The 144,179-nt window shown below is 40.8% G+C and overlaps 1 protein-coding gene across 1 annotated transcript; it reads left to right on the top strand.

The window, feature by feature from the left end:
• The first annotated feature begins 61,099 nt into the window (after positions 1-61,099).
• On the top strand, positions 61,100-123,612 carry LOC136886809 (hemolymph lipopolysaccharide-binding protein-like). The gene is made up of 6 exons (XM_068230862.1): positions 61,100-61,115; positions 75,239-75,364; positions 92,692-92,827; positions 101,652-101,762; positions 105,470-105,697; positions 123,467-123,612. The coding sequence occupies exons 1-6, from the start codon at positions 61,101-61,103 to the stop codon at positions 123,610-123,612; spliced, it is 762 nt and encodes a 253-aa protein (XP_068086963.1). The 5' UTR covers position 61,100.
• The last annotated feature ends 20,567 nt before the right edge of the window (positions 123,613-144,179 follow it).

The raw sequence follows: 144,179 nt of genomic DNA, 5'->3' as shown, positions 1-144,179 counted from the left end.
TCTCTTATATGTTTCCAAAGAAATTAGAAATTAATCGAACATCTCCCTTGGTAAGTTATACCACTCCCTAAATCCAATTCCTATAAACGAATATTTGCCCCAATCTGTCCTCTTGATTTCCAACTTTATCTTCATATTGTGATCTTTCCTACTCTTAAAGACACCATCCAAACTTATTCGTCTGCCGATGTCATTCCACGCCATCTCTACACTGACAGCTCGGAACATACCACTTAGTCGAGCAACTCGTCTCGTTTCTACCAAGTTTTCCTAGCCCAAACTTTGCAACATTTTTGTTATGCTACTCTTTTGTCGGAAATCACCCAGAACAAATCGAGCTGCTTTTCTTTGGATTTTTTCCAGTTCTTGAATCAAGTAATATTGGTGAGGATTCCATATACTAGAACCATATTCCAGTTGTGGTATTACCAGAGATGTATATGCCCTCTCCTTTAGACCCTTACTACAACCCCTAAACACCGTCATGACCATGTGCAGAGATCTGTATCCTTTATTTACAATCCCATTTATGTGATTACCCCAATGAAGATCTTTACTTATATTAACACCCAGATACTTACAATGATCCTCAAAAGGAACTTTCAGCCCATCAACGCAGTAATTAAAACTGAAAAGACTTTTCCTATTTGTGAAACTCACAACCTGACTTTTAACCCCGTTCATCATCATACCATTGCCTACTGTCCATCTCACAACATTATCGTAGTCATTTTGCAATTGCTCACAATCTTGTAACTTATTTATTACTCTGTACAGAATAACATCATCTGCAAAAAGCCTTATCTCAGATTCCACTTCTTTACACATATCATTGATGTATACACAAACATAAAGGTCATATAATACTGCCTTGAGGAATTATCCTCTTAATTATAACAGGGACAGAAAAAGCTTCACCTACTCTAATTCTCTGAGTTCTATTTTCTAGAAACATAGCCACCTATTTAGTCACTCTTTTGTCAAGTTCAACTGCACTCATTTCTGCCAGTAGTCTCCCGCGATACAGTCCATTTGACCTCCTGAATCCAGAATATCTGCTATATCTTACTGCAGACCTACAAGTTGAGCTTCAGTGGAATAACCTTTCCTAAACCCAAACTGCCTTCTATCAAACCAGTTATTAATTTCACAAACATGTCTAATAAAAACAGAAACAATGCTTTACCAAAGTTTACATGCAATGCATATCAAACTGACTGGCCTGTAATTTTCAGCTTTATGTCTATCACCCTTTCCTTTATACACAGGGGCTACTATAGCAACTCTCCATTCATCTGGTAGAGCTCCTTCATGCAAACAACAATCAAATAAGTACTTCAGGTATGGTACTATATCCCAACCCATTGTCTTTAGTATATCCCCCGAAACCTTATCAATTCCTGCGGCTTTTCTAGTTTTTAACTTTTGTATCTTACTGTAAATGACATTGTTGTCATAGGTAAATTTTAATACTTCTTTAGTATTAGTCACCTACTCTATCTGGACATCCTTGTAACCAACAATCTTTACATACTGTTGACTGAATACTTCTGCCTTTTGAAGATCCTCGCATACACACTCCCCTTGCTCATCAATGATTCCAGGAATGTCCTCTTTGGAACCTGCGTCTGCCTTAAAGTACCTATACATAGTTTTCCATTTTTCACTAAAATTTGTACGACCGCCAATTATGCTTGCCATATTGTTATCCTTAGCTGCCTTCTTTGCTAGATTCAATTTCCTAGTAAGTTCCTTCAATTTCTTCTTACTTCCACAGCCATTTCTAACTCTATTTCTTTTCAACCTGCACTGCCTTCTTAGTCTCTTTACTTCTCTGTTATAATATAGTGGATCTTTACCATTCCTTAAAACCTTTAAGGTACAAACCTATTCTCACATTCCTCAACAATTACATTAAAGCCATCCCAGAGTCTGTTTACGTTTTTATTTACCGTTTTCCACCTATCATAGTTACTTTTTAAAAACACACTCATGCCTGTTTTATCAGCCATATGGTACTGCCTAATAGTCCTAATTTGAATACCTTCCTTTCTTTCGCATTCATGTTTAACTACCACAAAAACAGCTTCGTGATCACTAATTGCATCTATTACTTCGGTTTCTCTATAGAGCTCATCTTTTCCTATCCACTACTCCACATTGATCAATGAAGTATAAATTGCCACCTAAATGTTATTCATGTATATTAAGGACTAAACTTATGATATAAAAATAAGTTATGTTGAAAGTAATGAAAGTGGATGTAAATGATTGAGTGTTAATAATAGGCCTTAATGACATTGGATGCTCTATTTATGAAGGCAGATAGTGCTCAATGCAAATTGTCTAGCCTTGTCAAGTGACAGAATGGTACCATAGCACATATTTATGACCACTGAGGAAATAGCTCTTTTTTTTTTGCTAGTTACTTTATGTCGCACCGACACAGATAGGTCTTACGGCGACGACGGGACAGGAAAGGGCTAGGAGTGGGAAGGAAGTGGAAGTGGCCTTAATTAAGGTATAGCCCCAGAATTTGCCTGGTGTGAAAATGGGAAACCAGGGAAAACCATTTTCAGGGCTGCTGACAGTGGGGTTCGAATCTACTATCTCCCGAATACTGGATACTGGCCGCCCTTAAGCGACTGCAGCTATCGAGCTCTGTGAGGAAGTAGCAACAAATACTGCATTATGGAGAGTATATGCAGAGCACATGAATTGACAAACACAGTTAAAAATAATAATCACTCTCTGTGCTCACTCATAACCCCGAGCTTGTCTAATAAAAACATATCTAATTAATGCAAAGTTTAAACCATTATTATTCTGTCCTATATAATGTGTGAAGATAGATTAACAAATCTTCTTAATGTCCTAAAGTGATCGTTCTTCTAGTTAATCGATCATGATTCTTATAGTGAGAGTGACATAAGTTATTATTATTTATAAATTTCATTTTCCGTATTGACAGACTCAAAGTATAGATAAGAAATGTGTTTTTCCACCATTCAATACACAATTTATTTTAATAGATTAAGCTAGTACCGGTTTCGGCTCTTTAACGGCCATCATCAGCTAGTACATGTTTTGTTTTAGCCATTAGACAATGCACAAGTTGTTATTGTATTAGGCATCCGGATGTCTAATGGGGGATGGAAATGTATATAATAGCATATAATTAAAATATCAGTGATCAGCGTAAAAAGTTACAAATAGAGCATGAGTATGTAAAACATATTAAAAAATACACAGGCCACAATATACAACATTTAAAAAGTTTCAACAAATTAAAATGGTACGTATAGGTAGACACTTGTTAAAATTTTCAATTCATGCTATATAGATTCCATTCTTCTGTCCTCTGTGCAGTTCCTTCTAAGTTATGTTGATTATGTTGCGTAGGGTAATCTTCGAGGACATTTTGAAACTAGTGTACGTCTTATTGATGTGGGCCTTTGTCGTGATGAAATTTTGTTATGTTATATATCCCAACTTGTGATATACTATGGCAGGTTTCAATATAGCAAACAGCAGGTCTCGAGCTTGTATTTAGAAGTAGTCGGTGGTAACAAGTGTCTACCTATACGTACCATTTTAATGTGTTGAAACTTTTTAAATGTTGTATATTGTGGCCTGTGTGTTTTTTGATAATGTTTTACATACTCATGCTCTATTTGTAACTTTTTACCCTGACCACTGATATTTTAATTATATGCTATTATATACATTTCCATCCCCCATTAGACATCCGGATGCCTAATACAATAACAACTTGTGCATTGTCTAATGGCTAAAACAAAACATGTACTAGCTGATGATGGCCATTAAAGAGCTGAAACCGATACTAGCTTAATCTATTAAAATAAATTGTGTATTGAATGGTGGAAAAACACATTTCTTATCTATACAGTGACATAAGTTCTCGAATGTTCATTAAGTTAAAGTTTTCAATAAATGATGAAGATACATAATGTAATAATTGTGCCTAAATAAAATGATTGACCTCACATGAGCATAAATTGGGGGGGGGGGGATTTGAAAGTAGGACTTGGCCAAGAGTGCAAGCTTAACCTAACGAGCACGGGTTTGACTCGGGGCCTAACATTGCAGGCACTGGATTCAACCCTAGGCTTAACCTTACAAGGTCATTAGCTTTACAGACAAGTTTGATGTCCAAGAGTACTGGCTGAATCTATCAGGCATGGATTTGTTGCCCGGTTTAACCTTACAAGGGCGTTATAGACTCGAGTTTGAGATCGATCCCAGGCTTAACCTAGCTAGACAAGATGAGATATGGTCCATGGGCTTCAAGAGCTGAGCTTGGAACTCGATGGCGGCCATACACTTTATTTTAATAGGACAAGGGTGATGGTGTAAAGTTGAATACATGTGCTTTATTCAGAGGGGCATAACGCTGAAAGGTGACATCAGATCATGGAACTGAGCAACTGCAAAAGGCCAAAAGCGCAAAAATGATACAGATCAACATGGCAAAAGGACAAATGTGCAAAAGTGTTAAATAGCTAAAGAACAAAATGGCAATAGGGCTAAAACTAAAGGGCAAAAGGGAATGAGATACGGTCTAGGACTAAAGAGCTGAACGTGGAACAGGATGGTGGTATGGGACTACGGAGATGGTGAAAGGTTTAATGCATGTGCATTATTCACAGGGACATACCTTTATATAGCTACCTCAAGGTCCTTAAGCTGAGCGACTGCAGAGTCAAAGATACTAGCATGTAGGCTGATGCGTAATGTGCTGTTGGTATTTAGTGCTTGGAACCCCAATTTTCTTATTGTAACAATTCGAGCTCAGAGATTTGAATTCTGGAGGCTTATAGTAGCTTATAATACTGTTGATATCACTCAAGGGATTAAAATTTAAGTGCTCAGAACTGGAAAAATATGTTTGCACTACATATGACCGGGAACTGAACACAGAGCTCATCCCTTTGGACTGCTGAGTATCCTGCTTAAGTAAATGACTGCACACTGAAAGTGTCCATGTAATTTAAAACACCTAATGTTTGAGCTGAGAGAAATTAAAAATCCCCACACCGACTGGGAATATAACTCGGCAATCTTTCCCTTGGATTGCTGACTACCATAGTAACTAAATGATTGTGTGTTAAATCGAAAACACAGAACCTTTGAGCTACAAGGAATGAAAAATTCGCTGATCCGACTAGGATTCGAACACGAGAATCATTTACTTGGGAAACAAACAAGCGTGCTAACTAAATGACTGTACATTAACAGCTTATGTGTTTCACTAAAACACCTAGCTTTAGCCTTACAAGATTCAAAGGAAAAAATCACCAACAGAACTAGGATTTCAACATGGAGCTCACTTGGACCCAAAGCTGAAGTGCTATTCAAATATCTAACACCAAAAATTAAAACTTTTAATTCTGAGCAAAGAAAACAATCGCTGAATTGGGTTCTCAAACCTGGAGCTATCTTCGAATCAGAAGTAAAGAACTTGAGTTCACAAGAAGAAAAAGATATTAAAAGTCCTCAACCCGACTCAGAATCGATAACGGGCTTTTCTTTCACTGAAGACTATGTGTGAACGATCAGCACAAACTATGTCAATTGAATGTGGAAAGAGAATGCAACAAATTCTGTACTAAGTGAGGTCGTGACATATGTGCGTCTTAGCAAGAAAAAGATTGATTCCAAGAACATTCTGATTAGACTTGGAAATATTTGCTGTGACATGAAATACAAAGTTCATTGTTTTTGCAATTAACCTAGTATGCACATCTCAGCAAAAGAACATTGGCAGTACGAGCAAGTTGACTAGACTCCGAAGTAACTTATTTGGTAAGACAGGGAATACAAAGTTTATTGTTCGCGCATTGAGCTCTAGGCTACAGATTTGAACCCTGGAGACGTGTCATTGCCTGCTGGTTTACATCACTTGGTAACTAACATTAGAGAAGCGAGCAAATAAAAAAATCACCAAGCCGCCTGGGAATCAAACTAACATAACAGCTAAAGGAATCAAAACCCACAACCTTCAGGACTAACACAAGTAATTAAATATTGTCAATAATATGTGTACGCAGACGACATACAGATATATACACATGCACATCATCGTGACTTACCGACTGCAATAAATAATATGAACGACGACCTAGGAAGAATATGTAGGTGGACCGATGACCATGCACTAAAAATCAATGCCCAAAAATTGCAGTGTATTCTTTTAGCTACCCAAAAAATCCACGCACGACTTACAGACATCCATACCCACTCAGTAACATTAAGAGGCACTCAGTTACAATTCAATGACACAGTTAAAAACTTAGGGATGATAATGGATAAAAACCTTAGTTGGAACGATCATATAACAGGTATATGTCAGCGAGTGTTTTATTCCTTACATTCCCTTAAAAACCTCAGAGATTTACTCCCCCAAAATGTAAGAAAACTGCTTATCCAATGTATGGTAATGCCAATATTCGACTACTGTGACGTAGTATACAGTAACCTGAACGCCTCACTTTCCATCAAGTTCCAAAAGGCACATAACGCATGCGTTCGATTTATTTCAGATATACCAAGGTGTAGCCATATTTCACCCGCATTTGATAGGCTTTCATGGTTACGCTTAAGAGAGTGACGAAATTTACACACTCTTTCACTGTTACATCATATACTGAACCTTAACACACCTGAATACCTTGGCACACAATTCCATTACCTAGCATCACCTTCTAGTATTCCTACAAGATCATCATCTACAGCAGTACTAAGCACTCCCATTCACCGCTCAACTGGCTACAGCAGATCATTTATAGTCGCCGCCAGCCGAATTTGGAATTCCCTACCTGCTGAAATTAGGAGCGTGTCAAACCACCTCCACTTTCAGAAACTCTGTCAAACCTGGTAATGAATAATAATAATTTCTTATAACATAGTAGGATTAGATAATAGATAAGTATTAGATTAATTAAAACATGTAATTGATACCTGAAGATATTAAACTGTAGATAATTTAGTGTGTATTTAACTCTTCATGTAGGTGTATGTATGGTCGGACAGAATAGCAGGCTTCATAGCCTGAGTCCCGCCATTTAAAACAAGACAATAAATAAAAATAATAAATAAATAAACCTTCGAGCTAAAAGAAATTAAAAAATCACCGACCAGGCTAGGAATCGCATCAGTGGCTTCACATGTGCATGAAACGAGCATGCTAACTAAATGACTGTACATTAAAAGCTTGTGTGTTTAATTGAAACACATCAAGTTCGACCTCCTTTCACGGGGTGGTGGGGGTGGTCGACAAAAACAATAATCGCCCTACGTCATAATAACTACACTTGAACGTTTGAAAAGTTTGAAATAATAAGTTTCAAGAACCAAGCTGCTGTCGTACTGAATACTCAACATACATGCACAATAAGAAATATAAGGCCAGCACTTTAACCGCCTCAGCTACTCAGCTAGGCAATTAAACTATTAAGTGCCTAAACACATACACACTGATAATGATAATTGTACCGGGAGGTACACCTCAACCCCGTGCATTTAAATGAAGTGCCCTGAACGCTACCTATCACATAAAAATTGAAACAAGTAAAAAAGGATAGGGGAAACACACTGACTTAGTGACAAGACAACTACAAATGAATATAATCATCAACAATACAGTTTGTTGCCATGGTCCCAGATGGTTGAATCAAGATCCCTGAATTGTCCCAAAATGTAAACGTAATGTTCAAATCAATCTCCCAATTCAAAAAATGCCACTACTGCTTCTTACAGTCATGCATGGTGATCTGTTCATAATAAAAGTTGCAAGATTAAACAAGGTATAGAGAGTAGCTGTATATTGTTTGCGAATTATCTCACATTAATTCAACAATGGTACAAAAGTTTATTGGAGATCCACCTATTCAGTACACATAGCATTCTTATAATTAAGATTTACATCTTGTCTTACCCATTTAACGGGACATGTTTCGCCCATTGCATGGGCATCATCACCCATGATCTCATGCCTAAAGAATAAAAATCAGGATCCTGATTACTCTACTCAAAGTGTTACATAGAGAAACATGTGCGTTATAAAAATGAGGAAACTTGTTGTAAGTTCACAAACGACAATTTACACAATTAATGCATGTCTAAGAAATGTGTGAGAATAATGGTTAATGTTGGTGGAGTTTTACATTGATATCTTTAAAGCAATTTAAAAAATAGCCAATGTCTATATTTACATGAACAATAAGAATGTCTATGGCTAAAATTATGGCCTCAGGTTACAAGTATAAAATATGAATGGAACCTGGTTTAAGGCAACTCAATTTGAAGTCATAGAATGGTTACTATGAACCTTAAGTTGTTTTATCATTGAAAGATGACATTGAATATTCTTGTAGTGTTATCAGAGAGTGTACAGCTGTGTGACTGATTGAGTTGCTACTGTTATTAAACAGTGTGTCCACCAAATCCAGATTTTGAAATTCCCTGACATTTCCCTGTTTTTCAGACATAAAAACCAGTTTTTTCCCTGACACACAATGACAAAAAATAAAATTATAAAGGGAGTTTCCAGCTATGACAGCAATATTAAAATACATTTTGAAAGCTTAACATCCTAAAAATAAATGAGCAATTAATGTGCAAATTAAATTTAGAAACTTGGAAGTTGAATTTATTCTAATTAAATTCAATTTAAGATTTTAAAAGAATTGATTACTATTACTGCTGCAGCGAAGAAATTCCTTTGTCTATAGACACCAAAGACTGTTGAGCTTCTGTTCTTCTAATTCTTTCAGCAACAAAGTGGCCGTAATACCCTGGCTGCAAACACAATTTGTCCTCTGCCTACCACAGCTACCACAATGAACTCTATCACTTATGACTCCAATTCTTCTTCTTCTACTTCCATTACAGAAGGTTCACCATAGGCGAGATGTCTACAGAACTACCCTTCAAGAGAGCAAGTAACCAAAGCTGACATTATATGGTGCATGCAAACTGTCATATAACACCATTATTTATGAGCCAGTGAAGCTAGTGTATGTACATTCCCTGTAATGTTTCCAGACTCTGAAATCGCTTTGAATGTTCAACTGCACAACACGAAAGTTGCATATACAATCACTCATGGTTTGGCTGCCTATTTTCATAAACAAGTTCTTGAGATGTGTAGTAAGTGCATACGTTTCAACATTGGTTTTGACGAGTCACTGAATAAAGTTTCTCAGATGGGCCAAATGGATCTTGTAGTTTGCGGTTTCAATCCTGATACTAATGAGGTATGCACTTCTTATTTTGATTCCGTGTTTCTTGGTCACTCTACCTCCTAGAATTTGTTAAATTTCTCTTTTTTTGCAAGCACTGCAAGGACTCAATCTAAAGAACTCTAACAAATTTCAATGGATGGTCCAAATGTTAATAAAAAGTGCCTTCAGGATATCGGTAATTTATTAAATGATGATCCAGATGCTTCTATTTTAGTGAACATTGGACCTTGTGGCTTGTATACTGTGCACAATTCATATAAAATGCCAGTAAAAGAAACCCAGTAGAATATTGCAGAGTTTCTTCGTGCACTTCACTTCTTGTTTTGATACGTTCCTGCAAGACATTATTCAGGTTCAAACGTACTTCCTTTGAAATACTGTGCTATAAGATGGCTTGAAAATTCGAAAGTCACTGGACGTGCTCTCGATAACCTACCTAATGTTGATAAATTTGTGGAATGGAAAAACAGAGGCAAAAAAATCCCTAACTGTAACAGCTTCAAAATAGTATCTACTTCACTATCACTAACATAGTGTATGCACTTCCTAACAATATCTGACACTAAAATAAGAATACGTACATTATTATTACAAATAAAAGAAATAAAGTATCTGCAGCTAATGACTGGCATAGGAAGGATGTTTTGGCTGATTGAGACCATGGTGCCAATTTTTGCGGAGTCACATTCTTCTCACTTGTCTTTGATGAACTATACTGAGGTATGGTACACAGACGAACAATATACTAACCAACACACGGACGTAAATAAAATTACATCTACACTAAAGACTATTAAACCTATACTGCAAACGCCGAACCAGGTAGCTTAACCACGTGGCAATGTATTGTAGACAATATAGTTAGCAGCCAGGTTTCAAAGATTGCAACTTAAACTATATAAATTGATATGAATGGCAGCTTGGGATAGGTTGGATCAAGACTGAATACTCAGAATCATGCTTCAAAAACTCCAAACCAAAAAACAACTTTCATCAACAATGTGATGTCACTTTAAATCTTGCTCCCTATTCACAAAATGACATGTGATATTACATGCCACTAGTCATGCCTTAAGCTTCCGAACACCTTGCATGAATGATAGTTAGATAGATAGATAGATAGATAGATAGATAGATATGGTTTATTTTTACTGGCAAAGTTAGGTACACATGTTCCTGTCTTACACTTAACCAGTGAAATACATAAATAATATAAAATAAAAATTTCTGAATACTGAATTAAAAAGAGACAAACAAATTACTATACTACTGGGCTATCCTACTGTACATAAAATATCTATTATATAACACAATATAAACTAACATTTCCTACGTATAATAATATAATAACTGCTAAAAAATAAACTTACAACAAATTGCAATAATAATACTAATAATGATAATAATAATAATAATAATAATAATAACAATAATAATAATAATAATAATAATAAATCAGACAAACCTAATATTTGCAATTAATTTGTCCAATTCCAGAAATATATTACACTGATAGATGTTACAATTTTCGGGTTTTTATTGTCGGCAAAAAGCATTACAAAATGGGGATCGGGATAAGGTTAACTATGCAGGGAACCACAGCTGAGTACTCTCTAATACTAATGATGAATGATATTATAATAAGAAGAAGAAGATAGGCCAGGATGAGAAGGAAAAGAAGAGATGAAGAAAAAAGAAATCTGTCACACTACGAGCTCGTTTCATAGAGATATTTTGAGCACATACTTTTAAATCTTCCCAGGTTTGATATCCCTCTGACCTCCTGCGGAAGGAAGTTTCATTCACAGCTGGCCACAACAGTAAAGGAATTGTAGGTTGAGGATCTATGCTTAGGAATAGCGAGCAATGTCAAGCTCAGCGCTCTGATGTTTTTAACATGGTGTTCAGGGAGGCTATGAAATCATTCATACAGGTAGGATGGGGATTGTAAGGTAAAGATTTGGTGCAATGAAGTCAGGGTATGCAGCTTGCATCTATTTTCAAGGCGTAGCCATCCGAGGTCGACGTAAGACTGGGTAAGATGATCTGAATATTTCAGATTACATATAAATCTTACACAGGCATTCTGTGCACATTGTAGTTTATCCCGAAGCTCAGTTTTCACGTCTGTGTAAACTACGTCACAATAATTGAATATTGGAAATACGAGGGCTTCAAATAGTTTCATCTTTAAACTGAACGGGAAAGTAAATTTGAAATTGTTTAATATGTGCAACATTGCAAAAAGTCATCTATTCACAGATATTGCCTGATCCGTCCAAGAGAAGTGCTGGTTAATGATCACTCTGAGATTGTTTACCTCTTGCAAGAGAAGTGCTGGTTAATGATCACTCTGAGATTGTTTACCTCTTGCAAGAGGGTAAAACTTCATACTGAAGTCATACATCAGGGATGGACATGTCGTAATTACTGGAAATAAGTCTTGGATGGGCAAATGCAATGATTTAGGATTTTTGGGGGTTTATAATAAGTCCATGCTGGAAAGACCATTTGCTTATGGCCTCTAGATCCATGTTAATTTGCTCAATTGCTTTCAAAACATCTGTTGGTTTTGCATGGATGTACAATTGTACGTTGTCAGCATAAATGTGACATTTACAATGTGTCAGCTCTTTAGCTAAGTCATTTACATAGACAGAACGACACATTGACGTTCATGTAAATAGGCTCCCATCCATTTCAGAGTAATGTAGGAGAACTCTACGTGATAAAGTTAGGATAGGGGCAACTCATGGTCTACAGAGTCGAATGCTTTGCTGAAGTCCAATAAGACTAGAATTGTCAGTTTTTGCTCATCAGTAGCCTGTCTTTCAGTCATGCCTAGTAAGGTAGTACATGAACTGTGATTTCGGCGGAAGCCTCACTAGTGTGGGTCCAGTATGTCATGGTCGTTGAGATAGTTTGTGATTTGATTGTGCACCATGTGTTCGAGTCTCTTGGCTGTTATAGACAGTATATTAATAGGCCTGAAGTTACAGTTTAGTGTAGGAGATATTATTTTCAGTAAAGGCTGTACCAAGGCCATTTTCCAGACATTTGGAAATACACTGTCTTGAAGGGGGAAGTTGAATATGAATGTCAATGCTGTAATAATGGCATCGACATAGTTTGTCCACCCCTGTGGATTTAGTTTTAATTCCCAAGATAGCCGCTTTCACTTGCAGGGGTGAGACATAAGTACAATAAAATTTGTCTCTGCCTATGGGTGGTGTGTTGTTATTTGCCCTCAAAATATTTTCTTCGATTAATTGAACATGGGAGGATACAAACTGATCATTCAATTCATCAAGAGAAATCTCAAAATTGTCTACCTTGTCTAGTTTATTTAAGCCAAATAGTCGCGTTGACTTCCGTAAGGTAGTGGGTCTTACATCAGGTTTTATAAGGTCATGGGCGTAATGTAGTCGAGCGTTTCTTACTGTGTGAGTTGTTTTATTATGTAGTCATTTGTAATAGATAGGTTTTCCTCCATCGGGTAATGTTTATATTTCCTATGAGAAGGATCACGCTTAGGCATCATTGCTCTAATATCATCATTTAGCCATGGAGGGAGTCTTTTACAGGTGCATGCTGTTCATAGAGGGGCGTGTTTGTCAAAAGTATGTAGTATCATGTTATTGACAGTGTGACCATGTTGTCAATGTTAGTTTTATGAGTTATATCCCGCCAAACGGCATCATAAAGGAGGCTTCCAATAAGTTTTCATTGTCAATACGGCTATAGTCTCTGTATCTGATCAAAAATTAATGTATGGCTTTTCAGGCGATTGCTCTATTAACCAGCATTTTGTCTCAGGTCTGACACTAGACTCGTCAGAGTGGAATGTGTCAGACCCTACCCACTCTGTAAGTCACGTACTTAGGTTTATGTCTGGGGCACTGCAGTGCGTAAGACATAAAGATAATGTCATGGGCTGACAGTCAGGGAGCAGACGTCTGGCCATGATATAATACTCTGTCAGGGTGGTTCGTTACTATCAGCTCCAGTAATGTGTGTGGTTTTAGTGTGCTGAGTGGGGGAAATTGGCAGGATCGCCATACTGCATGCTTGAAATGTATTCAATAGATGGGTGGTTTCAGATGAATCTGGATCTAGAAGGTTTGTATTGAAGTCGCCCATCATTATAAGATGTTCCCATATAGGTAACAGTCTGTTAAGATCAGTCTCTAAGTCATTCAGATGGCGAGATTTATGCGGCTTGTATACAGCATCTACTAAGCATTTCACAGTAGAGACCTGCATCAATATGAACATGTACTCATGTTTTCGCTCATACTGTTGAGGCGACTGACAGATAATTTGAGGTTTAAAGCACAAAGAAACAAAAGCATAGACCCCACCTCCCCCTTTGCCAAGTCTGTCATTCCTCAGAAGGCAGTATCCCGGTAATTCCAGATTCTTAGCCTGATATTTGACTTTCAACCAACTTTCACTGCATAAGATTATATCAAAGGACAGTGGTATGAAAATCACTTTTAGTTCATCTATACGAGTTTGAGAAACTAAACTCTCGGCATTAAGGTGACATATGTCAAGTGCGCTCTTATGTCTATCTACGGCTCACTGGAGAATGTGTGTTGCAGCTTCAAGGGATGGAGTTCGGGCCAATGGACTAGCAGGTAGACAGGTTGAAGGGATGGGTGCACAAGGGGAAGTGTGACAAGGTAAGTATTGCTATGGTCACAGGGATTTCGGCTGTTTGTGGTATGCATTACAGAACAGGGACAAAGTATTCACGAAACGAATAAAGAAGAATCTGAAAATCCTGAAGGACAGTGTCCCAGATATATCGGAGTACTCTAGACCTTTTACTGAGAATGAGATAACTATTGCAATTGCTGATATCAAGCCAGGCAAAGCACCAGCACCCAGAATTTATCACTCATTGTGGGGATAGAGCTAGAGTATGGTTGTCCACCTTCTTCATGAACATCCTACAGAGTGGGCAATTACCAAAGCCATTCAAACAAACAAAGATCACAGCCATCTTGAAGAAAGGCAAATCCAGTGATAAACCAGAGAGCTATCGACCTATTGCCCTGCTTAGTGTGACATATAAATTACTAGAAAGGCTCCTTCTCAATAGAATTGGCCCAAAGATCCTCGAGAAAATCCCAGTGGAGATGGCAGGATTCAGACCGAACAGAAGCACTACAGACCAAATAATGTCTCTTACAACTTACATAGAAGCAGGCTATCAGAGAAAACTTAAGACATCAGTGGCTTTTATTGATCTGACAGCAGCCTATGATACAGTCTGGAAGGATGGCCTACTCTTCAAGTTTCTGAAAGTGGTGCCATGTAAGACGACTGCCCGGCTCTTGAATAATATGCTAAGCCAAAGACTTTTCCAAGTACATATGGGGAATACTGTAAGCACCAATAGATCACTAAATAATGGACTTCCACAGGGCTCTGTTCTTGCTCCAATCTTATTTAGCCTATATACCTCAGACATGCCTCCCACATCTTCAAGAAAATTTGGATATGCCGATGATTGTGCTATTGCTACGAGAGATACAACATTCGAGAAATCCGAGATGACCTTAATGGACAACGTAAAAGTGTTGGTACAGTACTTTAAATTGTGGAGACTTACACTTAATGCGAATAAAACAGAAGTATGCTGTTTCCATCTAAACAGCAAGATGGCTAACAAACAATTGCAGGTGTACATTGGAAATCAGTTATCAAGACATAATAGATTCCCTAAATACCTAGGAGTTACCTTAGATAGAATACTCTCCTTTAGACAACACCTTCGTAACGTCCAATCCAAAGTAAGAACTTGCAACAACGTTATTCAAAAATTATGTGGTAAAACTTGGTGTTCAACGCAACTTTACTTCGATGCACCGCCTTGGGACTTGTGTTCTCGCCTGCTGAGTACTGCTCTCCTGTTTGGCTGAATAGCCCTCAAACCAACCTCATAGATACGCAGCTCAACACCACTATGCGACTTGTCACTGGCACAATAAGGTCTACACCCACATACTGTCTACCTATTCTCAGCCATATCTCCCCACCAGATCTTCAACGTAAAAACACTCTCCTCAGGGAATTTAAGAAATTAGTAAATAATCCCCAATTACCAATACATGACGACATCGCCGATGTTTATCTGAATCGTCTAAGGTCCCGAAATCCACCATTAAGAACTGCAGTAGAACTGAAGAATACCGACTTCAATATTACTAAGGAATGGCAGGGAAGACAAGATACTAGGCCTGAGTCAACTTTGCCACATAGGACCGTCACTGCCACCTAGATTTGAGCTTCCTAGGAAAACCTGGTCTACTCTTAACAGGATACGATCGGGTCATGGTAACTGCGCAGATTTCCACTACAAGTGGAAAAGAATTCGTACGCCTAACTGCGACTGTGGTGCCTCCAAACAGACCATCCTGCAAATTATCAGCGAATGTCCAAAAAGAAAGTACAGTGGTGATATCAGTGACTTTGCCCATGCGCTTCCAGAGACCGTTAGCTATATAAATAACCTGGATATAAATATATAGTTTGTCTTTCAAAATCATTGTGTGTTGTATCTGTAAAGCCATACGCTAAATAAATAAACCAACTGCTAACATGAAACTAACTAGAACACAGCATGCGACTACATCCCAAGAATGGTCAGCAATTAATATATTTTAGATAATTAAATTATCAGTAATAATAACAATAATAATAATAATAATATTAATAATAGTGATAACGTGCAACAGCAGATTAGGCATACAGAATACTCAAGTAGGAGCTTATTCTATGTAGTGTTGATGTTAGATCTATGTAGACATAATACAGAGGCCTGACTTAAATTAGATCCAGTTAGGAAAATTTTATTAAAGAGTAAGTAGATCGACAGGTGGTAGGATAAGAAGACAGATAAGCAAATAGATATTTAGATAGATAGATAAATTTGGTAAATGGATAGATACGTAGATAGATGATAGATACCTAAATAGATAGATAGATAAGGTTACTTGAAAAAAAATTTTAAAAGCTAGCTTCTCAGCTGCGACTGCCGGTAAAGGATGGGAGTTGACTCACACTGTCAAGTGATAAGGCAGCACTGCAACAGAAGCTTATGCCATAGGAAGTTCCTTTAACTGGCACACTCTTAATTCCATCCTGTCCGCTTTCTTGATTACGATGTCTCCTGAGTCAGTCCAAGTGTTTGTAAGAACAAAACACTGGATTGCTCTCTTCAAGATGGACATTCTGATAGCCGTACAATCTTCATGGATTGTTGTGGATAAGCTTCATTTTCCTAGTGAAGATATCTTGCTGTGACCGATAAGACACCAATATCACTAGGATACGCCTTGTTTTCTCTGGTAATCAAGGTCCTACTCTGTGACACCTATCAATGTCATTAAGGGCCTGTACTACGACTGTCAGATAAACAGCCAGATACATAGGCTGCAGTTTTGCAAACTAGAAGTTAAATATCTTCTTGCGTACTACCAACGGATTTTAACGACGGTATTGTAATGCGGAAGATGTAGTAACATTTTTATTGGGTTGGTAATAAGGTTACTGAAAATATAGTGAAATTTAGCGCGGTGGTATACGTGTTCCCTGGTGTTTTAATTTGTTTAGCTCTATTCCTCTTGAAATTGTATTACTAGAATCCAATATCAGACTCTTATTAAGCTATAATGTCGAAGTCCAGGTCAAAAACAGAATTAGGACTGAAATATACACATAGGTATGAAGAAATGTTAAAATTAATTAACTGCATAACAAAACTGAAACTGTTATAGAAAATAAAAAGACTGAAAATGTAACCTGGACGCAAAAGATAAGATTCAGGTTATGTATCTTTTTTGTCTAGTACTATTTACGAGGTTGCACGTTACGACGAAAGTAAGGTTTATATTCGTAATTAATGCCACTGATGCAGCGTGGGATCATTAATTTTATTATTAATTCAAAAATGGTTTGCTCATTAAATAAGTAGTTAGTTTCTTTCTTTTCAATACAATGTGAGAATAGTAACTGGCAAGCATTTATCTCACTTTAGCGTAAATACTTTTGTAGCAAGTTGTTATGAAGTAAAAGAAATATAACCTCCTTAACATCCTCATTCGACGGACGAATCGCCATGAACAACGTCGTATACCTTTACTCCATACGTGCATCGCGGATAGATTTGGAATAGAACCCACGCTTTTGACACGCATTTTAATGATTAGAAAATGTGTGCTATCACCTCTAGTACCCTACCAACTACCACTTACAATAACAGACCATTTATATTGGTACCACTTACAAGGTAAAAAAATGTTAGACTATTGGGACTCGAACCCACGAAAAACTGATTATCAGCAAACTTTGCTGCCCTAACGACCACGGCTACCCACGAAGCTTGCGGTTGTCTGCTTGTGCACTACTCATATACTCAGTAGCAACAACTTGCTAGCTTGGGAAATCTTTAAGAATTCTGTGATAGCTGGACAGGAAGCATGATATACTTTATAAATATATATATATAAATTACATTGTAGCAACTTAATTTCGCACAGCATCATGCAGATGTACATTCATCTTCATGAGTAGCCATCATGATTCTTTACAGTAGCGTCCCCAATAAGAGCTAAGTCCCAGATAAGAGCGTTAACAGCCTCTCCAACTTCGGCATAGCTAGACTCGAGAATACTTTCCCAGATTGCACATAAACGAAAGTCGTAGTACGCGGTTTCAACCGAACTTCCAGTTAAATGTCCAAACTGCCAAATAAATTTATACCACTCTTTTATCTGGCTGTCGTAGTACAGGCCCTAAGTCTAACATCTGCACCTACTACTTTGCACATGTTGAGCACTAGTTTATCACAGTTTTCGTTCGAACATTCAGGGATGCCGAAATTTCTTACATTATTTCTCCTTCTGTACTGCTCCAATGAACTGCACTTGGCATCCATATCCTCCTTCAGTTTGTGGATTTCTGCCTCCTTCTTACCATGTTTTTCAGTTAACTCTCAAAATGCTTCGATATTAAAATTTAAACTCTTTTCAAGTTCTTTTATAACCACTTCTGTCATGCGGGTCGAAATGGCCTGCACAAATTTTTTCAAAGAAGCTGTCCGAGTTAATGACGTCCTCCAGCACGCACTTCACGAGGCAGTCTACGCTGGCAGCACTGGTAGTGGCTGGGCTTCCAACTCCATTGTTTCCCCATTTTCTTTACATTGCAAATTTGGAAGAAAAAGATCAACACCGACAAAACATATGGGTATATCGATTTGTAAATACAAACGTAACACTTCCGCAAGTTTCTATCACTTCCACTGATGTATAACACCTTCAAATCACTTGATTACTGTGGAGCCTCACTCACTGATGTCCATCACCAACCATTTCATCAGATAGGTTAGAAACTCAACATGGCGCGACTCGAACAATGTCACGGTGCATTACACATTTACACAAGGTTTACCAACATCAGCACATTTAATAATTGTAATAATAATAATAATAAAAATAATAATAATAATAATAATAATAATAATAATAATAATAATAATGAGCACTCGAAGGAGTATTCTAGAAATCATTTAGAAATTCTGTATCATCTCACAAATATAATTATGATGGCGGAACACCTTCGACTATTTCATCCTGACACTCAACTCTCTGAGGGACAAGTTTAGGATCTCATCAGCAAGGCGGATAGAAAGAAACCACACTGATACACGTCTCAAGTGTTCTATGATGAATGCAGATACCTCAGAACAATTAATGTGAAATACACAAATGGTGCCTGTAACCCAGAATTACCCATTCCTTAAAACCGTTGCCCAAATTCTAATGAAAAATCTTGTGAAATCGAACAAGACCAGACTGCCCAGCTACCAAGGCTGTCTACATAGACATGATACCTGACATCACCACAACATTTCTCTCTGCACTTTATAGACTTAGTTCTCATAGAGGTCAACCCCTGAACACTTACAACAATTACAGCACAAGCTTCTTCGGAGCAGCTACAGAAATCAACGCCTTTCTGCAAAACCACCCTCAGAAACCATCTTTTCACACAACTGCAGACATGGGACTGACGTGGCATTTCATCCCTTGTGCAGCATCACACTCTGGTGGAATCTAGGAAGCAGCTGTCAAGATTCTTATACAACACCTCAGATGAGTGATGGATTCTTATCGCTTCACCAACAAAGAATGGACAATTCTTACAACACATACTCACATCCTATCACCAAAGCTAAATGATGACCTTTTTGACACTTCTTATCAAACTACATCCCATTTCCTTATAGGAGAGCCAATTACTACACTCCATGATCATGATTATACTTCCCCTCTCATCACAATCTTGCCCACATAGCTATATTTTCAGCAGCTAACCCAAAACTCCTGGAAGAGATGGTGAAATGAATATCTCAATAAATGGGCAGTGAAATACCCCATAACAACATAGTCATACTGAAAGAAGATGACACTCATGCTATGAAGTGGACAAAGACAGTGATCAAATGTGCATCCTGGTAATGATGAATTCATTCATGCAACGAATTTTCAGGTGAGTAATGGTGAAATTATGAGGCCTATCTCTTATGAAGTATGAAACAGAAAAGCAAGATAACTCTTGAATGGCTTATTTATTCCATTGTATGTTTAAGTAAAATTATCAGTCACAATGGACAAGTAACACCACAGACCACATTAGGTCATTAGGTCAATTGCCACGAGATGGCTACAATGTGTGTAGTATATTAAGCGAACGCTCATAGTAAACAAGCATATCACCAGCAACATGTATCAACAAATTACTGTATTATCTAGAAATCAATAATTAATATAATCAATAAGATAACAAAGGTGTTTCATTTGGAAGCAACTAGTAAAATATCCTGTAACATTAACAAAACAATGTACCTTATACATACATTGTGTTCAAAACTATTTATGAATTCAAAAATATTAGTAGGATTGATACCAGCTCTCAAATGATAGAAAGTAGAGGTCTTTGGAAGAATCCTAACTGCTGTATAATTCATAATGCAAGATCATGGAACAACTCAAAGGAAAAGTGAAAATAGGTAAGTAAACCATCAATCTCATAAAAAGTATATTTTCTGTAGGACTATCAATCATGTGCACTGAAATGAAGGGTCAAACACTGATATCTGTTGAGCCATTTTCTAACCATTTCATTTACCTGATGATGGTTTATCAAATTATGTACATTACCTCAAGAGAGTTTTCCTGGATCAAACCTGGCTCGGTTAACTCTGATTTAACTTCTTCTTTCAGAGCTATCACTTCTGATACATGTTCAAAATTTTCCTGTGAAAAATAAGATATATTAAGTATGCTCATAACACACAACTACAAATACAGTCACTAACAAATGAGCATGTTATTTCATTAATTTCCAGTATTACAGTTACTTTACAGCGATAATGGCACAAACTTCCTCGGAGTAGCTAAAGAAATCATGGCCTTTCTCTAAAACAACCCTCAGAAAACCAACTCTTCACACAACCGCAGGCATGGGACTGACACGGCATTTCTCCCCTCCTAAGAGCACCACACTTTGGTGGAATCTGGGAAGCAGCTGTCACGAGTCTGATATATCACCTCAGAAGAGTGATGGATACTTATCACTACACCAACAAAGAATGGACCACTCTTATAACACATACTCACATCCTCTCATCAATGATTTTTTAGATGTGTCTTTATTGTGTAAATTGTCGTTTGTGAACTTACAAGTTTACTCCTTTTTATAACACACGGTCCTCTACGTAACACTTTGACTAGAATAATCAGGATCATGATTTTAATCCCTTAGGCATGAGTTCACGGCTGACGATGCCCAAACAATGGGCGAAACATGTCCACTTAAATTAGTATTACAATATATAAATCTTAATTTTAAGACCCCACTGCATATTGAATACGTGGATTTCAATAAACTTTTGTAACATTGTTGAATTAATGTACATTTCAATACGGACCAGTCATGAGATTTGTAACTTATAATTATCTGAGATTGTTGTAAACAACCCACGGAGTGAAATTAAAATCCACTCTTTGTATCGGAGCTGAACCCTGTACACAAATATTATATTAATATTGTGCAGGAAACTAACAACTCGTATAAAGACTATTAATCCAATCATAGATCAAGAAGGCAATCTTCTTGTCAGTGGATGATTGCACAATACTCCAATACTAGAGCACTGGAAAGTATATTATCAGTAGGACTGTCAATCATATGCACCACAAAGATGGATCAAACCCCGGTATCTGTTGAGCCACTTTCTTACCTTTTCCATTATCTGATGATGGCTTATCAAATTATGTACATTACCTCAAGAGAGTTTTCCTGCAATGACTCTGGCTCGGTTAACTCTGATTTAACTTCTTCTTTCAGAGGTATCATTTCTGATACATGTTCAAAATTTCCCTGTGGAAAATAAGTTATATATTAGGTGTGCTCATAACACATGTCTACAAATACAGTCACTAACAAATGAGCATGTTAATTCATTAATTTCCAGTATTACAGTTACTTTCATAATTTCACTAATGTTTAAGGAAGATTTCTTCAAGCAGAGGATTGTTAAAACCAAAGGCTGCACTGAGAAAGGTGTTACTATTCTTGCTCACTACATATGCAGAGAAAGGATGAGACTGAGAACAAAATATACAATGTGTAACGTTTTCTAGCCATATCACAAGATATAATACCAGGGATGGAATTGGGGCTATCTCACACAGAATTTGGAAGAAAGCAGCCACAGGCATAAACACTAAACTGTATGAACTGTTTTCATATGTTTAATCATATCAATGAAATCATAAAAGTTGTCTGAACCAATTAGAAGCATTACAACATTTCTAAATGATTTTTTGTTCTCAGCATAGAGTTTGTTTATTGATAGATTAAAGTTACTTGAAATAATGGAATCACATTCTCTACTATGGTTTTGCTGAGATCACAGGGGCTACATAAAACACTAATACAATTCTGTTTCAAACAGCATATTTCAAGGCTTCCAAGTGTAAAATAAAAAACATAAACATGGAAGAAGCTGACTTATCACACTCATATAACAGTGAAAGATGTGATGTAGCAAAGCAGCTAGAAATGAAATATTTTACTACTATAAGCATGTAGTGTTCTGTGAAGAACTGAGGGGATGAGGACACCATCAGTGGAGAATCAGCAGTGTTGGAGTGCATATCTGCAGTTTCAAAAGATCTTTTATGATCTACAGTACTACGAGACATTTAAATTTCACTCTTGGATTCATAAAACCTTGTCAGCATTAAAGGGGGGAGGGACTGTGATTAAAAGCTTATATTCTAATGTAAGTTAAGTACCGGTAACTAATAAAAGCGAATTAAAGTATCAAGTTCTAGAATATACCAACTTAACACATTCAATACAGAAGAAAACAGTAGCTGAACAAACGAATGGATGAAAAGGATGCAAAAAAAGGACAAGGAAATAATGACAAAGAGGAAAGAAAAGTTCTGTTTAATGTGCCTTAAGTCCTTAAAGTGTCAGAGCCCACTAAGAAGGGGTATATAAAAGAAATTATTCTCAGAAATCATATATTCTAGAGCCCTTAGACATGGTTCTCTATTGTATATATCATAGAATCTGACCTGTATTTGAGGAATAAAATGAGCCAATCACTATTCTGTCTTTGTAGAAGAATTCAACATCTGAGCAAAATACTTATTTTGAGAGAACGTACATTCAGATTTTGAGCTATTTCATACCTCGTATGTCATAGGCAAATCTGCTCGTTCCTTAAAACACATAATATCTTCCAGCACATTGTGGATGTGAGGGTAACCCAGAATAATCACACATGTTGACATTTTGTTTAGCAGACTGGTGTATCCAGGCTCAAAAACACTAATGAAAGATTTGTGATTAAACTTCTTCTACACTAATTATGGTAGGAGTAATAAATTTTAATATGTGGTGCTAATGATGGTGCAGTAGAGTAGGAGGATATTAGTTTTCTTTAAAAGTAAGATCGGCCAACCATCATCTATTATAATCAAAGCAGAAAAATAAAAAAGTTGCAACCCCTAAACCAAAGTAATTTTAATACTGACAGTAAAAAGTACAGACTAATCCAAGCCTAACCTTAAGTTCCTAAGAGTTGGCAGATTTGTGTAGCGCATTGTGGTGTATTCCCAGACAAATAAACAAAACAGAGTTGTACTACGCATAGCTGCTCATTCAGCAATTGGTGACTGCTGGTGTTAATACTGAGGAAGCACATAGAAAATTACTAGCAAATGTACCCGTGCTTCGCTACGGTATTCTACATTGTATACGGATATCGACGTAAATACTGTGCGTGCAGCAAATGAGATTGTTTTAAAATTGCATGTCTCTTAGCCTTATCCGAGAAATAGCAATTGGAGGTCCACATACGTTGTTTCCAATGTAAAGTGAGGGTTGCGGAGTTGTGATGATAACGCCAGGCTCACTTGCCTACTGCCATTCACAATCGAGTTGGCACGTTTACATTATAATTGCAGGCCCCAATGCCTACTGCGCGGTCACAATCGATTTGGGGAGTTTTAGTTACAATGGCAGATCCATTTCCTACTTTCAGACAGGTTACAGTTGAGGAGTTTTTATTATAATACCAGGCAACTTCCCTACCACCAGTCAAAATTGAGTTGTGCAGTTATCATTATAATGACAGTCCCTTTTTACTGCTGCTAGCCAGCTTACTGCCAGTCACACAGAATTAGTGAGTTTCCATGAAAATAGCAGGCCACTATGCCTAATGCTAGTCAAATTTTAGATTGGAACATTTGTTTATAATGGCGAGCACCCTGGCCTAGAGCCAAACACAATAGAGTAGGGGACTTTCGAACAAAACTGCATGATCCCTTGCCTTCTGCATGACAAATCGAAAAGTGAATTATTCATTAAAATGGTAGGCCCTCCTTACTAATGCCAGTTACACAGGAGTTGGAGGAGGACCCCATTCCTACTGCCAGCAGTCAAAGTCGGTGTAGGGAGTACTGATTACAATAGCAGACACATCCTTTCTCGATCGCTACAAATCGACATCAATGAATATATACAGATGGGCATACGAAAGTATATGAATGTTTACAATATTGCAGACCTTCATTTACAAATTAACTGCTGCTAAACGGTACGCCATATCGACAAACGATTGTACCGTAAGGCGCAGTATTTAGCGATCTAAATGGCTGGTCCTATGACATTTTCTCGCATCTAATCTATTCATGGGTCAGATTGAATCAGAAAAGTTGAATAGGTTGAAATTTGTGTAAGATTATCTTACATTGCATTACTTTTCGGATAATTATGTGACATAGCATTTGGCTCACATATGGGTACTGGGTGGGCCAATGTTCGTGTAGAGTTTGATCATACTATCTTTCCTGTAAGTGATTGAAATGATGCACATGAGAAGGAAAGGTTTAGAAATTAATTTCCATTAAGGCAGGTAGATTTGCATTAAGTTTGGTTGTGTGTATTTTGAGGGAGTGCAAAATCACGGTTTCGGTTTCGTATAAACCCCCAATTAGTTCAGGGATTTAGAAACAATATTTGCCCTAAAACCTTCCCAAAGGATAGGTGGATTCTAAATATGAAGTTTGGTGGAAATATATCCAGTAGTTTTCAAGTTAGAGAAAGACAAACAGACCAAACAAACAAACAAACAAACAAACAAACAAACTAACTAACTAACTAACTAACTAACAGACACCAAGGAAACCTACCCTTGGACAGATGGATGCTATATATAAAATTTGGTTCAAATATCTTGTTAGTTTTCAAATTTGTAAGAAGTACGCTTTACACGCACCCGCTCTTGCGTTAAGTCCGCTGGGATTTGTACCGAAAAACGGTCCGTTAATGATATCTCCCTTACTAAATCCTGTTATCGAAATGATGCACATGAGAAAAAAGGTTTAGAAATTAATTTTCATTAAGGCAGGTTGATTTCCATTAAGTTCGGTTGTGTACACTTTGAGGGAGTGCAAAATCACGGTTTCGGTTTCATAAAAATCCCCACTCAGTTCAGGGATTTAGAAACGATATTTGCGCTAAAACCTACCCAAGGAGAGGTGGATTCTAAATGTGAAGTTTGGTGGAAATATATATTTAGTAGTTTTCAAGTTATAGAAGGACAGACAAACAGATAAACAGACAAAGACACTAACAGACAAACAAACAGACAAACAGACACCAAAGCTAAAAATGATGCAGATGGTCATTATTACACCTTAAAAGGATAACTGTACGGAAATTTGGCCAAAATTATCAATGTACAGACACACAGTCGTTACGATTTTATTTTTAGCGCTAAAACCTACCCAAGGACAGGTGGATTCTAAATATGAAGTTTGGTGGAAATATATCCAGTAGTTTTCAAGTTATAGGACAGACAAACAGACAAACAGACAAACAAACATACAAACAGACACCAAAGCTAAAAATGATGCAGATGGTCATTATTACACCTGAAACAGATAACAGTACGGAAATTTCGCCAAAATAATCAATGTACAGACACACGGTCGTTACGATTTTATTTATATAGATGACAGATAAGCATGAGCACGTTGAAAAGTGCAGACTTCCACTTCGAGATTCATATCTCCTAAACAGATTACGATATTAAGAAACGGTTTGCCCCATCAGACGCCTCATTTATCGCTCTACATGTTTGTTTCTAAACCATTTCCTGGTATCTCCCATATAAAGGGGGTAAATTGATTTCAAAGTTTGAATAGGGTGAAATTTGGGTGCATTTTTAACATTTCACATTACATTTTGCCTACATATGTATAAGCTAGCATCATGAAATTTGGTACACATATGTCCCTTAATCGTGCCAATGTGCGCTCACAACGTGATGATCCTATCATTCTTGTAAGTGTGTCAAACAATAAACTATACTTGTAAAAATCACCAAATTTACGAACAATCCAGAAATACGGCCAAATTTAACGTATAAGGGAGAGAGATACGACAAAATGTCACAGGACCAAAGTTGTAGATCACTCCGAATTGAAGCGACATTGTGCCATCCGTTTTGTGATACGACTTACCGTTTAGCCAAAATATAGCTCAAAAGGAATGTCTGCACAGTCATTAAAATTGCCTCAATATTTCGATATCTTTGGGGGTAAAAAGTGAAAAATTAGAACATCTTGGAATTTTCCCGTCGGTTAGGGACCAAAAGCTATAATTTCACCAAATTTCAATTGTCTACCTCGTTTCGCAGGTTGTGCCGCCATCTTGATTTGGGGGATGGGGGATAAAAATGAGGAAATTCCCGAAAATTTTTAAGCCCACGAAACCTATAGGTTATCGTTTTGGATATACTATACGACTGTGTTCTTATGCTGAGCCCAAAATTTGAGCCCCCCAGCGTGCCCCCTTCAGGGAATTTTGAGAATTTGAGATTTTTCTAGGGATCCTGGGGTCATCAGTTTCCCTCGTACCAAGTTTCAAAGTTCTGAGATTTCTGGAAGTGCCTCATTAATTCACGTCTTTTTTTCATTTTTAAATATTTATATATACATCGCTCCAGCCCGACTTGCTTTTATATATATAGATGACGGATAAGCATAAGCACGTTGAAAAGTGCAGACATCCACTTCGAGATTCATATCTCCTAAACGGTTTATGATATTAAGACACGGTTTGCGCCATCAGACGCCTCATTTATCGCTCTACATGTTTGTTTCTAAACCATTTCCCCATATCTCCCATATTAAGGGGGTAAATTGAGTTCAAAGTTTGAATAGGGTGAAATTTGGGTGCATTTTTAACATTTTACATTACATTTTGCCTACTTATGTATAAGCTAGAATCATGAAATTTGGTACACATATGTCCCTTAATCGTGCCAATGTGCGCACACAACGTGATGATCCTATCATTCTTATAAGTGTGTCAAACAATAAACTATACTTGTAAAAATCACCAAATTTACGAACAATCCAGAAATACGGCCAAATTTAACGTATAAGGGAGAGAGATACGACAAAATGTCACAGGACCAAAGTTGTAGATCACTCCGTATTGAAGTGACATTGTGTCATCCGTTTCGTGATACGACTTACCGTTTAGCCAAAAAATAGCTCAAAAGGAATGTCTGCACAGTCATTAAAATTGCCTCAATATTTCGATATCTTTGGGGGTAAAAAGTGAAAAATTTGAACATCTTGGAATTTTCCCGTCGGTTAGGGACCAAAAGCTATAATTTCACCAAATTTCAATTGTCTACCTCGTCTCGCAGGTTGTGCCGCCATCTTGATTTGGGGGGATGGGGGATAAAAATGAGGAAATTCCCGAAAATTTTTAAGCCCACGAAACCTATAGGTTATCGTTTTGGATATACTATACGACTGTGTTCTTATGCTGAGCCCAAAATTTGAGCCCCCCCAGCGTGCCCCCTTCAGGGAATTTTGAGAATTTGCGATTTTTCTAGGGATCCTGGGGTCATCAGTTTCCCTCGTACCAGGTTTCAAAGTTCTGAGATTTCTGGAAGTGCCTCATTAATTCACGTCTTTTTTCATTTTTAAATATTTCTATATACATCTCTCCAGCCCGACTTGCTTTTATATATATAGATAGATAGATGACGGATAAGCATGAGCACGTTGAAAAGTGCAGACTTCCACTTCGAGATTCATATCTCCTAAACGGTTTATGATATTAAGAAACGATTTGCGCCATCAGACGCCTCATTTATCGCTCTACATGTTTGTTTCTAAACCATTTCCCCATATCTCCCATATTAAGGGGGTAAATTGAGTTCAATATTTGAATAGGGTGAAATATGGGTGCATTTTTAACATTTTACATTATATTTTGCCTACTTATGTATAAGCTAGAATCATGAAATTTGGTACACATATGTCCCTTGATCGTGCCAATGTGCGCACACAACGTGATGATCCTATCATTCTTATAAGTGTGTCAAACAATAAAATATACTTGTAAAAATCACCAAACTTACGAACAATACAGAAATACGGCCAAATTTAACGTATAAGGGAGAGAGATACGACAAAATGTCACAGGACCAAAGTTGTAGATCACTCCGAATTGAAGTGACATTGTGTCATCCGTTTTGTGATACGACTTACCGTTTAGCCAAAAAATAGCTCAAAAGGAATGTCTGCACAGTCATTAAAATTGCCTCAATATTTCGATATCTTTGGGGGTAAAAAGTGAAAAATGTGAACATCTTGGAATTTTCCCGTCGGTTAGGGACCAAAAGCTATAATTTCACCAAATTTCAATTGTCTACCTCGTCTCGCAGGTTGTGCCGCCATCTTGATTTGGGGGGATGGGGGATAAAAATGAGGAAATTCCCGAAAATTTTTAAGCCCACGAAACCTATAGGTTATCGTTTTGGATATACAATACGACTGTGTTCTTATGCTGAGACCAAAATTTGAGCCCCCCCAGCGTGCCCCCTTCAGGGAATTTTGAGAATTTGCGATTTTTCTAGGGATCCTGGGGTCATCAGTTTCCCTCGTACCAAGTTTCAAAGTTCTGAGATTTCTGGAAGTGCCTCATTAATTCACGTCTTTTTTCATTTTTAAATATTTATATATACATCGCTCCAGCCCGACTTGCTTTTATATATATAGATGACGGATAAGCATGAGCACGTTGAAAAGTGCAGACTTCCACTTTGAGATTCATATCTCCTAAACGGTTCATGATATTAAGATACGGTTTGCGCCATCAGACGCCTCATTTATCGTTCTACATGTCTGTTTCTAAACCATTTCCCCGTATCTCCCATATTAAGGGGGTAAATTGAGTTCAATATTTGAATAGGGTGAAATTTGGGTGCATTTTTAACATTTTACATTACATTTTGCCTACTTATGTATAAGCTAGAATCATGAAATTTGGTACACATATGTCCCTTAATCATGCCAATGTGCGCACGCAACGTGATGATCCTATCATTCTTATAAGTGTGTCAAACAATAAAATATACTTGTAAAAATCACCAAATTTACGAACAATCCAGAAATACGGCCAAATTTAACGTATAAGGGAGAGAGATACGACAAAATGTCACAGGACCAAAGTTGTAGATCACTCCGAATTGAAGCGACATTGTGCCATCCGTTTTGTGATACGACTTACCGTTTAGCCAAAAAATAGCTCAAAAGGAATGTCTGCACAGTCATTAAAATTGCCTCAATATTTCGATATCTTTGGGGGTAAAAAGTGAAAAATTAGAACATCTTGGAATTTTCCCGTCGGTAAGGGACCAAAAGCTATAATTTCACCAAATTTCAATTGTCTACCTCGTCTCGCAGGTTGTGCCGCCATCTTGATTTGGGGGGATGGGGGATAAAAATGAGGAAATTCCCGAAAATTTTTAAGCCCACGAAACCTATAGGTTATCGTTTTGGATATACTATACGACTGTGTTCTTATGCTGAGCCCAAAATTTGAGCACCCCCAGCGTGCCCCCTTCAGGGAATTTTGAGAATTTGAGATTTTTCTAGGGATCCTGGGGTCATCAGTTTCCCTCGTACCAAGTTTCAAAGTTCTGAGATTTCTGGAAGTGCCTCATTAATTCACGTCTTTTTTCATTTTTAAATATTTATATATACATCGCTCCAGCCCGACTTGCTTTTATATATATAGATGACGGATAAGCATGAGCACGTTGAAAAGTGCAGACTTCCACTTTGAGATTCATATCTCCTAAACGGTTTATGATATTAAGATACGGTTTGCGCCATCAGACGCCTCATTTATCGTTCTACATGTCTGTTTCTAAACCATTTCCCCGTATCTCCCATATTAAGGGGGTAAATTGAGTTCAATATTTGAATAGGGTGAAATTTGGGTGCATTTTTAACATTTTACATTACATTTTGCCTACTTATGTATAAGCTAGAATAATGAAATTTGGTACACATATGTCCCTTAATCATGCCAATGTGCGCACGCAACGTGATGATCCTATCATTCTTATAAGTGTGTCAAACAATAAAATATACTTGTAAAAATCACCAAATTTACGAACAATCCAGAAATACGGCCAAATTTAACGTATAAGGGAGAGAGATACGACAAAATGTCACAGGACCAAAGTTGTAGATCACTCCGTATTGAAGTGACATTGTGTCATCCGTTTCGTGATACGACTTACCGTTTAGCCAAAAAATAGCTCAAAAGGAATGTCTGCACAGTCATTAAAATTGCCTCAATATTTCGATATCTTTGGGGGTAAAAAGTGAAAAATTTGAACATCTTGGAATTTTCCCGTCGGTTAGGGACCAAAAGCTATAATTTCACCAAATTTCAATTGTCTACCTCGTCTCGCAGGTTGTGCCGCCATCTTGATTTGGGGGGATGGGGGATAAAAATGAGGAAATTCCCGAAAATTTTTAAGCCCACGAAACCTATAGGTTATCGTTTTGGATATACTATACGACTGTGTTCTTATGCTGAGCCCAAAATTTGAGCCCCCCCAGCGTGCCCCCTTCAGGGAATTTTGAGAATTTGCGATTTTTCTAGGGATCCTGGGGTCATCAGTTTCCCTCGTACCAGGTTTCAAAGTTCTGAGATTTCTGGAAGTGCCTCATTAATTCACGTCTTTTTTCATTTTTAAATATTTCTATATACATCTCTCCAGCCCGACTTGCTTTTATATATATAGATAGATAGATGACGGATAAGCATGAGCACGTTGAAAAGTGCAGACTTCCACTTCGAGATTCATATCTCCTAAACGGTTTATGATATTAAGAAACGATTTGCGCCATCAGACGCCTCATTTATCGCTCTACATGTTTGTTTCTAAACCATTTCCCCATATCTCCCATATTAAGGGGGTAAATTGAGTTCAATATTTGAATAGGGTGAAATATGGGTGCATTTTTAACATTTTACATTATATTTTGCCTACTTATGTATAAGCTAGAATCATGAAATTTAGTACACATATGTCCCTTGATCGTGCCAATGTGCGCACACAACGTGATGATCCTATCATTCTTATAAGTGTGTCAAACAATAAAATATACTTGTAAAAATCACCAAATTTACGAACAATCCAGAAATACGGCCAAATTTAACGTATAAGGGAGAGAGATACGACAAAATGTCACAGGACCAAAGTTGTAGATCACTCCGAATTGAAGTGACATTGTGTCATCCGTTTTGTGATACGACTTACCGTTTAGCCAAAAAATAGCTCAAAAGGAATGTCTGCACAGTCATTAAAATTGCCTCAATATTTCGATATCTTTGGGGGTAAAAAGTGAAAAATGTGAACATCTTGGAATTTTCCCGTCGGTTAGGGACCAAAAGCTATAATTTCACCAAATTTCAATTGTCTACCTCGTCTCGCAGGTTGTGCCGCCATCTTGATTTGGGGGGATGGGGGATAAAAATGAGGAAATTCCCGAAAATTTTTAAGCCCACGAAACCTATAGGTTATCGTTTTGGATATACTATACGACTGTGTTCTTATGCTGAGCCCAAAATTTGAGCCCCCCCAGCGTGCCCCCTTCAGGGAATTTTGAGAATTTGCGATTTTTCTAGGGATCCTGGGGTCATCAGTTTCCCTCGTACCAAGTTTCAAAGTTCTGAGATTTCTGGAAGTGCCTCATTAATTCACGTCTTTTTTCATTTTTAAATATTTATATATACATCGCTCCAGCCCGACTTGCTTTTATATATATAGATGACGGATAAGCATGAGCACGTTGAAAAGTGCAGACTTCCACTTTGAGATTCATATCTCCTAAACGGTTCATGATATTAAGATACGGTTTGCGCCATCAGACGCCTCATTTATCGTTCTACATGTCTGTTTCTAAACCATTTCCCCGTATCTCCCATATTAAGGGGGTAAATTGAGTTCAATATTTGAATAGGGTGAAATTTGGGTGCATTTTTAACATTTTACATTACATTTTGCCTACTTATGTATAAGCTAGAATAATGAAATTTGGTACACATATGTCCCTTAATCATACCAATGTGCGCACGCAACGTGATGATCCTATCATTCTTATAAGTGTGTCAAACAATAAAATATACTTGTAAAAATCACCAAATTTACGAACAATCCAGAAATACGGCCAAATTTAACGTATAAGGGAGAGAGATACGACAAAATGTCACAGGACCAAAGTTGTAGATCACTCCGAATTGAAGCGACATTGTGCCATCCGTTTTGTGATACGACTTACCGTTTAGCCAAAAAATAGCTCAAAAGGAATGTCTGCACAGTCATTAAAATTGCCTCAATATTTCGATATCTTTGGGGGTAAAAAGTGAAAAATTTGAACATCTTGGAATTTTCCCGTCGGTTAGGGACCAAAAGCTATAATTTCACCAAATTTCAATTGTCTACCTCGTCTCGCAGGTTGTGCCGCCATCTTGATTTGGGGGGATGGGGGATAAAAATGAGGAAATTCCCGAAAATTTTTAAGCCCACGAAACCTATAGGTTATCGTTTTGGATATACTATACGACTGTGTTCTTATGCTGAGCCCAAAATTTGAGCCCCCCCAGCGTGCCCCCTTCAGGGAATTTTGAGAATTTGCGATTTTTCTAGGGATCCTGGGGTCATCAGTTTCCCTCGTACCAGGTTTCAAAGTTCTGAGATTTCTGGAAGTGCCTCATTAATTCACGTCTTTTTTCATTTTTAAATATTTCTATATACATCTCTCCAGCCCGACTTGCTTTTATATATATAGATAGATAGATGACGGATAAGCATGAGCACGTTGAAAAGTGCAGACTTCCACTTCGAGATTCATATCTCCTAAACGGTTTATGATATTAAGAAACGATTTGCGCCATCACACGCCTCATTTATCGCTCTACATGTTTGTTTCTAAACCATTTCCCCATATCTCCCATATTAAGGGGGTAAATTGAGTTCAATATTTGAATAGGGTGAAATATGGGTGCATTTTTAACATTTTACATTATATTTTGCCTACTTATGTATAAGCTAGAATCATGAAATTTAGTACACATATGTCCCTTGATCGTGCCAATGTGCGCACACAACGTGATGATCCTATCATTCTTATAAGTGTGTCAAACAATAAAATATACTTGTAAAAATCACCAAATTTACGAACAATCCAGAAATACGGCCAAATTTAACGTATAAGGGAGAGAGATACGACAAAATGTCACAGGACCAAAGTTGTAGATCACTCCGAATTGAAGTGACATTGTGTCATCCGTTTTGTGATACGACTTACCGTTTAGCCAAAAAATAGCTCAAAAGGAATGTCTGCACAGTCATTAAAATTGCCTCAATATTTCGATATCTATGGGGGTAAAAAGTGAAAAATGTGAACATCTTGGAATTTTCCCGTCGGTTAGGGACCAAAAGCTATAATTTCACCAAATTTCAATTGTCTACCTCGTCTCGCAGGTTGTGCCGCCATCTTGATTTGGGGGGATGGGGGATAAAAATGAGGAAATTCCCGAAAATTTTTAAGCCCACGAAACCTATAGGTTATCGTTTTGGATATACTATACGACTGTGTTCTTATGCTGAGCCCAAAATTTGAGCCCCCCCAGCGTGCCCCCTTCAGGGAATTTTGAGAATTTGCGATTTTTCTAGGGATCCTGGGGTCATCAGTTTCCCTCGTACCAAGTTTCAAAGTTCTGAGGTTTCTGGAAGTGCCTCATTAATTCACGTCTTTTTTCATTTTTAAATATTTATATATACATCGCTCCAGCCCGACTTGCTTTTATATATATAGATGCCCCTGCCAAACTTATTCAGCAATTAAGGGTTAATTTCTGACCCCTATAAAGTTATCTGGAATGAGACTTACAAGTGATGCAGTTGTTTTTCCTTCAATCCAGCCTGGTTCCTCTTTGATCTTTGCTTCCAGGTCCATTTTGCACTGCAAACTGAAGTAGTTAGAAGGTACTGGAATGGTTGATTACTTCCAGTGACCTTACACTAAAACATAAGCCAGAAAAATATATTACCTTATTAATGTCATTAATACTTATGATGTTTGTTAACAGACTAAGCAACAACATTTTCATTTTAAATGACCATCAATATTATGATCATACCAAAAAACCCTACATGTTACATGACTGTTGATATTGTGATCATACATATAGGACCTCAAGTTTTCTATGACTAATACTTCGATCAAAGCTAAGGACCTGCAGTTTTGCATGATTTCTAAAACAGTGATCACTTCCATAATCACAGTCATAGGACCCCTAGTATTACATGACACCTTGTATCGTATTAATAGCTATCTAACATACAGTTTTATATGGAACTGAAACCACAACAAGATGACCTTTCTTGAAAATTCAGTGACTGTACGGTTTGCATATCACTCTGATCACCCGAGTCCATATACTGGAATCTTCCTACCACTTTTATCCTTTGCAATCAGCTTCAAAACTAAATGAACAAGTTCACAGTTCTTTGAGATATGTTCTATCAAAATTTTCCTTCCCAGGATCAAATTCTCTCAAACCATTCTCCTCCCATTAAGCTTATTCACTATCCCTTTATTTGAGACATGTTCTATCAATCTGATCTTCAAGAACTTCTGATAACACGGCATTTAAAAGGCTTCAACTCTGTTTTTCTTGGCACCAGTTATTATCTGTGTTTCACTTCCATACAGTGTCATACTCCTTACACAGTGTAAACATAATTTTAAAAGTTTTCAATCTGTTGAACCTAAAGAATGTGATGGAGAACAGATGGGAATTTAAGCCGGATTCAGTGACAATATTTATCGATATTGAGAAGGCATATGTCAGTGTACCATGGCAAGTGGTCTCGGATGCAGGGAGAGGTGAAGAACCAATTATAAAAGCCATAAACGAAAAGTGAGTAAGTAGTATGAATACTATGAAAGGACAAACAAACTGGTTCAAAGTAGAAACAGGACTTCAAAAAGGATGTGTTTTATCCCCTCCAATCTTCATTATAATCATGGATGAAATCCATAAGAGTACCGGTATACTACAAAAAATAGGAACCAAGGAAGGAAAGGCCTCACTCTTTGCAGATGAGACAATAATATGTGGAGAAGATGAAATGGAAGCACAAGAACAAGATAATGTAAGGAATCAGGAGATGGAGGAATATGGAATGAAAATAAGTGTGGAAAAGGGTACGATAATAGTGGTGACAGGAGGTAATAGAGAAGGAAGTGGGAATATTGAAGTAATTGGAAGACAATTAGAAGTTGTGGAAAGCTTCAAGTATTCAGGGAGAATAATTGAAGAAGATGGGTAAATAAAATAAGAAATTGGATAGAGACTTGAATAAGCCAATGAGTTTAACCAATGTGTGAGATGTATAGTCTGTAACTGGGTCGTCTAACGGAATGCAGGAAAATTTTGCACCCAATGTATTACACACCAATTTTGACATATGCACCAGGCACATGGACAACAAAAAGCATGATGAACGCAGAATGCAAGAGGCCAAGATGAAATTCCTTAGAGAAATAACAGGGAGGGCATAAAGGAATAAAGTCAGAAACATAGAAATGAGGGAGTGAATTGGATTCCCTGAACTGATAGGCAAGATAGAGATACATAAGCTGAAATGGTATGGACAAATGATGAGAATGGAAGAGGATAGAGTTCCACAGTAAGTATTTACAGAGAAAGTCATAGGAGAAAGACACTGGGGAATGCCCAGAAAGGGGTGAATGGCTACGGTAAGGAGAGTACAGAGAAGAGTGGAGTAAAAGTAGGAAAAAAAAAATTCGAGGAAGGAATGAAGTGGTGGAGAGAGAAAAACTGAGGAGGTTCTTGATTCACATTTCTACTCAGAAGACTGGAAATGGAAAATGAAGAAAATTCTGTTGAAATAAAGACAAAAATTTATACAATACTGCTATCAGCTCATTTCATTGAACAATGCCACCAACCTTTACTTAAGTGCCTTTTCTTTATTTTTCTATGCGTGTCTTGTCTAATGACACAATTGAGTGGTGTTTACCAGAGTGCCCCTTGTAGGGAGTTCCTTGTCAAACGAGTGGTTTAAATGTTTAGCAGTTTTTATTGTTCCCCAGGTGGCACAAAATTTGTCCATGTTCAATACCTCGAGTAGTGCCTTAGAGAATTCATTTCACCCAACAGCAGTGTTCACTAGTCACTTTGTTATTTTTACTGTAAATGTAAACATACTGCACTAGCAATGAATACTAAAATTTCTCCTACAGGTAATACAAGCTTCGTTCCTGTGGCTAATTGAGTTGATTCTTTATGCATTGCCAGGGAACAGATTTCTAAGTAAACACATATCTATTCAGGTAACTACGATCAATTGTATTTTGTATATTTCACCGGAGGGGACAATAATGAAGAGTGCCGTGTTTACGTGTTCTGGCCATCACAGGTTATTCTAATAATATGTTATTGGCTTTACTTTCCAGCAACTACCTTTTACAGTTTCCACAGCCAGAATTTATTCCTGAAGATTGTTTCTTCCATTCCAGCTAGCAGTTTAATTTTGCACCAACAACTCCAAGGGAAAGGGATAAGATTACGTATGCAGCAGCATTAATTAAGGTTAATTAATGATAAAGTGGGGATACCACGGTAACGCTTTTCAGGACTGCAGATCCTAGGATTCGACCCCATGCAAACTCACAGTCACTCACCCCTGAAAATCTTTTACACACCAATAAATCAGAGAGGAAGCCAACTGTTACCTAAATCGTCATGAATAAATACCGGATATAGCTGCTGTGGGGTAATGATGTGATACAGAAAAATCTCCATAACAACACTGATATAACAAGATATAGATATCCTAAATGGGAACCTCTCAAGATTTTTAACCCTACTACCATATGTCGCAGCATACAGTGTAAAGAACAACTCAACATTCACAGCGTCACTAGAAAATTGCACACAAAGGTAAATAACACAGCAAAATAATAATTAAAATTATAACACTACATATCGCAATTTCTTTCTTAAACTACCATCCGCATTTCTTCACCTGCGTTGCTCTTCAGAAAAAAAAATCATCATTCCACTAAATTTAGATATACGATATATTGCCACTAACAGGGTGCGAAATCAGAAAGAAGTGGTGATGGGGGGCAGAAGGAACATAGGTCTTAACTACTTTTTTTTTTCAGGCAGTACCTTGTGGAGGGGGGGGGGTATAAAATCCCCCTGTATTTAAATTACCCTCTCACCCAGAAAAATGTAAATTTGAGATCTTTTTGTTCGAATTTTGCTGTTATAACCGGAATGATAAACATTAGAACGCTATTCCAATCAGCTGAGAAGTTTATGAGAGACTCGCTATCTTAAGAAAGGCCAGACAAGGTGGAGTTTCCATAGTTTATTGCTTTTTTAATGGAACTTTCCTCTACCAGGGCTATGTGTTGACTGAACAAATTTGTCAGTTTGTACCCTGCTCAAGTGAATATTGTCCTATTGATACCTATAGGAAACACACCCACTCCGAGAAGTACAGGAGTGGTGTAAACTCGAGCTACTTATAGCAATGACAAAGGAGGATAGACTTGCCAGGGTGAAACATCATGAATAGGCTGCAGGTGCGGAGTTGCCACTGCTGAGTTGTTTCATTGCTCAAGGTCTGGCAGTCATTTGAATTATTTCTGATGTTTTTATGAATAGGCTATATGCCCAGTAAAAATCATTAATTTCAGTAATAAATTATGGGTTCTACATTTTCCTGTTTATTTTATAATGAAAGGAACCCCTGGGCAATTTTAGTGGGGGAGCCTCTGAGATAAAGTCATCGGTGGGGGAGACGTCCTTCCCTTTCCCCCCCACCCGCGCGATTACGCACCCTGGCTAGTACACACAACTTGCAGGCACTTGCAACACAAAGGCTGGGAATTTTCTAAAAAGCAAGCTAGTTATATGCGTATTCATTTTTCATGCTTAATTAAAAATAAAATTTAAGAAAATTACTAACATTAAATATTATAAATATGTAGAATGCTGAAACTGAGAAAGATTAGTATTAACTTCTAAATTCTCAATTGAGATCTATACATTTAGCAGAATTGAATTATTGAATTTGAACATTACCGACAGTATGTTAGAGGTTGTGGACACAGTGTAAAAAGATAGAAATCACAATTCCTCAATGAAGAAAATCCGTAACTCACTTAAGGGAATTAGCTGTAGAATAGGCTAATACGCGCCTTGTATAACTACATTCCAGCCACTTCGAAACAAAACCAGGTATTTGAATGTTGTTTAATCACTTAAAACAAACTCTTGAAGAACAAATTTGATTTGTAACAGTCAGTAAAACAGGCTGAATTTAGGAAAGGATGTATTACTAGCGACAAATGCAGAGTATGCGACACTTCTTCTTCTCTTGAAATGTGAATGGGCCTGTTATATAACCCAGTTCCAATAATTGTAATAAATCACACTGTAACACTATTAACTATCAATACAGACCTTTCCTGGTGCGCTTTACACGGGGTAGTGGTGGGGGTAAGGTTCGGCAGTGTTCGGTTATTGGTGGTGGGGAGGAAGGGGCGTTGGCGTTGAAGGAAGGATTGGATGTAGTGGGGTATAGTAGCCATTACTGATTGAAAACAGCTGATTTCCGAGCTTTAATCTGAAAATGCAACAACCCGATCAAAAAAGTCAAGTTGTGAGTTTCACAAATAGGGAAAGTCCTCTCAGTTTTAATTACTGCGTTTATGTGGTGATGCCAATATGCAAAATGTCACGTCTTCTAACTCATAACAACGAATAAACAGTACAATTTAGGTTAATTTGAAATGTCACGAATGGGCAAAGTCTTTTACTCATAACAACGGATAAACATATTAGTACTATTTAGGTTAAGTTTTAATCCTAATTATTGCTTTAGGATGCATGTGTAAAATGCTATGTATTAAATCAAATTATAAGTTGGGGTAGCCTAGGCTATATGAACTTGTTAAAATCCACAGTTTCTCTTTATATAGGCCTACATTGGTGGAGATTCCTTTTTGTAGGTTAATATTCGGTTTCCTTAAATTGTTATTTAAAGAAAAAACTCGCCGTGTTGAGTACCTCCGAGCTCAAATACGTCAGCCTCGTGTCAGTATATTTACTGGCACGTAAAATAACTTTTGCGGGACAAAATTCGGGCACCTTGCCGTCTCCGAAAACCGTGCAAGTAGTTGGTGGGACATAAAACCAACAGCATCCTCACTTTATTATTACTAGCACGTACCCGAGGTTTCGCCTGCGTTTATTAATTTACCCGTTAGATGTTTTTGAAACATGTACTTATTTTTTAAATTTAGTAATACACATCGTTTTTAAATAAATTGTACGAAGTACATTATTTTAGTTTTAATTTCACCCCTTCTCACTCCCATAACTATAGGGACCGAACTTGGACTAAAGTGATACCGGTATCCGAAATTTCCTATTCATCTTTGCGACCCCGATAACCATGGATTGTACAGTAATATTGGTCGTTTTCTATTATTTGTATATCAGTCTTACCTAAGCAGCGGACGGAAGCAGACGTTCGGAGCTGACAGTGCCGGTAGAGCGGGAGCGCAGTGTGTGCGGCGAGTGGGAAGAAAGACGGGAGGGAAGAGGAAGATGATTGGTGCGGACCAATATCGAGTGGTTATTGGAAGATGGCAGGGAAGATGGAAGATGGAAACAGCCTGGAGTGAAGGTGGTAAAGTAGAAACGAGAATGATGGGTGAGATAATACAGGTGGCAGCGGTGATTATGGTACTGTTAATTATAGGGGGTGTGGAAACAAATCCCGGTCCGACTCACAGTGGCAACATGAACTGGGAAGACGTGGAGGTTATAAGAAAAGTGGTCAAAGAAGTTGTAGAAGAAGTTTGCCCGTTTGAACGGATTAAAAATGTGATGCAGGAACAAGTGAAAGAACTTGAAAATATAAGGCGATGGATACAGGGAAAAACGGAGGAAACAATGACCAAAGTGGAAACTAACGAGAGAGAAATTACATCACTCAAGACGAAAATAAAGAAGATGGAGGAAGAGATGGTAAAGTTGAAGTCAGCAGTAGAAGATGGTAACCAAGAACGCAGGAATAAATGCTTATTCATATATGGGGTGCCGGAAGAAAAAGGTGAGGAAAAAGTGCTGACTATATACAAAGTGGTGGAAGTCATCCAAAAATGATGAAAATCAATTTTAGTGAAGCTGATATTGACGATGTGGGAAGGGTAGGTAAAGCACGGGTTAACAGACCGATAAAAATTAAGTTGTTTTCCACCCTGATGGCGGAAATAGTGATAAGAGGAGCGGGTAATATACAGGGAGCAAAAATTTGGATTAAAAGAGATATGGGAAGAGATGGGATCAAGAATATAAACACCCTGAAAATACATTTGGTCCGGGCTCGATTGCAAGGGTTAAGAGCCTACATCAACGGTCAATTATCAGTGGTAACCAATGGTCAATGGACCAAATATTGGACAGTAACGAAATTACGTGAAATGGAACAGAATGAGAAGGAAGTGGTAATGGGGAAGAGGGTGGAAGAAATGCGAACTACAGATAGTATAGTTGGTGAAAACGGGCATGGAAACAAAGGAAAAACCAAGGAAAATAGGGCATTAGAAAAGAGCTCGCAACGAGAAGGAGACATCACGGTAGAGAAGATCATACAGGTTATCGGTGAAGAGATGAGGAGGGAGTCCAAGTCGATGATTGAGGAGATGAGGTCGGATTTCGGTGCCAGAGACGAAAGGAAGAAACACGGAGTGAATGGGGGGAGGAACCACAAGACGTGACGAGTGCACATCACTGATCTCTATACATGGATCGCTGATGGCAGGTCTCCGCTGCAGGAGAAAGTACGCCAAGTTGAACGCACGGTTCGCCATGTTGGCGTACCCAACCTCGAGCTCTCCTTATGGGGAAGCAAGGTTAATATAGTCAATTTTAAGTCGCAATTAATGGCGCATTGGAATAATTAAAAATATAGAGACATGTTCACTCAAAGCATAAGGACATTGGGATCACTGACACGTCATTCCGAGGTCAGTAAATCTCCGGGATAGCAATAAACATGAGTGTATAATAACGGCCGGCAAATATTAACTTAGGTGCTGAATACATGCAATTAGCGATCGGTAACACAATACGAGTGAAAACCAGTTTCTGGAAACATTGCTGTAAATTGTATACATGTATGCCACGAAATTATGCATTATTAAAATGATGTACCTATAAACGTAGCTCAATATACAGGCCTAGATTCGACATATCGTAATCGGTGCTTGATAATGAATTTCTGTTTCCTGTTTCCAAGAAATAACGCGCATATTATCAAATTAAAATATCATTGAAGCAAATGTACACATTTATAAAACCAGCAAATATTCAAAACTAGTCAATATATCACATTACCTGCAGCTTAATGTACTATTACAGACCTCTTTAATTAAATTCAGCTAGCAAAGCGATATTGATAGTCATCATCAGAAATATGTAACACCAGTTAAAAGAGTCCCAAATACCACGAATAGTATAATGGAATAGCCCCAAACACCCACCACACTTTTCCTTCTCCCACCACTCCAGTGTCTGAAACCCATAATTATTACTGATGTAAATAAGGTCTAGAATTCCTCCAGACTTCATTTTCTAAGATTGTTATAAGGTCACGTCAATTATTTCATCGAAACCGTCAGTTTAATTATGAGAAATAAAAAAAATATATAAGTAAATCTTTACTTGCAGTTAATGTTCAGTAAAATTGAAAACAGTTGGCTGTACATCACTTCTAAGGTGTACAGTTTGTCCATTTCTATCAAAACAGTCTTCCTCTAAGTGATCCGAGCAGAGAACAGCTGTTTTAGAAGGCTCCCAATTCTCCCGCCTGATACTCCTAATCGATGATCTTAGATGTTCGGGTCTCGAGAAAGGAAACCTACAAAAATTAATTGCCATTTTGCTCCCGGAATATGCGAAATAAGATACAATAAACCTAAAACTCAAAACACTACCCTAGAAAGATTCTTATGTACAGTATAAAACTCCCCGAGCCGGGCTGAGTGGCTCAGACGGTTAAGGCGCTGGCCTTCTAACCCCAACTTGGCAGGTTCGATCCTGGCTCAGTCCGGTGGTATTTGAAGGTGCTCAAATACGACAGCCCCGTGTCGGTAGATTTACTGGCACGTAAAAGAACTCCTACGGGACTAAATTCCGGCACCTCGGCGTCTCCGAAGACCTTAAAAAAGTAGTTAGTGGTACGTAAAGCAAATAACATTATTATTAAAACTCCCCGATGAAATGATTTCTCCTTCTGCTGATCAGTTCTGTTTGTACATCCATAAGCTGAATACTGCGGTATGTTAATACCCCGCAGAATGTTTCTTCATTCATATTTCAGATAAACACATACATATTTAAATTTAATCTTGTAATTCACAAGCATACTACAAGGCAACGAACCTAAATTCGTAAAATACACTACTATTTACTTTGCAATAACACAGCACAGAACACTCGTGAAACTACAATCAAGAGGCCTGGCGTCACTGAACTAAGCATAAACAAAGCAAGCGCGCTCCTCGTGGTCTATTGCACCATGCGCTCTCTGCCATCTAACGACGCCAGTCATCTTCTATTCGGCTTACTGCTACCCAAGCTACCAGCCATCCAGGTATAGACATCAGTGGTGCACATGAACGGAGTGAAAGGGAGAAGACAGAAGCACGAGGTGGCTTGGTAAAAGGGAGGAGCTTCAGCCTGAAAGAAATGTGGGAGAAGACAAGTAACCTGGACGTAGGTGTAATGACAAGAAGTAAAAAAACAAGCAGTAGCAGCAAGTAAATTGTTTAAGCTAAAGGGAATAGTGGAGGATGTGTGTTATTTGCAGTTAAAATAAGAGTGATCAAGTATTAAATTAGCAGGAGGTGAACTGTGTGTGGATAAAAGTAAATAAGTGTAGCGAGGCAGTGGAATTCAAGAACGGACAATAGCAATGAAACGTAAGGAGAAAAAGTGCACAGCGACACGGCAGTGGAGGTAACAATGAAACGGGAGGAGAAAGAGCGCTCAAGGACACGGCAATGGAGGTAACAAGATAGCTGGGTTTGCAATGTAAGTAGAAATACAGGAAGGTCAGTGTTTAGAAAAGATTGTGCTGAGTAACGTACCAGGCCGGAAGAGACATGCCGCGTGTTAAAAGAACAGACACCGTCTGCTTACACTATTGCATCCTACATAGCAATATGTTATTGTGTAGACACTCTACTACCATACTACCATAAATGCTTCAGATCAATATTGTAATCCATAATCCAAGTCTCTCCTGCATTTCACTGAATAACAGTCATCTTAACAAGATTATGCCTTTCTTGTTTTGTTACACCTTTCATTTTGATAATGTATTTTATTAATTCAAAAGGGGAATAATACAGGGTCTATTTTATTGCTTGTTCCGTGTGTCAGAGGAACACGCACGGAAACCGATAGCGCGATCGGGTGACTCGTTTGCCGAGAGATATACTATTCGTGACCGGCTAAGATGATCTAATGCAGTACGTTAGCGATAACCGTTGCTTCACAGCAAAGTTCAGTTTAACATCTGCGGTACTGGTAGCGTGTTCAATGTGTTCGCTTTAAAATAGCGCAGTTTCTGTAGGAATACTAATCGTGTGTTTAACGAGTGATGCACTGTATACAGTAGAACGGCGTGTGTTGTGCTATGCGAAACATTCTTATACAGAATGCCGCTTTCGATTCATTCATCTTCTGCCCACAAAGCAACAAAACCGTACAAACCCACCCCTGCCCAATATTTAAGAGGACCTGACAGTTTCGCTAGGGTTCGGTATTGTAACTGGTTGCTTCAGTCAGTTCACGATGGGTATGTTGACCCAGAACTTTTATTTTATAGTGATGAAGCATGGCTACACTTAAGTGGCAATGTAAAGAGTCAAAACAATCGCTACTGGTGTGCAGAAAATCCCCACCAGCTGCGTGTCAGTCCTCTCCATGATGTAAAAATAGGAGTTTGGTGCGCAGTAAGTCTTCGCAGAATTATAGGGCCTATTTTTTTTCCCGCGAAACAATAAATGCTGATCGATATATAGACCTCATTCTCAGACCACTCTTTCAAGAGCTGACGGAAGATGAAAGGAGTAATGGTTACTTTATGCAAGAAAACGCGACGGCACACACTGCTAATCGGTCTATGGAGGTAATGCGGGAAGTTTTCGAAGATCGTGTGGTTAATTATCTCCCTAGATCTCATGATTTAAATCCCTATGATTATTACCTGTGGGCGATGCTGAAGGGAAAAGTGTATGTGAACAACTCACACACTGGGAGAGTTGGTCGTGCGGTTAGGGGCGTGCAGCTGTGAGCTTGCATCCGGGAGACACTGTGTTCGAACCCCACTGTCGGCAGCCCTGAAGATGGTTTTCCGTGGTTTCCAATTTTCACACCAGACAAATGCTGGGGCTGTACCTTATTCAAGGCCACGGCCGCTTCCTTCCCACTCCTAGGCCTTTCCTATCCCATCGTCACCGGGCGAGTTGGCCGTGCGCGTAGAGGCGCGCGGCTGTAAGCTTGCATCCGGGAGATAGTAGGTTCGTATCCCACTATCGGCAGCCCTGAAGATGGTGTTCCGTGGTTTCCCATTTTCACACCAGGCAAATGCTGGGGCTGTACCTTAATTAAGGCCACGGCCGCTTCCTTCCAACTCCTAGGCCTTTCCCATCCCATCGTCGCCATAAGACCTAGCTGTGTCGGTGCGACGTAAAAACCCCTAGCAAAAAAAAAAAATATCCCATCGTCGCCATAAGACCTATCAGTGTCGGTGCGACGTAAAGCAAATAGCAAAACAAAAAACAAAAAAAACTCACACAAGAGAAGAACTACAAGAGAACATTACACAAGTTATTTCGAACATCACACTGGCTGAGATTCGCAGAGTGTCAGCAAACCTATTTACGAGGTGTCAGGCGTGTTTCACAGCTGAGGGGCAACATTTTGAATATCCAATGTAATGCCAGGTAGGGTTTTTTTTTTTTTTTTTTTTTTTTGCTATTGGCTTTACGTCGCACCGACACAGATATGTCTTATAGCGACGATGGGACAGGAAAGAGCAGGGAGTGGGAAGGAAGCGGCCGTGGCCTTAATTAATGTACGAAGCGGCCGTGGCCTTAATTAATGTACAGCCCCAGCATTTGCCTGGTGTGAAAATGGGAAACCACGGAAAACCATCTTCAGGGCTTCCGACAGTGGGGTTCGAACCTACTATCTTCCGAATACTGGATACTGGCCGCACTTAAGCGACTGCAGCTTTCGAGCTCAGTCAGGTAGGTTTTAGACTAATTGTTTCACTAGAAATGGATTTATATAGGTGTGAATTGCCTGAGTAGTGGGGAGGAAAATCGCGCATTATACCGGCTAGCGACCGAGTGTCATTGCGCCAGCCGTGCTCTGAGTGGTGCTGCGGAACCAGGTCTTTCGACGTTACCAGCTGCCCTGTTTGATTGAATTCATTTCCCATTTTATCCTGAAAGGATTTCAATAATGGTATGTTGTGTGGCCTCCGGAGAGGCCTAGTGCAGGTTCGATTTGATGTCCGTAGGCGACCTGCGCTTCGTGATGAGGATGAAATGATGATGAAGATGGCCCTGTGCCTGGGGAATGGTTAATATTCCCGACTGTGCCGGTAATCGAACCCGGGACCCATGTGACCAAAGGCCAGTACGCTAACCATTTAGCCATGGAGTCGGACAGGTCTGAAATAAGATGTACTTAGTCCTGTAAAACAAAGAATGTGTTTGGATATGAGGATGGTTCCCTAAACCGTACATATACCAAGACTGGGCCCGGGTTCGATTCCCGGCCAGGTCAGGGATCTTTACCTGGACCTGAGATCTGGTTCGAGGTCCACTCAGCCTACGTGATTAGAATTGAGGAGCTATCTGACGGTGAGATGGCGGCCCCGGTCTAGAAAGCCAAGAATAACGGCCGAGAGGATTCGCCGCGCTGACCACACGACACCTCGTAATCTGCAGGCCTTCGGGCTGAGCAGCGGTCGCTTGGTAGACCAAGGCCCTTCAAGGGCTGTAGTGCCAGTGCAGTTAACATGTACCGTCAAGAGAAGTAAAGACTAGCGAGTTATAGGAAAATATACATTACGTAAGTGTGAGTTAATGCAGCATGGCCAGAAAAATGGAGGTATTCGAGCAAAGGTAAGTTCAACCGTATTGTAAGATCAATCGAGAAATTATTTCAAACAGTGTATTAAGAAAGGTGCGTGACGAGATATGTGAACGGCCATCGAAGTTGGTAAGAAAGGACAGACCGATACTTGGTGAAGCTAAGCACTTGTTTGATTGTTTATTATAAAATGATATTGGGGGAATAGAAAGAAACATTGCAGCCAAGTGAAGAAACTTGCTACCTCTGCCTAAAAATATGCAAGAAGTTCACGGTGCTCCAGCCTTTATGGACGTAAGATCCAGCCTTGAAGATAATATGTTCCTTGCAATGACAGAGAGAATGATATTATTGTGTTTTCTACTGCGTTAAATTTGAAGTACCGGTACCTGTGTAAAGGAGAAAGGATTCACATCCAAGCCGCTCGCAGAAAAGTTAATGTTACGGTACTCTCCCTTAGCTCAATGACAGTATGAAATTGAATTCCATCAACATACCGAGGATTAGTACCTATTGATGCTTGTAAAAAATAAATGAGGTGGCAAATACAATACGTCTGATAGGTCTTACCCATAGTTGAGCATCAAGTCCTAGAATAGTTCTTGGCATGTAATCTATATAAATAAAAATGAATCGCTAAATGTGTTGCTAAGCGCAAAACTCGGGAACGGCTGGACCAATTCGGCTAATTCTTTTTTTCAAATATTCGTCGAAGTCCGAGTAAGGTTTTTACGAAGAGAAAAAGTGGAAAAATTCCAGGAAATACGTAAAAGCTCCATTTCCCTTTTTCCATTCGAACAGTTCGTCTCTCTCTCCTTCTCACACGTTTGCGCTTAGCGCTGTCCTCCTCTAATACAGCGCGTTTGCCAAATGTCCGTAAATCTGAATGTTATTGGTAAAAATGGGTGAATATCAGAATATGTACAAAATTTCAAGCCGCATTTGATGCCGTTAACAGAAAAAAAAGTTTACAAAATTGAGTGTGAAAATGCTAATATAATGGAATGTTACCTCAAATGCAATATCTTCATTACACAGGACTTATCATGTCATAAATCCTGTTTTATATTCACTACATTTGTAATTGTTTCACTTCTGGTAAAGGAATATTTCAGCTCGACGTAGGTAAGTTCGTTTTTAAATTTAAATGATAAGAACATGCACTATTTGTGTTTCTTTTCAGTCATGTTCAGAGATTTTTATGTGCAGGCATGAAAAAGTCGTTCGCTGGCCAACTTCTTTGCTATTCAATTTGCATGGGAGATCAAAGCGAGGCAAATGGTCTTCAGATATGGAAGTTATTTTTAAAATAAACCCCAAGTTCTTATCTCGCTTAGTTCTCAGTTTGTGACAGGAAGAATGTCTCCTTGGGTTTCGGTTTCGCGCGACTCGGCTGGCTGGCTGGCTGCCTCGACTGCCGGTACGGATCCCCCGAACATACACTCTTCAGACAGTCGCATCTTTCAGTTACGATGTTTTAATTGACTACAGCGCCTACCAATGCATTGCTCTTGGATCTATGAACTCAGTTTGCCAATACTGTAAGGCAATGAAATACAAAAATGAAGCCGCTGGATTGTGTTGCGCAAATGGCAAAGTGAAATTAGTGCCATTGATTCCACCACCAGATCCTTTGTACTCATTGGTTTCAGAAACAGGAACAGATTCCATACATTTCCTTACAAATATCCAAAAATATAACAATTGCTTTCAAATGACTTCATTTGTGGCAACAAATGCCAACGTTCAAGGCAACATATAACAAACATATTGCTTTGTTTGTTTTATTTTATAGTTTTTGTGACAAATATAATAAACTTGTCCTTCTTAATTTACAGGTGCAAGGCCAAATATATCACAGAGCAGGTTCACTGTTGCCGGTGTTAGATGGCGACTACAAATTCCTGTAAATTTATTTCATGGGCAATTCAATACAAGAAATTGATCTGCGTTGTGCACGTAACAGTTCAGTGAAGAGGTCTATTGTAGAACAATTACAAACTTTCTTTCATCACCAGGCAAGTTGGCCGCACGGTTAGGAGCGCGCAGCTGTGAGCTCGCATCCGAGAGATAGTGGGTTCGAATTCCGCTGTCGGCAGCCCTGAAGATGGTTTTCCGTGGTTTCCCATTTTCACACCAGGCAAATGCTGGGGCTGTACCTTAATTAAGACCACGGCTGCTTCCTTCCCATTCCTAGGCCTTTCCTGTCCCTATGTCGGTACGGCGTAAAGCAAGTAGCAAAAAAAAAATTATTTCATCAACACAATCAGTTGATTACATTGTACAGAACTGCACTGGATCTCATGCCATCTGATAATAACAAAATTGTAATCAGAGTTGATAAAACTCCTGTGGGCCAACTTGAATGGCGTTTAAATGCGCGAACAATTGATGAAGTTGCCATTGTTACAGTTGGAGAAAATTCGGAAGCCCGTGATACGATTCCGACTGACATACCATTTGAATTTAAAGGACTGCAGTTTCCAGTGCGGCTCGCTTTTGCTATGACCATAAATAAATCCCAGGGGCAGTCATTGCGTGTTTGCGGCATTAATCTTGAAAAACCCATGTTTCTCGCATGGCCAATTGTATGTTGCCTGTTCCCGTATTGGAAAACCATCAACTTTTTTTGTTTATGCGCTAGGTAATCAAACAAGAAATATTGTGTACCTTAAAGCTTTACAATGAAAAATATCTTCATAGTACTGATTGGAATCAGTGTTTTCTATGATAGTTATTTCCTACGAAGAAGGAGGAGTAAGTTTTGCCACATTATCTCACGCTATCAACTTATCAAATTACTTCATTTGCAACGGGGGATAATTATGGCTCTGTGAGGGACTTGAAGACCTGCTGAACGGTTCCCATCTACGTTACAGTCTATCAGGGTTATTTCTGTGTAGTGATATGCTGTGACCTATTTCAGCATTTCCTTATTCACAAACAAGATATTAATATTGCACGTAATGAAAACACGTTTTTCCAGTAGTTTGTTACTAACTTTTGGTAGCAGTAGAAAATTAACTCATTCGATGTTGATAATGTATTCATTTGTATTATTCTGATTTTTGCGTACAGTGCAGACTAAATTTGAGTTCGTTCCATGTCATTTACTTTTGACAGAACGACGTCTGTCGGGTCAGCTAGTGGTGTATAAATATCAGACACCCGTATGTGGGGTGGGTAGATTCACTGGCACATTATGGTGCGTAAAATTCAGGCACCCAGCATCTCTAAAAATACACCCGATGAAAGGGTTGCTATTATTATGTAAGCCTTGTGGTGTATTGGTCAACACTGTTGGCTACCACCCCGTGGTCCGGGTTAGATTCCTGGCTCTGCCAAGGAATTTAATTCTGGTTAGAGGTGCTGGTGATTTGATGCCACACGCCCAAATATGAATATTTCCATTCAAAGTTTGGGAGAGATTTGAAGAAGTACCTTAGGTTTTATGTCGGCTATCAAAAAGACAGAAATAGATGAGTATATCGGTCTCAAAAATAACTGTAAGCACGAAGAAAATGACTGAACTTAAGATTTATAAGGAGTAGAAAGCCTTCAGGTACGTAAAGAATGTCCAGCCGGAGTCCCACTGTGAGATACTTGTAAATAGACAGCAATTAGTGAGTGTGGCCATTCATGGTTGAATACAATTATGTCTGTGTGCGTTTATTGGGTTATCCTGAAATAAATTAGAGTAATGAAACAGACGGGGTTTTATTTGTAACACTATTAATCGGGTGAGCGATTTGTGAAACTAACAACAATGTTATCTCAGGTGAACTGAACCTAGTGTGTGTCTTACCGCTACACCCTTTCTGATAGTACAAGTGCCTTAAGCACTGCAGGCAATACCCCCCACTTAGGCCAGAGGCATTCTGAGATGGAGTTTACTTGCGGTGGGGTCGCCAGTTGCTTTCTGCTCCTGTAGCCAACAGCTCATAGGCTACCCATCCAGTACTGACAAGATTCCGACTGTTTTCCATACAGACCGCACTATACCATATATATATCAATATATTAATCTTCTTATAAATTTCTATAAATTACATTTTTTCTTTTGCGTATTGAAGTGCAATTACAAAAAATAAATTGACAAGAGGTTTCACCTTTTCAAGACATCAAGTAAGTAATATTACATCAGTCTTGAGACTAGTTTCAGCTACTTAGTGGCCATATTTTCTTCTTTATCTGTTTACATTCCAGGGTAGGTTTTTCCCTCGGACTCAGCGAGGGATCCCACCTCTACCGCCTGAAGGGCAGTGTTCTGGAGCTTCAGACTCTGGATCGGGGGATACAACTGGGGAGGACGACCAATACATCGCCCAGGCAGCCTCATCTGCTATGCTGAAAAGGGGCCTTGCGGGGTGATGGGAAGATTGGAAGGGATAGACCAGGAAGAGGGAAGGAAGCGGCCGTGGCCTTCAGTGAGGTGGGAATCGAACCCACCTCTACTCAGTTGACCTCCCGAGGCTGAGTGGACCCCGTTCCACTTTTCAAATTTCGTGGCAGAGCCGGGAATCGAACCCTGTTCTCCGGGGGTGGCAGCTAATCACACTAACCACTACACCACAGAGGCGGACGGCCATATTCAGCCAAATAAAATTAAACAGATTATGTGATAACCACCTTACAAGAACTCCTTTGTTTACATTGCCTGCTTCCTCCAGCAAGTCAGTGCTTGTTCTGCATCAGGCATTTACTTCCTTACTTGAAGTCCTAAGTCAACTTACAGACATCATATTATGTGCAAGCAGCTCCTTTCGCACGACACAGATAGGTCTTATGGCGAAGACGGGATAGGAAAGGCCTTGGAGTTGGAAGGAAGCGGCCGTGGCCTTAACAGCCCCAGCATTTGCCTGGTGTGACTATGGGAAACCACGGAAAACCATCTTCACAACTGCCGACAGTGGGATTCGCACCCAATATCTCCCGGATGCAACCTCATAGCCGCGCGCTCCTAACCGCACGACCAACTCTCCCGGTGTGTGAGTTGTTCACATACACTTTTCCCTTCAGCATCCCCCACAGGTAATAATCATAGGGATTTAAATCATGAGATCTAGGGGGATAATTAACCACACGATCTTCGAAAACTTCCCGCATTACCTCCATAAACCGATTAGCAGCGTGTGCCGTCGCATTATCTTGCATAAAGAAACCATTACTCCTTTCATCTTGCGTCAGCTCTTGAAAGAGTGGTCTGAGAATGATGACACGTTATCGCACCAGCAAGGAGGTATTCGCAAAGAAAAGGCATTTGAAAGGATCTCGTATCACGATCCGGGAGGACCTTACATCAGCCAGACTGACGGTGCTGAAGGCGGCTATCTTCAAGTTCGGCGTCAAAAATGTCTGGACCAGTGATGGAGTTATCCTGTTTAAGACCCCTGACGGCAGCATGCACCGCATTACGCAGATGAGTGATATTCCATAAGCTTACTCATATCTAACCTGTGTTTACTTACAAACCCATAAGTTAGTAACCCTTTGTATTGAGTTTTGTGTTCTCTTCTAGGACACATCTCCCTCCCGCTATCTCTCTCTCTCTCTCTCTCTCTCTCTCTCACTCTCACTCTTCCCTCCACTGCTATTTCATTCTACTCTGTTTGGCTGAACGGCTTTCGCGTACCTGCGTGACCTTCACTAACTCGTTAATTACGGTACCCTACTGGACACTGACTTTGTCCCAACCCTCTGTACAAACTCCGTAGTTACAGTAACTTCCTTCATAGTAATAACTAACAGCTGACTATCACCTTTTCCTGTAAATAGCCAGAATAGGTTTAGAAGATGATTATGTACCATACCAACCTCTTTCAGAGACGAGAAGGGGCATTAAAGATTGCACGAGTAGATTGCAGAAGCATGCGGAAGGGAAAAGTATATTAGAAATTTTTCATACTAATATTAGAGGCATAAGGAAAAATAAGAACATTTTAGACGTTGTTTTGAAAGCTTATGATCATAGGTTTGATGTCATAATTTTAACAGAAAGTTGGTCACTGAGTAATGTAAATATAAGTAACCATACCTTGTATAAATCTTATTACAATGAGGGGTCAGTTAACAAATGTGATGGTGTTATATTATTGATAAAAATTGTTTGGAGCACGAAATGGAAATTATTGAGTATGATGACTTTAAATTTCTCAGAGTAGTAATTATGACAACAAGAAAGTAGCTGTTACAGGAGTATATCGGTCACATGAATATCACAAACAGCGGTTTCTCAGTGCGTTAGATCATTATATCCAATATAGATGCCATGTTGAAACCGAACTGATAATAGGGGACACAAATATAGAACTTTTAAATGAACACGACTGTGACGAATATCTCAACATGTTACAAGAAAGTATCTGGTACAAGTAAATCCTGTATTGGTTATGCTTTGATTAAAAGTAGGTTGAGAAATGACGACATTCTGTCTATCATCTCTCAAAGTAAAATTTCAGATCATTATCCTATAATAGTAAGTCTCAACATTCAAAATGCCTCGATCCCTAATAATATACCAAATTTTCGACGTAACTGTTTTAAAATAGATCATTTTGAGCTTAAAAATCATTTATGTAAAATTAATTGGGGAGACATCTTAAACAGCAGTGATTTAGATATCAAACTTGATAAATTCGTGAATACGATTAAAAGATGCATGAGCCTGTCCACTGTTGAATTGAAATCAAATGAAGTTAAAAGAACAGAATGGATTTCTTACGGTTTGGTGAAATCTATTCACACAAGAGACCGACTTTATCAACAATATTTAAAAAATAAGGATAACTTGGAAATTAAAGAACAGCACAGGAAATATAGGAAAAAACTAAATGATCAAATTTTGAAAACGAAAACTGAGTACTATAGGAATCTGATCAATCGCAATTCAAATAACCGGGGTAAGGTCTGGGGCATAGTCAATGAAATAACACAAAGGTCAGTTAGAAAAGAAGAGATTAAGGAAATCGGATATAAAGGAGAAATCTGTAAAGATGACATAAATATTTCTAATAAATTTAACAATTATTTCATTAAAGAAACCACTGAGAAAGAAAATCATCACAGACAGATTTCCGACTCCACGTTAAATATCGCTCGCAACCCTCATACTTGCTTCCTTGCACCGGTAACATAATAGTTTCTGAAGAGATGTTTGAGTGAAGTACATGAAAACAAAGTTGTAGGAATAGACAATATTTCGGCTCGAATTATTAAAGAAAACATAGAGTCATTAAAGGAACCGTTGCGGAATATTATCAATGATTCCTTCACCTTAGGTTACTTTCCAAAGCTGCTTAAAACAACAATAGTAAAACCTCTTCACAAGTCTGGAAATATTTATGACATTATAAATGACAGACCTATTTCGATAACTACAACAATATAAAAAATATTCGAGAAATGCTTAAAGAAAAATATTTACCAATTTTTAGAAAAAACACCAAATACTTTCACCCAGACAGTTTGGATTCATTAAAAATCTCGGAACGACTGATGCTATATCCACCTTAACAAAAAGAATATATGAAAATCTTAATTCTTCTCTGCTCTCCACAGGGATATTTCTCGACCTTGAAAAGGCATTCGATAGTGTGTCACACCGCTTGCTCCTCCAGAAATTGGAAAAAACACGGCTTTAATGGTAATGTGCTGGATTTGCTTGAGAGTTACTTGACGGACCGAGTACAGTATGTCAAAATTAATCAACATCTAAGCGCGCCGATGAAGGTAATAAAGGGGGTCCCACAAGGCACAGTATTAGGTCCACTATTGTTTATTCTATTTAATAATGATCTAGAGCAAACAACAGAAAATGCCGAACATACGCACATCGTAACATATGCAGATGATACACTCATTTATGTAGAGGGTGATAGCTGGAATCTCGTTAGACAGAGAGCAACTCGAGCACTGCTTAAAGTTAAAGTGGTTGGATAATAATGAATTATTTTTAAACATTAAAAAGAAAAAAATATGAATTTTTCAGTAATAGATACACGGAACGATTTTAATGAATTAACTGTACACAACATCAACTGCAAATTTATTTGTAACTGCTACAACATTTATAAAGTAAGTAATGTTAAGTATTTGGGATTATTAATTGATTCGAACATGAAATGGAAAAGCCACATCACCGATTTAAGAAAGAAAATCAGAATACCTGTTTATATATTTCACAATTTAAAATACATATCCAGTATGAAATTGTTTAGAGAGGTTTATTACGCATTAGTTCAGTCTATTCTTAGCTACGGAATATTAGCATGGGGAGGAGCCTACAAAAATGTAATCAATAAAATACAGGTTGTTCAAAACCTCATATTATGAATAATGTACCAGAAAGGAGGATTAAACCCAAGTAGTCAATTATATGCTGAAGCAAATATATTTAATGTAAAACAGCTCTATGCCCTTGAAATATACAAATATTATTAACAAAAACAAAAATATAATTGAGATCATTAAACATGAATATTCAACACACAGTAAGATGTACCACCATTGTATCTTATACAAACCCAAACTTAGCATAACAAAGCGCAATTTCTTGTACTTCGTTCCAAAATTCTTTAATGTCCTGTCTGGTTCTTTACAAACTACTTCATTAAGTCAGAAAATAAGTCTGAAGTGTCTTAAATCCTTTGTCAGGGATAATAAAACTGTTATGGAAAAAATAACTAAATGAGAATATCACGTCACCATATCCAATTTCTATTCGATGCTCCACTATGAGCTGTTGATCATATCCATCATTTACTCATACACATACTCGTACTTCAGGCATCATTTAAAAATATATTTCTCTCTATGTAATTAATATTCTAAATTACCACACAAAAGGTTTCACCTTACGTGGTATTTTACTGATATCTACTCGACTCTGTTGAAGTTGGTGTGATTTTGTTATAATAATAATAATAATAATAATAATAATAATAATAATAATAATAATAATAATAATAATAATAATAATTTATTTAATGTGTGCAACAGATAGTTTCAAGTACAATTTATTTTAAGTATTAATATGTTAATAATTATCCTACTATTTCTGTAATATATGTGGTTTAGTTACAAGATTAATTTTTCTCAAGTAACAATGTTATTAGAAGAGTTATGTATATAAGAAACAGAGTTCTGTAAATATGTAAACAACATAATGAGTGAATAAATACTGTTCTGTCGCCGAGATCTTGCTGTTTCAGTGTCGCCGTATTGCAACTGAAGTGGGGTACGAGTCCTCTCCACTCCCGTGAAGGCTCCTTGTGAACGGCGTGCCAGAGTCCATCTCCCGGCAAAGGCTGAATTGCGATGACACTACCGCCAACTCATCTGGGGACAGCACATATACTTATAATCTGCGGCGAACATCACCACGACTACCCCTCTCATAGTAGCGGGAGAGGTGTATCTGAGGGTGCTTGAGGGGTCCGGGCGACCTCAACTGGGTATCGGCAGCGGCGGCAGGTCTAGCCTCAAAACTGTCAACATGTTGTTAATATTCTACAACAACGAGGACACTCTAAAACTGAAGTTAAACGAGTTTCCAACTATCTACTTCAAAAACAAAAAGACTTAGAAATTTTCTTCAACTGGAAATAATTTTTTCAAATTTATTCTGGGTCACCCCAAGGAAGGACACTTGGGGGGGGGGTGTAGAGGTCTGTACCGGGAGGTACACCTCAACGGCGAGTATTCAAAACTAGCGCCTAAATGAACTCCTCTATTGGAAAACAGTGAAACTGAAACTACACCAACTTAGAACTTTACTCAGAAGATAAGAATTTTGTTACTGTGCAGTTTCCTTACCTGTGTGAGTTTCTACTTGTTTGGTTTGCCATTCATCAAGAAGTTCGGACATTCTCCCATAGATGACAGTACTCAAAAAACTAAGAACTTTTGATTTAAAGAAGTTATGTATTCATAAGATTTTTTAATGATTGATGGTCATTTAGTTTTGGGTTGGCAATATTTACCTTCTCTTTCCGCCAGTTTTTAGTGATTGGTTAATCACTAATTTCTGTAATTAATTTTCTACCAATCACAGTTTCCTTCTTCTTCTTCTTCTTCTTCTTCTTCGATTTTGAGTGTAACTTTTAAATTGACCAATAAACTGAGAGGGTGTGGCAGGGTTCATTCGTGAATGATCTCGAACCTTCCTTGAGGGTTTATAAACTGCGGCTTTGTACGTCTCTTGGCCAATTGATTGTCATCTTACTAGGAGCGTGTGTCAATGCAGGAGGCCTCCTTCGTCAGGCAGCAGTACATCTACCAGCTAATGGCCACATAACATCTTTCTTTCTTGCTAGCTCCGCAGTGGAACCCGAGGGAAAGTTCCGAATCATTAACTATGTAACCTTCTTTTCTAAAATGTAACTTTCTGCTGGCTAATGTAAAAAAAACATAAAATCTTCGACTGTAAATCGGGGATAGAGAGTGATGTACCCTCTGGAGCTCCCCTTCATCTTGGTTTGAGGTGACTACGTTTTGTAACTGTTTTTCTTCCTTTACGTAAGACATTAATTTATACTTATCCGAGTCACCTTAGTAGTTTGGGAGTAGCCCATGTTTCATCGGCCTAGTGCCCTTTAGGTTTTAAGAGTTCCTATCTAGGAGTGCAAGTACACGCCTCCATTCAATTTGTGTTTCGGGCCATTAACTTAACCTGTTCTTTTCCGCAAAGGCCCAATAGGTTGGGTACAAGATAACCCTGTTTCAAATTTGTAAGTTGTACCTTGCTGGCGAGTGATTGTAATTTTCGGATATTGCCTTGAATAGGCTAGAAGAAACGGAGAGCCTGTTAGCTCTTGTTCAATTTTGTGATTATAACGAGTGCCTCTGGAAGGTTAGACATTGTATTTTGGGAGCAAGTGCTCCATGAATTTGGGGGATTTCTGCCCTTGAGTAAATTTGTGCTCTTTGTAAATTTGAGCTCGTAGCTCAAGAAATGTAAAGCTCCTCTTCCTGCCCCGAGCCACACAACGGTTGTCTTGTGATTTACACAATGACTGGGTGTTTGAAGAATGAATTGAATTCCTGATGGCATGAAGGGTCTCAGCTGTCTTGTAGTGTCCCATGTTGAACTCTGAGACTGCCCTGAGTACACCTAGTTCAAGTTTTGACTTGGAAATGAATACTTCCTTCGGACACTTAGACCAAACCATACTGTGAAGTGACTCGTTGGCACCAGCACAACAACGTTGCAACATTTCATCTGAAGCCAGTCGCTGATATACTGGTGCAATCTTGGTTACAACAGATAGCCTAAGTTTGCAAGTCATTCGACTGTGACTGTCAACTGGTTTCCCCTCTGCCTGCTGTCTATTAAAGAAGCACCAAGAATCGACACCTTTGGGGCAAGTTATATGCTGAGGGTTGAGATCTGTTGACATGCAATGTCTAAGGGTAGAATAAATTGCTCTCTTCATTTTAGCCACATCTGGGATGTTGTTGACTATGGCATGTCTGAAATAATGCCCAAGCTTGGTCATGGTGGTTTCCGTCAAGCTGCCCTCTTTCCGCCCACCTAGTGTTTCACCCTTTGCCTTCCAATCTCTAACAGTATTGCGAAGAGCAGTGCCAAGGCGTTTTGATACATGATTAATGCACTCTTCCTTTACTATGGTGATACCTGGTCCATATACTCGAATCTGATTTAAATGAGCATGAGTCTTAGCATCCCCATCTGACAACATGGTAGTGTAGCGAACCCCTTGCCAAGTGATCTCCTCCACAGAATCTGTCCAATATCTCTTTCCATAGCGTTGGAGGACCCACAATAATTTTTTCACACTCACTAGAATTGTTATGACCTTCAGACCATATATCAAATTCTGAACTATGTTTCCCCAAGTCCCTTTCAGCTACCACACACTTCTGACAGTACTTTGACAGCACATGGTAATCTAGCACAATACCAGTCTGCATGTCAATAGCAAACCCTACTCCATAGTTGGATGTGTGACCACATTTATGCCAGCTGGCATCATATGATTAGCAAATATCTACATTGTCATTAGCTCCTTGAGCACTGCATACAACTTGTGCAGCCATATCAAGTACTTCTTTCCTCAGTAATTTGCCCTCATCATTCAAAAGTTTCAGAAGGGCTGAAAAAGGCCTAGGTCCTAAAGTGTTCATGCCACCAACAGAGAATTTTTCCAACTCTCGTTGACCCTTACCTAGAGTGCTAAATGTCTCAACCATAGCATTGTTCACATGGAAAGCAGGCCTCTGTGAATTATTATTTTTCACTCTTGGAGAACTATATACGTTTGCAGAAACATAATCACAAGTTCTGCATTTAACAATAATTTTAGAGGAAAAACCATGGCTCTCTCTAAACTGAATGAAAATTGATTTGGTTCGACACTCACCACATAGCAGTTCTTTCAGAAGTTCACTCCACACATCACTATGTACTAAGGTGTAATTTACAGGTGCAAAATTAGAACATTTAGAGGTAGGGTAAGAATCAGAAAATGAGTCGATTTTTCTTTCTGAAACAGTAATAACTGGAGGTGGTAAGGTTCTAGAATCAGGAACCTCCTCACTAGGCCTAAATGGAGCTGTACCTTGCTTTACCTCCTGATATTTCCTTGCAGAATATCTCAATTTTGCAGCCAGACTTCTACTGGAAGGGTGTTTCTTTCCTGACCTATAAGAATTTCTGGGCCCTTTATTCATCATAACACAGGATGTTTGCCTAACCAAACAATGTATATAATTACAAATATACCGGAAACAAAGCACTATCCCGTTAAATACACTGAATTAAAAATATTCACACTATATATACACAGTAAAATGAACTTAGGGTACTGCTTTTCACTGGATAAATAATTTTATCACTCAGGAATAAGATTTCTCGTGCAAACTGTATACAAATTAAAATAGGAACAGGCTTCCACAACGCGACTAGTATAAACACTAAGTAAAAAATGTAAACATAGAAGAGAAAATATGCAGCCTTGAAAATGCTCTTGTGTGACTAAAATAAATCTACTCTTGTTTTGCAACACATTTTTAGTTCCTTTTGTTGGACTAGTAAATTATTTCTTATTTTAGTAATTATTTTGACTATGAAGTAAACAAATGAAAGGAGTCTGCGTAGCTGAGTGTCTGTCGTCCTCGGAGGGAAATGTTTCGCGCAATATTCAAAATTCCGAACAAACAACTCAACAACAACGAAGACTGTGGCGTCTCAGTAAAAAGAGAGCGTGGACCGGACATGAAATCCCACGTGCTCTCCCTTTAAATAGCCACTGGGGAGGTTTAAAAATGGCGCTGGAAGGAAATTTATAACATTTTCTGGTAGAGGGAAGATGGAGCTATTTTTTAAACACAAAACTCAAAAAGTGATTTTTCGACACAAATTCCACAAATTTCAGTCATAATCCCCCTTAAAGCCCAAGGTGTCAAGGTTCTGAATCTTGAATTTTTTCACAATCTTGTTTTATGTTTGCTAGTTGTACCTGTATAGATTGTTAAATTTTGAGTTCTGAAAATAAAATCTTCAGTTTAAGTTCTAAATTCAATTCTTGACATTGTAGTTTAGACCCATTCACCCCAGCACCTTCTTTAACCTCTTTCTGCTCCACGGGTATCCCCGTATCAATAATAATAATAATAATAATAATAATAATAATAATAATAATAATAATAAGAAGAAGAAGAAGAAGAAGAAGAAGAATAATAATAATAATAATAATAAGAAGAATAATAATAAATCGAACCCTCCTCTGTTGCTGTGGTTGTTGTCATTTAAACGCGGCAGTCGCACCTCAAAAACCTCGCCGAGAATCTCGGAAATGACATCGTCAGGTGCATGGGTGACTTTTTGTGCGAACAAAATTAATTTAAACCCCGAGACGAATACAACGATCTAACTTAAATATATGAAAATGCTGTCAAGATTTATACACGTACAGGAAGCTTAAGAAAGTATTCACGTCTGTCGTAGCAACTGATATCAAGATTACAACCCTAGGTCTTCCCGTTTGATGCGACTGACCATTGTAATCACAGGCCCTTCCGTTTTACTTGTAATATTAGCTACTAAACTCCTCTTGTACCTCTTCCAGTTGATGTTCCATAAACAGGAAATCAAGTCTCCAACTTCTCGTGGAACATCGACTTGGTCGCCCTCGTACCTGAACAAAGACGCTGCTGGTTTAAGGTACCAATATTGTTGTGAGTCGCACTCTAGAACTCGTTAACAAGGCCACAAAACTGTTAATTTGGGAAAGAATGTCGATATTGTATAATTTTCTATCTCCTCTTCAGCTCGCTGGAGGCCCAGACAGTTATCGAACCAAACATAAAGTTAAACTAACTGCTACCTTATTATTGAATAAATGTAAGATTTGTGATCACAAAATGCAAGAGATTTGTTAAAATCTGGTATTTATTCATAGTTTTTTGTTACAGACTCGCACAGATAGTTTTTTTTGCGTGATAAATCTCCGCTCGGTTATCGGAATATGACGTCGAATGTTGGAGAGGTCATCCAGTCGGCCAACGAGCTGGCTGGATTCAGCATGCGGGACTTTCTTAACACTCAAGTCAATGAAATAAATACCAAGCCAGAGCTAAAGATACCACTAAGAACTCGTAAGGATGTCGCTTCTCTTGGTGAGTGTTTGTTTATTTCTCTATAGCTGATAACAAGGGGTCAAGGGTGAGTTGATGTCAGGCTTGGAGTGGACATTTTATAATAATAATAATAATAATAATAATAATAATAATAATAATAATAATAATAATAATAATAATAATAATAATAATAATAATAATAATAATAATAAGAGGACGCATCGTGGCCATGATCGTTAGGGCGTTGAAGTCTAAATCGCCCTGACAACGTGGTTAATCGGTTCGAGTCCCGTTGGTCGAAAGAACGTTCACCATCAGAATGTTAGCCGGCAGGGTAGGGGAATTGCTGGTATCCTATTTCTAATCGCTAGATAAGCCTTGATTAAATTCCAAACGTCTCTGCAGTGCTCATACGGAGTGAGGGCATATGACGCTGCTGCTGGCGATTCGACCGCCGGATGGAGACGTTAAGCCATGAGCAGTCTCCTTGCTGCTATTCGACAGGAGTAGGCGTAGGCTATGTGCCGGCACTGGGTCTCACCCTCTCCTCTCTAACTACCATATTCCATCTCATTAACTTTTCTGATAAGAAAGGGCATTCGGTCATAACAAAACCGCCTCGACAGATTCATCTCACCTGATACACGACCCGTAGAGGAAACGGTACAAGGGTTGGACAAATAATAATAATAATAATAATAATAATAATAATAATAATAATAATAATAATAATAATAATAATAATAATAATAATAATAATAATAATAATAATGGCGAATGTCCTCCGAGCAGGCCTGGGGTAGGCCTTATAGGCGACCTGCATGTCTCTGTGGATGCGGCTCCTACTTAAGAAGACATCACAAACACACGGCCCCCGATTAACCAATTAAGGTTAAAATCCCGACACGGCAGCTAATCGAACCCGGTACTTATTGTACCAAATCATTTCCCCACTTAAGGCTGAAATATCTCAATAGACTAGTGGAATTTTCACAGAATTTGAGTGGAATATTTGTGATTGATGAATGTTCAAACAAGGGAACGTGATGTAACACAAGATTGTGCTGTCTGTGGTGGAGATAAGTCGCAGGAGAGGGAAGAGAGGCTTTCAAGAGCTCATTTGCAGCAGGCACCAAGCTATATATTTACGTGCGGTCTCTCCACACGAGCAATAGAGGAGAGCAAAGAGAGGCTTACAGGAGTTCATTTGCAGCAGGCACCAAGCTATACAGTTAAGTGCGGTCTCTCCACACGAGCTATAGAGAGGCTTTCAGAAGCTCATTTGCAGCAGGCACCAAGCTATACAGTTAAGTACGGTCTCTCCACACGAGCAACAGAGGAGAGCAAAGAGAGACTTACAGGAGCTCATTGCAGCAGGCACCAAGCTATACAGTTAAGTGCGGTCTCTCCACACGAGCAATAGAGGAGAACAAAGAGAGGCTTACAGGAGCTCATTTGCAGCAGGTACCAACCTATACAGTTAAGTGCGGTCTCTCCACACGAGCAACAGAGGAGAGCAAAGAGAGACTTACAGGAGCTCATTGCAGCAGGCACCAAGCTATACAGTTAAGTGCGGTCTCTCCACACGAGCAATAGAGGAGAGCAAAGAGAGACTTACAGAAGCTCATTTGCAGCAGGCACCAAGCTATACAGTTAAGTGCGGTCTCTCCACACGAGCTATAGAGGAGAGCAGAGAGAGGCTTACAGGAGCTCATTTTCAGCAGGCACCAAGCTATACAGTTAAGTGCGGTCTCTCCACACGAGCTATAGAGAGGCTTTCAGAAGCTCATTTGCAGCAGGCACCAAGCTATACAGTTAAGTGCGGTCTCTCCACACGAGCTATAGAGAGGCTTTCAGAAGCTCATTTGCAGCAGGCACCAAGCTATACAGTTAAGTGCGGTCTCTCCACACGAGCAATAGGGGAGAGCAAAGAGAGACTTACAGGAGCTCATTTGCAGCAGGCACCAAGCTATACAGTTAAGTGCGGTCTCTCCATACGAGCAATAGAGGAGAGCAAAGAGAGGCGTACAGGAGCTCATTTGCAGCAGGCACCATGCTATACAGTTAAGTACGGTCTCTCCACACGAGCTATAGAGGAGAGCAGAGAGAGGCTTACAGAAGCTTATTTGCAGCAGGCACCAAGCTATACAGTTAAGTGCGGTCTCTCCACACGAGCTATAGAGGAGAGCAGAGAGAGGCTTACAGGAGCTCATTAGCAGCAGGCACCAAGCTATACAGTTAAGTGCGGTCTCTCCACACGAGAAATAGAGCAGAGCATAGCAAGGATTACAGGAGCTCATTTGCAGCAGGCACCAAGCTATACAGTTAAGTACGGTCTCTCCACACGAGCAACAGAGGAGAGCAAAGAGAGGCTTACAGAAGCTTATTTGCAGCAGGCACCAAGCTATACAGTTAAGTGCGGTCTCTCCACACGAGCTATAGAGGAGAGCAGAGAGAGGCTTACAGGAGCTCATTAGCAGCAGGCACCAAGCTATACAGTTAAGTGCGGTCTCTCCACACGAGAAATAGAGCAGAGCATAGCAAGGATTACAGGAGCTCATTTGCAGCAGGCACCAAGCTATACAGTTAAGTGCGGTCTCTCCACACGAGCTATAGAGGAGAGCAAAGAGAGACTTACAGGAGCTCATTTGCAGCAGGCACCAAGCTATACAGTTAAGTACGGTCTCTCCACACGAGCTATAGAGGAGAGCAAAGAGAGGCTTACAGGAGTTCATTAGCAGCAGGCACCAAGCTATACAGTTAAGTGCGGTCTCTCCACACGAGCAATAGGGGAGAGCAAAGAGAGACTTACAGGAGCTCATTGCAGCAGGCACCAAGCTATACAGTTAAGTGCGGTCTCTCCACACGAGCAATAGGGGAGAGCAAAGAGAGCGTTACAGGAGCTCATTTGCAGCAGGCACCAAGCTATACAGTTAAGTGCGGTCTCTCCACACGAGAAATAGAGGAGAACAAAGAGAGGCTTACAGGAGCTCATTTGCAGCAGGCACCAAGCTATACAGTTAAGTGCGGTCTCTCCACACGAGCAATAGAGGAGAACAAAGAGAGCCTTACAGGAGCTCATTTGCAGCAGGCACCAAGCTATACAGTTAAGTACGGTCTCTCCGCACGAGCAATAGGGGAGAGCAAAGAGAGACTTACAGGAGCTCATTTGCAGCAGGCACCAAGCTATACAGTTAAGTGCGGTCTCTCCACACGAGCTATAGAGGAGAGCAAAGAGAGGCTTACAGGAGCTCATTTGCAGCAGGCACCAAGCTATACAGTTAAGTGCGGTCTCTCCACACGAGCAATAGAGGAGAACAAAGAGAGGCTTACAGGAGCTCATTTGCAGCAGGCACCAAGCTATACAGTTAAGTGCGGTCTCTCCACACGAGCTATAGAGGAGAGCAAAGAGAGGCTTACAGGAGCTCATTTGCAGCAGGCACCAAGCTATACACTTAAGTGCGGTCTCTCCACACGAGCAATAGAGAAGAGCAAAAAGAGACTTTCAGGAGGTCATTTTCAGCAGGCACCAAGCTATACAGTTAAGTGCGGTCTCTCCACACGAGCAATAGAGAAGAGCAAAGAGAGACTTTCAGGAGCTCATTTGCAGCAGGCACCAAGCTATACAGTTAAGTGCGGTCTCTCCACACGAGCTATAGAGAGGCTTTCAGAAGCTCATTTGCAGCAGGCACCAAGCTATACAGTTAAGTGCGGTCTCTCCACACGAGCAATAGAGAAGAGCAAAGAGAGACTTTCAGGAGCTCATTTGCAGCAGGCACCAAGCTATACAGTTAAGTGCGGTCTCTCCACACGAGCTATAGAGAGGCTTTCAGAAGCTCATTTTCAGCAGGCACCAAGCTATACAGTTAAGTGCGGTCTCTCCACACGAGCAATAGAGAAGAGCAAAGAGAGACTTTCAGGAGCTCATTTGCAGCAGGCACCAAGCTATACAGTTAAGTGCGGTCTCTCCACACGAGCTATAGAGAGGCTTTCAGAAGCTCATTTTCAGCAGGCACCAAGCTATACAGTTAAGTGCGGTCTCTCCACACGAGCAATAGAGAAGAGCAAAGAGAGGCTTACAGGAGCTCATTTGCAGCAGGCACCAAGCTATACAGTTAAGTGCGGTCTCTCCACACGAGCTATAGAGAGGCTTTCAGAAGCTCATTTTCAGCAGGCACCAAGCTATACAGTTAAGTGCGGTCTCTCCACACGAGCAATAGAGAAGAGCAAAGAGAGACTTTCAGGAGCTCATTTGCAGCAGGCACCAAGCTATACAGTTAAGTGCGGTCTCTCCACACGAGCTATAGAGAGGCTTTCAGAAGCTCATTTGCAGCAGGCACCAAGCTATACAGTTAAGTGCGGTCTCTCCACACGAGCAATAGAGAAGAGCAAAGAGAGACTTTCAGGAGCTCATTTGCACTAGGCACCAAGCTATACAGTTAAGTGCGGTCTCTCCACACGAGCAATAGAGAAGAGCAAAGAGAGACTTACAGGAGCTCATTTGCAGCAGGCACCAAGCTATACAGTTAAGTGCGGTCTCTCCACACGAGCTATAGAGGAGAGCAAAGAGAGACTTACAGGAGCTCATTTGCAGCAGGCACCAAGCTATACAGTTAAGTGCGGTCTCTCCACACGAGCAATAGAGAAGAGCAAAAAGAGACTTTCAGGAGGTCATTTTCAGCAGGCACCAAGCTATACAGTTAAGTGCGGTCTCTCCACACGAGCAATAGGGGAGAGCAAAGAGAGACTTACAGGAGCTCATTGCAGCAGGCACCAAGCTATACAGTTAAGTGCGGTCTCTCCACACGAGCAATAGGGGAGAGCAAAGAGAGCGTTACAGGAGCTCATTTGCAGCAGGCACCAAGCTATACAGTTAAGTGCGGTCTCTCCACACGAGAAATAGAGGAGAACAAAGAGAGGCTTACAGGAGCTCATTTGCAGCAGGCACCAAGCTATACAGTTAAGTGCGGTCTCTCCACACGAGCAATAGAGGAGAACAAAGAGAGGCTTACAGGAGCTCATTTTCAGCAGGCACCAAGCTATACAGTTAAGTGCGGTCTCTCCACACGAGCAATAGAGAAGAGCAAAAAGAGACTTTCAGGAGGTCATTTTCAGCAGGCACCAAGCTATACAGTTAAGTGCGGTCTCTCCACACGAGCAATAGAGAAGAGCAAAGAGAGACTTTCAGGAGCTCATTTGCAGCAGGCACCATGCTATAGAGATATGTGCGGTCTCTCCACACGAGCTATAGAGGGACAATCCGTTATTGAGAGTACATTATTCTATGCAAGTAGTCATGATCGGTTCCACGCGTTTCCTCCCGTCTCATTGGACGCTCTGTCTGCCGGAATAATTAGCATTACACTGGATAGAGTCCTAGTGCCGTACCCGTCACTAAGAACTTTGTTTTGCTGTTGGCTGAACTGCTGTCGAAGATTCTTCTGCCAACACGTGCGGGGCCACCCAGGACCTTTTTTTCTTGATTTTCCCTTGTATAAATATTTTGAGGATGGCGCGTAATGACATGACCAGAGTAGTAGAGCTGCATATTTATATATTTCTATTCATCCTGGTCAATACAGTGGACCCGCATTTCAAATGCACCTAATCTTCTGACGATGGCTTTCCTCACACCACTTTCGACAAGATCTGCTGCATATCGTCAGCTTATTTCTACAGCAATCCTTCCTCACAGAATTGGCGTGTAAAGTGTGCTAAGAGGCCGCAGACCCAGGACTGTGATGGCGCTTAGGTCATGCAGACATAACACTTAAAACACTATCCCAGACATTTTCCATGTATAGAGTTATGTGTGTGTAATATGAGTGTCTGTGAAGTAATGTATTACAGCTCAGCTGTGCGTCTCCTTACTCCCAAGTCTTCCCAGCCCGAAGTTTCCAATATTTTCATTATATTTCTCCTTGTCAGAAGTCACCCAGGGCAAATCACGCTGCTCTCCTGTGGATCTTTCATGTTGTTCTTGAGTCAAGTAATCCTGGTGAGTCTCTCACACGCTGAACGTGTCTTACCAATAATTTATACGCCTCTGGTTTACATCCTTATTGCGACCCCTAAATATATGAAGAGATGTGTGAAGCTGACCTAGGTACTTGCAGTGAACCACATGTACTACTCGACACAGTAATTAATATACAAGGAAACACCGCTGTCCAGTGACATTGCCTTGCAGAATCCGCTCTTAATCATAATATGACCAGATAATGCTCCACCTGCTCCAATGTACTGGTTTTGCTTTCTTGAAATGTCGCCACCTATTCTAGTCCAATAGCCCTACCGCCCTGTTGATACGCCTTGCAACAGTAAATAGCGATGCAATCCATTGGGCCTCCTGAATATAAAATATCTGCTATATCTTGCTTGAGCCCTCACGGAAATGAATTTTCCTAAACACAAATTTTCTTCTATCAGAACAGTTTGAAATTTTGAAGATGTGTCCAATATAACCATAAAGAACACTTTCCTCAAATTCCGTGCCCCCCATGTCAAGCTGGGGATACTATAGAGACTCTGAATTAATTTGGTATATTTCCTTCATGCAAACAGCCAAGTAACTGGGAAAGTGCTCAGAGATAAATAGGTAGTTATATCCAACTTCGGCACATTTAGAGAATATGTATGGTAGAATACTAGAGAAAAAGTTGTAGGTATTACTGGCATTTATATTCTCTGCATCGAGATTGGGGCCTCTTAGAGTTGTATATGCTGTCACCTGTGTAAAATACCTTGAAACGACAGATATTCTAGTAGTTTGTCTTTCCGGGACAAATGTCCCTATCATCGGTTTTTTATTGCTCCTGTTGCTGAAAGCACATTATCATTCTGAAAGGAAACTGTTATTTGGAACTTGGGTAACCTATCGCCAGTCAGTTTTTCTTTGAATCATTCAGAAGTTATCAAATCTGTCAACAATTTAATCAGCTCTTAAATTATAAAATATGAAATAGGTTATCCAATCGAAATGCATAAAGATAAATCTTTCCAGAAACAGCAGCTGTTACCCTATTTAAAGAGTGAATTTTTGAGCTAAGTGTACTGATAGACGTGTGTGTGTATCATCTGACCGCGGATTAAGGGAGAGGAGGCGAGGCAGCAGCCTGAACATGAGGTAATTAACATACTAAGGCAGAACTTTAACTATGTGAATCTCGGGATTTTTCGATGTTTATACTAGGCATGTAATTGTTAGGGTAAGATTTATGTAGGGCTTATTCCCTGGTGTTTGATTTCCTTAATATAGAGAGGATAACCAGGTAAAACTAACCCCGTGCACCTCACGCTCTCTGCTCCGTGGAAGTAACTGCAATCAGTGTTCAGTGAGAGATTATCACTGGACGAGTTCCCCGCACAATAGTTACTTGGACTAGATGGGGCTGTAGTCTTACTCCGTTATAGAAATATAGGCCACCTCAGGAAGAAAGTGTAGCAAGGGATGTGAAATGGTTAGATTATTTAACACATACCTAGAACAAAGTTCATGAAGCTCTCATGATAATAATTAACAAGTAGTTAGGACAAAGTTCATGAAGCTCTCATGATGATAATTAACAAGTAGTTAGGACAAAGTTCATGAAGCTTGTCAGAATACATATAACTGCACAGGGAAACAGACGATTATACTACACAGGTAAATAGTAGTAGTATTAGTAGTATTTATTAATGAACAAAACAGGCGTTCAGCCCCGAATACACGTTCACAATAATAATAAATAAATAAATAAATAACTAATAACTAATAATAAACGCAGTCCAACCCAAGCCACCACCCTCCACCACATACAAAATAAAATGAAATGAACACCTCATCAGCCTGTTCTATGTTTACAATCTGCTGCTGGTGTTGCAACTTGCTGCTTGTTATCACTCACACGTACCCACTCATCACGCGACCTTCTTGCTTCAGCAATTCCATCACTTCTATTGTTCCTTGACCTACTCCAAAATAAGCTACACCAGCAACATTACACTATTGCATACCAAACCAGCCATGACACTAACATTGCATTCAATCTTTCAGATTCCACCTCCTATAGTACAAGTCTAAATAATAACAACAATATTCCGTCATAACATTCCAATCCATCATACCACAGCTTTTACCAAACAGCGTTAACATTGCTTCATATCATTTCAATCCGCCATAACACTCCATAATAAAATTACCTCTCCATCTCCCAAAAATTTCGACCATGGATAACAAATACCAATCACGCCTATACCAACACCTCTCCAACATCATACTCCTTCCTCCTCTCCATACAAACAAACCACAATTTACAAAATTGTAATAAAATCACCTCCCTCCAGCTCCAAAAATTCAATACTCATACCAGACACCAATACAATAATACTCTCTCCCAACTTCCACGAATTCGGCCGTAAATAAACCATCTCAATACCATACCATACATCACCCAATCATACATACTAAGCCTCCAATGCTTCCGACACCATATCTCAGCAATACAACACATACCAACACCTCTCCAACATCATATTTCTTCCTCCTCTCCATACAAACAAACCAAAATTTACACAATGACAATAAACTCACCTCTATCCAGCTCCAGAAATTAAATACTTATACCAGACATCAATACAATAATACCACCTCAACACTTTTCCAACACCACATTTACCACCACTCCTCCCACTCCAAATATCACAATAAATATATCACTTCACCATTACCACATCTCATCCTTCACCAATTATTTACCATCATAACCTAATGAAATTACAATGAATAACCAATACCAGTCACGCATATACCAACACCTTTTCAACATATTTCTTCCTCCTATACCACTTCTCCATTACCATATTTATACCACCACTCCTCCAACTCCACATATCAACAATAAATATACCACTTCACCATTGCCACATTTCAGCCTTCACAAATAATTACCATCATAACCTAATAAAATTACAATGAATAACAATTACTAACATATCATAAAACAAACAGACCATGCAATCCTGCCCTCTTACCCGACTCCACCTAACTAAGTACTCCGTCCCTATATTCCCTAATCCATTAGAATTTTAACATACTATCCCCTTCCCTTATACAGATAACTATTCCACCCCCCTATTCCCCTGCCCACCCTCTAACTCACTCTCCTTCATTTTACTCTCGCAGGCCTTTTTTGTCGCACAAAAATACCTGTTCAATTCACCCCCTTTTTCCCATTGTTTAATAATCCATCTCAGTATTGCGTTCTCATCTCCTCTCCCCAGTATTTCCCGATGCTCGGCACTCAAAAATCCATGTCTTAACCCCCTCGTTACCTCACAGTCTCTTAGCAAGTGAAACTCATCATTTACATCTCCACAAAGTACACACCTTGTCTTATCCCTGTCTTGTAACCAGCCTTTATTCCTTGGCAGACCTAAAAGCCACCACATCATCCCATATCGTTTTGACCTATCGACGTATCTAATATTCAACCCTGCTATCTCCTCTATTTTCGTCAAAACAGTCAGCGAATTTCTTAGTCTGCTTTCCCCCAATAATTTCTGCCTATGGATATCTCTAATTCTCCTTTCCAGTATTTTCATCCCTCTCACTTCTGTCTTTGACCAAACCTCCCCCCACAGGTGTCCTAATCCTATCCTCTCCAAATATCCCTTTATTTTTTCTAACCATCCACCCTTATACATGCTCTTAAATTGCTGTACATATGCTGCCTGTAAAACTCTCCCACCTTCCTGTCTTTTTAAATTCATCCAATATCTAACTATTCTTTTCACACCCTCTGATTCCAAATCCTCCCCACACATTAATTCCGCCCCTACATTTGCTGTACACCTCGGTAAGCCCATCACTAACTTGGCAAAACTACTAACAATCCTTCTTAGTTCCTCTCTTTTCTCATCCAGCCCCCAAACTTCTGCTCCGTATAATACCCTCCCCACGATTACCGACCTGAACACGAGTCTCAGTGTTTTGTAACTGATCCCCGGGTACTTGAGTAGCAAATTTCTGACTGAGGCTAAGGCTGCCAATCCTCTATATTTCATTCTTTTGATCTGGTCACTCCAAGTTCCTTTATCATTAAAAATAACTCCTAGATATTCCAGCTTCCTTACCTGTTCCAATCTTTCTCCCTGAATTACCCATTTCCCTTCTATCTTTCTTCTTTTGTTCACCTGTACTACCAATATTTTAGACTTATTTCCATTAATTTTCAATCCCCATTTCCTCGCAAATAGCATCACTGACTCTAAGGCCCTATTCATCGCCCCTGAAGTTAACGTCATCAATAACACATCATCCGCAAATATCAGTCCTGGCACTTCCAAACCATTAATTACTGGTACAGCCCAATTTTCTGCCCCAAACCCCTCTAAAATATCGTTGATAAATAAAATAAACAGTATGGGCGATAACTTGCATCCTTGTTTTAAACCCACCTTGGACTCTAATGGTCCACTCATTCTCCCTTCTCCCAATTTTACACAAAACCTGACGTCCCTATATATTCCTTCCACTGCCCTCAACATCTTCTCCGAAATCCCTAACCTACCTAATTTCTCTAGTAGGGCCTCTCTATTTACCTTATCAAAAGCTTTCTCAAAATCTATTGCTGCTACATAAACCGTACTTCTATCCATATTCTTATACTTTTCTAAAATAGTCTTTACTATCATTATATTATCCACTGTTCTTTTCTTTTTCCTAAATCCCCCTTGGTAATCTGTCAAAATTTCATTTTCTTCCGCCCACCCGCTTATTCTGTTCGCTAGCACCCCAGTATATATTTTACTCAAAGAATCCAACAGAGATATACCTCTATAACTGTTCACATTGTTCCTACTACCCTTTCCCTTGTATATAGGGCATATAATTCCTGTTTCCCATTCCCTAGGGTAATTTCCTCCCTCGAATATCCTATTGAATAGTTTCACCATGCCCTCTATCATTATCTCATTTTTACTGATTTCCTTCCAAAACTTATTATTTATACCATTACACCCCCCGGCCGACTTCGCTCTGGCTCTGCTTATCACTCCCCGGATTTCCTCTCTTGTGATTTCTTTATCCAAGTCATAAATTGCCACTCCCCTATTCCTCCAAATTACTTCTTCTCCCGAACCTCTCCATCTATCACCCCCCTTTTTTCCTAGTAATTCATCGAAGTGCCTGACCCATTGCACTTCCTCAATACTCGTTCTCTCCATATTCCTTCCACCCTTAATAATTCTATTAATCTTATCCCAGACTCTCTCAAAATTGTTAGTCTTGCAGTCATTATTTATGGCTTCCATTTGTTCCTCTAACCACGTCTTTTTTGTCTCAGAGATTTTCTTTTTATACTCCTTCCTCAATCTACAGAAAAACTCCCTTTCTTGGCTCCCACCTTTCCTTCTATATTCTCCTAACGCGTCCATCACCTTTCTCCGTAATCCTTCACACTCCCTATTAAACCATTCTTCTCCCTCTTTCTTATTTCCTTTTCTAGCTTTCACCTTCTGCGCTATCATCTTTATTGGATGTAGCAACAATTCCAAGGCTTTATCAGTATCATTCTCTTCTAACGCCCCTTCCCACCCATATTTCAGAAGATGTAGCTCCTCCTTTACTACCCTATTCCAATCCCGGCCCACCTTCTCTGTCCATTTGTACTTATTATAACCCCTCCCTCGTTTATCCTTTGTCTCATTTTCCTTCATTGTACACTTCTCTTCCTCTCTTTTCAGCATAACCCTCACCGGGAAATGGTGTGACTCAATCCAATCTCCTATTTCCATACTTACAACTTCCTCAATCATCCCTTCCGAGCTCAAAACCATATCTATCACACTACCCCCTTTCTCCGTAACATATGTCAATTTCCCCGTCCTGTCGCCCTCTATCCACCCATTCAGAATATACAAGTTTCCCACAGCACACATCTCTAGGAGCTTCTCTCCATAACTATTTGTAATTTTGTCCTCACTCCTTCTGCTTTCCAACAAACACATTCCATCCTCCCTACTATAAACTGGGCTCTGTTCTCCTATTCTCGCGTTCCAATCCCCAAATAACAACATATCCTCCTCCCCTGGATACATTCCCCTTATCCTACCAATATCCACCAATAACTCTTCAAAAAAATATTTATTTGCATATTCTGAATTACTAGGGTGGCAGTAAACAAAAGCTAGATTTATTTTCTTCCTCCATCCCTCTCTCCCTCCCAAATTCAATCTCAGCCATATGGTTTCCATCATATCGGTCTCTATATCCTCTACTCTTTCACTAATTTCTTCCCTAATTAGAACTATCATCCCTCCTGGTGCTCGTCCCTTATTCCTCTCTTTTCTTCTATATTTATATTTTATCTCAAACCCCTTCCATGCAATCTCCCTCCCTGTTTCCAACCACGTCTCCAAGAGTGCCACAACATCGAAACTTTCAATTACTTCCCTAACTTTCTTGTTTCCTAATTTGCTCCTTACTCCTTCAATATTCACACATCCTATCTTCCAATATTGTTATAACTTTCCCTCCCTCCCTTCTAGGTCTCCCCCTCTATTCTTACTTCTAGTATTTATCGACCTCTCTCCCTCTGTATCCTCCATCCCTTTACGTACTTTTCCCCATATGTCTTTTAAGCTCTTACTCCTGACTTTACTCATAATTTTTTTACCTTCTTGTCGATCTGTCTCCTCTTGACCTTTCTTGTTCACTACACCACTGCACCCTGCACTCACCCTTTCTTGCTGCTCACCCCCACTCTCCCCCTCACTATTTTGGACTTCTGAATCCACCTCCCTTTGTCCTTTCTTGCTCACTGCACCTCTACACTCTCCTCTCCCAGTTTCTTGCGGCCCACTCTCACCGTCCACTTCACTATCTTGGTCTTCTGTCTCCCGGCTGCACTGCCCATTCTCTTCCGAGATGCCCTGCTCTCCTGCCACGTCCCTCCTCCTCTTCTTTTCTTCTTTCTTCTTCCCATCTTGCCTTGTCCTCTCACCACTCTCAGCCCTCTCGTTTTCGTCCATTTCCTTTAGCTTAGTCACTGAATGAACTCTGACCCATCGCCCGTTTGTCACCTCCAACCTCAGACCTCTTATTCGGGCCTTTAGCCCCTGGTTCCTCGCTCTCCATAGGTGCCTATTCAAGATCTTCGCGTTTTCACTTCCTTCTCTTCCCATGTCTCCTTTCACCCCTATTTTCCGCCCTTGTAAATTCTTGCTGTTCCTTAACACAGAATCTGCCATTAAGGTTGAGAACAATTTAACCCTAATTGGCCTCCGACCTTTGATTTTACCAACTCTCTCTACATCATCAATGTCTACCTCACTAAAGTTTATCTTCATAACATCACGTATAGCTTCCACCACCTTAAATATCAGCTCAAACTTGCTCTCTCTCGCCCCTTCCTCAATTCCATATATAAATATGGCTTTTTTCAATCTCTCCTGCCTGTACCCCTCCGCTTCTTTCTTCAACTTCATCACCTCATCTTTCAGATGTTTCACTTCCCCTCTCAATAACTCGATTTCTTTCTCGTTATTGACCACTCTCCTGCTCGATTCCTCTGTCTTCGTTTCAAGCCATTTCTTCATGTTCCCTATCTCCCTTCTCTGCTCCTCCATCATGTCCTTTATTTCCTGCACCTTATCCCATTGACACTTCTCCTGCATAACTTCACTTACAACCACCCTGAGTGCGGCCAAATCCTCCGTACTATATTTTCCACTGGTATTTGGGCCTGGGTTTACTTCCACCCCCCCAATAACCAGTAACACTGCTATCACTGTCACCACCAGCACCGCTTCACTCATTTTCAATCCGTCCGTCACCAATCCACTCCTGGCCTCCTTCTTCTGCCTTGCCTGCCATTTCCCAATAGCGGCCCGGTACTGTTCAATGCCGACCATGTTTACAGCACGCACTTCGCAACGCAACCTCTCTCCTCGACCGCTCGAGCTAGACTCTACACAGGTAAATACTGCGCTCTGTTTTGTTAACTGACCATCAACGTTCTCAAACTGGGCTGAAGATCTAAGGTAATGTGTTTGTTTGACTGAGGATGGATAGATGAAATCGAAATCAGTGTTCTGCATTGAAGTACCAAATTTTCTGTCAAAACCTCCTTTAGACTGTCATTTCAGTCATAGATAACTGTTGAACTCTGTACCTTTTCCAGGTTCTCTTGCCCCTGATGCTAGCAGTTTCACTGGCGAGCGCAGATCACTGTGCATCGTCTGTGGGCTCGAAGTTGGACGTGTCTGTGCATGGCCGCAAGAACGCCAGTGGACATTGGATGATAACGGTACCGTGTGTTCTCAGTTGCAGAGTTGTGCTTCTGTGTTGGACGGATAATATTTTATGTTATAAATACACGTTCCTTTTGGTTTTGTATTCAAAATGTTTGCATGCGCCATTCGAATTTAACCAAACTTTCAAACCACAGTAATACAGTTTGTGATAGGTACTTGATATTATAGTGCATCAAACCACTGCCTCCACGATATACAGGCCTTTCTGTTGGTCTTATGACGTCACGAAAAGTGGTGAATTGTTTCCTCGGTCCGACCCGTGCAATGCAAGGACATAATGTGTGTGTACTTTTTAATTATGAAATATTCACAAATGTTGAATTAATATAACAGGCAAGATCATTGCCAACTGTAATCGCTTCGCAACTCGTAAGTCAGGTCTCTCTTATATTATCTAAGTAGGTTTGAAGTGTAATTGACGCGGTCGAAGCTCGAGGGTTTTACTCTTCAGTGTACCCAACGAATAATTAGTATGCATTAATACAAATATGGAGTCAATAATAATAATAATAATAATAATAATAATAATAATAATAATAGGGCAAGGCGGGTTCTAAAACAATGATAACGGCATCAGCATTTTCACAAGAGGTCAGAGGAGCCTAGTTTTAAGGCTAGCTGCCCTTCTCGACATGCCCCCTCCAGAAGGATCGCTAACCTCACAGCTGTTATCTCGACGGGACTTAGCCACGTGTTCGGAATTTTCAAAATGGAAATGAACCCTAACCTCACTGCTATCATCTTGACGGGTCTTTTCTTGTAGCGCGGCATTTTGAATTTCTCGACTCCATTTAGGTGAGAGCTATCCTCACAGCGCATAGTTTTAAAGCGAAATCCTAATGTTGTTATTAATACAAAAGAAGAGCTACCTAATAATGATCCCCGGTCTAGTTTGCAATGAATAACGGATAAGAGGATTAGATTAAGTAATTTTGTTCCGGGGTTACCCGTGGAACGCAGAGGTGATGAAAGAAGGTGCGGGTTTGAATGGATCTAACAACAGTGTCAAAATTAATTTAAAACTTTAACAAAGATTATATTTCTTTAGAATTTCAAAAATTAACAAATAACAACATAACAGGTAAGATTAGCGATTTTGAAACAAGTCAAGGAAAATACAATATTAGTGAATTCAACAGGTCCTGGGCTTCAAGACCCTCGCTTTACAATTCTGAGTTCCCAGCTCAAATTTACAAATGAGCACAAATTATTCAAGGGCAGAAATCCCCTAATTCAAGAGCACTTACTCTCCAAAATTCAGTATGTAGCCTTCCAGAGGCACTCTTTACAACTACAAAACTTTGAAGAAGAGCTAACAGGCTCTCAGGTTTCCAAGCGTACTCGAGGCAACATTACATCAATCTCGGGTCTCTCAAACCACCATTTAGAAATGGAACTTATTTCTAAAGGGGTATTAAATACCCAACCTACTGGGCCTTCGTGGAATAAATTAATGGCCCGACCACAAAATGAATGGAGGCGTATACTTGCACTCCTAGATATGAACGCTAAAACAACCTAAGGGGCTCTGGGCCAATGAAACAGGGGCTATTCCCAAACTACTGAGGTGACACGTATAGAAATTACTTTAACACATTACAGTAGGCAAAGCAGTGAGAGAAAAACGTAGTCACTCCAAACCAAGATGAAGGGGAGCTCGAGAGGGTAATTCACTCTCTATCCCCGATTTACAGTTAAAGATTTTGAAAATTTTCACATTAGCCGAAGAAGATTTACATTTTAGAAAAGTTTGTTACATAACAAAAGAGTCGGACCTTTCCCTCGGGTAAAAATGCGGAGATAGCAAGAAACAAAGAAGTTATGTGGCCATTACCTTGTAGATGTTCTGTTGAACAATGAAAGAGGCCACCTGTCTCCTGCTTTGACACTCACACTCAGTAAAATGACAATCAGTTGGGCAAGAAACGTGAAAAGCCGCAGTTTATAAACCCTCAGGGAAGGTTCGAGATCATTCAAGACTACACCAGCCACACCCTCTCAATTTAATTGGTCAACTCGAAAAGTAACACTCAAAATCGAACAAGAAACCTGTGATAGGTTGAAAATTAATTGCAGAAATTTAGGATTGGCTAGATTTAAAACTGGCGGAAATCAAAGGGAAATATTGCCAACCCAAAAATAAATGAACATCAATCAGTTAAGAAACCTAGAAATACAAAACTTCTTTAAATGATAAATTCTTCCACCTTGCACCAGGGTGCATGACCAGAGTTTTTAGTAGTGCCATCTGTAGAAGAATGTCTAAACTTCTTGATGCAGAGCAAACAAAACTTGTAGAAATTCAGTCAGTTTAGGAAACTTCATAATAACAAAATTTAATTATATTTCTGTAGTGACATCTTCTGAGTAATGTTCCAAGTTGGTGTAGTTTCAGTTTCACTGTTTTACCAATAGAGGAGTTCGTTTAGGCGCTGAATTTGAATGCGCGGCGTTGGGGTGTACCTCCCGGTACAAATTTAATAAATTATAATTACGTAATAACAATACATTAGTGACACAGATATAATTACGTTATTGTTATAACATCAATCTGGTATAGAGTTGTCCTCTGCACCTCCTGATAACATGTGAGGCACAAGTGTTACAATTATTTACTCAGGTTTTATGTTAGATAAAAAAGAGGAGAGTGGTAGATAAATAAAGAGGGGTCGGGTTAGGAGAAATGTAAAAAGAATTTAGAGAATATATGTTTTATAATTTTACATCGTGATTATAGAAATTAAAAATAGAATTTTAAAATGAAAGATGATGTAATAATATTTTAGATAATTTTCCCCTTTTTACACATAATTATTGTATTTAGAACAATGAAATATTCATGAATATTATATACATAAAAATATCGAGGCATAACAAACACCTATACGTTTTGTACACCTATGGTACACTCGTAAGAGAATAACTATTTCACTGACATTTATCTTCAAATAGAATTAATGAACATTTGCTCTGTTCAGTAGTAATAACATGATGTCTGTGTGATGGTATTCTCATTGTCCACAAAAAACTGCATTTGTAGATGCCAGTACATTACGATAGTGTTAAAATTGTAACTGGCTACCTGGGATTGAACGTAAACCTTTTGCCTTTATTAGAGATTGAGAATTTTCTGTCTCATACGCATACATTTTTGGTGCTAAACCAACAAACTCAGCCATGACATTCATACCACATTCACCTTTCATAAGACCAAAACTAAAAATAAAACAATGCAACATTTTTATTTCTTGTATTCATCATCATCATCATCATTAACGTCATCATTTGATTTTTTTATTTCTGAAAATGTCCTTACATATTCATTACTTTTCGAAAAAAGCACAATGTCACATACTCAATATGTGAATGAAATTAGAAATTAAAATATATTTATAAAACACTATTGGTGATTTTTATATTCATTATATATAGAAATATCAAAGAACAAAATTTCATCTATTAAATAATGTAGATAAATGAGGATGAGTGTCTCAGTAGGCCGGAGTTTGGAGACGGGGCTAGGTAATGGCCGCCAGGACATGACCAACAGGCACATATTTAATAGAGGGGAAGGTTTACAAGGTAATTCCCTCATAGTCGGGGCAGTAGGCCTCCATATTACAATGCTAAGTTACCTAATAAATTCTAAAATTCCAGAAAGTTATGAAAGAAAAACAGCCTTCTCTTACTGCCAAGATTTAGTGGCCTATGTGGAATTTACACTGGTTGCACTTGAAAAAGGCCAACCCTAATTATCCTCTCAGTACCTGGGTTGCTGACCAATAAAGTGACAGGTGTTAGGAAATCTAAATTAACACATGGCCCATGAAATCTGGGGCAAGCTTGCCCGCAGCTACAAATTCTTTTGCCATAGCCTGATCTCTGTCTTTTAAATTGGTGGGACTCCCACCACGATCATACCTTTCTCTAACCTTTTCACGAGAAGCTTTAAGGTTACTTTTAGCCTTTTTCCGTAGATCTCTAATAATATCGGGATCGATTGTCTCTGGTAAGTGACCAAAGATTAGAGAGAGGCGTGTTGGGAGAGTGCCGGGAGTGTCCGAGGACAGGTGCAGGCGACCTGCGCTTCGTGATGGAGGACGACACATACACCCAGTCCCCGTGCCAGAAGAATTAACCAATTATGGTTAAAATTCCCGACCCTGCCGAGTTCCCTGTGACCATGGAGCACGAGTGTGACTCATGAACAGCTGAATTTAAAGCAGAAGGTAACCAATGATCTTCGTGATGATAAGCAATCAATGCCGATCGAAGATTACGATTAACCCGCTCAGCCAGAGATGGTTGAGGGTAGTAAGCAGAACTTGTTACATGTGAAATAGACAGGTCAAAACAGACTTTTCGGAATAGGTTGGATGTTTAAGCCTTAGCATAATCGGAAACTATATATTGACAAGGAACAAAAGAAGCAAAGATAGTATTAAGATACGAAATAGTAGACTTAGCGGTGGCCAGCTTAGTCGGAAACAACCATGAAAATCTTGTGAAGCCATCTACACACACCAGAATGTATTTATTTCCGTTCCCCTTTGAGTAGTGGAGCAGTGGGGTTCCCAAACACTCGGCGTCAGCACTTTTCCTGCTGCGTCAGCACCCGAGGTCATTGACCCCGGCCAAATGTCATTGACCCCATGACGTAATGACCACGTGACCGTGACGTCACAACCATGTGCACTTGTTTTAAACAAAGCCATGTTCTCTTGTTTGTAAACAAAGCCATGTGCTTTGTTTGACAGCTGTCAGCGGCCATCTTTACATAAGAGAGCATCTTGACGGGGCTAAATCCTCATGGGTGCTACCTTAGTCACGTGGGTGCGCGAAACTTGAAATTCTACGTGCTTTTGTTTGTAAACACAGCCACGAGCAATTTGATAATTTCGATATTTCATGTTTCATGTTTATGCGATAATTTGTTCGAATGCTAGGGGCTTAAATGTAAGTTATGTATTTCTTATTTCACTTTCAGCATGACCCACATGCTTATAACGCTTGCCAGCAGATTCAGATAGTATATTTCCGAACAAAAATTTCTAGTTGCATGTTTATCCGATAATTTGTTCCACTGCTAGGGGCTTAAATGTGAGCAATGTATTTCTTATAGCGCTACGAGAACTGTTTACTTTACTTTCCGCAATAGATAAATGCTTATAACCCATGCCAACAGATTCAAATAGTATATTTCTGCACTAAAATTTCATGTTTTTCTGATAATTTGTTCGAGTGCTCGGGGCTTAAATATAATCAATGTATTTCTTATGGCACTAGGCGTTCTGTTTAATTTCCCTTTCACCGGGCGAGTTGGCCGTGCGCGTAGAGGCGCGCGGCTGTGAGCTTGCATCCGGGAGATAGTAGGTTCGAATCCCACTATCGGCAGCCCTGAAAATGGTTTTCCGTGGTTTCCCATTTTCACACCAGGCAAATGCTGGGGCTGTACCTTAATTAAGGCCACGGCCGCTTCCTTCCAACTCCTAGGCCTTTCCTATCCCATCGTCGCCATAAGACCTATCTGTGTCGGTGCGACGTAAAGCCCCTAGCAAAAAAAAATTCCCTTTCCGCATGAGCTACATGCTTATTACCCATGCCAACAGACTGAAGTAGTATATTTCCGAACCGAAATTTCAAGTTACATGTATATCCGATAATTTGTTCGACTATTAGAGGCTTGAATGTAACCAATGTATTCCTTGTGGCACTAGGCGTTCTGTTTAATTTCACTTTCCGCACGAGCTACATGCTTATTACTCATGCCAACACACTCAGATAGTATATTTTCGAACCGAAATTTCAAGTTACATGTTTGTCCGATAATTTGTTCGACTGCTTAAATGTAACCAATTTATTTCTTATGGCACTAGATGTTCTTATAAGAGACCACGTATAGCGGGGCCTATGTATAATCGCCATCTTGCGCAATCACCCATAGCCTTCATCTTTCTCCAAAAAGGGCCATGTACCCCCGCCAGCTTGTGCAATCGGCCATAGCCGCTATCTTTCTCCACAAGAGCCTGTGTATAGCCGCCATTTTGCGCAATCGCCCCTAGACCGTCTCGTAAGAGCCTGTGTATAGCCGCCATCCTGCACAAGCACCTGTAAGCCCTCTCAAAAGAGCAGCCGCCATCTTGCGCAAACGCCCCCAGGTCGTCTCATAAGAGCTGCCGCCATCTTGCGCAAGCACTCCTAGGCCGTCTCATAAGTGCAGTCGTCATCTAGCGCAAAGCGCTCCTATGGCGTCTCATAAGGAGCTATGTATAACCGCCATCTGGTGCAATTGTCTTCTGGAGGGGTATCTTGCCGTAAAACTAAGGATAGTCCCTTCAAGATGGTAGTTGTGAGGTTAGGCTCGCTCTCTTAGGCGTCGGGAAGGGCAACTAGTCTTTAAAGTAATGTTAGGCCCTTCAAGATAGCGAACGTAAGGTTAGAGTCGCTCTCTTATGCAAAATCCGCAAATCGACATTGCTCACCTACTATACATAGGAATCAATGACCTTGCATTGGAACCTCATTGCTACACTACTAGACCTCGGGTGCTGACTCATTTCCGGGAGGTGAACTGTCTTTGCTCTTCTACTGTCTCGTTATCTACGTAAACTCTGATGTGATAAGTTTGAAGAAGAAACATTCAATAAACTTAAATGTTAAGTTAAGCCTTTTAACAGTCACAATTATCCACAGAATCCTCCCAATCCTTATGAATTACAATCGCAAATACAACCTGTAACATTCGCTTTGCTCACCTAAATTGATCAGCTGATAGGTTTGGCGCGCTTTCTACAGTACGGCCTGTGTATTACGAAGGCAGTGATCAAACCAAAACCTGATTTACATGTGCTAACCACTAACGGATTTAAGAAGAGACAAGGAATAGCAGTGAAGTATCTCATAACAGAAGTAATTACTTACATGTGCCCCAAGGCAAGCAGCCTGCTTGTTCCCGACATGGTCACCGGATGCGCTAGGACTTAGTAGTTAGCAGAATTAATACTCACAGACTCTACTCTAAGGAGGCTGTGGATTTGGCCATTGATTTCAGTCAAGCAATCTCTGTATCGAAATCAACCAAATTGTGCTTCTTTGGGTTCGCCGACTGTTTGCGAAGTTTGTTAGTGTGTTTTACATATGTGATTGTGTTGTCGTCCATGGCTCAGGTTTCATGACAATGTTTCCCCTAAATTCTTAAGTTCATCTGCGAACAAGACGACAGCCACCTTGTTGTTTGTCGTTGATTGTAAAATTTCGTCTTGAAAGGTATACTGTGTTAGTTAACACCACCTGTGTGTCCTTTACACCAACTAAGGAACGGTAGCCATATTTTGTTAGTATTCAAGCATCGTATATTTCCAGTTTGATTTTCAACGTTTAAGTTACTTGTTCTTTGTTATTGTGTGTGTCAGACAGAAGGTAACGAACAATTGTCTGTCGCCTATGTAGGAAATCAGGTGACGCTAGATCCAATGTATTACTTTTTCTGTGAGATACGTCATTCGAGGATTCACGGATTTTGTGGTGGCATCTCTGATGTGGAAGTTCAGGATCTTACTAGCACTGCTGACTCGTGGATGTGCCCATCGTGCGAATTACTAAGAAATTGGCAAACTTCTCCCGTAATGTGCGCTTAGTTAATAAACCTGTCCCCTCTGCGATAAATTTGTTAAAAGTTACGAGAGGTCTTCGTATTCATTGGTCCCAAATCATCCCGATAAGCCTATTAAAGGAGACGGTACGATAACGACATCACGGGATTCTTTCTATGAGAAACTGACTTCGTGTAAGAAAAATATACATATGTTGCGCCGTATTCCCAAAGGTGCTGAGTACTTCGTCGCCCTAAAGTTTACGTCACGTAATAGAGCGTTGCATTTCAGAGAATACTGAGGACTGCTGGAGGGGTCTACTTCTTTCCGCTTAAATTGCTCTTCGAGTCCCTGATAAATCCCCAAATATAAAGCCATCTCTTGTAACCAGTATTAAGCATAACTTATAGGAATTTAAATTATCATCTCTCACAAAATGTTACTACTGATCAGAAATTCATATTGTAGAATATTTTATTTATCGTGTCTACTCTAGTTCATTTTTGGAAGGTGTGGGCTGCGGGTTAGAATTCACCCACGGTAACCTCTGTCTGTCGTAAAAGGCGATTAAAAGGGGACCGAGTGGCCGTCGATATAAGTGACCCTCATGAATGTCAACAGCCTCCTCCGCGGGTGGATGAACGAATTGAGCTTACGGCACTCTCTTGTCCTTGGAGTGAGAAATTGCCCCTAAAGGCGGATGAACCTATACATATTGGTCAACGGCATTGAATGGAGAAGGCAACGGGAAACCACTCCATTAACGATCCTAAGGATATCCCAAGTAGAATGCAAACAATGGGAGCTGACATTAATGAGGAAACGTTGACTACTGATCATGGATTTCGGAACCCTAGATCTAGCAGGAGAGGTAAGAGCGCTTCTCAGGTCATTAGCGAGCGAAATCACACTAAAACCGCCAAGAAGATGGGAACATGGAATGTACGAACGCTATTGAAAGCTTGAAAACTGGATGAATTGAAAGAACAGATGAGGAAGTATGAGGTAGATGTATTAGATATACGTGAAGCAAGGTGGAAAGGAAATGGAGACTTCTACAGTGATGAGATTACGGTAATTTAAGTTGCGCAGAGAAAAGAGGAAAGCATGGAGTGGGACTTATAATAAGAAGAAAATGGTCAAATAATATTTTCAGTACCTACCATGGCAGCGACCGATTAAAGATGGCGAAAATTAATAGTGCACCTCAGGACTTGGTGATAATTCACACATATTTCCCAACATCGGCTCATAATTTGGAAGAAGTGGAGACTATGTTTGAGGATACAGAAGTACTATTAAAACAAACTAAAGAAAAGATAATGTCGCTATAATGGGCAATTTTAATGCAGTTGTGCGATCCCGTACAGGCAACAAGACAGTAGGAAATTTTGGTCTGGGGGAAAGAAATGCAAGAGGTGACACTTCGGTAGATTCCTGCAGTAAAAATTATATGGTTATTACAAACACATTATTTGAAGTTCCTCTTAGAAGAGGTACACGTGGAAGTCGCCTGACAAAAGACGATTTCAGTTAAGGGCTTAAAGTCAGATTAGAACAAAATGCGGAAGAGGAAATGAGAAATGGACCAAAAGCTTTGCTGAAGAGATAGAAGAAAGTATGGAAAAGGGAAAACAGGATCAAATTTATAAGAAAATCAGTGCCCTTCACTACAAAATTGGAACTAAATCTCCAGTAGTAAAAAATAAAGAAGGAATATTACTGGTAGACAACGATAAGTTATGTGCTCGCTGGAAACAATACATGGAAGAACTGTACGGTGATTAGGACTTCAAGAATGAAAATAATCAAATTGAAGACATCAATGAGTGTGAAAGAGAAATGCAATGTCCTCCAATCATGAGACATGAATTTTAACATGCCATTCGGGGTTTGAATGTAGGAAAACAATCGGTGTTGATGATATCCCAGCAGAATTACGGAAACATTTAGGTATCAACATAAAGACCAATTATTCAGAGTAATAACTGAATGCTACGAAAGATGAATCGTGGCAGAAGATTTCACACAATGAAGAGCCATTACCATACAGAAAATAGGAAGGGCAGGTTACCGCACCGATTAGAGGACACCTTCATTATTAACACATGGCTCCAAGATACACATTCATATGGTCAAGAGAAGCATAAACAGGAGATAAGTATGTTGGGGAAGACCAATTTGGATTTAGAGAAGGCAGAGGAGCAAGAGAATCAATTCTGGCCTTACGCATGTTAGTGGAGAGAAGGATTGGAATGAATAGAACAACTTGTCTTACCTTCATTGACTCAGAAAATGCCTTTGACAATGTGAACTGGGAACTACTGTCTAGAACTATGAGCAAAATAGGACTGGACTGAAAGGATATAAGGGTGTTTAATCAACTGTATCTGAACCAAAGCACAAAAATAATCATCAAGCAGGCAGAAGAAAATCCAGTATTAGAAAAGGAGTTAGACTACACTGGCAGCAGAAAAATCTAACTGACTTGGAGGAAAATTTCTCCAAGCCAGAGGAGGAACCCTTTTCACTGCTAAGTTGGAATAAAATGAATGTAGAATCTAATAAAAGTGAAGAGGGAGAAGCTTTTCTTAAGAAACGGCTCTTTTCAGCATTGAAGTTTGAGTTATTTAGTGAATTGTGGTGTTATAATTTGGAATAGGCCTAATTATCATTCTAGTCCAGGTCATACTACTACTACTGCTACTACTACTAATAAGTAAGCCTCTGCCTTAGGCCTAAGTGTGCAACTGCTCATTCAAAACAGCGCGTCATAGTAGAAATCGAACAGGTGGAATACTATGATGAACCAGTGTGTTACGTATCAGCAGTATCAGAAAATGCACGAACCAAAGGAATGGCATGCTAAAGGAGAAAGATTTCAAACTACCCAGCTATTTCCAGCCGATATTCAATCAGTCTGTTATACTCGGTTCACAGTAGTAATCCCATCTATCGGATATGAGTGGCAGTATAAGGGACAAAGAACATCACAACAAACAATGGTCAATGTAATGATATTGCTGATCAATGTTATGCGCTTTCGACATTTAAGGCTTTCACATTTAGTTTTCTTCCGACTCTGAAATACCACTGTTATCACAGTCGGTACGGTAAAACTGAATGAAACATAAAAGATCGGAAATTGTACTCTCTATAATATTTGTTACGTAGTACTTTTCGACAGCACCAATAACACAGGTATTTGAAAATTAAATTTTAGGCACCTCCCCGTAGAATACATTTTCATCCAGCTTAGCCTCTAGTTTTTTATTCCCAACTCTAAATACCGATTTTCATTAAATTCTGCTATCCCAATTTCTCGTGGCTCGGCGTTGATATGGATTCAGTAAAAAAATACAAATTCATTAATATTTCTGTTATCACAGCTGGTACGGTAAAAATGTATGACAGAAATGATCGGAAATTTAATTCTATGAAACTTTAGTTATGTAGCATTTATCGATAGGACCAATAATAATATAAATATTTAAGAATTAAGTTTTGGGCCAACCCCTAAACTATCATTACTTTCACTCAGTGTGAATAAAATTATTTATCGCCTAGATTGTAGTGACTCATCCACAGACTTCTCGTGATGCGTGTACATACATACATACATACATACATACTGTACCAGTAAAAGAGACCGACTCTCAGATTAAATTTTTAAAGGGGCACGAAATAGAGATCTCAGGGTGAAAAACTGGATTAATTGTAGCTAGGGCTCGGTACAGGAGGTAGGGTCCTATCTACAGAAAAACTTTGACTCTGATTGTATAAGATTTTATTCAAATAAGTCATGAGTTTGCACATCACCTCTAAGTAGAAATGGACTGTCTTCCTCGTACTCCAATAGTATGGCTTGGGTTCTCCAGCTCACCAAGCCAAGCTGGTTGAAGCACGTTCCAGAAGACTCCAGGGATTCCAGGGACTCCAGATACTTCTGACAGAGGCCGCTGGACTGTCTGGATTGACGGCGAGTAGAGATGTCTCGAACTCTGAGGCCCGGGTTGAACCCCGATGATCCAGGCGATGTTGTAGATAGTCACGTATTACCTCAGTCCAATGAGACTGAGAGGATTGATGTTCCCAAAGTCACTAGTAGCACTGAGTCCATGAACACCTTGGATGATCAACTTATAAGCAGGGATCTTGATAATTGTACATCAAGACTTCCAACACTCCTAAAATGACATGAGTGGTATTAATAATTTTAGAGTTCATCACTAGGAAAATCTTCGTCTCTGAATAACGTTTGGCAACGAAAAATACAAGTCCCTTCTTGTGAAATTATAGTTAAAATCAAAGTTCATTACTGGCGAAGGTGCAAGTCTTTGCCTAAACTCGAACGAAAAAACATAAGTCCATTCACTTGGAAGTCTGAATATATTTAAAGTTAATCACTGGTGAAACTCATAAAGTCTTTGAGTGACCACTGACGAAAACACAAGTCCATTCACATAAATAAATTCGCTGACGAAATTTATAAGTCTCTTAAACCAACACTGGCAAATGTACAAGTCTTTCAGTAAATGCAAGTGAAATCCTGACTTTGTTCAAAGTCGTTGGGAAGTTAAAGTTCATCACTAGCAATGTTAATCAATCACTGTCTATTAGAAGAATGAGTTCCTTAACAGTTGCAAATATTCCACGTAAAAAACACAAGTCCATTTTACGAACACTTAGAAAAGTTCCCATCTCGAATACGCGTGAATAATACAAGTCCATTCAATGATCACGTAGAAAAGTTCTGGTCTCGAACTCATGAAAATAATACAAGTCCATTCAGTGAACACTTAGAAAAATTTCAGCTTCGAAGATGCGTGAATAATACAAGTCCATTCAGTGAACACTTAGGAGAATTCGGGTCTCGAACCCATGTAAATAATACAAGTCCATTCAGTTAATTCTTGGAAAAATTCCAACTTCGAAGACACGTAAATAATATTCAGTGAACACTTAGAAAAATTCGGGTCTCGAACCCATGGAAATAATACAAGTCCATTTCCTGAACACTTAGAAAACACTCGAAGTTTTATGAGTCCACTTTATCAAACTTGGAAGAATCGTCTTCCCACACTTGTATAATGACAGAGTTCCACGATGATAGTAGCAGCAGGAGTGTCCTCGCTGACTACTCAGCTGAGACTGTGTGTATAAGCTACAGTAGGTCCCCTTTTTATTCAATCCGGGATGTCTACGTCATAATACTGTTTGGTTGAATATCTCCTGAATCCCTCGATGGATTTGCTTGAAACTCGGGCATTGGGACGTTTAGGTGATCCCAAACAAGATGACATATCGCTCGACTCGCTAGCACAATTATTATGGGATTTCCAAATTTTCTCCATCGAATTCTCTAGAACAAGTGACGTGGAATCCAGAAAATACCAGTCAAGGCTGGCAACACGTGTTGAGACGAGCGGGCGGCCTAGCTAGCCCCTGTGGCTACGTCACAGCTCACAGTCGTCATACACTTCGCTAGCTGGTCCTCGCTGCTTGTAAACAAACCATCCGCGCTCGGAACATTACGCGTGGTAAATAAACGAAACTTATGCTCAAAATATACTTATGTACAGGTCGTAACTGGTACAATACATACATACATACATACATACATACATACATACATACATACATACATACATGCATACATACATATATGCATTCCTACCTTCACGAACGTCAACAATGTGTGAAAGCTAATAATGTATTCGTTCCCTCGTGGCGTCACGTGAATAGAGGAGTCCCTCAAAGCTCTGTACTCGGACCTTCTCTTATCGCACTCTTTGTGAATGGCGTATCATCGAATTTAAGACATTGCAAATACTGCATGTACGCTGTCGACCTTCAACTCTACACAGACTGTACAGCGCAAGACCTTCAGGAAAATATAGACTTACTAAACATTGACTTACAGACTGTTAGTGAATGGTCTGCTGCCAACGGCCTTCAAGTGAATCCTACAAAGTCACAAGTAATCTTTCTAGGCTATCAACATCAAATGGCAAGTATTAATAAACTTCCATTGCCGAGAGTAATCCGTCAGAATGTTGCAATTCCTTTTGTACCACAAGTGAAGAACCTCAGCGTTATCATGGACGAACGCATGATTTGGTCTGGACCAAATACTTTAATATGATAATACCGGACAGCTTGCTGTTTTCAGCGAGAAAGCCGATAGTGCTGCTACCTACATGGCTTGGTGTGACCAACTCTTCAAAAACATATTGCCATCTGCATGATTCTTGGCGCACTGCCGTGTTGTTTATAATGTATCAGTGTTTGTCACTAAATAATCTTACATTGCAGTTATATTCCAAGAAAAGTGTTATACGGTGAACAAATTACCCAGCAAGATAATGGGCGTGGGAAATTATAAGGACCGCAAGTATTACAAAAAGTAATGACCTTCCATCTGTGTTGAGGTTACATTCTATGCCCCTTATATTAAGAAATTCAATCAAATACCCTACTGAAATGTTAGTAAGACGTAAAACCAATAATATTAACAAATGTGCAACTCTAGTATACTCAAGCTTGAGGGTCCATATTGTTAAACAGTGCCATAAATTTCACAATCGAAAACTTGCAGGTCTGTAGCGTAATGGTTATCGTGGTAGTCTTGAAATTGAAAATTCAAAGCCATGAGTTTCGAATCCAGTCACCTTTTCTTTTACTGTAAGAAAATAACAATAATTTCCTTTACGTCCCACTAAGTACTTTTACGGTTTTCGGAGACGCCGAGGTGCCGGAATATAATCCCGCAGGAATTCTTTTACATGCCAGTAAATCCACCTACACGAGGTTGACGTATTTGAGCACCTTCAAATACCACCGGACTGAGCCAGGATCGAACCTGCCAAATTGGGTCAGAAGACCATCGCATCAACCGTCTGAGCCACTCAGCCCGGCGTAAGAAAATTATTTCAGTGCATTATTGGCTTGAGCACCAGTCCAATTAATGTAAAACGTGTGTATGGTAATTCTTCATGCATTAATTTGTGACAGAGACTTTAGAAAATTCTGGACCCTTCATCCTTGTCAGGAACATCGTAGTTCACTCACGTAACCCCAATATGTGTTATAAATTATGTATTTTTGTCTTCAGAGGTAAAACAGAAAATTCAAAGAACGGCAAAAGCGAGATAGCAGCGTGAGGTTGAGTTGCTTTGTAGAGTTCGGAAAGATCGGCCGTACCGAAGAAGAAGAAAGAAGTCAACATAATGGACCAAACAACTGTTTCTTAATTATAGCTTCTTCTCTTTCCTAAAATCTTAATAAATCATGGATGTTGTTAGGTTATCTGTCCCCGTTGGCTCTTTGGCTGATTGGTTAGCTCTTCGTGCCCCCCCCCCCATTTATGATACCTTCATTCTTTGGAGTGTTGGACTTCTTCCATTTCCCTTCTAAAACCAAACCCCTTGGCACTACAGCCCTTGAAGTGCCTTGGCCTACCAAGCGACCGTTGCTCAGCCCGAAGGCCTGAAGATTACGAGGTGTCGTGTGGTCAGCACAACGAATATTCTCGGCCGTTATTCTTGGCTTTCTAGACCGGGGCCGCTATCTCACCGTCAGATAGCTCCTCAGTTCTAATCACGTAGGCTGAGTAGACTTCGAACCAGGCAAAAATCCCTGACCTGGCCGGGAATCGAACTCGGGGCCTCCGGGTAAGAGGCAGGCACGCTACCCCTACACCACGGGGCCGGCCCATTTCCCTTCTGATTAGTGTTAATAGAGGATGGCTGGCCAGTTGTACTTCCTTTTAAAATAATCACCACCACGGAATGGTCAGCGTACTGACCTTCGGTTCAGAGGGCCCTGGTACGATTCCCGGCTAAGTCGGAGATTTTAATCGCGTCTGTTAATTCCTGTAGATCGAGGGCTACGGGTTTGTGTTCGTATTCATACGCATCTTCAAGTATATACAACACATCATGCAAAAAACAACCACAAAAACACTAGTGAGTACGGTATATATCCCTCCACATATGATTGCTGTTATGAAAGGCATCCGGCAGGAAAACTAGGCTAAGTCCATACAAAATCCTGCGCTAGGTAATTGAGAAAAGGTTAGAAAGAAGAGGAGAGTGTAGTTATTAAGTATTTCCCCAGAGGCTGGGTGGATCCTCAAACAGATTCTGCTTTATAATTTTTAAGACATAGCGAAAGGCACGGCTAACATAATGCTCGTTTGGAAGTTTATGAAGGAGGCATTTCATATTTTAAAATTTCGTTCTTAATTATTGTGATTATTTAATTATTTTAACAAAAATATTTCCAATGAGTGTGGTGCATTCCTCTCAGCTGTAGCACTAGCACAGACAAGTACGCAGTTCACACCAACACTCTAGATGTCACCACCATCGCTGTTCGCACTCCACTCAATGCTGTTGAGATACAGCTGTCCGGTATTGGTGTATTAAAGTATTTGGTCTGGACATATCTTACATATCTGCCAAGAGGTTTTATCTGCTCTTCATTCTTTATATAAATATTTATTTCCAATAAAACTGCCTGGATCTATAAAAAGTAGTCCAGCCAAGTCTTATCTATTACTACACAGCCTGGAGCCATAAGAAGTAGTCCAGCCAGATCATATCTACTGCTACAAAGCCTGGAACCGTAAGAAGTAGTCCAACCTGATCATATCTACAGCTAAAAAGCCTGGAGACTTAAGAAGTAGTCCAGCCAGATCATATCTACAGCTAAAAAGCCTGGAGCCATGTTAAGTATTCCAGCCAGATCATATCTACTTCTACACGGAGCCGTAAGAAGTAGTCCAGCCAGGTCATATCTACATCTACGCTGCTTCGAGCCATAAGCCAGGTGATATATACCGCTACACTGCCTAGAACTGTAAGAAGTAGTCCAGCCAGGTCATATCTACATCTACGCTGCTTCGAGCCATAAGCCAGGTGATATATAGTGCTACACTGCCTAGAACTGTAAGAAGTAGTCCAGCCAGGTCATATCTACATCTACGCTGCTTCGAGCCATAAGCCAGGTGATATATACCGCTACACTGCCTAGAACTGTAGGAAGTAGTCCAGCCAGGCTATATCTACTGCTAAACTGCCTGGAATGATAACAAGTACTCCCTGTTATCTTTGATTTGCTGTTGATTTCCTCCACTCCTAACTTCTAAAATTGGTATTTCCTGTGTTAAGGAGATATTATCGAGGACTTAGAGTACGTCTTCAGTCTTCTTGGTGAGCTTAAATATTTCACAGCTACGCAGAGCAACCGAACACCAAATGCTATTTAATGTTTAAAAGTTAATTCTCGACACAGTTACGAGTTACCTCGCAACATTGGTCATGAGACTTCAGAAGCGTCGTTGTTGGAAATGTTGTCAAATTTTACAGCAGGAGGATGATGCCCAGAAAACCCGAAAACTCGTGCTTTATAAACACACGAACAATACACTGAAGAAAATGACTCTGCGATTTTCAGAGTAATGTCTCAGAATAAGGAACAAACAACACGTCTCCAATTACCACTCTATGCTACGGCGAAACGTCGAATAAAACACCAATCATCGTTGTGTGATGTGGTAGATGGGCATAATGGCATTTCTTGTGACGTGCGAAAAAATAAAAAATAATCACGAGTGTGATGAGGCAGGATTGTTCCAAATGCGTGCTCCATATCCACCTTGGAATTACAGTGGATTGTCAACTAAGTGTAAGGTCTATGTCTAAGGTTTGCGATCTTCGTTACAGGTTGACACGCGGCGATTGACATCGACGGAGAACCAATGGGAATTAGCCGTGAATGTCCACCAAGAAAGAAGATCATGTGATAGCAGTGAAATTGAGCAGCTTGTTTCGGTGACTACTGTACATCGACCAGTACACGGTAAGAGCTAGTGTTGTAATGAAACTCTCATACACACTCGGTATCCCTTAACTCAAAGCAGTAGGACCCCAGTGTTTGTGGGCGGTTATCAGCTAGGGAGCGTGCTCGTGTTAGTCTCCTACCTGTTCGATATAGGAGACTGGACAACGCGTTCTGATATTCCGGAGAGGATTGGAATTAATTACAGGGAACGAAGAATAATAGAAACTGTAGTGGTCAGAATAATGGAAGCAACAATCCGCCAGCGAGCGGGCAGGTGTGTAGTCTGCCTCTCCTACATCTTACTGTGTATATAGCGCAGGCAATAGTAGTCATTGTTCTGGAGGAAATCAAAGAAATACTAAATAAGAGCAGTGGAATGTAGTAGATAAAGTAAGGTGAAGCAGGTGATATTGGACTAGGAATTGTACTGATTAAGGAGGTGGAGGAATTTGGGGAACTAGGAAGTAGAATAACCAATGACAGGAGAAGCTAGCAGGACGAAACCTTCTACTCACCATGAATATACTATTCAGGCCGTCGTTTGTGGAAGTATTTGTCTGAAACGAGATACTGCATGGGATAGCAACATGCTAAGCAGAGAAAGTGAGTAGAGGCCTTTAAAATGTGGGGTTACAGAAGAATGCTTAAGGCAAGTAATGGAAACTCGTGTCCTTGCCTTGAGGGCGTGCAGTTTTTACCAGCCGCACTCTCAATGGAGGTGAGCATATTTAACTATATACCTGTCGTCCTGCCAACATTAAGTTTCTCAAAGCAGTGGGTATAAAAGGGTGGGCACACTTGAATTGCAAGTAATTGCGCTAACCGTTACACTATGGAGCTTAAGACGAGATTGGACGATCATAGCACAAACGAAGAGCAGGCAACTGTAGTCAATACTCAATCAATACTGATCTGCATTTAGGGCAGTCGCCCAGGTGGCAGATTCCCTATCTGTTGCTTTCCTAGCCTTTTCCGAAATGATTTCAAAGAAATTGGAAATGTATTCAACATTTCCCTTGGTAAGTTATTCCATTCCCTAACTCCCCTTCCTATAAATGAATATTTGCCCCAGTTTGTCCTCTTGAATTCCAACTTTATCTTCATATTGTGATCTTTCCTACTTTTATAAACGCCATTCAAACTTATTCGTCTACTAATGTCATTCCACGCCATCTCTCCGCTGACAGCTCGGAACATACCACTTAGTCGAGCAGCTCTTCTTCTTTCTCTCAATTCTTCCCAACCCAAAAATTGCAACATTTTTGTAACGCTACTCTTTTGTCGGAAATCACTCAGAACAAATCGAGCTGCTTTTCTTTGGATTTTTTCAGTTCTTGAATCAGGTAATCCTGGTGAGGGTCCCATACACTGGAACCATGCTCTAGTTGGGGTCTTACCAAAGACTTATATGCACTCTCCTTTACATCCTTACTACAACCCCTAAACACCCTCATAACCGTGTGCAGAGATCGGTACCCTTTATTTACAATCCCATTTATGTGATTACCCCAATGAAGATCTTTCCTTATATTAACACCTAGGTACTTACAATGATCCCCAAAAGGAACTTTCACCCCATCAACGCAGTAATTAAAACTGAGAGGACTTTTCCTATTTGTGAAACTCACAACCTGACTTTTAACCCCGTTTATCAACATACCATTGCCTGCTGTCCATCTCACAACATTTTCGAGGTCACGTTGCAGTTGCTCACAATCTTGTAACTTATTTATCACTCTATAGAAAATAACATCATCCGCAAAAAGCCTCTCCGATTCCACTCCTTTACTCATATCATTTATATATATAAGAAAACATAAAGGTCCGATAACACTGCCCTGAGGAACTCCCCTCTCAACTATTACATTGTCAGACAAAGCTTCACCTACTCTAACTCTCTGAGATCTATTTTCTAGAAATATAGCAACCCATTCAGTCACTCTTTTGTCTAGTCCAATTGCATTCATTTTTGCCAGTAGTCTCCCATGATCCACCCTATCAAATGCTTTAGACAGGTCAATCGCGATACAGTCCATTTGACCTCCAGAATCCAAGATATCTGCTATATCTTGCTGGAATCCTACAAGTTGAGCTTCAGTGGAATAACCTTTCCTAAAACCGAATTGCCTTCTATCGAACCAGTTATTAATTTCACAAACATGTCTAATATAATCAGAAAGAATGTCTTCCCAAAGCTTACATACAATGCATGTCAAACTTACTGGCCTGTAATTTTCAGCTTTATGTTTTTCACCCTTTCCTTTATACACAGGGGCTACTATAGCAACTCTCCATTCATCTGGTATAGCTCCTCCAACCAAACAATAATCAAATAAGTACTTCAGATATGGTACTATATCCCAACCCATTGTCTTTAGTATATCCCGAGAAATCTGATCAATTCCAGCCGCTTTTCTAGTTTTCAACTTTTGTATCTTATTGTAAATGTCATTGTTATCATATGTAAATTTTATTACTTCTTTGGCCTTAGTCTCCTCCTCTATCTCGACATTATCCTTGTAACCAACAATCTGTACATACTGCTGACTGAATACTTCTGCCTTTTGAAGATCCTCACATACACACTCCCCTTGTTCATTAATTATTCCTGGAATGCCCTTCTTGGAACCTGTTTCTGCCTTAAAATACATATACATACCCTTCCATTTTTCACTAAAATTTGTATGACTACCAATTATGCTTGCCATCATGTTATCCTTAGCTGCCTTCTTTGCTAGATTCAATTTTCTAGTAAGTTCCTTCAATTTCTCCTTACTTCCACAGCCATTTCTAACTCTATTTCCTTCCAGTCTGCACCTCCTTCTTAGTCTCTTTATTTCTCTATTATAATAAGGTGGGTCTTTACCATTCCTTACCACCCTTAAAGGTACAAACCTGTTTTCGCATTCCTCAACAATTTCTTTAAACCCATCCCAGAGTCTGTTTACATTTTTATTCACGGTTTTCCACCGATCATAGTTACCTTTTAGAAACAGCCTCATGCCTGCTTTATCAGCCATATGGTACTGCCTAACAGTCCTACTTTTAAGACCTTCCTTTCTATCACATTTATTTTTAACTACCACAAAAACAGCTTCATGATTACTAATACCATCTATTACTTCAGTTTCCCTATAGAGCTCATCTGGTTTTATCAGCACGACATCCAGGATATTTTTCCCTCTGGTTTTTTCCATCAATTTCTGAATCAGCTGTCCTTCCCATATTAACTTATTTGCCATTTGTTGGTCATGCTTCCTGTCGTTCGCATTTCCTTCCCAATTTACATCTGGCAAATTCAGATCTCCCGCTACAATCACATTTCTTTCCATGCCGTTTCCCACATAGCTGACTATCCTATCAAATAATTCTGAATCCGCGTCAGTGCTACCCTTTCCCGATCTGTACACTCCAAATATATCAAGTTGCCTATTATCTTTATAAATGAGCCTTACACCTAGAATTTCATGTGCCTCATCTTTAACTTTTTCGTAGCTTACAAGTTCTTCTTTCACCAGAAAGAACACCCCCCTCCCACCATTCCTATCCTATCTCTACGATACACACTCCAGTGCCGTGAGAAAATTTCTGCATCCATTATATCATTTCTCAGCCATGATTCAACTCCTATTACAATATCTGGTAAATATATATCTATTAAATTACTTAATTCTATTCCTTTCTTTACAATACTTCTACAGTTCAACACTAACAATTTTATGTCATCCCTACTTGATTTCCAGTTCCCTGTTCCCTTATCACTGCTCCCTAGGCCATCCCGTTTCCCTGAATGTACCTCCCTATTACCCTTCCAAACAAATTTCCTAACTTATACGTACCACTGCGGTTTAAATGAAGGCCATCCGAGCGCAGATCCCTATCTCCTACCCACCCATTAGGATCTAGAAATTTCACTCCCAGTTTCCCACATACCCACTCCATAGTCTCATTTAAATCCCCAATCACCCTCCAGTCAGTATCCCTCCTACACAGTATTCCACTAATAACAATCTCCGCTTTCTTAAACTTCACCCGTGCTGCATTTACCAGATCCCACACATCTCCAACTATGTTGGTACTTATATCAGCTTGCCTTACGTTGTTGGTACCAACGTGAAACACTAACACCTTCTCCTTCCCCTCCTCCCTCTCTTCTACTTTCCTCAACATCTGCCTCAACCTAATTCCTGGATAACATTCTACCCTGGTTCCCTTTCCTCCACACACTTTCCCCACGTGTCTAACGATGGAATCCCCCATGACCAGAGCCTCAACCCTACCCACCTCATTTGATCCCCTCCCCTCCTGGTCAGCCCTATCTTTCTTGATAGCTGCAGAAGCTACTTCCTTCTCCCTTTTCTCCTTCCCATGACCCCGTTCCACCTGTCTTTTCCTATCCTCTACTCTACATTTCCCTTTCCTACCTTTTCCCTTCCTCCTACTTCCACACATCTAAGCAACAGTTCCCTGTCCGTCATCTTCCCTCTGTTGTTCTACCTGGAGTGACTCGTACCGATTTCGCACAGACACCTGTCCTGAATTCTGATCCTGAATAGAGCCCTTATCCTGCAATCTCCTTCCCCTTAGAACATTAGACCACCTGTCTTCTACATTTCCTCCCTTTCCTTCCCCTCCCTCGTGTACACCTACTGTAACCTGTACATTGTTTGAGGGAGTCCTATCTTCCTTCCTGTCTTCTGTGAGAATCCTAATTATCTCCCTCAAACGTTCCAACTCCTCCCTCATACCCCTTAATGCCTCACCACACCCACAATAAGTACACTCGCGCTCCTTAGCCATTCTTTACGGGGAAAAAATTTTAAATTAAAAAATAAAATAACTTATTTGCAAAAAGAAATGAACGGAGGGATATATTGTCTGGGATAGTACACAACAATAAGGTAATTAATATACGACTACACTAGAATACTACTTAGTCGTGCTCTATTTTTTTTTATCCTACAACCCCTAACAGGATAAAAACTGCTGTTAATTACCGAATATCGAAAGTAATACACAAGAACTACACAATTCCAAACTGCAATCAAGCCTATCCTAATTTCAACAACAGTATTTTTGTAACAGTTTCTACGGATACCTCTACTACACCAGTACTACACAAATATTTTACAATAATAAAATAAGCATACTAAATTCTAATAGGATATTACTCGTATACTACTGTGCAGTACACTACAGTAATTTTTAAACTACTTTCAGACGTATCCTAGTTACGATACCGGTACCGTACCGTATGTCACTACTAAGCACAACAGAAATAAAATTTGCAAGAACTACTGTACTCAAAGATTACCAACGAAGCTAAATGCTTAGACAAATTATTATTAGTATTACGGTCTAATAGATACACACGAAATATAACACACGAATATAGCAGGCAAGATACGACACTATCTAAATATACTGTATCTATACTACAATGTATCTACACTACACTACACTGCGTCTGTTTAAATGCTTAAGTATCAAAAGGATTGCCGTACACGAAGAAAAACACGAATATAACTGGCAAGATACTATCTAATATATTATACCTTATCTTCACTACAATTCTCCTGAAATGTGGCTATGTGTTTATTACAGCTGGTGGATTACTATTATTTTCCCTACTCCACGGGACGGAGAAAAAAAAAAGTGTCCTTAATTAGGCCTACTGAAAAATACGAAGTTGTCTACAATAATTTCTCAAATATTTATATCAAAACTACTACTACTCCAGGGACTTGAAGTGCAATTACTGGGATATATGAACTTTATTATTATTAGCTAACCGCTCATGAATAATGAAAGATCGAGGGAGCGAAATATAAATTACGGATACTAACTACCTACTCAGAAGTACAAATGAATGGAATACAAGGTCAGCTGATTTTTATTTATATTTACTTGACTACACTACACCCATTGTTCACGACTGTAGCCAACAATGCAATATTTGAATATGAGGAACGATAATAATCAATAACAATACAAAGACTGTTAACTATTACCGTGTAATCTCTTTAACTTCTTTTTAAATGGAAGTTTACAGGCGTATCGTGTTTTTTAATGTAGTAAATTTTTACCTTCGCGATAGTTTGAACGTATATCTATACGAAATACCGGAGAAGTTGCTGCAGAAGTTACGGTACTATTCCTTATGATAATCTGCCTTTGTAAATACAACCAACGAACCTACAGATATTTACAAATATTTTTGAAGTTAATATTATTACCTAAAGTATTTCCTAAACCTAAATTCGAAACAAGGTACACCTAGCTAGCCTACTTAACCTAGAAAACGTAATTTACTGAATGCCAGCTGAATTACTTGTTACAAAATTTAAATAAATATCACTACTCCCAATTTCTACCAACAAGCACTAAACACTACTATATAAACAGCACTAAATGAATCAGATATACACAAAATTAAGCTATTTCAATAGGTTTTCACTACTTTATCACTACAATAATGCAAGAGCTCTCTCAACAGCCAACCGTTCTCAAGCGCATCCAACAATAACAATATGGGATAAGCTTAGGGTTTCGACGGAGAACAGGAACAATGTACAGGGTGCGATGGGAGGGGAAGTTCCGAAAGACAGGTACGCTAACTTTTTCAGGGGAAGGAAACTGTGGGGAAAGGGATCAAGACAAGGGGAATTTTCACTAGAGTATCTGTGAGGCACCGCTGGTAAAACACAGAGGGAAAGAGGGGGAATTGAAAGTGTTACAGGTAGTAGGGAGATCAGAGAAAAGGGAAACATAGAGTAGAGGGCGTGAAAGAGGATCAAGAGAAGGAGAAAATGGAGGATGAAGTAGGATCTGCGAACATCAAAGAAGATTAGGGAGAGTAGTACGGGAGGGGATCTAATGAGGTGGGTGGGGTCGAGGCTCTGGTCATTGAGGACTCTATAGTTAGGCTCGGGAGAAGTGCGTGGAGGAAAGGGAACCGAGGTAGGGGAGTTAGGTTAAGTCAGAAGTTGACGAAAGAGTAGTGTAAGGATTGTGTGGTAGTTTCAATGCTGGTACGAACAACGTACGACAAGCAGGAATAACTACCGACATAGAGTGGGATCTTGTTATGAAGCTGAAGGGAGATAAGATTATGATTATTTGGATACTTTCTAGGAGGGATATTGAGTGAAGGGGTACTTTAGATGAAACTAAGGAGTAGGTATGTGTGAGACTGGGAGTGAGATTTGTAGTTCATGTGTGTGTGTAAGTGATGCGGAAATTTCTTCCGGAATTGGAGTGTTTACTGTTCAGATAGGATGCAATGGATACGAGGGGAAGTATTTATACGGACGAAAGAAGAATGTGTTATCTATTAAAAAGTTAAACTTGAAAAGCGTGTTCAGAAACGATATATTCAGGGTGTAGGCCTACTGACATGGTTGGCTTGATGCAGACGAGGAAATATTTGATCAGATGTGGATAACGACAGAGAGTATAATGTGATTGTAGCGAAAATGTTAGTATGTACATTAATTGCAATTCACAGACAGAGGTGGACTTCCATTGGTCTCTTGGTGTAGCGGGTCCTTCAGTTTCCTGTCCGTTGTGGCTCTTGCCTTTCTTTTGGCGACAGTTTCGTTCGGTTTTTTTTCCTTTGTGGTTAAAAATGAGCGAGGAGTGTTGCTCTGAAGGAGAGCTGGAAGGAACAAACTTCCATATTGTTATCCCTTCGTCCCTGAACTTCTATACCCAGAAGTTTGAAATGAGCAGAGACCTTATTCTCATCTCCTGTAAGACCACTCTACCGGAATTAAACCTGTTGAGTAAGATTTATGATTTCCTTTCACTTTAAGCTGTCCCTGACTTTCAAACAACGAGGAAGGTTATAATATGGTACTCGGGCTGTATCAAAAATTTTAAATTCCTTTGAAGGTTGAAAATCTAAGAATGTTTCCTGTTTTTAGCATTTTGAGTATCCGTAAGCAACACTAAGTTGTGGGAGATCCTTACATCTCACTGCTCGGTGAATGCTGGGATGGTACCTATTTGTCAGGGTTCCCTCACCAAGTGTCAGATCATACGGTGATCGTCTCACTACTGCAGGACAGCAAGAGCAGGCCATATGTTGTTAGCTGTGTTCCAAACAGAATGGTTCACACGTAACTCTCCTACGGGAGTTTCCAGTGAAGACTTCCAATACACGCCACCACCAGCGAACCATGTCCTATAGTTACAGACATTTCCTCACCTCAGAACTCGGAAATTTATGTTCACATTTTCTTTCAGGTCAGACCGAATATTAAATTTTTGATTTTATACTCATAACTTATTTACGTGGCATCAGTTATAAATGAGACGATTTAGAGCTTGCTGTAAAACCAAGGTTACTGTCGGTAAAACTGACAGCTGGAATGAATGCCCTGAGTAAAGGAGACCTAAGATGTAATATTCCCGTTGCTTTATAGCCAAGCTTTGAAAATACAGCAATATGTAGTGATATCAACTGAAATTACCTTCATTAGTAATCAAAATAAACCTTATAGGTTTTAAGCTTGTCATTCTGTGTAGAAGGATCTAAGTTAAAATGTAACCTTCTTTCACCTTCAAGAATGAAAAAACAAACCAAATACACCGATCTGGAGCAGCATTATCATAAAGAGTAATGTTCCACACGATAACAACGAACATTTAAAAGACGGGAGAAGCACATACTTTTACCAAAACTTGGTACAGACCTGTTTTTATACATAACTGTATTTTGAAGCAGACATTGCTGTGACCGTGAAATAATTATGTCCGGATTTTACTTACAGAGACTCTGATAGATTTTCGGGATTTTTGTTTACCAGAAATTAATTATTTCGTGCGTTTTTTGTTCCAGGTACTTCTACGAATACTACACCAGCTATAGATACTACATCCAAACCTACTACTACTACACCCACTACAACTACAACAACTACTACTAAACCAAAGTCATGCCCTCATTCAGGTGAGTTAAGCAGATTATCCGTGAATGGTGTAAAAGGGACCAGCGCTCACCTTGTAGTAAAGAGAATATGATAAACTTGCTGTAGGAAGAGAAACGAGAGTGAAGGCGAGACCCGGTGAGTGTTCCATAGCTGAGCGACGTATCGTAGCCCCACACGCGAACCGGTGTTACTATCACGTGGAAACAACTGTAGGATTGTATTATACAGGTCATGGGTTCGAAATCCCCCAAGGTGATTCCGTGGCTCCTTAGTTCTGCACGACACAAATATCTGGGTGTGTACATATGGTACCTTTTACACGTTTATGGCACTTTCCTAGGGTGACGTTATCTGAGTTTGTGTAATGTTGTGTGGGAGGAAAGCAAACAAGAAACTACCCCATAGGAACCACCAGGGATCCACACTTCCTTACTTCTAGTTTCCAAGTGAAATGCAATACGTCCACAACCTAGCAAACAGCCCCATGATGTGCTGAACTCTGGATGTAGGCTCGTCTCCCTCCTCAGCTCCTAGATGATGTAAGGGAGCTGCTGACTCCACGTATTTATTTACTAGCACTCGAACAACAGATTGCAATGGAATACTCCAAGACTCAGTTCACATAACGGTGCTGAATGTGGTAAGTAATGGGAACTCGTGTCCTTGCTTTTCTTTCCAGCAGCACTCCCAATGGAGGTGAGCATATTTAACTAGATATCGGCAGTCCTGCCAACATTATATTTCTCAAAGCAGTGGGAAGGAAGCATGGGCACACTTGAACCGCTACACTACGGAGTTAACCCAGACAGAAAGTGAACTACGGTACAGTTCAACACTCTGACTGAAAAATCATGAAACCCGTTGTTAATGATGTCTCCCTTTTTGCTGCGCTATCAAAAAAGTAAAATGACTGCTTTGTTCCTTCTGTAACGTCTCCGCGATGTGATATGGACGCAGCATCTCACAGGACTGCAACTAAGTATCACCTCTGCTATTATCCGTTGTAAGATGAATTTGTATGTAAACAATCGATCGAAACTTCTAATTCCTACAACTTCTCTTACATCACATTTTTAGTGAACATAACGTTAACGGAGATAACTGTTTAGATCTCGCTAAGAAGAGTTACTCTATGTAAAAACATGCACCCTACCACAGAACCCTGAATGGTTACACACCAGTGACGTATGTCCCACCATCTTCCAATCTGAAGGACACAAACATAAAGATGATCAATATTACGTATAAAAAGAATAATTATCAAGACATTTTTCTGAAATGTTAAATCAAGAGAAACGTGAATCTTGTAAAGTTTTTTATATAGAAAACTTCCTGAAATTTGAATTACAGGTCATCCCTCTGTCAGTTATTCCATTCTTCCCTCGCGGTTCCCTGGGCACGTGGAGAACATGTGGAAGCCCTTTGTAGACCTTGAGGCAGACAGTGGTCAAGCAGAAGTTCTCCATTTATCTCTTGCGCTCGGTAACTCTCATTACTTTACTTGGTACAACTGCGGATGCCTTTCCGATGAGTGGCACAATATGTGCGGGTTCAGGACGTTCTAAGACGATATGACTTGGCCTTTGTTTTCTTTCACAGTATTCTCATAATTCGTCCTGAGAACGGCGGTTCTTCCAAAGTGTGGATGCCGTTGATCAGTGCTGATGTTCTCAGTTTTACTGACTGTCATATGTGCTCCTGTTTTGTGTAAGTGCTCGTTTATTCTACACTAATGTATAACATGGGCCTCGCAGGCCAACACAAAAAGCTGCATTTTGTGACTTATCAAGGCGTAATGAGGTAGAAATACTCATAAATGCAGTGTTGCCAACCGCTGAGATTTAACTTTTAAAATATTGCAAAATAATGTCTCGTGTCATTTAACCAAAGTTGTACAAATGATGAAGTTAGTAATATGTCGTTCACTTTTAAGAAATCCAATGTGGACCGCATTCTAGTGGTTCTATTCCTCGCAACTATTGGAAATACAGTACATAGTAGAAACTTTTCAGTTGGGGAAAAGCCCCCTCTAGTGAATGATTAATGTAGATTTAGGCGGCTCCAGAGTTATTAATAGTGAACAAATTGAGGTGGCAAAAAAACAGGGGAAATGCAATGAAATTCAAGAGGTAGTCATTAATACATAGTGCGTCTTGAGTTATGTCTTACTGCGCTTGAAGACACTGCCGCATGTTTCGTACACATAACCGATCATCTTCAGGTAGCCATTTAGAGCAGTGGGAGAAGGCTGTCCGAGGAAAGGACATATATCCGACTCATAATTTGCTTTTATGTGTAATATCAATTTTTAGCATTACTTCTTGGTAAAAGTAAAGTAATTTACGGAGATCGATGAAATTTCTCCCGAGGACAGTTAGGAAACGTAACTCTCCAGAGAAGGAGCAATCCACGCGGACAGATGTCACTATAAAAATCCCGAATCTGAACATAAGTCAACAAGAATAGGAAATAATTATATTCTATACAATGTTAAAGAAATATCAACTGAAAGTTAAGAATGGAATGCATTGCCTTGGATTCTCAAAACAAAATCTCCCAGTGGTATTCGGCACCGCTTAATCATCACGACTTACCGCCACTTTGCCTACCAAATCTCATTTGAGTGAAGGGCCTTAAATTATCGTGCTACTGCTGCCATAGTGCAATGTTTGAGTGGAAGAAGGAGCATGGACGTTGATATTACACGAGCTAAAGCTTACAGAAGGAAGTATGTTTAGCTGTGAATCGTTACAAGTGAAGGTTTTCTTACTAGGAAGCATTTATCTCAGAAAAATGAAGATCAGTTGGCATATCATGGTCTGGCTTCATGTTTGTTCCCTGTGTGTTCAGCTGGATCCAGCCCAAAGCAATGCGTGCTGGAATGAACGTCACCCCTGTTGATATAATTGCAAACATTCTAATTCATATCATCATACAATTAGAGCAGGCGGGTGTAGGAATCATTGGTTTCAAGTCACATGGTAGCCAGTAAAATAAATTGTTATGGAAATCGTTAGCAATATCCGGCAACATAAAGAATCTAATATGTCCAATTTCCAGTCCAAGTTACTCAGCAGAAAACTGGGCACTTTCAGGCGCGCCACACATATTTAAGTATCCATGACCAAGTACAGGAAATACGACGGTGATTTCCTTGATTATTAATTTTTCACACCTCCAGAATACGAAGAGAGACGGCTGTTTCCAAGACAGCTAAATCATCTCGAAAATACTCCGAACGATCCAGCTCCGGAAATGAGCTGCACAAATCAGTTTATCACGTAGATAGAAGCACTGGTCCGCCTGCTGGGCAAGATGCTTAAGGCGTCCCGTTGGTCGAAACAATTTTCACCATCACAATGTTGGTCAGCCGGGTGGGAGAGGTGCTGGTGGATTGCGTACAAAAGCCTGGATTCATTACAAACCTCACCACATTGCTCATTTAGAGTGAGGGCGAAGTTGAGCCTTGAGCTAATCGCTTGCTGCTTTATGAGCGAAGTAGGCTGCATGTCGGCACCGCGTTTCACCCTCTCCTTTCCGCTATCATACCTCACGTCCTTCACTTCAGTTCATTATCTCCTCTTCTGTACGCTACGGTGTCTCCTGCCCATGTCATGCATCAATGAGTAGGACAAATAATGAAGGATCGTCATTTTCACACGTAGGATGGTCTAAAATCTAAAAGTGTGAACTAAATATTTAAATGTGATGTTCTATCTGCCCACAGGTTACCGACTGTTTGAAGGTTTCAACTGTTATAAGGGATACAGTGAATGGAAGAGCTGGAGTGACGCCAGGGAGCAGTGCAAGAGAGACGGAGGCGATCTCATGGTATTGGAAAGTGAACGGGAGAGAAGCGAGGTGTTCCCTACAATGTTGCCGAGTGTGGGGTACTGGTACCCCTGGATGGGAGTTTACAAGCCCGAAGGTGAAGATCGTTGGGTCTCTGTGAAAGGTGAGTTCTCTCTAGCTCTCTTCTCCTCATGAATTACCGAATGTCGGACGGAAGACATTTGTCATATTAAACAACAGAAGCCGACATTTAGCTGTAGTTAGCGATGTCACTGGCTGACGACCACACCGTATTGCCTATAATCAGGGGAGGAATGAAGAAGTCCTGCCCTCAGTAGCCCAAGCGGTAGGTCGCTGGCGTTCTGAGCCCAACTTGGCAGGTTCGATCCTCGCTCAGTTCGGTGGTATGTCAGTCTCATGTCCGTAGATTTACTGGCACATAAAATAAACATTGATGGATAAAATTCCGGCACGTTGGCGTCTCCCAAACCATACGAATGTAGTTACTGGAACATAAAGTGAATATTATTACTTATATCTAAATGAAGGGAAAGAGTCGTAAAGTGAGGGTATGAGGATATTCATCTGTCGGATGGGGAAGTTAATCCTTGAGCAGACCTCTCGGTGTTCTTTGACAGGAGTAGGCTAAGTGCCGCATCAAGGCGAGCAGATTTATCACGGACGCCAACTAGAGAGTAGGACACACTGGGGTCGTGGTAGGGACATCATCATTATAGACTGCTGAACCCTCGTTTGGTTCCACACCTCTTGTCTTTAAATAATTAGAAACTGAGTCCTGATCTCCTCTACTGCTCTTACCCTCGATGGCTGACTCCGTTATTCTCGCAGGTAACCCATCAGCCTCCATTCACCTCACGCGACCCCAACACCGGAGTACCGCTTCATCAATGGAGCTTATGCATCACTTAGCAATTATCTTCTCATTCTGGGTACCTTCCTGTCATTGTTCCCACCCGGTGTTTCTAGACTTCATTCTCGCTATTGCAATGTATATTACAACTAACGTATGGACGAGATATCCAGAGTCCTCCCAGCTTGCACTCCCACACAGCGAAGTTTTCCTGAAAACAGGCCGTTCCATCCCAGAGCTCACTGCATTAATTATGCTGCACCTTGCTTCCTGGCAGAAGTTCCAGCTTTGTATCTCCGACCTGACATTCAGTTCTCGGAACTTTCTTCCCCACTGACATGACTTTATTCTTGGCAATAAAGAAAAAGCAAAGACATCTCCGTACAGGCCACGAAGGCCCTGGGAGTGGTGGAAGGTAAAGGCTTCCACTATTCGTAACCTCGGCACTCGATGGGGTAGAGTTGTTAGCTCTACGCCCGGCCGCCTTTGACCCCAAGAATTAACCTGGTACTCATTTTTGGTGTAGGATGAGTGAGCCTCAGGCCATATGCACCTCCGGAACTGGAAATCTAATTTCCTAAATTTTACGACCTTCTGACGGGGATTCGAACCCAGGTCCTTCCGGGCGAACCGAGTACGCCTTTACCGCCTCGGCCAGGGATCCCCTTTATTGTTGGTAATGCCAATATTAATGTCGGACTCACTGCACCTATTTTATTTTCCATGAAATTAGACTGCAGGCTTTCAGCTCTGTCTGCCATTAACACCAAAATGCTTACGACATTTCAGCATCCCTGGCACTTTATACCTTCCTGTAGATGATCCTTGTAAACTATGAACAACAACATTGAAGACTGCAGCCATATCCCACCCCAGTAAGTACCTTGAATCAAGAACTCGTTCTACCATCACCTTTCAATGTCAACATAAGTGAGTTTTATTGCTCCCAATAATCTAGGCTTAATCCCACATTCTCCCAGTGTGGCTGACATCCTTCCCTGAAGTACTCTGTCATATGCCTTCACTAGATCTACGAAACATAAACAAAACTTGCTATTCATATCATAGCACTTTTTACTTATGTGACGAATACTGAAGACCTGACCATGAAAAACCCTCCGAGGTCTGAAACCACACTAGTCTCATCCAACACAGTATAAGACATTTATTGGTTTCTCCCTCCAAAAATACTAGTGAATACCTTGCCCGGTGCACGAAGGAATCACCATCATCAGTGTCGTTGCTAGGGGCTTTACGTCGCACCGACACAGATAGGTCTTATGGCGACGATGGGATAGGAAAGGCCTAGGAGTTGGAAGGAAGCGGCCGTGGCCTTAATTAAGGTACAGCCCCAGCATTTGCCTGGTGTGAAAATGGGAAACCACGGAAAACCATTTTCAGGGCTGCCGATAGTGGGATTCGAACCTACTATCTCCCGGATGCAAGCTCAGTGTCGTTGAAGTACCTTGATTGTTCTAGCAGTCCTGTTGCTTACAAATAGGTGCAATTTCCGTTTTCGTCAAATCAGAAGGACCTTTACTAACTTTCCAGGCTCATTTTATTACTCTGTCAGGTTGATGGTTCGCGACGTCAAGATGAATATTTCCTCTTATATTCCATCCACCTGTACCATTATCTGTTCGGAAGTACTAGGAGTTTACCAGATTAATCCAAAACATTATTTTCTTCCTTTTTCCCTCCGTACCCCACACGCTGCCCATCCCCTTTCAACACTTGTTAAAAGCATTTGATTTCCTCCTATCCCTTCCTAGTTATCACCGCCTGCCGAAATATCATTATTTGCTAACTCTTCCTAACTCGCCCATTTCTACTTTATTTGTTATGTTTTCCCCATTACTGTGGGTCGATAGATTAATATCGAATACCATTTCCTTCACCTCTTTGCTTCCAAAGAATCCTGCACTGTCAACACTAATTGGAAATACTTTACTCCCGGAGGCTTGCTTAAAATATTCTCAGCTCGGTAAATTATGTGAAGCAGGCTGCTCATCTACTTACACATAGTCCAAGTGAGAATCTCTCCTCTGACAAGTTAGCCACCTACGGTTGATTGTATAGTCCTCGCCTCTTGAGCACAAGGAGGGCATGACTCAGAATATGTCCGAGGTGCCCAATACTACTCCCGACGCAAGGAGGGCCATGACTCAGAATATGTCCGAGGTGCCCAATACTACTCCCGACTCAAGGAGGACCATGACTCAGAAATTGTCCGAGATGCCCAATACTACTCCCGACTCATGGAGGACCATGACTCAGAATATGTCCGAGGTGCCCAATACTACTCCCGACTCCAGGAGGACCATGACTCAGAAATTGTCCGAGGTGCCCAATACTACTCCCGACACAACAAGGGCCATGACTCAGAATATGTACGAGATGCTCAATACTACTCCCGACACAACGAGGACCATGACTCAGAATATGTCCGAGGTGCCCAATACTCCTCCCGACACAAGGAGGGCCATGACTCAGAATATGTCCGAGGTGCTAAATACTACTCCCGACTCAAAGGGGACCATGACTCAGAATATGTCCGAGGTGCCCAATACTACTCCCGACTCAAGGAGGGCCATGACTCAGAATATGTCCGAGATGCTGAATACTACTCCCGACTCAAGGAGACCATGAATCAGAATATGTCAGAGGTGTCCAATACTACTCCCGACTCAAGGAGGACCATGACTCAGAAATTGTCCGAGGTGCCCAATACTACTCCCGACACAACAAGGGCCATGACTCAGAATATGTACGAGATGCTCAATACTACTCCCGACACAACGAGGACCATGACTCAGAATATGTCCGAGGTGCCCAATACTACTCCCGACACAAGGAGGGCCATGACTCAGAATATGTCCGAGGTGCTAAATACTACTCCCGACTCAAAGGGGACCATGACTCAGAATATGTCCGAGGTGCCCAATACTACTCCCGACTCAAGGAGGGCCATGACTCAGAATATGTCCGAGATGCTAAATACTACTCCCGACACAACGAGGACCATGACTCAGAATATGTCCGAGGTGCCCAATACTACTCCCGACTCAAGGAAGACCATGACTCAGAATATGTCAGAGGTGCCCAATACTACTCCCGACACAACAAGGGCCATGACTCAGAATATGTACGAGATGCTCAATACTACTCCCGACTCAAGGAGGGCCATGACTCAGAATAAGTCCGAGATGCCCTATACTACTCCCGACTCAAGGACGGCCATGGCTCAGAATATGTCCGAGATGCCCTATACTACTCCCGACTCAAGGAGGGCCATGACTCAGAATATGTCCGAGATGCCCTATACTACTCCCGACTCAAGGACGGCCATGGCTCAGAATATGTCCGAGGTGCCCAATACTACTCCTGACTCAAGGAGGGCCATGACTCAGAATATGTCCGAGATGCCCTATACTACTCCCGACACAAGGAGGGCCATGGCTCAGAATATTTCCGAGATGCCCTATACTACTCCCGACACAAGGAGGGCCATGACTCAGAATATGTCCGAGATGCCCTATACTACTCCCGACTCAAGGGGTACCATGACTCAGAATATGTCCGAGGTGCCCAATACTACTCCCGACACAAGGAGGGCCATGACTCAGAATATGTCCGAGAAGCTCAATACTACTCCCGACTCAAGGGGTACCATGACTCAGAATATGTCCGAGATGCTCAATACTACTCCCGACACAAGGAGGGCCATGACTCAGAATATGTCCGAAATGCCCAATACTACTCACGACACAAGGAGGGCCATGACTCAGAATATGTCCGAGATGCCCAATACCACTCCCGACTCAAGGAGGGCCATGATACTCAGAATATGTCCGAGATGCCCAATACTACTCCCGACTCAAGGAGGGCCATGACTCAGAATATGTCCGAGATGCTGAATACTACTCCCGACTCAAGGAGGACCATGACTCAGAATATGTCAGAGGTGCCCAATACTACTCCCGACTCAAGGAGGGCCATGACTCAGAATATGTCCGAGGTGCCCTACACTACTCCCGACTCAAGGAGGACCATGACTCAGAATGTGCCCGAGGTGCCCAATACTACTCCCGACTCAAGGAGGACCATGACTCAGAACATGTCCGAGATGCTGAATACTACTCCCGACTCAAGGGGGACCATGACTCAGAATATGTCCGAGATGCTCAATACTACTCCCGACTCAAGGAGGGGCATGGCTCAGAATATTTCCGAGATGCCCTATACTACTCCCGACACAACGAGGGCCATGACTCAGAATATGTGCGAGGTGCCCAATATTACTCCCGACTCAAGGAGGACCATGACTCAGAATATGTCCGAGGTGCCCAGTACTACCCCCGACTCAAGGAGGGCCATGACTCAGAATATGTCCGAGGTGCCCAGTACTACTCCCGACACAAGGAGGGCCATGACTCAGAATAAGTCCGAGATGCTCAATACTACTCCCGACTCAAGGAGGGCCATGACTCAGAATAAGTCCGAGATGCCCTATACTACTCCCGACTCAAGGACGGCCATGGCTCAGAATATGTCCGAGATGCCCTATACTACTCCCGACTCAAGGAGGGCCATGACTCAGAATATGTCCGAGATGCCCTATACTACTCCCGACTCAAGGACGGCCATGGCTCAGAATATGTCCGAGGTGCCCAATACTCCTCCTGACTCAAGGAGGGCCATGACTCAGAATATGTCCGAGATGCCCTATACTACTCCCGACACAAGGAGGGCCATGGCTCAGAATATTTCCGAGATGCCCTATACTACTCCCGACACAAGGAGGGCCATGACTCAGAATATGTCCGAGATGCCTTATACTACTCCCGACTCAAGGGGTACCATGACTCAGAATATGTCCGAGGTGCCCAATACTACTCCCGACACAAGGAGGGCCATGACTCAGAATATGTCCGAGAAGCTCAATACTACTCTCGACTCAAGGAGGACCATGACTCAAATATGTCCGAGGTGCCCAATACTACTCCCGACTCAAGGAGGTCCATGACTCAGAATATGTCCGAGGTGCCCCATACTACTCCCGACACAAGGAGGGCCATGACTCAGAATATGCCCGAGATGCTCAATACTACTCCCGACTCAACGGGTACCATGACTCAGAATATGTCCGAGATGCTCAATACTACTCCCGACACAAGGAGGGCCATGACTCAGAATATGTCCGAAATGCCCAATACTACTCACGACTCAAGGAGGGCCATGACTCAGAATATGTCCGAGATGCCCAATACTACTCCCGACTCAAGGAGGGCCATGATACTCAGAATATGTCCGAGATGCCCAATACTACTCCCGACACAAGGAGGGCCATGACTCAGAATATGTCCGAGAAGCTCAATACTACTCTCGACTCAAGGAGGACCATGACTCAAATATGTCCGAGGTGCCCAATACTACTCCCGACTCAAGGAGGTCCATGACTCAGAATATGTCCGAGGTGCCCCATACTACTCCCGACACAAGGAGGGCCATGACTCAGAATATGTCCGAGATGCTCAATACTACTCCCGACTCAAGGGGTACCATGACTCAGAATATGTCCGAGATGCTCAATACTACTCCCGACACAAGGAGGGCCATGACTCAGAATATGTCCGAAATGCCCAATACTACTCACGACTCAAGGAGGGCCATGACTCAGAATATGTCCGAGATGCCCAATACTACTCCCGACTCAAGGAGGGCCATGATACTCAGAATATGTCCGAGATGCCCAATACTACTCCCGACTCAAGGAGGGCCATGACTCAGAATATATCCGAGATGCCCTATACTACTCACGACTCAAGGAGGGCCATGACTCAGAATATGTCCGAGATGCTGAATACTACTCCCGACTCAAGGAGGACCATGACTCAGAATATGTCAGAGGTGCCCAATACTACTCCCGACTCAAGGAGGGCCATGACTCAGAATATGTCCGCGATGCCCTATACTACTACCGACACAACGTGGGCCATGACTCAGAATATGTCCGAGGTGCCCAATACTACTCCCGACTCATGGAGGACCATGACTCAGAATATGTCCGAGGTGCCCAATACTACTCCCGACTCAAGGAGGACCATGACTCAGAAATTGTCCGAGGTGCCCAATACTACTCCCGACACAACAAGGGCCATGACTCAGAATATGTACGAGATGCTCAATACTACTCCCGACACAACGAGGACCAAGACTCAGAATATGTCCGAGGTGCCCAATACTACTCCCGACACAAGGAGGGCCATGACTCAGAATATGTCCGAGGTGCGCAATACTACTCCCGACTCAAAGGGGACCATGACTCAGAATATGTCCGAGGTGCCCAATACTACTCCCGACTCAAGAAGGGCCATGACTCAGAATATGTCCGAGATGCTGAATACTACTCCCGACTCAAGGAGGACCATGATTCAGAATATGTCAGAGGTGCCCAATACTACTCCCGACTCAAGGAGGGCCATGACTCAGAATATGTCCGAGGTGCCCGATACTACTCCCGACACAAGGAGGGCCATGACTCAGAATATTTCCGAGATGCCCTATACTACTCCCGACTCAAGGAGGGCCATGACTCAGAATATGTCCGAGATGCCCTATACTACTCCCGACTCAAGGAGGACCCCGACTCAGAATATGTCCGAGATGCTCAATACTACACCCGACTCAAGGGGTACCATGACTCAGAATATGTCCGAGATGCTCAATACTACTCCCGACACAAGGAGGGCCATGATTCAGAATATGTCCGAAATGCCCAATACTACTCACGACTCAAGGAGGGCCATGACTCAGAATATGTCCGAGATGCCCAATACTACTCCCGACTCAAGGAGGGCCATGACTCAGAATATGTCCGAGATGCCCTATACTACTACCGACACAACGTGGGCCATGACTCAGAATATGTCCGAGGTGCCCAATACTACTCCCGACTCATGGAGGACCATGACTCAGAATATGTCCGAGGTGCCCAATACTACTCCCGACTCAAGGAGGACCATGACTCAGAAATTGTCCGAGGTGCCCAATACTACTCCCGACACAACAAGGGCCATGACTCAGAATATGTACGAGATGCTCAATACTACTCCCGACACAACGAGGACCAAGACTCAGAATATGTCCGAGGTGCCCAATACTACTCCCGACACAAGGAGGGCCATGACTCAGAATATGTCCGAGGTGCCCAATACTACTCCCGACTCAAAGGGGACCATGACTCAGAATATGTCCGAGGTGCCCAATACTACTCCCGACTCAAGGATGGCCATGACTCAGAATATGTCCGAGGTGCCCTACACTACTCCCGACTCAAGGAGGACCATGATTCAGAATATGTCAGAGGTGCCCAATACTACTCCCGACTCAAGGAGGGCCATGACTCAGAATATGTCCGAGATGCCCAATACTACTCCCGACTCAACGAGGACCATGACTCAGAATATGTCAGAGGTGCCCAATACTACTCCCGACACAAGGAGGGCCATGACTCAGAATATGTCCGAGATGCCCTATACTACTCCCGACTCAAGGGGGACCATGACTCAGAATATGTCCGAGATGCTCAATACTACTCTCGACTCAAGGAGGTCCATGACTCAAATATGTCCGAGGTGCCCAATACTACTCCCGACTCAAGGAGGACCATGACACAGAATATGTCCGAGGTGCCCCATACTACTCCCGACACAAGGAGGGCCATGACTCAGAATATTTCCGAGATGCCCTATACTACTCCCGACTCAAGGAGGGCCATGACTCAGAATATGTCCGAGATGCCCTATACTACTCCCGACTCAAGGAGGACCCCGACTCAGAATATGTCCGAGATGCTCAATACTACACCCGACTCAAGGGGTACCATGACTCAGAATATGTCCGAGATGCTCAATTACTCCCGACACAAGGAGGGCCATGATTCAGAATATGTCCGAAATGCCCAATACTACTCACGACTCAAGGAGGGCCATGACTCAGAATATGTCCGAGATGCCCAATACTACTCCCGACTCAAGGAGGGCCATGACTCAGAATATGTCAGAGGTGCCCAATACTACTCCCGACTCAAGGAGGGCCATGACTCGGAATATGTCCGAGATGCCCTATACTACTACCGACACAACGAGGGCCATGACTCAGAATATGTCCGAGGTGCCCAATACTACTCCCGACTCAAGGAGGTCCATGACTCAGAATATGTCCGAGGTGCCCCATACTACTCCCGACACAAGGAGGGCCATGACTCAGAATATGTCCGAGGTGCGCAATACTACTCCCGACTCAAAGGGGACCATGACTCAGAATATGTCCGAGGTGCCCAATACTACTCCCGACTCAAGGAGGGCCATGACTCAGAATATGTCCGAGATGCCCAATACTACTCCCGACTCAAGGAGGGCCATGACTCAGAATATGTCAGAGGTGCCCAATACTACTCCCGACTCAAGGAGGGCCATGACTCGGAATATGTCCGAGATGCCCTATACTACTACCGACACAACGAGGGCCATGACTCAGAATATGTCCGAGGTGCCCAATACTACTCCCGACTCAAGGAGGTCCATGACTCAGAATATGTCCGAGATGCTCAATACTACTCCCGACACAAGGAGGGCCATGACTCAGAATATGTCCGAAATGCCCTATACTACTCCCGACTCATAGAGGGCCATGACTCAGAATATGTCCGAGGTGCTCAATACTACTCCCGACTCAAGGGGGACCATGACTCAGAATATGTCCGAGGTGCCCAATACTACACCCGACTCAAGGAGAACCATGACTCCAATATGTCCGAGGTGCTCAATACTACTCCCGACTCAAGGGGGACCATGACTCAGAATATGTCCGAGGTGCCCAATACTACTCCCGACTCAAGGGGGACCATGACTCAGAATATGTCCGAGGTGCCCAGTACTACTCCCGACACAAGGAGGGCCATGACTCAGAATATGTCCGAGGTGCCCAATACTACTCCCGACTCAAGGAGGGCGATGATTCAGAATATGTCCGAGGTGCCCAATACTACTCCCGACTAAAGGAGGTCCATGACTCAGAATATGTCCGAGGTGCCCAATACTACTCCCGACTCAAGGAGGTCCATGACTCAGAATATGTCCGAGGTGCACAATACTACTCCCGACTCAAGGAGGTCCATGACTCAGAATATGTCCGAGGTGCTCAATAATACACCCGACTAAAGGAGGTCCATGACTCAGAATATGTCCGAGGTGCTCAATACTACTCCCGACTCAAGGAGGTCCATGACTCAGAATATGTCCGAGGTGCCCCATACTACTCCCGACACAAGGAGGGCCATGACTCAGAATATGTCCGAGGTGCCCAATACTACACCCGACTCAAGGAGGGCCATGACTCAGAATATGGCCCAGGTGCCCAATACTACTCCCGACTCAAGGAGGGCGATGACTCAGAATATGTCCGAGGTGCCCAATACTACTCCCGACTCAAGGAGGTCCATGACTCAGAATATGTCCGAGGTGCCCCATACTACTCCCGACACAAGGAGGGCCATGACTCAGAATATGGCCCAGGTGCCCAATACTACTCCCGACTCAAGGAGGGCCATGACTCAGAATATGTCCGAGGTGCCCAATACTACTCCCGACTCAAGGAGGTCCATGACTCAGAATATGGCCCAGGTGCCCAATACTACTCCCGACTCAAGGAGGGCCATGACTCAGAATATGTCCGAGGTGCCCAATACTACTCCCGACTCAAGGAGGTCCATGACTCAGAATATGTCCGAGGTGCACAATACTACTCCCGACTCAAGGAGGTCCATGACTCAGAATATGTCCGAGGTGCTCAATAATACACCCGACTAAAGGAGGTCCATGACTCAGAATATGTCCGAGGTGCTCAATACTACTCCCGACTCAAGGAGGTCCATGACTCAGAATATGTCCGAGGTGCCCCATACTACTCCCGACACAAGGAGGGCCATGACTCAGAATATGTCCGAGGTGCCCAATACTACACCCGACTCAAGGAGGGCCATGACTCAGAATATGGCCCAGGTGCCCAATACTACTCCCGACTCAAGGAGGGCGATGACTCAGAATATGTCCGAGGTGCCCAATACTACTCCCGACTCAAGGAGGTCCATGACTCAGAATATGTCCGAGGTGCCCCATACTACTCCCGACACAAGGAGGGCCATGACTCAGAATATGGCCCAGGTGCCCAATACTACTCCCGACTCAAGGAGGGCCATGACTCAGAATATGTCCGAGGTGCCCAATACTACTCCCGACTCAAGGAGGTCCATGACTCAGAATATGGCCCAGGTGCCCAATACTACTCCCGACTCAAGGAGGGCCATGACTCAGAATATGTCCGAGGTGCCCAATACTACTCCCGACTCAAGGGGTACCATGACTCAGAATATGTCCGAGATGCTCAATACTACTCCCGACTCAAGGAGGACCATGACTCAGAATATGTCCGAGGTGCCGAATACTACACCCGACTAAAGGAGGTCCATGACTCAGAATATGTCCGAGGTGCCCAATACTACTCCCGACTCAAGGAGGTCCATGACTCAAATATGTCCGAGGTGCCCAATACTACTCCCGACCCAAGGAGGGCCATGACTCAGAATATGTCCGAGGTGCCCCATACTACTCCCGACACAAGGAGGGCCATGACTCAGAATATGTCCGAGATGCCCAATACTACACCCGACTCAAGGAGGGCCATGACGCAGAATATGGCCCAGGTGCCCAATACTACTCCCGACTCAAGGAGGGCGATGACTCAGAATATGTCCGAGGTGCCCAATACTACTCCCGACTCTAGGAGGTCCATGACTCAGAATATGTCCGAGGTGCCCCATACTACTCCCGACACAAGGAGGGCCATGACTCTGAATATGGCCCAGGTGCCCAATACTACTCCCGACTCAAGGAGGGCCATGACTCAGAATATATCCGAGGTGCCCAATACTACTCCCGACTCAAGGAGGTCCATGACTCAGAATATGGCCCAGGTGCCCAATACTACTCCCGACTCAAGGAGGGCCATGACTCAGAATATGTCCGAGGTGCCCAATACTACTCCCGACTCAAGGGGTACCATGACTCAGAATATGTCCGAGTTGCTCAATACTACTCCCGACTCAAGGAGGACCATGACTCAGAATATGTCCGAGGTGCCCAATACTACTCCCGACTCAAGGAGGTCGATGACTCAGAATATGTGCGAGGTGCCCAATACTACTCCCGACTCAAGGAGGTCCATGACTCAGAATATGTCCGAGGTGCCCAATACTACACCCGACTAAAGTAGGTCCATGACTCAGAATATGTCCGAGGTGCCCGATACTACTCCCGACTCAAGGAGGGCCATGACTCAGAATATGTCCGAGGTGCCCAATAATACTCCCGACTCAAGGAGGTCCATGACTCAGAATATGTCCGAGGTGCCCAATACTACTCCCGACTCAAGGAGGTCCATGTCTCAGAATATGTTCGAGGTGGCCAATACTACTCCGGACTCTCAGTACCACTTACTCGTCCCCTCAGTCGTTGCCCATAGTTCAAGTGCTAGGACGTGACTGCAGTCACTCACACGACAACAGTATCCTGGGGTCATGGTTCGACACGAAACGGGTTCAACAACGAAGCAGCCGTCGAAAACGCCTTCGAAAAGTTTCTCGCCATGAGAAGGTCGATCACGTGGGAAACGGGTGCAAATGCTCCTGCATCGCGTATGTGAAGTGACTTGCATTTAATGATGCACATCCTAATTAATAAGAAATCCTCGTCATGGAGTTCTCGTTGTGAAAAGTGTCACTACCAACTAGCAGCGTACAGTGTGTTTCTTGATCACCAACACACTCATGGCAAGAAGGGGACCCACATGAGCGACGATAAGTATTGGAGGTAAAGCTCGTAGACAAACAGCCCGAGTGAATAAGAATGTGTCGCTTCCTGTTTAAAAAATGTACTGCCTGTCGTAATATTTTATTATTCTCTTTATAACCTCTCTTTTCACACACACTACCAATCATCAGCGGCTGTCAGCTACTCCGATCTCTATTTATAGCTGACGTCGTGTTTTACCGATTTCTTACTAAATATTTCCTTATTTTCTGCGAATCACTTGAAGTAATTCGTGAGGCAGTTCCCAGAAACATGTTGACAATATCCATATTTCAATTTGCACTACTAAAATGTACATTTCGCTACTCGTTCAGATGGTCTCGAACACAATATTTTTATACATAACAAACGGTTTTGAACGATGACGACCGCACGTAAATGCTGTCTCTGTTTCAGGATATATATCGCTGTGAATTAGCTAGAAGGATACGCGTACCAGCGTTATCACCTTGATTGATATTACTGAGCAGAGCCAGAGCGGGAATGTCTTTACTTTTACACGTGAAAATGTTGGAGGAGCCCTCACAGACTTTAAGAGTTCTAACAGGCAGCAAGCTACAACTTTTTAGATTGCCAAATTACCAGGTCTCATTTACATCAGAGCCAGAACTTCATATTCCTCCAAGATATTGATTTATCTCAGTCTCAAGTGCAGAAACGCAGTCCCGTGTTTTCTCGCAGACTTTCTCATTTCTGATCAGTAGAATGTGTGGCCTTGTTCTTACCGTTTGCACTCATAGACGATGAGCAATGCCGTTGGTGATAAACAGCACTTGTCTGGTCATCACATCCTCCTGAGACACACAGCCGGATGGCCTTCCTGATGTGGGGAGAGGTGTTCTCAATTGTGTGAGCTGAGAACATTCTTGTTAGGACAAAACGGAAACCATATTTTGAGAAGTACCGAATGCATCTCACAGTGGACACAGACCAAGTGTTCGTAAACCTCCGTTGAAAAACTACTTGGTGTGTTTTGTACTTGAGTTTTTCAAATTATTGATGTAAATAATGTAATCACATCTTCAGACCATCGCAATCAGACCTTGTAAATATATGGATCTTATTGTTCAGCAAATGTCTACAAAGCGGAAAATCTCCGAGGACTGGAGGAAATCCTGAATAAAGACATTATACAAAGGAAAGGACTAGGCGACAACTGAATCTCATACTGAGGGATTGCTCTAGATTATAATATCAGAAAGACTAACGAACTTCACTGACCATAAAATATAAGAGTATCAGTTTAGATTAAGAAGGAAACGATCACCTTCGCAGGCTATAAAATGTCTACAAGAAGACATCTGGGCGGCTTAAGACTCCCCATAGGCCAATACGGTACAGTCTTCACATTCGACATGTTGGACAGGAACAGTATGGACTCCATGACTGATGACAAGGCAATTGTAAAACTCATAGGAAAACCCTTGTCACAAAGCAATGTAGCGATATACGACGGGATAAGTATATCATAAGAAATCCTTCAAACAAATTGAGTAATTCAAGGTGACCCAGTTAGTCCCTCCTGTTTAACATTGCCACATCTGACGCAGAAAATGCATTGAAAATATGAAAACAGTGTCGCTCTATATGTATGCTCATGACATGGTCCTAGGTTCGTAGACCGAAAATGACCTTAAAGAAGCCTTAAACAAACTGAACATTTGAGCTGAAAACAACAAATTCGTCATAAACCAGGAAAAGGTATACATATGGTTTTTCGAAGAGGGGCAGGTTACCGACCGAAGACAAGATGTTACTAGGAACAAATACTTAGGACTAACTCTAGAGACATCAGGAACGTCATACAGGATCCACATCAGGGAAAGAGCGATAAGAGCTATGACTCTGTTCAGCGCTAAAATAGTACCAATTATCACGTACGACTAGGAACTGATCTGGGAATTTCTAGAGACAATAGAAAAAGTAAAAGTCCGCTTCCTAAAATGAGCCCTCGGAATTGCAAAAGAGCGCCCTCAAGGCTTACGTATGAACCTCCTTCAATGAGGACTTGAGATGTCACTTAATGCTGCCATCAACGAGACAAGAAAATAATTATTGACCCTCCGACGAGACAAGCGGACGAATGTAGAAGAGAATTTCTACTCTACAGATGCCATGATTGATAGAGGATGGACAAAAGGAAACCACAACGTGCGATCTGCACTGACAAGCCTGGCGATACGTGGATACCACCACAGAATATGCAAGAATACGAAATACCATGAACCCAACAAGGACTCTTCGTGTAGTTTGTGTGACAAATAATACTCGTTCTGTTGCAAGAATCGCAAGAGAACACTACTATATTATACCAGAGAATAAACACCCACAATTCTCTATGTTCATTTGTATGCTCTTATTAATTAATTAATTAAAAGTGCCAGCATGTCTCGTCGTGAAAGTATAATAGATACGTAGTGTTCCTAACTTCGTCGTAATCGCCAAGAACTCAATGGTGTCTCTCTGTACTCGAACGTGAATATTAATTTACAAATTGAGATGCTAACACTTCAGAGACACAGAATGAATGTTGTGTGGCAATATCATCCATATCCCTGGTAACGACTACGGAACCTCCTGAACCTCAGACCAAGTAGTGACATCGTTGATAATAAGACAACCAAAGCAAAATACGCTGTTCTCTGTGATACGATCCCGGAAATGTTTTCTTCTGAACAGATGACGTCTAGCCGTGAACCGCGGTGTCTTCACTTGACCTCAGGTTAACTAATCGATATATATGTACTTGCTCTCTTCACCTTCACATCATCGACTCCCGAAGCAGTTTCTACTTTCTGGTGCGCTTGAATTTTCATATATTTTGTGATATTTGAAGCCACCTCCTTCCCGTTTCTTCTCAGTTATAATAAAAGAAAGTGCTCGAATTTGTTGTGAATCTCACTGTGCTCTCTTTTCAGCTTCCTTATTGCAGCTACTACAATTTCCGTTTCTCTTTGAGTCTGCGACTAGCACGTTTCGGATCACTTTATTCCCTGCAGCCACCAACAAGTACAGTCTGACACTATCACTGCACTGGGGGTGATATTTGCACTGTGCCTTTGTGTATTTCGTTCATCGCAATTATGATTCTCATCGCTTCACTTTGACTGACTTTTGGGTGGTTCACTGGTTTGTATTGACTTCAGATATGTTTGTGTCTGTTATAAAATGTGCACTACGTGTGACAGATCGGGATGGGCATAGTTTCGTCAGTGGGCGTGCTCAATGAAAGTAGAAAAATTACAGATGGGAACGAACCTCCTAGAAGACCATCGCATGAAGGAGTCTTGTTTATCCCTGATGTTACTCAGTGGAACACAGCAGGGCACGTTACGATATCCAGGTGCTACCAGCACGTCGAGTGCTAGAGATCGGTGGCTGTGAGGATACCTTGGCCAGATCTCTCATGTATTAAATCCCTATTTTGTTTGTCATTCAGGACGATATTGAAATAATGAGAATGTTTCCACAGTTATAGACAGACGCTCATTTCTGCGAAGTGATTGCCTCGTGTGATGATGTACATAGCTACAACGGCACTTCTGTTGCCTTACACAAAGTTACTGAGGAAACGGGAAAGTGAGGAGCCTGACAAAATTATGTGGAAGTAACGCCAGGACTCAGCTAACTTCCCCACGGTCACTAAGTCACGCTCCAAAATGAAGAGCTCCTGGAGCGCATTTTGTTATCCTCTTACGATTGGCAGGGAATACCACTGGGTCGTACTTATCGGGAAAATAAAACAACAATGTTGTCGCAACCTCAAAACACACGGATAAGAATTACGAAACTTGAAAATGTTGAAAATATACCGAAAGGGATGACTGTGTCTTATAAGGGACAGACTATTTATTAATAGAATTGTAAGAATAAGTACATCAAATCAGAATAGAAATACCGCGGTGCGAAATGATAGGGAATACAATTCAATACAGAAGAGCGGAACAGAATGTGGAAATGCACGTAGTAGAGTCCAGGTGCAGGAAGCACACGGCGTATCGACATGAAGTACCAGCTTCGTAACATCAAAGTCATCGGATTGAAAACTGGAGCACGAGATAACATCCAAGACTTCTTTATAAATTTCCACAAAGTGAATGAATATTGAATTTTCACGACCGCATTGTAATCGAAACCGACTTTCAACCTATTAGGTCGTGTTACGTACATAGCTCAATTGGTAGAGCAACCGACGCGAAATCGGGAGCTTGTGGGTTCGGATCCCACTGGTGTCTGGTTGGCCATTTTTGTTCTCTCAATACGTACTAAATGTACGTAACACGACCTAATAGGTTGAAAGTCGGTTTCGATTCCACAAAGTGCTTCAGCTGCCTGTGAAAAGCGTAGACAAAATTGACATCGCTCCAATTCGTGGATCAGTGAACATATTCCGATCTCATTTACACGGACCTGGTTGACTTCATGATAGCAATATGTAATACCAGTTTGACGAACCGCTCACATGGTAAGTTGTTGCCATCAATAGAAATTAGTTTTAGAATAAGATTACTGGTGGCTTCACAGTGCAGTCAAGTAGAACATCAGTGAATATTGTTTTAATAGGAATACCACTGGGAAACCATCCTCTATTAACACCAATCAGAAGCGGTCCGGCACTTCTAAAAATTGAAGGTACCGGAAAGGTAGAGAAGCCCCACGACGGTCGTGATTATGAAAGAATCCCAAGGCCTTCGGTGTCGGACTAGAACAAGTGTTGACCCAGAGAGGTCGCGCAAGAAAGATAAGAGAGGGGAGCCTGACAAGAATTTAGTGGGGAAAATGTCAGGCTCAGCTAGAGGAACCGTGGTCGTCAAACCACGGTCTCAATTGAGATCCAGTGGTTGACCTTTTAGTGTCCTCTTACGACAAACAGGGGATAACGTGGATGCTCTTCTTAACTCCCAAATCCACTGGGGGTCCTGAAGGCTGAGGTTCGAATCCCGCTCTATACTGGGTTGATATTTTCATCCAGAAATGCGCGTGTTGTCAGGAAGTCCATCTGGCCGTAAATCTGAGGCGAAAACCAAAATGAGCCTGGGGTGTTCCAGTGACCTCGGAAATAAATGGGATAATCTGAAGAAAGATAAAGTGTTATGGATCGAGTGTACGACACTTGTGTCCTGTGTTTCAGGTGAGCCTTCACTCAGCAGTTGGTGGCTGCCTGGTTACCCGGATAAGGACCCTGGTAAAAAGTGCGCCCTTGCTGTCAGGACAGGTCTGCTGATGAACTACAATTGTACACAACTCCTGCCCTTCATCTGCGAGATCTCGCTGTGAACATGTACAGTGTTGGTATATAATAAAGATACTTGTAAATAAGTCGTGACGTTCTTTGTCCTGTTTCAACACTAACTACAGGGAAACTTTACAGAACAGTGATGTCATCAGTCGTGTATGTTCTACGTTCCCTTAAAAACAACAAGGTAATCAGACATATAATATTCTACCTTTCCTTAAAACATCAAGGTCATCGGACATGTAATGTTCTACATTCCCTCAAAAGTAACATGGTCACCAGACATATAATGTTCTGACTTCCTTTAAAAACAACAAGGTCATCGGACATGTAATGTTCTACATTCCCTCAAAAGTAACAAGATCACCAGACATACAATGTTCTGACTTCCTTTAAAAACAACAAGGTCATCAGACATGTAACGTTCTACCTTCTTTTAAAAACGATAAGGTCACCAGACATGTAATTTTCTACCTTCCCTCAGAAACATCAAGGTCATCAGACATGTAATGTTCTACCTTCCTTTAAAACAACAAGGTCACCAGACATGTAATGTTCTGCCTTCCCTCAGAAACAGCAAGGTCATCAGATATGTAATGTTCTACCTTCCCTTAAAACAATAAGGTCACCAGACATGTAATGTTCTGCTTTCCTTTAAAACAACAAGGTCACCAGACATGTAATGTTCTGCCTTCCCTCAGAAACAGCAAGGTCATCAGATATGTAATGTTCTACCTTCCCTTAAAACAATAAGGTCACCAGACATGTAATGTTCTGCTTTCCTTTAAAACAACAAGGTCACCAGATATGTAATGTCCTACCTTCCTTTAAAAACAATAGGGTCACCAGAGATGTAATTTTCTAGCTTCCCTCAGAAACAGCAAGGTCATCAGATATGTAATGTTCTACCTTCCCTTAAAACAACAAGGTCACCAGACATGTCATGTTCTATATTCCGTTAGAAACAACAATGTCATGAGACATGTAATGTTCTACCTTCCTTTAAAAACAATAAGGTCATCAGACATGTAATTTTCTACCTTCCCTCAGAAACAACAAGGTCATCAGATATGTAATGTTCTACCTTCCCTTAAAACAACAAGGTCACCAGACATGTCATGTTCTATATTCCGTTAGAAACAACAATGTCATGAGACATGTAATGTTCTACCTTCCTTTAAAAAGAATAAGGTCATCAGACATGTAATTTTCTACCTTCCCTCAGAAACAACAAGGTCATCAGATATGTAATGTTCTATATTCCCTAAAAAGAACAAGGTCATTTTTATTATTATTATTAAAGCGTCTTTATTGTGGCGAAGTTAGGGCTCCCAGCCCTTTCTTACACTTAACCACTTCATGTATATACAATGTAATTTTTACATAAAATTTAAACATATGAAATCTTTACAACCTAAAGTATAACTAAAGCAACTAAAGTATCACTAACTAAACTAAGGTGAGTAAAGTATAACTAAATTATATACAGGAACACACTGCAATAAACAACCATATTCACTCTCATTCATGCATCCCATTCACACTCAAGAAAGACTGGAAGTGCTTAAAAGATGACGCTGGCAAAGGATTTTAAATTTTGTCTTAGATTTAGCTTCTATGATGTCATTGGGGAGTTCATTCCACCAGCTCGTGGCGGTGATCATGAACGATCTGTTGTAGGTTGCGGTTCGATGCACAGGAATTTCTAGCGTACAGCCTGACCGGGTATTGAACAGGTGTAGGGAACTAAGGTAGTGAAATCTGGTGGATAGGTAAGGAGGAGTGTTTTCAGAAAGCACTTGATACACCAAAGTAGTTGCATGGAGTCTACGTCTGCCATTAAGTCGTAACCAAGATAATTGTGTATAGAATGGGGATACATGGGCGTATGGTTGTATGTCGAATGCATACCTGATGCATGCATTTTGGGCACGTTGCAGTCTCATGCTTTGCTCGTTATTGATATCAATAAAAACTGTATCACAGTATTCGAGAAACAAGAGTGATTGAATGAGCTTTATTTGCAAGGACCAAGGACATGTGATATTCTATATTCTGTTAGAAACAACAAGGTCATGGGACATCTAAAGTTCTACCATCCCTTAAATACAACAATGTCATCAGGCGTGCAATTATCTACGTCTCTTAAAAACAACAAGGTCATCACACACATAATATTCTTCCTTCCTTTAAAACAACAAGGTCATTAGACGCGTAATTTTCAGCCTTCCCTTAAAAACGACAAAGTTATGAGACATGTAATGTTCTACCTTCCCTTAAAACAACAAGGTCATCAGTAATGTAATGTTCTACCAACCTCTAAAAACAACATGCTCACCAGACACATGATATTCTACCTTCCCTGAAAATCAGCAAGGTCATCAGACACTAAAGTCCAGCTTTCCCTTAAAAACAACAAAGTTATGAGACATGTAATGGGTTACCTTCTTTTATGAAATACAAGGCCATCTGGCATATGTAGTGGGCATTGAGGTTTCACGCCATTGTTGATAGAAGTGTGCAACTGTAGTTTTCTGTATTGTCTCTCGACTCGTTCGACACTTCACTCAGGGACCGTCATCATTCTGGAGCTCAAATTTAGAGCTGATAGTCTACGTACAGCGATGGAATGACTGCGAACAAAGCGGCATTCAGTAAAGATCTCCATGACTTTGAACGTTATACACGAACCGGAAAACGCATGAGGGACATGAAGTCCCCGCAATCCCCCCCTGTTTTATGGTGAAAATACCACCAGGTACCGTTCTAAGACATTCCCAGGTAAAAATAAAACACGGCGACTAAGTGCTACTGCCGAGGAGCAGCCTCCTGAATTGTGATCCACGGCAGACCGTCACACACGTCAAGAAACTCGCTCATCGAAGGCCCGCAAAGGTCTTCCATTATCCATTCCTACAGGCAGCTTTCCGAGGCTATTTGTTGGGCATAATCTTTACCTGGCTTGGGAATTGGAATCCGAGTGCCCTTACGCCATATGCTGTTGATCAGTCACTCAAATGGTAATGGATTTTGTGCGGCCCAGGAGACGCTTTGCTGCACTCCCCAAGTCCATCTCCATGAAGGGCGCCTGAGATGGTGTGCCACAACCTCGCGCTTTATGGCCAAAACTGAACATACCTGCCGAAAGTGACGGGAGATGCAGATGAGTAGTGAATTGTGTACTCCGACGATACGCGGAGTTCTGCTCACACTTGCGATGATGGAGTATGTGCCGTCACGGAAGACACATACTATACCTGCCATCTCGAATCCATAAATGGGCTTTAGGCCGTAGGTATTTAATTGGTATATGTTTGGTCATCTGACTAATTACGAGAGATGCCGGAGGAGGAAACACTTGTTTGCTCTGCCGCAGTCGCAATTCCCAGCGTGGTTTTCAACAGACCCGCGATCACTTGGCGTTTGGAAAATTACGGCCAGTTTTCCCATGAGGTAGGCAGTGTTTCGACACTTCGGACTGTCTTTGTTATCGCCATCCATTTGCTATGGTGATGTTATCTGAGTTTGCGTTACATTGAAGAGCTAGGGAAGGAACGCAACTGGAAAGTACTCCAGTGTAACTACGGGGGATCCAAGAAGACTTACGTATTTCAGGTTTCAAGTCAAAAGTAGCACAACCTAAATTCAGCAAATTGCCTAATCATTTGCTTGCATCACTGAAATCTGCGGGACTCCCAAAGTGAGGGCTGGCGCTGTTCAATGATGAAAAAGACGAAATAATTCTACTTTTCTACTTAAAACGAAGTTAGAACTGTTGGTCTTGTCGTTCCGTTTTCCTGCCACTTACTGACTCAGTTGGTTCCATGGAGCCTTGAGGAACCTGAAGAAGCCTTTCCTTGACCTTCAGGTAGACAGTGGTGATACGGGAGAATTATATTTCCTTTTTGGATTGATGTGGTTAGGCTTGAGTAAGCCGGTGCTGAGATGCACAGTTCCGCTGACTGAACTCTCGCAATGTTCTCGTTGGAGGAATTTTGTACCGTCTTTTTGACATTGAACATTGCTGGGTTTAGGATGGTTCTCTATCAGTAAGCTAACAGACTTCCACTCTGCAGCTTTGCTACAGTCTCTTGAGCTTCTGCGGGGCAATGTACGTCTGACACCAAAACGACACTCTTCAATTTTTATTGGCATAGCAATAGTCAAATGGCAGAATTAACGGCCTGGTTGGGTCACACCCCGTGTGGGTGGAGGCGATTGATAACAACAAAGTTAATCCTACCTTTCGTAAGAGACGACTAAAAGGAGCCGTCGAGCTTCTTGATTTGGGATCGCTGGTTAACGACCATTGCACACTTAGCTAAGTTCTAGCACTGCTTCAACTTACTTCAAGAACGCTCCTCACTTTCATCTGTCTTACCCGACCTTCCTTGGACAACTCTAATTCATTTCTGACCCCTTAGGTATTAGGTATCGGAGCCTGCGGTGTCTTTCATTTTCAAGGCCTTTGTGGCCAGTGTCTTTTTTCGCTGATACCTTCATTTTTCGACATTATCAGTTTAACTTCTGTTTAGTGTTAATAGAGGGTGGTTAAATTATAACCACCACCACCACCACCACCACCACCACCACCACCACCCCACGAAGCAGAGTTTCCACGCTTAGTACAGATGGAGGATTGTTGTGTGTCGTTATTGTAACAAAAGTAAAACCAGCGTCTTCTACTTCAGCACTGACTTTCAGTGTGAGATCTCTGTCGGATTGTCACTGAAGAATTAGTGAATCTGAATTTTCAGCCAAATGTTACTTTGCTCTTCTGAAAAAGGTTGATCTTGAGCAGATACCGAAGTAGAGCTTTACGGTGGTTTTTGGGGAACTGTGATCAGAGACATATTTCGGACAGAGGATTAACCAGCCACAAAACTCGGTATCTGACGGATATTTCACTTTAACTTCTGCTTAACGTGTCCGAAGGCAGTGACTTCTATCTGAAGCACATCATTGTTTTCGGAAGCAGTTTCTAATGTATTTACAATCACGTCGCGAATCTCACTCTGTTGCCTTTTCAGTTTCTGGAATGTCCGCGTCTGCAGTTTTCAGCATTCCCAGCAAAGACGACACACCACATGACACAGGGGGTGATATTAGCACTACACCCTGAACCATTAGTCTCTTGGAAACCGAGGATTTTATTACTCTCAGTGGAACACAGCTGTTTTCTAGCGGGATCGTCTATAATATTGTAGGTCTAGACCCACCTCCTAGTTGAAGACAAGCAGATGATCTTGCTTTGCGGAGCAACAGGATCATCTTCCGGCCAAGAGCAAACAGCGACCCCAGAAACTACTGCGATATTCTGAAGAGAGGAAAATTGTATGGATCTACAGTGCGACACTTGGCTGCGGTCTCGTACTTTAGCCTTCATTTTCGTTTTTCACAAGATAATCTGGACATCTGGGGCCTTTGTGTCGCTGTGATGAATTGTTACATATTTCTATTTAAAGGGAAACAATTATTTCTTATGAATCCAACCTTGTCCGCCGCAGTAACAGAGAATGTATACACAGCAGACAGGTCCTAAATACCTTCAAAGTTGCTTTTTCGCTAAATAACAAACGGTACTTTCTGCGAGATTCCTCTGCAAGCAACACATCTCCTCAGAACTAATAATAGCTCAGTTTGTAATGAAGTACACATGTCTTGAGCTTTCCGCCTACAAATTGTTTAAAACTGGTGTCACGTTTCTATGTAGGAAAATCAAAGTTTCGTTCTGTACGTCTCTCAGTTACGACCGTCCAACATCGGTCTCGTGACCGACAGATCAATGTTCTAGCGGTGAGGCGTTGAACACTTGCTCGCAGGCCTGAGAGGAAGGCTGTTATGTTACCGTATTGAGGTGTGGTGTGTAAGGTGTCCGTGTATTGTGCGACGTGTGGGCGGTAGAGTGGTCCTGAAAACCCATACTTACCAGTATTGACATTGAAACCTGCACTGTGGATAGGTAACTTTGTCCGACCATCCATTCTAATCTTACATCGCAGACTGCGTGGTTGTATGTAAACATTGTCTGGCGATCCATCTTATCTCCACATCACAGCCTGTACAATTTCTTGGTAACAATGTATGGCCGTCCATACATATATCACAATACAGTCTGCGCGGTATCTTGGTAACATTGTCTGACTATCCACCCACTATTCACATCGCAGCCTTCATGTTGGCCAGGTAACATCGCCTGACCGTCCATCCACATCTTACATCATAGCCTGTACAATTACTATGTAAAGTTGGCTGGCATCCACCCATACTTCACATCACAACCTGCACGGTTACTACGTGACATCTTCTGGCCATCCATCCCAACTTCATGTCACTGCCGGCACATTTGCTAGGTGGGAATTTTTGGTCATCCACCATACTCTACATCACAGGCGGTACAGTTTCTTTGTAACACTCTCTGGCCATCCATTCATACTTCACATCACATCCTGAAAGATTAATAGATGGCACTTTGTGGCTTCCATCCGCACAATACAACACAGCGTTCAAAGTAACCTGATAACTATTTATAGCCATCCACCAGTACAGATGGCGGCGTGTGCAGAAGTGACGCTGAGTGTTATGCGCAGTATTATTATATTTTTGGTGGTAAAGAGTGCAGTGCAATACTCCAAAAGTGCTACAATCGCTTCAGATAACCCTCCTGGATACCTGGAAAACATAATTCTATTGGAAAAACTATTGGTGAGTGAAAAATGTACTCTTAACTGTTTGACGTGGTGCAGTGCTGAAATTCTGGGGATGGCAGCCAAAGGTCGGCCTCGGCGAAGGGACGGGAGCGGTGTTGTCAGACTGCATGTAGATAATCAGCCACTGCTGTGCTTGGCACTTGCCCTAAGTGGGGATATCGAACTAAACCCGGGTCCACAACAGTGCACTATTTGCGGAAATAGTGGTAGGAGGAATCAATTATTTGTCCACTGTAATAATTGCTCGCTAAAAGGCCATAGAACCTGCGCAAAAGTCTCAGTGTCTGAATTCAGAAAAATAAAGAACGGTTCCCGTACATGGTTATGCTGGAAGTGTGAAATGCCGCTGTTATCAGACTCGTTCTTCACATTTACCAGTGATACGCCCAGTGACTTAGTGAATAATTCTAAATGTACATATGCAAATAAAAATATATCACTTTTTGCCTTCAATGCGCGCAGTATTATGCGACCTGGACGGTTACAAAATATCCACGCATCGCTTAAAAGCCTTGACCCGACCATCGTATGTGTCAATGAGACGTGGTTGTCCAGCAAAATTAATGACTCAGAAGTGTTCCCTGACTCGCTGATATTGTTCCGTAAGGACCGAACCCACCGCTCTGCAGGGGGAGTTCTAATTGCAGCCAAGCCAGAATGTAATCCAACTCGAGTTCATCACCTGGAGACAGCAGCCGAAGCACTGTGGGTGGAAGTGACGTGCAACAAACGCAAATTCCTTATTGGATCAATTTATCGCGCCCCTAAGTCGTCGCCGGAAATGAACGATGAACTAATCCTCTCTCTCGAGCGTGTGCAACATGTACAACAAAATTACGATGCCATTTATATTGTCGGTGATTTCAACTTAGAAATTACGTGGTCCAGAAATGCTGCACCTGTTCCAAATAACCCCCTCGCCATTAAATTCCTTTCCGCTTTCTATGATTTATTCCTTCATCAATTAATGTTCGAAGCCACGCGTATTACGCAAACAACACGCTCAACCCTTGATCTTTTCCTAAGTAATATACCACAGTCCGTCCAATCTCTTAATACTATTCCTGGATTCTGTGACCATCAGGCAATGCTCGCAACACTGACCCATATAAAATCATCCCCCAAACTCCATACCAGAACAGTTTATAATTTTTCACGAACAAACTGGAACGATCTATCCACTTTACTATCCAACCGCCTCCCCGTTCTCACCTCAGATTTCACCGGCAGTACTGACATAAACAAGATATGGAACGACTGGAAGAAAATTTTCTTTCAATGCGTAGAAGAAACCGCACCAACAGTAAATATAACCAGCAGACGGAAATCTCCATGGATTACCAAGGAGATAGTGCGAGAAATTCGAAGAAGGGACCGCCTGTACCAGAAATGGAAAAGAAATCCAACCGATTTTGAGTGAGAGAAATACAGGCTGGCTAGGAACAAAGCTAAACAATCTATCAGAGATTCCTACGATTCTTACATGCACAGTCTGAACACCAACTCCAAGGAACTCTGGGCTCTTCTCAGAAGTAAAGGTTGCAATAGAGCTCCATCTGTATTTAAACATAACGGTACGGCAGTCTCCACACCACAAGAAATTGCAGACACCTTCAACAGGAAATTTAAAAGTAACTTCTCCGTACCTACTGAGGAAGAGAACATGCTATATTCAAGGACAACATCTACCCCTCTCTTCCCTCTAACCAACCTGTATTTCTCAACGAATGAAGTAAAGGAGAGCCTTCTGAAAACAAGACCTCATGCCGCGACCGGGCCGGACCGAGTGCCAGCAAGAATTCTCAAGAATTGTGCAGTCGCCTTGGCCCCTCGGTTTGCGCTCTCTTCAACTATTCCATTAATACCGGGTCTGTACCTTTGGAGTGGAAAGAAGCCAACGTAGTGCCAGTTTTCAAAGATGGAGATAAGGAAAACGTAGATGATTACCGCCCAGTTTCTATAACATCTATAACGTCTGTAAATGTATGGAGCGTCTAGTTGCTAAATGTATGTTGGATTTTCTCAAGGTGAGAAACCTGCTGAACTCAAACCAGCACGGCTTCATTCCGGGAAAATCCTGCACAACACTTCTAACGAAAGTCATTGATGACTGGCAGTTCTCTTTGGAGCAGACTGATGTCTCACAAATAGACTGTGTGACTCTGGACTGGAGCAAAGCTTTTGACCAGGTGTCACATCAAAGACTTCTGTTAAAACTTAGCAACTACGGCATTCAGGGTAAACTGCTGTCATGGTTGGGGTCATTTTTGGTGGGTCGAACGCAATGTGTTGTGTACGGAGGAGCCAGATCAGACCAAACCACAATTACTTCTGGAGTAATTCAGGGCAGTGTGATAGGGCCCCTCCTGTACACGATTTATGCTCTCGACTTACCGGATTGTGTAAATTCGACCATGGCGCAGTATGCCGATGACACAGTCATTTACAGAGCCATGAAAAACAGTGATGATATTGTACAATTCCAATCGGATCTGGATAGTATAGCTCTGTGGTGTGAGGTAAATAGATTGTATATAAATATTAAGAAGTGTAAATATATAAGACTAAGCAGAGCTAAACAACCACTCCAGAACCAACCTACTCTATGTGGAATCCAACAGCCGACTTCTAACTCCATCAGACTGCTCGGTATTCACATTACGGACAATCTGAAATGGAATAAACACGTGGAGGAAGTGATAATTATTATTCTGAGGGTACAGTGTTTGTAGTGTAAATATGTATATTTAAAATTGTCTACATAAGTTTGTATATAAATGTTCAGTAGAGTTTATGTACACATGTGGAGATGGAGGCACTTCCGTGTATGTGGGGCTTGCCCTTTCTCCACCTACCACCCCTAAATTGTCCTTCCTTCCTGGCATCCAACTACAACGGAAAATATGAGGAAACTAGAAGGTATCCAGCGACAAGCAGAACGTTTAATTAACCAACACATCCCCTTAAACACAGCCAGGTCATTGCCACCAGTGAACTCGTTATGTACACAAATAGATGTATCCTTCCTTAGGAAATCCCTGACAGATAACACACACCTCTCCCCTTTCCACCGCCTGCAGCTCAATTACCGCTCTGTTAAAAGAGGCCAAGGAGTTACTCTTGTTCCTCCCTTCGCTAGAACAACCTCATATTTAAATTGGTTTTACTCAAGGGCTGCTCGTACGTGGAACCTTATACCATCTGAGGTAAAGCTACTTCTTCTTCCTCACTTCCTCCGCGAAGTAAAGAAAATGTATATGTAAATATAAACCTATATGTAATGTATATAACTTGTATAAATTAGAATTGCAAGAAGGATGGGTGCAAGTACAGGTGTATGTGGGCGAATGTGTATGCGTGTGTGTGTGGGAGTGGTAGTGAATGAGTGTGTATACAGGGGTCTGAGTGAGAGTATAAATGGCTGGGTGTTCTTACTCTAATGTTTCCAGGATAAATCAAGATAATTATTATTCTGAGGGTACAGTGTTTGTAGTGTAAATATGTATATTTAAAATTGTCTACATAAGTTTGTATATAAATGTTCAGTAGAGTTTATGTACACATGTGGAGATGGAGGCACTTCCGTGTATGTGGGGCTTGCCCTTTCTCCACCTACCACCCCTAAATTGTACATGTACAATTTAAGGAAAATAAATAATAATAATAATAATAATAATAATAATAATAATAATAATAATAATAACAATAATACTTTGTATCAAAGCCTGTACACTTAGTAGGTAACATTGACTGACCATCCACCATACTCCATATCAGAACTTGTACAGTTCCTCTGTAAAACTTTCTGGCCATCCAACCATTCTTCACATTTATGAGTCCGTACAGTTTCTAGGTAATATTGTCTGGCCGTCCATCCACATCTTATATCAGAGCCTGCGCGATTGCGAGGTAACAATATGTGGCCGTCCATTCAAACTTCATATCAGAGCTTGTACATTTCCTTGGTAGAATATTCCTGCCATCAAACCATACTTCACATCACAGCCTGTACGGTGGCTAGGTAACATTTTGTGACCATCCATCCATACCTTATATCACAGACTGCACTGTTGCCAGATAACATTTTCAGGCCATCCATCCATACTCCATACCACAGCCTGTACAGTTTCTTGGTAATATTTTCTGGCCATCAACACATATTCCACATCAGAGGCTGTACAATTTCTTGGTAACATTATCTGGTCATGCATCCATACTTCACATCAAATCCTGCATTGTTGCTAGGTGACATTGTCTGGCCATCCACCCATACTTCACATCACGGGCTTTACATTTTCTTGATAACTTTTTCAGGCCATCCACAATTTACATCACAGACTAAACGGTTACTGGGCAACCTTGTCCGGCCATCCATCCATGCTTCACACCACAGCCTGTACAGTATCTTGGAAACATTGTCTGGCCATCCAGCAATGCTTCATATCACAGCCTGTACAGTATCTTGGCAACATTGTCTGGCCATCCAGCAATGCTTCACATCACAGCCTGTACAGTTTCTTGATAACATTTTCTGGCCATCCATCCACACTCCACATGACGGCCTGCTCAGTTACTAGGCAACATTATCTGGACATCCACCCATATTCCACATCACAGCCCATGCAGTTTCTTGATAACATTGTGTGGCCGTCAACCAAAACTTGACATCACAGCTTTCATGTTTAGTATTTAATATTTTCTGGTCATCCATGAATACCTTACACCAGAGCCTGCACAGTTACGGGCGATCAACCCATACTTCATATCACAGATTTAATGCTTGGTAGGTAACATCTTCTGCTCATCAATTCTCAGCCTGCACGTTTGTTAGGCAACGTTGTCCAGCCATCCATCCATCCATCCATACTTCATAACACAGCCTGTATTACACTAGGTAACATTTTCTGGCCGTCTATCCGTAGTTTACCTCACAGCCTGTACTGTTAATATGTAACATTTCCTGACCATCTATCCATAGTTCACATCGGAGCCTGCAAAGGTACTATGTAACACTGTCTGGCAAACCAACCATAATTCACATTGTAGCCTTCGAGATTGGTAGGTAATATTTTCTGGCCATCCATCGATACTCCACATCACAACGTTCACGTTTGGTAGTTAATATTTTCTGGCCATACTTCCATAACTAACATCACAGCCTGCACCGTTAGTAGACAACATTGTCTGGCCATCCATCCATACTTCACATCACTGCCTGTAGAGTTCCTTGGTAACCTTTTCTGGCCAACCACCCATACTTCACATCACATCCAGCATGGTGGCTAGGTATTATTGTCTGGCCATCCCCTATACTTCACATCACGCCCTTAATATTTGCTACGTAACATTTTATGGCCATCCATTCATCGTAATACCACAGCGTGCACGGTTGTTTGGAAACATTGTCCGGTCATCCACCACAGACCACATCACAGCCTGTACAGTTTCTCTGTAACATTGTCTGGCCATGCATTCATACTTCACAACACAGCCTGTATAATTTCTAGGTAACATTGTCTGTCCACGCATTCATACTTCACAACAAAGCCCGTACAATTTCTGGGTAACATTGTCTGTCCATTCATTCATACTTCACAACACAGCCTGCACAGTTTCTCAATAATATTGTCTGCCCATTCATAGGCATAGCAATAGTCAAATGGCAGAATTAACCGCCTGGTTGGGTCACAGCCCCTGTGGTGAACAATTTCTGGGTAACATTGTCTGCCCATTCATTCATACTTCACAACACAGCCTGTACAGTTTCTGGGTAACATTGTCTGGTCATGCATTCATACTTCACAACGCAGCCTGCACAGTTACTCCTGCATATTGTCTGGCCATCCATCCATACCTTGCATCACAGCCTGCAAGTTTGCCATGTAATATTGGATGGCCATCCATCCTCACTTTACATTACAGTCTGCGCTGTTCCCAGGTAAAATTGTCTGAGCATCCATCCATACTTCATATCACAGCTTTCATATCTTGTAGGTAACAATTTCTGGCCATTCGTCCATCCTTCATACCATAGCTTCCACGGTTACCACGTTACATTCTCGGGCCATCAACGTATACTTCACATCACAACCTTCAATTTTGTAGGTAAGACTTCCTGGCCATGCATCCATACCTTACATCACAGCAAGAATTGTTACTGGGTAAAATCATCTGGCCATCCAAACATACTTCACATCACAGCCTGCGCAGTTACTGATAACTATGTCTGGCCATCAACCCATAGTTAAAATCACATCCTTATTGTTTGTCAGGTGACATTTTGCGGCCCTCCATCTACACTTTACATCACAGACTGCACGGTTACTAGGTAACACTTTATGCCATCAATCCATACCCCACATCACAGCCTGCAAGTTTGCTAGGTAACATTGTCTTGCAATCCATCCGTACTTCACGTTACAGCCTGTACTGTTTCCTGGAAACATTTCCTGGCCATCCATCAATACTTCACATCACAGCCTGTACAGTTGCTAGAGTTACGCATTTGTCGACTTATTTCTGATGATCTCCGGCCATAAGACTTTTATGTCCAAAGGAAGTACGAATATAATTTTTAAAGGTAAACAACTCCATCTTCAGCTAACACGATACATATGTTTATTATTATCATCTTTATTGTTAATACTTGGAATTAACTCTCCGGTGGTCGCGCGAAGGAAAGTTACGTCAGTGGTCGCGCGGATCACAATTGCGATCCATACTTTCTTTGTGATATGAGGCTGTTCTGTGCTACTTATTCAATGAATATGATTGTGCATTGTGAAAAGAACTCTATTTTCTGTACAGTGTAATGTTATTATGTGTGCATTTATAAGAGACACCTGAAAAATTACTGGCATTGTGATTTGTCACACTCACTCCCTCCATTACCTTCCTCAATGTCTGGTTCATAGATTTATTTTCTCACAGTCATCCAATTTGCTCCTATATACCAATAAACTCATGACACGGTGCTTACATAAGCACAGGAACTGAGATTAGACACCGTAATAAGAAACGAACAAAGTCAAAAGAAGCCACGCTAGTGGTCGCACTGATCACAGTTGTGATCCACAAGAATAAATTGTTTTATAACGCAACAGCCATCAGTCAAGGGTTAGCAGACTCCTGCGTGTCAGAGAGGGGTCGAGGTGTGAGGAAGGTACACAGATGCTCAAGGTCAACAGTGATACCAACAAACAGTAGCGAAGAAACTAAACGGCTGGATCACCATTGTGATTCCCGCGACCACTGGAATGTTAAGTCTTGCAGCATAAATGAAATAATCATCAAACGGACACTATCAAGTCACTGCTACCCATAACCTTCGAACATTCATCTGAAATGAAATATTTATTTGAATGATATAGCAAAATGCCTACATTCACGCTTAATAGTTAATAAGTAATATTTTCTGGCCATCGATCCATACCTTACGTCAGTGCATGCTCGTTTACCTACTAACTTTGTCTGGCCATCAATACGTACTTCACATCACAGCCTGTGCAGTTGATTGAGTTACACAACAGATTAACGTTATGAGCCCAAAATCAAAGTGAAGTGGAGGCGAACAATGGAACTCCTTGAAAACACTATTTGGGCTCGTGGCCCGACGATACAGAGGCTAACTAATGAAGTGACCAGCTGGAGAAAATCTTTACGTCACAGAATTTAAAGATTGAAAAGGTTACATAATTCTAGTCACCTCAAAATCAACATGAGAGGGAAGTCGAGAGAGTAACTCATTCTCTATGCCCTAATGAAGTTTAAGTTATATACAGCTGTTAGAAATTTCCTTTAGAAGTAGAACTTAACAATTTATGTTACATGGTTCAATTCGGAAACCTTCCCCTCGAGTAAGCTTTCACTTAATACGGATGGACTGTCATTACCTATAGATGCTCGACGACTCGATGATGGGCGAGGCCCCGCCTCCTTTGTACACACAAACACACTAGACCAGAGCGATTAGCAAGACAAAGTGGCTCGAAAAGTGGGAAGCTTATACACTCAAGAAGAAGGTTCCCGAAAACACTGGGGTAAAGCCCGACACCCCCACCCCCCAAATTCTTATTGGATAATTTTTATAGGTACATGAAAATCCCTACTGGTTGAAATAAATATATAAATTTCCTATTGGTCAATATTGGAAGTCGTCGGTCAGAGACAGAAGTGTAGTAAACCATTGAACATAACAACACAAAACGTAATCAACTCAGTTTAGGAAACCTAGGAGAAACAAATAACTTCAGAATTTTAGTAGTTCCTTTTTAATAGAGACATCTATAGAGAGAAGTCCAAATTTGTTGCGCTAATTGTTGCCATCTACAATTTAAGATGTCGTTCTACAATGCGCATGATTTAAATGAGCGGGGCAGGTGTACCCACCGGTACTCATATTTCATGGCTTTTTGTATAAAATATTGTAAATTGAACATTATTACACTTTGTGGACAGGGCGATATTATTCTTAAACTTCAATCATCGGCGAATCACCTAGAATTATACTTCAATGATACATTCAGAGCATTGATACACAGAGTGAATGTTGCAGCGTGAGGCCAATATCATTATCAGATCATCGGGTATTCGAAATAGGTTCTGAGGGGATATATGGTTAATTGTCAAACAGTGGCATGAGAAAAGGTCATGAATTTGGAACATGGGAGGTAGTTACTTAGCTGCTCTGGTTAAGCGTAAATTACAATGAAAACCGTGGACATAAATGGATATTTACAGCGGAAGTCCTTCCTGAAGGTGACCTACCATAGATTACAATCTCATTATGATCGTATTTTTGTAAGTATTTGTTGTTTAATGTCAATTATTTATTATAATATAAGGGACATTTATTTTTTTCCAATTACCGCATCATATTATTCGGATTAATGGTTGAGGGTAACATTTGAAAGTTCTTCATAAGGAAATGTAGCCTAATTTTAAATATTAATGAGAATGACATCTAAAATAAACACTTCATAACTTTCACAAACAGCTGCAAAAACTGGATTTACCATTCTTGGTGTACTGAAATATATCTACACCAAGCAATGCGCAAACACAGCTACACGAGTAGCGTACAGCGCCACCAGATGAACTCTCTGGAGCAAAAGATAAACAGGTTCACTTATCATCAGTCGGAAAATACACAACACACTAGCGTCAACAGCAGCTCAATTGGCACTGGTTGTATATGAGTGTTTTATAATATACTGCTTCAACAATAATGATCATAATAATAAAGGGATACATAAAAAGCAACACAGGTGATATTTCAGTCCACCTACTAATTTCGGCTTGGTAAAGCATATTATAACTAATGCGCATGCCACATCTGAAATAGGCCTATAAATAGGAACCGCTGAAGAAAAGAAACATCCTGCTGGTAAAGTGTGGTGTGGGAAATTAAGAATTGTTGGTACTGAATTTGGTTTAATTTTAATTCCCACATCAAGAGCTTCGTTATGAAAACATTCCGGTGAGAAATGCTTCGAGCATAATGTTGAATGCTTGCCAGGCAAGAAATTCTCCCTTCTTAATGCAATTACCCATATTCTTCCTTGCCTCATTAGCTTGAAAACTGAAATCAATTAAAGCACAATATTCATAATTACAGCACCCGGGAAACTGAAACTGTAACAAACAAAAAAAATTACACGTGATTTTTCGTATTGTACAGACACCTGACAACGACTTTATAAAGCATATAATCCTCTCACACCATCGTAGTTTGTCATTATATACGAAACCACAGATTAATTTAGGTAAATGTTAACCTTCTGGTCCCATCGAATTGAGCCTCATTTGATCATAATAGAACTTTATTGAATATAAAAATGTGAATTTTTTCATACAGCGAAATTCAGTGCTCTTACAGCAGTATTTTGACAAAGACCGCCAAAGAATATCCTTAAGCCACTCAAGTTTCTTAAAATCACGTTCTGTTGGGGGCAATAAAACAATTATCTCGGCGAAAGAAAAGCTCACCAGTGCGCACTAGATAGCGTAGAAAGTAGGACAACCCACCCAGACGTGTAGGAAATTTCCGCTGGTTGCGAGACAAGGAACCACGGAGCAACGAAGAGAGAAGTTGGAAATGACTTCCTGAATCCTTAAAAATGAAGTGAAATCGTCCAGACAGACAATCATCAAAATACCTCAGCCAATGAAAATTCGCCATTCTAAGTATTTCAGTGTTAGCGCTCTGTATTATTTGTCACTATAGGCTATCAATCAGAAGTTACAGATAATTTTGTGGGAATAATACTCCGATTTATAAAGCGTACATAGTGGAGGAAGAAAATTGATTAGATGTGTGGCCGACAGTTAATAGAGTGAAACACGGGACAATCAGTATTGCCGCCATTTCTCAACCACGTCACTCAGTCCGAAATATTCCAACCCAAGCCGTCAGAATTATTTCAAATTCAGTGATCAACTTTGCATCCACGATACAATAAAGGAACCGCTATATTGGAATGTTCCAAGAAAATGAAAAGTCAATAACCCATGATGTAAAATTATAATTTATTATAATGCAATAATTGGTGACACTAAGTGTCAGTAATAAACATTTAAATGGTCGTTATTAAACTATTGTAATGCACTTTACATCAGTGTTGATCGAAATAACAATTAAGGCATTGTCAAATGTAAGATGAATTAGTAATGTGATAGTTAATCATTTAATTAATTTTATAAAAGTTCATAATCATTTAGAATAATAGTAAACTTCTGGAAATCTTCCAAGCTGGCGTTAGCACAAGATTTCAACACGTTTCCAGCTTGATAGTCTATGTTCATATTGTATTTTATCAGTCAGTAGAAGCAGAGGAGCTGTGGGCGTCCCAATCCACCTCGTCAGCATTATTTTTGCTGAGTCAGCACCCGAGGTCATTGACCCTGAGATCATTGACTCCGAGATCACTGACTCCGGTCACGTGACTATGACGTCATCGCCACGTGCTATTGTTAGTAAACAAAGCCACGTGCTCTTGTTTGTATACAAAGCCACGTGCTTTCTTGACAGCCACGTGCTTATTGACATCTATCGTCAAACAACAACGCATCGCTAACCTCACTGCTGCCATCCTGACGGGCCTAAACCTTAGTGCTGCCAACTAAATCTCACTAGCGCGAGATTTGAATCGGTAAACAAAGCCATGTGCTTTTTTGACAGCCACATGCTTTTTGATAGCTGTCTTCGACAACAACGCATCGCTAACCTCATTGCTGCCATCTTAACGGGCCTAAACCTCAGTGCTGCCAACGTAACCTTACTAGCGCAAGATTTGAACCGGTAAACAAATCCACGTGCTTTTTTGACAGCTGTCATCCGCCATCTTGCATCGCTGACCTTTGAAATGGTAAACAAAGCCACGTGCTTTTTTCTAACAGCTGTCATCTGCCATCTTGCATCGGTAACCTTAGTGCTGCCCTCTTTACGGCACTAACCCTTACTAGCGCGTGATTTGAATCGGTAAACAAAGCCACGTGCTTTTCTTCGACAGCTGTCATCCGCCATCTTTAATCAACAGAGCACCGTGCTGCTATCCTTATCGTAGTAGGGAGCAATTTCGTCAGCTGTCATCGGCCATCTTTAATCAACAGAACACCGTTCTGCCTTCTTTACGGTACTGCGGGCAATTTGAAAAGTTCCGTTAGCTGTCATCAGCCATATTGCATCACAAAACTCAGTGCTGCACTCTTTAGCTTCTTACTTTTGGAATGTGGTGGCGATAAATTCCACGTGCTTTACAAATCCACGTGCTTTTTTGATAGCTGTCATCCGCCATCTTTAATCAAGAGAGCACAGTGCTGCACTCATTAGCTACTTACCTTTGAAATGCGGTGGCGGCAAATTTCATGTGCTTTACAAACCCACTTGCTTTTCTGACAGCTGTCATCCGCCATCTTGCATCTCAAACCACAGTGCTGCACTCTTTAGCTACTAACTGAATTGGTAAACAAAGCTACGTGAGTTTTTTGATAGCTGCTACCAGCCATCTTGCATCGCTAACCTGAGTGCTGCACTCTTTAGCTACTTACCTTTGAAATGTGGTGGCGGACAATTTGAAAAATTATATTTAACAGGCTGCCATATTTAATCAAGAGAGCACCGTGCTGCACTCTTTAACTACATACCTTTAACATGTGGTGGCGGACAATTTGAAAAATTCTATTTGACAAGCTGCCATCATTAATCAACAGAGCACCGTGGTGCCCTCTTTAGCTACATACCTTTAACATGTGGTGTCGGACAATTTGAAAAATTCAATTTGACAAGCTGCCATCTTTAATCAACAGAGCACCGTGCTGCTATCTTTAGGTACATACCTTTGAAATGTAGTAGCGGGTAATTTGAAAAAAAATCCGTTAGCAATCAACATTAAACATTAGTGCATACGCGAACCTAACCTCTCATCTACCATCTTGAAGGAGACTATCCTTAGTTTACGACAAGATGCCCTTCCCAATGCTAATTAGCGCAAGATAACGGTGGCTGTTATAGCTACCTCCTCCACCTCCTCCTCCACCCCTACCTCCTCCGCCACTTCTACCTCCTCTCCTCCTCTCTCAAGGCAAAGCTTTATCGAACATGCATAGCGAAGGCAAGAGTGTGCTGCGATAACATCATTGTGCATGATTAGACTTGACTACATACTACTGTTCAAACATACTACAACAAATGTTGAGAATAAAAAATCGCATACTCTAGTTCGATGTTGTAAAACACTGCATTGCAAGACTAGAATCGAACCCTGTTCAGAAAAAAATCCTTTCTCATCATACATACTAAGCTGCTCTTTCTCCTTTTTTGTCAAGGCATAGCTTTATCGAACAAGTTTAAACATGCATTACTGTAACGACATCAAGGTAAGAGTGTGCACGTGCTGCAGCGATGACGTCATTGTGCATGTTTAGACTTGTACACATACTGCTGTTCAATACATATTATAACTAGAATTACATACTATAGATGATGTTCAGAACACTGTATTGTGAGACTAGAATCAAACACTGTGTAGAAAAAATAATTCGCAACATACTTACTAAGCTGCCTCTCTGAGAAGATAACATACTTACGAATCTGCTAAACACATTCTTTCTTGACATACAGCCTCTTCTTCTTTACTTATTTACATCTTGTATGTACAAGTTTTAGTTGATGCTGTACCCCCATGGAACACTGGTAAGGGAATCGCTATCCCATACACGTTTGTCATCGCAAGGAAGCAATGAACATTTATTTTGTGCGATCGTATACACATGATGTTTACGTGATTGAATCCTTTTTTGCATACATAAAGCGGCATTTCTAGAGGTGAGTACATCGCGATAGTGTTGAAGGTGTAAACAGCTAACGACGCCTTTGGCTTTCTTAAAAGACTGCGAATTTTGAGTGTCATAGGCATACATTTTTGGTGCTAAACCAATAAACTCAGTCATGATATTCATGCCGCATTCATCTTTCATAAGCCCTATGACTTTCTTGTTTTGCGGTCGAATGTTAAACGGATTACTAGGGGAAAAGGAAGAAGTGTCAAAGTATTGCGAATGATTTCGCATCACATCGTAGACGTCTGTCTTCCGAATACGATAAATGAAACTATCGGTAACCATATACAAAAGTGTAAGATCAGAAAACTGTTGCTTTGCAAATCCATAATGAAAATCATACATTTTAATTTTGAAAAATCAAGTATAGCCATTCCCAAATAAATTGGCTTGGCATAGACGATCCCTGTTTTCATTTCAACAGAAATAAGGTGGCGATCAGTAACATGATAGGCTTTGAAATTTGGTTTTGAGATGTACTTGCGCGCGCCATACCGGCCATCCCACTGATTAATTAAATGAATTTCGCGATGTTTGCGTACATTCTCCATGCTTTTGCC

The sequence above is a fragment of the Anabrus simplex genome, chromosome X (assembly GCF_040414725.1).
Source record: "Anabrus simplex isolate iqAnaSimp1 chromosome X, ASM4041472v1, whole genome shotgun sequence".
In the NCBI taxonomy this organism is placed as follows: domain Eukaryota; kingdom Metazoa; phylum Arthropoda; class Insecta; order Orthoptera; family Tettigoniidae; genus Anabrus; species Anabrus simplex.
The sequence above is the reverse complement of the archived record's forward strand: the minus strand, read 5'-3'. Positions and strand labels throughout refer to the sequence as shown.

Bases quoted from the DNA above. Each gene is read 5' to 3' on its own strand.
- LOC136886809 (XM_068230862.1), top strand. The intron at 75,365-92,691 runs GTACCGTGTGTT...TCTTCGTTACAG, and splicing joins GTGGACATTGGATGATAACG to GTTGACACGCGGCGATTGAC. The intron at 92,828-101,651 runs GTAAGAGCTAGT...TTTTTGTTCCAG, and splicing joins TGTACATCGACCAGTACACG to GTACTTCTACGAATACTACA.